Below are 138,550 nucleotides of genomic sequence, written 5' to 3'. Positions count from 1 at the left end.
TGCTTTATTCGTGGTCCTGTTTTTTTATTTTGCCTGCGCATTTCGAGCTTTGGTATACCGTACCCTACGTATTGGATTCTCTTTGAAGCCTTTTTCAAACTTGGGATACATCTACTTTACTGTTCCCACGTATACCACTATCATGTTATGCAGTCGTTTCAGGCAAAAATCTAATGCCCCATATACCCACACGTTCTCCTCAGTACATTTTACTCAAGGGGTTTTTTTTTTTTTTTTTCTGATTACTTTTGTTTCATTTGTTAGTATAAGGCTCGGTTTAAGGAATGGCGATCAATTATTAACACTTTTTTTTTATATCTTTTTTTTTTCTCGCCCTGTTCAATCAGAAAAGAAACTTTGCATCACCGGAGCAGAATATGGAGTGTTGCGATACATATGTCAGAGGAGTACAGTTGGATTTCATTTTTCTTCGATTTTACTTCACATTCATTTTGTATAATAAGGCTAGAATTGGCGTTCTCGTTTCCTTTTCGTGAAATTTATCATTTCTTTTTCCTGTTTTTTTTCTTTTCTTTCTTTTTTCCCAACACCCACAATTTTCCTTATTCGTCTCTGGTCAGATATCTTTGGGCCCGGAGTCACGAGCCCGATAGTCTTCATCCTCCCTTTTCATTAGAGGGGGGGGACAGGATGAAAACTTTCAACTTCACTGCGCAAAATATTGTAATTAAGAGAAGGCGCTGGGATTTGGATCTATTTGAGGAATATGTTGCACTGTGCCTATGGTATTTCAGGGCCTGAAACCAGACGGGAAACATATCAGATAAGAGAGAAATACAGCAGCAATTTCCATCGAATCACTGTGCACCGCTGTCACCCCGTTAAACGGTAACGAATCGGTTCAGACAGAACCCTTGACGTGAAGCAAGCAAGCAGATAAAAGAGCGCAAGGGCTATAAATGATTACCAACACGAGAGGCCAGCCAAGTAGGAGGCGGGATAGAATCTCTCGATCTCTGCTGCCTTGTGTCGTCGTGGGCCTGTGACCACATAATTTTCCCCCAGCAATTGTCATTGATGCAACTAGGAAATGTTTCTCAATCTGGCATCTACTCGTACAATGCCTCTCTCTTCCTCTGCGGGGGGGGGAGCAAGGGTCATTCCCCAGAAAGGTACCCTGCTGCACCTTATCTTTCTCCATGCCCTCCAGATTCAGAAATAGAAAGATCCCCCTCGAAGATATGATTCGTAAACGTCAGCTGCGATAGGGAGAACGCTGCCAACGGTTTTTCAGCCCCTTCAGAGATACTGACACCGCGACGCGATACAACACAACGTATATCTGTGCGCATGATAGGAAAAATTCTCCTTTCACGATTAAATTTCTCTTTAGGAGAGAGGTGCTGTCTCGGTTTCGTCCGTCGGCGATACAAGCAGTACGGTAGAAAAGTGCTCGATTTTTTTGTACTTGTGTTCCTCCTTTCCCACATTTATTGAATGATTGATAGTTTCCTCCCCCCCCCTTTTTTTTTAAAAAAAAAAAGGAAAAAACAACTTACTTCTTGCAGCTGTTTTCCTCTCCTTCTCTCTTTCCCTCCCTTTCCCATCCCTTTTCGTGAGTCCTGACGATGTGAAACCCTTTTTCCTTTTCTTTGCTACTCCCGCGTACCGAGTACTATCCGTTTACTGGTTTCTGTGCCAGTAATTTTCCTTTATCATTTTTTTTCTTTTTTTCTTCTCATTTCTTTGGACCCGATATCGATCTCTTGCACCTCTGTTTTTTCCTATCGTCGCGTAATTGCCCTTCGCACTTGCGAATCCTTTACACCGACGGGAACACGATTCTCAGCGATGATACAACCACCCCCCGATAACTCTTCTCAGGGTTTCCCTCTTGTTTCGTGCCTTTTATAAACTTCTCCTGCCTCCTTCGATCATTGCTTCCTCCACCCGTCGCCCAGATATCCGCTCGAACCAATCCTGCTCCACATTTATGTGCGGTATAGTGCCTCGTCGTGTGCATCCCGCCGAACCCACAGCTTCTTTATGCTTATTTTGGTGCCTGCAGCAACCCTTAACTCCCGTGCTTCACGAATCACCACCAGATCTTATGACCAACGATTTTCGCCGCTAGTAAACCTCACGTCATTCGTCTAAAGCTCGCCCATAACAAGCCAACCCTTTATATGTCCCATACTTCCCAGACGCGGCATCGTCTTCAACCTTTGAACTCTCATTCACCATAGTGGTGGTGCCTTCTTTGTGGCTTTGCGCAAATCCGCCTTCTGGACTTGAAGTCCGGAAAAATAGTTCATCCGTGTTTCCCCGTCTTGTCCAGGATGAGGACGGTGTTCTTTTGGAACGAGTCGAAAATTGCCTTTGGGCCAATTGATCATCGCTGTCAGCACCCCTCTAAGAAGACCTGCTTTTCGGAGGAAATAGCTGGAGTGCCACCATGTACTGTTGCTCCTAGCCATACCACTTGACTTCTCCTTCTTTCTTTCACCGCCTAGATCTCTCCAATCGCAGAATCCACATCCGGAGGAGGTGGACTATCGCTTAATTACCCCTCCGTATTTTTCCGACTCTATTGCGAACCAACATCGCAACGGGTTAAGAATCGAACCACTTGGCTCAGGCATGGCTGAAATTTTCCATCACCTACTAGGTTGCATGACACTAGCATACTCGCGACAGAGACCATCTTGGTCGCAACCTAGGGCATCAATACCATACCGTACTCTAGTTCGTTCGCTAGATGGACACCCCTAAATCTCTGACTGAGTGGTGTTTCCTGGAGGGCTTGTTTGCATTGCAGTCTTCATGTGAGGAGCTGTCACGGAAAAATCCAGGTTTGAAAAAAGAAAAGAAAAAACAAATGGAAGCAGAGCCCAGTAGCTGGGTGAATATTTTCTGCACGAAACATCACTTGCAGAATTAATAATGTTCCAGGGCTGTTAGCGAAACGGAAATTTACCCATCTTACCTACTTCTTTCGAATATACAGTGCCTTGTTCTGGATATGATATTTTGCTCCTTCCTACTGATGCCGGCCGAAATTCTCAGGTTTACACAACTTTGTTGCATCATTCCCATAATGTCGGTTTTTGTGATTTCATTTTTGGTGTTTTCACAGCTCCTCTCTCTTCTTGGCGCTTAGCCAACGCGTGATTGAAGGTGTTTCCCCCACGCTAATCCAGACAAGCACTCTGACGACAGGGACACAGTGGATTTTCAACAAGGGGCGGTTAAAATACCGTACCCCCCCTCCACATTGGAAGAATGGTGGTGTGGCAAATCATGAAATTGCATTTAAGGGTTATGAACGTGGGGGGTTTAACTGAGCGGGGAGCGCTCCTTGCAACGGGGGTAGAGGCGTGGAGGCGTGAGTCAGGTAAAAGAGAAAAAAAAAAGCGAGAGAAATGGTCAGAATAATGCTGGGAATGGGACGCATCAAAGACGGAGGGCACCGACCGACGATTAGCCATCTAAACGGACCGTACGAACATTGCTTTTCGACCACAATGTGTGTCTCTCGAAGAACTTAGGATTTTTTGCGCCTGCATGTTGCTGCGCAGGGGTCTAGGGCGAATCCGATGGGAGCGATGGTGTTGATGGAGCTGCTCCCTCACGGTTGTGAACTAGTGCCTTGTCTCTGTCAATGATTCTCTGTCCGTCGCTATTATAAGGAAGCTCATTGTCGGCGTTCGGATCAAGCGTGGCGTCGTAATTGCGAGCCACATCCCCTATTGCAGGCGAGCGACAGCCTACTCGAGTACAGTACAAGTACTGGAACATAGTGAGGACACTTGCCGGCTCGCTCGTTACAACGATTCCCTTTTCCCCATGCGCGGCCGCTCCAACGGTCAGAAACCCGATACTCCGTATTCCCGCTTAGTGCGAATAACATATTATGAGCTCAATACTCCTCTTCGAGTAAAAAGTAGAGAGAGAGAAAAAAAGGGAGAACGGGAGGGGGTGGATGGTGGTGGAGTAGAGTGGTGGAGGAAGGGAAGGTGTATGATAATTGTTGTTGAACTGTGCAGAGATGATGCAGAGTGTAGCAGGCGTTTTCCAATTCGACTGAGAAAGGACACAGCACAACACTTGCCGGATTATGTTGGAGGGGGGAGGGGGTAAATACCGTAAGTGTGTCCGTTGTGTCCGCAGTGACTGGACCACTGGAGAGCGAGAGCTTCGAGCAGTGGCTTTCGGATTTTTACCACGGGCTTGCAGATATGTGTGGCTAGCCGTCTGTCGGGTAGTGGTATCGCTTCTAGATGTAGCAGTCCGTCCACAGCCAGAGTTAGAGTGTCGATAATTAGCTTTATTTTCTTCTTCTCAATTCATTGTTGTGGAATTTTTGCGTGTCTCTCTCCACTCTCGCTCTAAAGTTCCATCTTTCCCCTCCCCTCCTTTTTTTGGCTTGTGATCGCACGCCAACAGTACCCACCACACCTAGACAACAACCGAATTGCCCGTCGTCGACCTTTTGACCATTTCCACTGTTCATCATCAGAGTTTACGATTATTCCCTTCTTACCCCCCCCTTAACACCCGACGAAAATAAGCGTTGAATTCTGCCCTACTGTGCAAGCTCGGCTTGAGAGTTTTGAAATCCAGGTCTTGACTTTTTTGGACCGGAACATTTGAGGGAAGTGGTAGGTTCTGTCCGCTGTTCCCAGGGGTTCAATTTGCGGCGAAACCGTCGACGGTAAGACAAGCGGGGGTTGTCTGTGAGAGAGTCTCCTCCCCCATTCCACACCCAGAGAGATTCGTCACTGCTCGAGGGCGAGCCCAGCTTCGACCTCAGTCCAGTTTGTCGGCCACCCCCTCCTCCATTGGAGATATTATTTCCTCCTTCCGGCTTTTTGGGTAGGCTTCCCATGTCCTGCACGCCTCGAAGCCATTCTGTATTCTGCTACTTTAGAATATTTCTTTCACGCCTTCTTTGCCCTTACAATTCAATAATCCTACCCCTCCCTCTTTCCCCCTCTGACCATCCCAGTCGGTGCGTTCCTGCCTTCCTGGTTATTGTTGGAGAAGGGTCCTCTTTTGTTTTTTCCCTTTTTTCCCTTTTTTTTTTTTTTTTTTTTTTTTAATATCGTTGCCTTGCAAATCCAGTCTTATATTTCAACCGTACTTACTCTTTTAAGACTTTCTGTGGCCAGAATTATTCCCCCCCCAAAAAATTGCATGTGTGCGTATGGTGACCCCCGCGCTCTGCTCCCCTGCGACTTGGTCATCTATTTACGGTCGCTTATCTCGGTAACAGAGCTGCAACCGACGAACAAGCAATAAAGAAACGGGTACCATAGGCAGTGTGTTCTCGACCTATTAATCTTCTATCCCTTCGGCCACCGCCCTTTAATACGGTAATTGACGTTTGGTTCGGCAGGAGTGCAAAATAAATAGGAAATTCAGAAAACGAAGCCGCGGAAAGGCGGTGTGCTTTGGGTCAGAACCGCCGCCGCGGGGGTCTGATATTGGCACCACCCTCACCCTCCATACAGTACTCTTCACCCTGCTTTGCAACCCTTGGTCCAAATCCATACGCACACCACCCTCTCTCGCTCGGCTGCTAGGTTCTCTATTGATTGCTACGGTTGTGCACAGTCGTCTCGGTGCATCTTGCGACGGCCAAACTTGCATCTTTTAGAAGTGCGCAAGATTCATACCTTGACCTCTGTCTACCGGTACTCTCCAAACAGATCGCGGTAGCACGGTGGGAAGTGGTGAATAGACCCAGACAGGGTACTCAGGACTCTTCTTCATTCGTCCCCTGCACCACACACAGAGTTCCCCCCACCACACTTCAACTGCGGCCATCCCGCAAAACTTCTCCTAGCGGTCAGCGTCGGGCTTTCTGTTTCGTGACACCGCCTGCGTCACATATTGTTGCCTTTCCATCTTCCCATTTCCACAACCACTCCATTTCCACCTGCCCCTCCTACCATAAGGGAAAAAGGAAAGTGAAAAAAAGGAAAGAAAGGAAAAAAAACAAAACAGAATTCTGGGGCTGCCGCATCTCTTTGCGAATTCTGTGGGTGAACATGGCTTTCAATGAACGTGGGGGAGTGGGTGTGAGTGCCACTAGGGAGCCTTTGTTGCATTCGAATTCGCACCAGATTGGTTTTGCTGCTTCGACCGCCAGTTCTACAGCTTCTCCGCATTTTCGCCGACAACAGTCAATACCTTCTCCACAAAACATCCCAGATTCCACGTCAAAAACCGGTTCGTCTCGGGAGAATTCTAGCGACAGTACAACAGTCAATCTGGACCTTTCTACAGCGCAGTATTTTGCTCGGAAGGAGCTTCTCAGTGGCTCCTTCGAGCGCCTCGGCCGTGTCCACAAGATACCCGAAGAGTCTCCGGAGGACATGCAAAAAAAGGACCCCCTGGCAACTCAAGTATGGAAATTGTATAGCAAACAAAAGAACGTGCTCCCAAACGCGGAGCGTATGGAGAATTTGACCTGGAGAATGATGGCAATGACATTACGAAAGGAACAGATGCAAGCCCGGTAAGTTTTGGCCGTCACGGATTATGTTTCACTGCATTGCATCATTGAACTCAAGTCTGATGTGGTCAAAGCAGAGCGGCGAAAGACGCATCATACGGCAAAATTGGGGGAATATCTGCCGCAGCTCGGTCAACAAATAGCAAACCTGCTTCATCCGCCAGTGCACAGTACAGTACCCTATCAGAGTCTGACTCCATGTTTATGGAGGATCTGACCTTTACCTCACCTTCATCTATGGTTGGCTCCCCCGGAGGAGTATCGAGTTGTGGGATCGCACATTCTCCAAGCAGTGACAACCTTCTCACGTCCTCTCACGCTACGGCTTCTGCGATCCCAATAAAAGGAAGCCGTGAGAAGGAACTGATGATTAACGCCCACTTGCCTCCCGCCTCGGCTCCCCAACGTCACTTTGATACTAATCGTGGAGAGTTTGACTATGTTAAGCGTAGGATACGGAAAACCAGTGTGGATGAACGTCGGGTAAGAGGGTTACCCTTGAAGAGTATATAAAGGCACTGACTGACTGAACTTTTCTTCCTTCCCGTAGCCACCAAAGCGGCCCGCTGACTTCTCCCCACATGTTCCACCTGTCACCGGTATCATGATCCCTAACGATCCTGACCCGGATACTGAGCTTGGGGACTATCGGCTGGATCATGATAGCCATTCATTCTCCCTTTCCCAATCCCAGTCCCATCCGTTTTCGCTCGACACCTCTGTCGATTCTAATGAGTACCTCACCTCTGCTGGACCGTACCAGAACAACTTTACGTTCTCTCCGGTACATTCGCCGCTTCTCACAACCGGCCCTTTCTCGTCGAGTATGTACAACAATACAGCGATTGCATCCTCTGTAGCCTCGAATGATTTTTATTCACCACCGGCTTCAGCCAATCAATCAGTTGTATCTACCCCACACCCTCTCACCGAAAGCCATGGCAGCAATTTCTTTGACCAAGTAAACCTGGAAAGCCGGGTGCAAGGCCACCCCATACCTGGTTTCGGGCACAGCTCTCGTAATAGCACTCTGCCCAATAGCCTTGCTTCCAGTGACTACTACTATCACGATCCTGTTCTTAGTGCCAACCCTTCGGCTCCACATTCAGGGTTCCCGTCGCCTAGAGGGTATAGTGGGTTTCAACATGTGAACCCATCCCAGGTCTTGAGGGCGGATTTCAGCCTCACGAAGTCTTCCGGATCTACCGGGGCGAGAAATGAAAATATTTTTTCTTTTGGGGCTGATTCGGACTACGAGGACGAGGGTAACGAACTCGACCGTATGCAAATTCAGACAGATTTAGGTTCTATGGACGATCACTCCATGGATATGCATTCAGGTATCCAACCATTCGGAGGAGAATGGGGGCGAAGCGGTGCACCGGGGCAGAATCCTCGGTATGCCAATGGGCGATTCCCTGGGGGACAAAAGACCGTTAGGATTGGAGGAGCTGAGACTGCCCCTTCCCCCCAGGAATGGAACGTTAGTAGTGGGAACCATAGCCGGTCGCATTCAATCACCGCTTCGGTGAGCGACATGCGGAACCGGGTGCAGGATCCGAATGGAGCCCGAAGACAGAAGATCGCCCGCACGAGTTCGGCACCGAATGCCCCTCAGCTAGCTTTATCATCCATGAGCCAAAGAGCCCAGTCTAGCCCGAATACACCACCAGAATCTGGATTTAGCTCTGCGGAGCCGTCCCGACCTGCGACACCAGACGGCCAAAAGAATGGAGCCGCAGGTGGTGCAAACGCTTTGCCGACTACCTGTACAAATTGCTTCACTCAAACCACGCCCTTATGGAGGAGAAATCCTGAGGGACACCCACTTTGCAACGCGTGTGGACTATTCCTCAAGTTACACGGCGTAGTGCGCCCGCTATCTTTGAAGACAGATGTTATCAAAAAGCGCAATCGAGGCAGTGGCAGCTCATTACCTGTAGGGGGAAGTGCATCAACTCGGTCTTCGAAGAAGACTGGACGGAAAAACTCTCTAGTACAGACCCCGGTGACAACACCCATTTCAACTCAATCCAAGAGCCTTGCCGGGTCTGAATCACCTCCATCTGGGTTATCCAATGGCTCCAACGTTAGCACTCCGACAAATATTCAAACGATGGGCACCTCTGGGCAAGGCAGTAAGTCAAACGTTATACCGATCGCAGCAGCGCCCCCTAAGAACGGTTTACAGAACCCAGTTTCACGGCCACTTGCTGCGGCACCTAAGCGACAACGAAGGGATTCTAAGGTTCATAACCAGTTTCAAGGCAGTGAAGATGGTGATACCATGGATGAATCACTTAATGGCAGCAAGAAGAAAGACAAGTCTATACCACCAAGCTTGCAGCCCACCCCCTCAATCCTCCACAACACGACTCATCATACCCCAATAGCTCCTGCCGTCATTACCCCAACCACCAACGGTTCAGGTACTCAGGAATGGGAATGGCTCACGATGTCTCTTTAATCCGGTGGTTTTCATGACTGGTTTATTTCTTATATCTTGTACACAGGTGTTTTTCCAATTCCTTTTGTGCGGCGTAGAGGACGCTTATAGGTCAGGAGATTTTCTTTCGGTTGGATTTTCACTCCCTGAGTAGGCAAATAACGGGGCTGGATTCCGATTTACTTTTGTATCACTGTAGTTAATTGTGCTTGTTTGGAGTGGTTGGCCGGCTGGGGATATGTGGTCTTTCGTGGAGATTTTGAGTGTATATTTTTCTTACCCGTTACCTGGTCTGACTGGGTTGCTTCCGCTCTGTTCCCCCGTTCTTTGGCTCATTGGATTGCTCTCTTGACAATGGCGGTTTCTATATATTTCATGAGGCTCTATTTCTTCGACGTCTTTTTGTTTCATCTGTTCCCTCCCCTTAAATAGAACGGTGGTATTTTGGGGGTAATTTTTCTGGGAGAGAAGAGATGTTGTTTCCCATCCTCTTCTCGCATATAGGTTAACTTCTATTTACTAGTATTTGATGGGGGGGATGGCATTATTTTTACGAATGTGATATATTTCTTGTTTATCCGTTTCATTCTTTTACTTTTATTGTTGTTACCTTCAGTTTCCAACGCGTAGCCTACGATCTACGTTTCGCTCATTGAATTACTTTTTTCACTGATGTGGATTGTTTCCAATGTTCTGCTTTTTTTTCTTTTTCCCTCTTTTCTTTTTCTTTCCCCCCGGGACCCCACGTGTAAGTGATATTGGTAGCAGCAGGCAGTAGCAACAGTTATTAGAAAGAAAAACAAAAAAAGTAAGAAACCATCCGTTCCATTCATCCATCACGAAGCCTTCGGTCCGTTTCCCCGGACAAAAAAGAATGGATAAATGAATGAAAGCAAAGCGAAGGCCCAAAATGGTGTACCTATACAAGAACAGCCCCTTCCATCGCCATCATCATTCAGTCATAATCACCATCATTCCCCGCCAGTACCGGTATTAGGATCAAAAGGTTCACCGAGCACCTTCCCTGCAGCCATCAATCTAACCCACCCCCACCACAACAGTCAGTCCAGTTCAGTCCAGTTCAGTCCAACGCAACGCGACGCATGGCATGGCATATAGCATGGCATGGCATGAGACCAAGAAGCCATAGAATAAAATAGGACCCAGTATGATACCGGGGGGGGGGGGGGGGAAAAAAAAAAAAAAAGGGAAAAAACTGAAACGAAATAAAGGGGAGGGGAGGGAAAGGGAGGGGAGGGGAAAAAAAAAAAAAAAAAAAATAAAAAAAAAAAAGGGCTAAAAAAGCCCCCTTTAATCCCCCCAAAACTTTTATATTTTCTGCCCGCACGGGGGGAAAACCCATTATATCCCGAAAGGCCCCCAGGGGAGCCCGTAGCTGGGCCAATTTCGAATTTTGGGGGGAAAATTGTCCTGCTTTTTCTGTTTAGGGGGCGAGTGAATTACGGGGGTTCCCTGGTGGGGGGGGGATAAACTGGTAATTTTAAACCCCCCTCCCCCCCCTTTTTTTAAAAAAAATGGGTTTGCGGGTGGTCCACCCGTTCCAATCAATAAAAAACCCCTTTTGGGAATTGGGGAAAAACAGAACAACCGGGCGGGTCAATTTTTTTGTTTTGCGGTTGGCCCGGGGGGAAGGGAAGGGAAAGAAAGGAAGGAAGAAGGAAAGAAAGAAAGACAGAAGAGGGAGGGGGGGTCGTACGGGATATTGGTACAAAGAGAGAGGAAAAAGAGAGAGGGAGAGAGAGGGAAGAATGGAGGGGGGGCTGTGTGGTTTTTTCTTTTCGTCTTCGAATTGTCCTTGTAGTGGTGGGGTAGGGAATGTTAGGATGGACAAGCTCTGTTTGGAATACCGCTGATGGGTTGCAGAAGTGTCCGAAGTGTGTAAACAGGAATTGAAGCTTTAGAACTCGCCGGGCAAACCCCACCTTGACCTGGTTCGGCCGGGTAATCTACACTTGCCCACCACCACCACCACCCTACCCGGCCACTTTTTAACTTTATATCCCTCCCTCCTCCTCCTTCCTAGCGGTATGATACCCCTTCACATCGATCATCCATTGGAAAACAGGTTTGACAAAAAAAAAGGTGTAAAGGTGAACGAGGGAATAAAATAGAGATTAAAAAATGCGCAATAAGTAATTCTTGTTTTGTCCGGGTGGCGGATACTCATAAGACATCACTCGGCAGATAACTCGTTTTTTTCTCTCTGTCTTCCCCTTCTGGCTTTCTTCTATGCCAATTGAGCCTCTATCCTTTGGGAATAATAAGACGTAACACGTGCAGCTCGGAGAAACCCCTCCTCCCCTCCCCCTTCCTATCCCATTCCCTGCGGTAATACCAAAGTGCGCGAGCCGGGGTTAATGAATTTTCCGCAGGTCGATTACTGTACGAGTACTTGTAAAGTACTGGTACATGATAGATTTTTCGAGGTGGTCGGCGTCCGGGTTGATCCATCCATAATATCGTGGTGCACTTTGTACCCCTACATGTATCATACTCTACACGGTACACACCACGCATGAAATAAAAAAAAAGGGATGATATTTTTATTTTTATTTTTATTTTCGAAAATAAAGACCTTTTTTTTCTTTACCCCCTTTTTTTTTGACTTGGTGTTTTTTTTTTTTTTTTTTCTTTTTTCTTTTTTCTTTTTTCTTTCTATTTTTTCCGCTACGGAAAGAAACTACCGAGAGTGGTGGTGGTGAATATGTGTTCGTTCGTGTATGCGGACGTCTCGGACAGAGCGGTGGGGGGGGGTGGAAGGGAGGAGGAGGAATTCTGAGGCTGGAAATGAGCGGCGGTATACTGTACGTGCAGGTTCTATCCTGTTTTGCGACGCTGTGGGTATTTATTTGTACGATGCGTGTATTACTGTACAGTACGTTTTTCATGTCGGATTACGTCGGACGGGAGCGTGTACGAGTATGTTCAATTGAATGCTTGATGTCTGAGATCTACTACTGGTATACTCGTCCGCCCATCTTTTTCTTTCCTGACATCCTCCCCCCTGAGAGACGTTGCGGATCTCCGCTTGGAGAAGCGAGGGCGGGATACGCGGAGGGTCAACCCAACCAATCTTTGTCTGGGTCTGGATGGCGAACATCTCGAACGCATGATAGAGCCTGTGGCAGATACCGGTACTCGAGTTGCCCGGTAGACGGGGGGGGTACAGGTACAGTACAGTACTATGATACCTTGCTGGCATTAAGGGTTTAAGATTGTTGAGCAGGGGCGGCGGCGGTACGGCGCTCGTTCGTGGAGTACAGTACCGTGTAAGTCTCAGTCCTCGGATTAATCCAGCCGACAACACAAACACCCGCATGCTTGTACAGGCACGACATAGCCAGTGGTTGCGCCAACTCCCACCACGAGTTGGAGGTACAAGTACTGCATTCCACCTGGGCCCTTTGCCTGTCTCGGCACTCCATTGCATTTATTCTCGCCGATCCAGGGGGGTGATGATGTGCCATCTTCGCGCGGGGGAGGGGGTAGGGGCGGGGGGGAGAGGAAAAATTTCCCACTTGTCTGGGATGCAGGCAAGAGTTGTACAGGCACTGTACTGGTTTCTCCGACTGCCGCAAGTCAAGATCATCGTCCTCTTGGCGGCTGTCTAGCGGGGATGTGTTCTGCACCTGCGGTGGGACTATGATGGGTGGATCGTTTGTGAATTGCTCCTATCGGGGAAGAGGAAGGGGGGTGATACTAGGGCGTGGGGGGACAGCGTGGTGGGGGCTCGCAGGGTTGGGACCGGGAAACTGGCGAAATGGTTGGGGGGGCGATTAGTGATTGGTCCTTGTATGCTAATTATTAGGCTTGTGGTACAGGACGGGTTTTGGGGATGCGATGGATTGGATTAGAGTTCGCATTCAGTAGCGAGCGAGTGAGAGAAGGTGAGTCCAATGCTGTGGTACGGGTCTGGCTACTGAATGGGTAAAATTGTCTCTTGGCTGATGTACTAGTACTTGTTTTAGTTTCTGGCGCTGCGCGTGATAAGTTAGTTTATGCTTGTTGTACACGTGGGCGTGCCGGAACTAAGGAATATTTCGAACACGGGAAAAAGTCATCTCTGTGGGAAGCTCGTTTCGCGAACGCCTCTCCTGCTGTGGTCAATGGGGCTTTGGTCTAGTGATTATCCAATACCGTTGGGGAGAGGACTGGGCGCAGTCGCACATTGTCAGGGTTACCATTCTCTACATGTGCTCCATGGGATATCACCTGATGTCCTTATCAAATAGCGACGAAAGGGACACTCAACAATAACGGGTGGCACCATGGCTTTTACGGAGTAGTGGGATCTTTTGTTGTCGTGTAATGTTTAGAGAGTGAGTTGATGGATCGAACAGGCGCCTCGCAAGCATGCGGACGATCTTGAGCTGTAGGGGAAATTGCAGTGGCGGGGGGAAACGGAAGTTATGGTAATGATCACCTGCCGGTTTAAATCGTGTATTCATCGTTGGAGAGCGAATACCCCTTTTACTGAAATAGGAATTCACCGTCTTTGTGGTGGAGTTTCAGGCCTTCCCTAGTGTACCTTTGCCCCTAGGATCCACATATTCACCAAGATTTTATACTACTTGTGCCGCTTACCCGGGTCATATGATATATGGGATGGTTGACGACGTATCTCAGGGCGTGTTTAGTGACGACTTTAGGTTAGCTTCTACGTACCAGGTGGATTGAGAAAAGGGGGATCTCGGAGCTCTATGAGTGGTGAATAAATACTACCTCATCCTCGTGTCTCAGTGGTGCGATTCTGAGGAGGGAGGGGGAATGCACAGCCTAAATTGGCCCACCATTAGCGCAAATTCAATCTACCTTCGCCCTTCCCTTGATTCTTAACGGGTTTCCCGAGTCACGAATTGTTTGGCGTATGGGATGGACGTCAGTCTCCGCTAATAATAGCCACGGTAGATTTGGAGACGGACATGATGTTCTGGGACTCCGATCCGACCTGATTTCCGTTCCCTAAACCTGGTATCCTCTGCTGCTGGATTCGGCAAGTTTGGAATCTTTAGAAAGAGAGAGTATTCCTGAGTATGGGCATTAGGAACAGGCGCTAATCGGTGGAAAGGCAATTAGCGCAATTGCCACTATGGGCCGAGGCCGCTGTGGCCTTAGGAGATTGCTGGCGGAGAGGGGTACGGAGTTAGGTTGGCTTTACCCCCCTCTGGTGCGAGCTCCCACGCCAAGTCTTTTAGAATGGGACGGGGAGATGTGTCTAACTAGAAATGGATCCACTGTCGTATGCGTGTTGAGATGATGGGGCTGTTTCGAGTTGTGATCCATATGCTGTTTTACAAAGTTTGGGCGTTGGAAATTTGGCCAAGCCTGTACTCGAGTAATGCCTTTTATGGAGTGGCGAACGATAAAGCTTGATTAATTTACTGCTTGTAGGATTGTGCCGTGCTGCCCCGAATAAAGGAGTTACATCCGAGTAGTGAGAGTTGCGGGAAATGATGGATTGGACGGAAAATAGTTCTCACTCATGCTAGATCCCACGACGAGGGAGCGTTTGAGGCACGCACTGTCGTGTGAAGAGAGAATGGAAACTCCGTTTCTGGGGTTGATTTTGTTCTAACGGGATAAGTACGGCTTTGTATGTTCACGGCTTAACGTTCCATTGGTCACGACAGAGCGTTCTGTACGAGCATGTATGGTACATAATATTATTAAAGAGGAAGGGCCTTGGGGGCTCTTTTTATTCGTTCTCTGGTGTTTAGCACGAGCTCGTTCGGGGCTATCTGGGCTGTTGGTTCGGCTATCATTATTAATACGCTCGAAAAGCTTGGGGCTTCGTCGTCGTTGCACCATCCGGCTTAAGCTTTCGGGCGTCATGTATAATCACTCGCGTCTGATCTGGTATTTATTTTTTGTGTTGAAATAGGACTTTCTGCTATGTACTGTATAATACTCTACTCCTTTCGTCAAGGCCCACAGGTATCCGAGTTCTTGTCACCATTCGATCAGCTGGTGGAATATGCAACTGATGCTCTCATTCAGTCTTCTCTTGCCTGTGCTCTTTTCCCACTGCGACAGCGTGCTATCATTTCACTGTATGAATATCGGACTCGTTCGACCCCGCTCGGGGGTCGAATAAAACCCTCCATTGAAGTCTGCGGTATACAGCACAATATATTCCCGAAATTGCAACAAATTCTTTTCTTCTTTTTCTGGATATGGTCTATCAGCCTATTCGGTACCACAGCTTTGCATCCAAGAGACTATGATACTATATGTCGTAATATGGCAAGTATTCCGTCTGCCAGAGAGATTTTTCATCTGTTCAAGAGGCAAATTTCAGTGCTTATGTACTATCCCCATCCCCTACGATGCAACTGGTGAGATACTGGCTTGTCCTGATATATCTTACTAGTTTTTTCTAACCTGCTGGCACTCAGCGTGATGAACATATCTCGGTGAAGTTAGCACACGCGTTTACGATCCCGGGCTTGTCCAAAACTTTCGATATACCCGGAGAAGGCCAGGTGTTGCTATCAGTAGGATCGTTCAAGCATAGAATTTCTTCTTTTTTTCTTGGGGTGGGCAGGAAAGGCAGTCTAGAACGCGGAGTATGATAGCTTTGCGGGGTTGCTTGGAGCGCCTGTCTTTCTGAACAGATACGGCAGGTGAAAGGCTGATAGGCCATATCGTCTGATCGGTCCGTAGCGGTCGAGTTGGGTTCCTGCGCTCACCGGACTGGACTTTGGGATCGCTGCTAGGGCGGGAAGGAAAATGGTGGGGAAGCGCCAGGTTATACCTACAGAAAACTATATGTCAGGCGCTCCCACGGTGTGCCCCAAACCTATAGCGAATAAATATTCAACCAGCAAGAGTTGTAAGTGTAGTTACCTGGATATCTACTTGCAAGCCTAGTCAACACTCCCCTACGTATATGTATATGTAATGCCTTGTACGTGAAAGATACGCCGTGCTCCATGAGGGGGGGGGTCTCTCAAGCCTCAATGCAAATAGCAGTATATCATGAGTCCACTCTAATGTGACTTTCCTGTATTATATTTCCAGTAACATGATAATAATACTATTATTAATATTTTATTACCAGTACCTACTGATTATAGGCAACCTGGTTTACCAAAAACTCTTATTGTTGGTCCTTTTGGTAACGATGCGAGACTTTCGGTTTCATGGCCATTTCTCATATAAGAATGGTCGTCCTGTAACAATTTCTCTTCAGGTAGTTAGTTCTTGGCGATGGGGAATGATACTTCTCTTCTTCTTCACTGTACAATAGTACTAGGCCTATGCCTTTGTTACGGGTAGTACAAGACTTTTGTCTTCTATCTGTAACGCCTATCGTAGGCTTTCTCTAACTCTATCTCATGTAGAGTTTTCTTGTCATAATAGTAATAAAGGTTGTGGTAATGATAAAGAGGGTAAAGGTGTTTTATATTTATTATAGTAATAAGTAGGAAAAGTACTTAAAAATCAATCTAATTTTATTTAAACTCGTACCGCCAACACTGGCATAGGATGAGCCCCCGTCGGCACAGAGATACCACTAACTGGTATACCACTAATCTTAAGCTAACCAAGTCTACGGTCCTGCACCTGCCATCCCCGAGTCATGTCCACATGAGAACTAATTATAAGACCATCAAACAACCCAGTGCTTGCCCCGGTCCAAGTCCATAGCCTCTCTGGTATAAAGCCAACCAGTATTAAGCGTAGCTGAAGCTTAGCAAAAGACCAACCCAACTAGGTTCCTTGTCTAACAAACATAAATACACTACCTCTCGGCCTAAATACCATCCCGCAAAACCTCCATCATAGTAGAAAACCAACAAAAAACAAAATAAACCTACAGGCGACACAATAGTAGGGAGGAGGCAACTAATATGTCCACCTCTCGCAGCTGCATGCCATGCTGTCGACCCTATGAACCCACTTTTCCAGGTGCCTCTGAAGAGCGTACTGGTAAGGAGGACCTGTACCTGCTACCTGTTCCCTAAACAAAATAACACAAACTAAAGAAATACATAGAAGTAGTAACAGACCAAGAAGGCCAGTGGGGCCTATCTCCTACCCTTGGTACCTTGCCTCCTCCCGCCATACCCAAAATTAAACCAAAGAAACTAATCAAATCCCACAAAAACCCAGCATCCAAGACCCAAACAAGTCCAACCAAGTAGTCGCAACCCACTATCCGCACAGGTGGCCATCAGCCAGCTGGTCCATCAGAGAGCCTTGCAGCACTCAGCAGCTACACTCAACAGCCCAAGCTGGATTGGAAATACTTAATTAGACTTGTCCAACCTGGTGCAGGCTCGACCAGTGCTCACAGGTACCTCTCCACCCCCCAATCAGCCCCCTTCAAGTACTACACACCAGACATTACAGAGTCCATCCAGCCCCCTCAGCCCCTCAAACAGGCCAACTATCTGACAACCACAGGACAGCCTTTACCTAGCCCTATCAGGCAGCCACTGGTCTTGGCCACACCAACAGAGCCCTAAACCCTGATACTATGTAGCCAAGGGGGTTCTACTAGCCACAGCTAGGAGCTACGAAGAAGGTAGCACCAACACCCGAAGGCATTGGCACTAGCCACACTGTCCAACCTAGTTGAACTGAAGTCCAACTAAGTTGGAAAAAGGTAAGCAGAGCCATCTAAAGCCAGCCCCACAGTCCGGCAACAGGCATAGACTAAACAACAGGCAAAAGGTGCTTCCAACTGATGCACTAGGAAAGGGGAGGGCGAGCGAACAGAAGCAGAAAAGCAGAAGGTAGGTCCCACTTGCAATGGGTGAAGCCACCAACCACAATCCACAACTGAACTACCCAAACACACAGACAACACGAGTATCTGGCAGCCAATCATCCCACACCACCCCAGGAAACAACAATAGCTGCCCAGAGGGTAAGAATTTTCAAGGTCAAAGCCATCTCCACCGAAGCGAGGAGGTGACACCCGACTAAACTACCGTAAATGCTACAAGGACAAAAACTCTAAGGGAATAGTGATAAACAATATCATAGGATTCTGACAGTAGAAATATATAGTATTGAGGAGGGGCCGGGCAGGTACCACCCTGCCACCTGAGGAATGATATGGCTGGTACGATGAGTTAAAACTTGGGAAGGTCAACAGTCCAACCCAAGGGTGTTTTACATTATGTCATTGAGATCTAAAGACTCCATTAAAACTCAACAAACATGAGCTGGTCCAAAGAATGATGCAGGTAATCCCCCCAAACATAATGTTCAATTCCCTCAATCGAACATGAAACCTACGAGTAGATGATAGAGAGGAAGCCCAAGACATTTTACCGAAATGGGCTCCTAAGTGACCATAATAAAGAGCTCAAAGTGCCAGTATTATGAGATAACCAGCAGACAATGAAATGGTGCAAACAAGTAATCCGCCACTCAACACAAACAGACCTCAACATTAAGAATCCTAGGAACTACTGAGCGAACTCAGATATCTCTCTCAGAATTTCCAGCATCAAAGCCCATTGTGTGTGTGATAGAAATGCTCTGAGGCGAAGCGACGGCAAGGACGAGGAAAAGTTCTTAGAACAAAGTATGAAGAGTCTATCCCCTTGGTCATACAGGCCTCCATATATAGTGCTCTTCCCGCTCCAAGTCATGTGACCTCAAGTGGTCACATGCATGAAACCAAATCATAATAAACTAGTTATATGACTTAAGTGGTCACATACACAAAACCCATGACCATGTAGTAAGGTCATGTACGAAAACTCATAAACTAATCATAACGCAATAAACAAGTTATATGACCCAAAGTGGTCACATGCTCAAAACCCATAACCTCATAAAGAGGTCATGTGTAAAGCATAAATCATATGTGCAAGGTATACCTACAAGACATACTTGCAAGGCACATGTCCCATGACTCATAATCGAGTCATGTGCAAAATATAATAAATTATAATATAAATAAGTCATATGAACAAAGTGGTCATATGCATGAAACAATAACATACCTATGACTCATAATCATAAGTCATGTGAAAGCTTTTTCTATGCCAAGCCACATTTGTGACATTAGCTTGTCTCTGTTAGGTGGAGACAATTTGATAAACTTTAGTGTTGTTTAGGCTAACTGAAATTTGTTTCTGTAGATGGAGATTGTCTAGGAAGGCTCAAACTTTACTTATTTCATTTATAACTACTAAGAGTGAAGTAAAATACATAACATATAATTGAATCGTAAAGACAATATTATATTGTTAAGGTCTCTTCTCAATTGCTTGATGATGTCTAAAGCTTGAGAGGTACTTCAATATTTATATTCCGCATCTGAGTGTTTGCGGACTACATCTATATATTATACAACTATGTATCTCACTAATTATAACTTGCAACATCATGTATTCTTCAAAGGTGTGAACACTAGGAGGCCCTGAAAATCACTACACCCTTTTTGACAATTATGATATAACTAACTGGAAACCATACTATTCCCTATAGTAATTATCCAATCATTAGAGTCTTTAGACTTATGGCCTAGTTCTCAAGTTAAACTGAGTTGTAACAATCCCTCCTTGGATAGTTAGTTCTTGGCGACGGGGAACGATACTTCTCTTCTTCTGTTTCTTTCCTTAATCTTATGATAGCACTAGGCCTCTGCCTATGTTACCAATAGTACAAGACCTTTGTCTTCTATCGGAAATGCCTATCGTAAGCTTTCTCTAACTCTTCTTCGTGAAGAGCTCTCCTTGGCGTAACGATAACATTGCAATAAAGATAGAGATTGTAAAGGTATTTTATATTCATTAAAGTAATAAGTAGGAAAAGTACTTAGAATAAAGCGTGAAGAACCTATCCTCCTCGGCCGAATTGGCCTCCTTATATAGTGTTCTTCCTGCCCGTAGTTATGTGACCCAAAGTGGTCATATGTGAGAAACCAAATCATAATAAACTAGTCATGTGACCAAGATAGTCACATGCTCAAAACCCATGACCTCATAGCGAGGTCATGTGTAAAAACTCATAAACCAATCATAACACAATAAATAAATTATATGACTCGACTGAGTCATATGTGTGAAACCCATGACCTCATAATGAGGTCATGTGTGAAACATAAATCATATGCGTAAGGCATACCCACAAGGCACACTTGCAAGGCATACTCATCAGGTGCATGTCCTATGACTCATATTTGAGCCATGTGCGAAAGCATCACAAATTCCACACATTACAAATCATATGACTTGAATGAGTTATATGTGTAAAACAATAACATACCTGTGACTCATAACTATATGTCACGTGAAAACCTTTTCCTCACCAAGCCAAATTCGTGATATAAGTTGACCCTAATTGTCTTCATCATTGATGAAATGATTAGTTTCATTTGTGGATTGTATCTGTGAAGGTAGTCGTAATGGTAACCTTTCTAGGTTGTCTGACTTCAAGCCTTCATAACCTCTTACCCAACTGATAGATATCTTCTGGAGAACTTCCTACTAATTCACAGGAAGCTATTCCACCAGATTCATAAATAATCCCTTGATCAGCAACCCTTGATTGCTCTGGGTAACTGGGTTTCAATCGCTGTTGAAGTATTGAGGTTCATTCCAGCAGCTACAACGTATTCCGAAACCTAGTTGTAATACTCTGTGAAGTCTATTGGCTTCTATGGTAGTGTCCTTCGGAGTTCTAAACTCCTCTGGTTATTGTAGGATGGATGCGAATGTATTGGTCTCTTGTTGAGATCCTTTATCAATCAATCTCCTCGTGCAAAAACGACCTGTTACCTACAGCCTATTTCAAAGATATTACATCTTTGAAACCTAGTAACTCTCTGAGTAATTGACCGATTTACTCTGTTCTACTTCGCAGGCCTAGCCGAAGGTCTCTTCTCATATATCCTGTGAACAGGATCCGGTCGCATAGATGGTGGCAACGTATATGGTGTTATTCTGACACCTTTAGTTCTCTAGCAATATAGTCATAGGACGCAACTAATATTGATATGTATGATGATGTGCGGGCCCTGTAAGGGGGCCAGAGGGAGGTGTTCGAGACCAGAGATTCTGATTCCAGGTGAGGTTATCCTACCTAGGATGATTCCTAGGTATTGGATCCCAGTATTTCTATCAACAGGCTATGTCCTGCTGCCATTCTTAAACCTTTCATAGGCAATTTTGCCTTATAGTTCAAGTGTCTTATTCTGATATATTTATTAGAAATATTTTTCTCTAGTGTTAATGTCAGATATTTCTCATCGCCCCAGTCTAATACTACTTTTCCTTCATCTTTTTTTCCTTCCTCATGCAGTGTTAAATGTATTATTTGGAAATACTTAAGCTTTAAAATAGTCTACTTATAATATGTATCTTCCTCTTTGGGACCATACTGTGGCTGTCTACTCAGTATGTCTGGTTTCCCACCCATACCTCCGGGTTGGTAAACTATGTTGAAATTTAACATGGAGATAATATATAGGATGATATTGTAATTGATCTTAAAAAATTACCTGATAAGCAATCAGAGTTAACTACTAATATGAGTGAGAGTTCAGTATACTAGCTCTAGTAAGAGAATTCTGAGTATGATACACTAAGACACTTTTTAGAATATTCTAAGTATGATTCTTAATGAGAGGAAAAAGCATTTAAGTATTCTAAGTACAGTCCTGTCTAATAAGTTCTCCTTTAGTCTATAGCAATAGTCTTTTTGCCATATTACCCAAACATTCCCACACAACTATGACCCTATGTCACGAACATGGCTTAGCGAGGAAAGGGTTTTCACGTGACGCATAGTTATGAGTCACAGGTATGTTATTGTTTCGCGCATATGACCTATTCGGGTTATATGATTTGTTATGTGTGGGATTTGTGATGCTTTCGCATATGGCTCAAGTATGAGTCATGGGACATGTGCATGACGAGTATGCCTTGCGAGTGTGCCTTACAGGTAAGCCTTACACATATGATTTATGTTTCGCACATGACCTCGTTATGAGGTCATGGGTTTCGTGCATATGACTCAGTCGAGTCATATGACTTGTTTATTGCGTTATGATTGGTTTATGAGTTTTGTACATGACCTCGCTATAAGGTCATGGGTTTTGAGCATGTGATCACTTTGGTCACATGACTAGTTTGTTATGATTTGGTTTCGCACATGTGACCACTTTAGGTCACATGACCACAGGCGGGAAGAATACTATATAAGGAGGCCGATGAGGCCGAGGAAGATAGGTTCTTTACGCTTTGTTCTAAGTACTTTTCCTACTTCTTGCACTCCGTGTCGGAAGTGAGCACACCCAATACTTTACCTTATTTCACTCGCGATAAATACTTCATCTACTGTTACTTGTTTGTGTTTTTCGTTTCGGGCAGTCGGTTAGGAGTTGTTGTTCTCGCTTAGAAGATACTTCAGTGTGAGATATCCGTGGCCTGGTCCCGGTAATCACTGAGTATAGTTTGGGCGAGGATGGCATCTTCGATAGCCTCCTCCTCCACGGATTCTCCTCCCCCTTCGAGGATGTCATCCCCTGGTCGGTTCGAGTCCAACCCCTCCTCCTCGCTTGAGACAGCCCGTGCGGCCTTGTCTCTCATGCCCAATACTGAGGCCGGCCGTGGCCTCGTCCCTACAACTACACGGTCTTATGTCGCACCCAGAGGAAACTTTAAGTTTTTACAGTTCCACCACTGCCACGGGTGTCAGAACGCGGTTAACTTGCAGTTTGATGATTTGGTTCGGCAAACGGTCGCTGACGTGACCGTTGCCACGATGAAAGAAGTGGAGGTTTTGGTGAGAGGTTTCCTGATTGGGAGAGGCTGTTCAGCCACGTGTGGCTTGAACAAGGACACTACCACAGGACTCTTCGTTCGGTTCAATTCGGACCATGGCTCAGAATACTCTCCAGCCCCCGCACCTTCTCCTCTGAAAGATTCTCAGGCTATAGTCCCTGAATCCTCTGTCCCCCCCGCCAAGGATGACTCGACTGCCACCGCGGTCGAGGCCAGCTCTTGGTCCGTCACCCCTCCCCTCGCTAGAGCTGTCTAAAGCAAGATGCCCAGCTTTCTCCGCCAGGCCCACAATACCGGGACCGGCTCCTCGACTCCCTCCTTCCTGACAGGAATGTCTTCAGATGAAAGGGCTCTTTACGAAACCCCGAAATTCAAACTAGACGACCCTGATGACGAGGATTACAACCCTCCTGCCATAGGGACACGCCGCCGGACACGGTCGGCATCTCCTGTTAAGCGATCTGCTACTCCTCTCCTTGGACCCCAATTTTTGAGGGCTATCAACGTTGACGAGGGACGGAAAAAACAGATTGTCCCCGCTCTTCCAGGCCTACCCCTAGGTGTTCACCATAGGTGTCTGGCCATCCCTCCACCTGTGGTGCTCCCATCGACGATCGAGGCCACACCCCCTTCTCCATCCCCACTGATGACTGAGGATGTCCTACCCACCTCTGAGGTGCTGGCCAGGAACACCCCTATGGAGCTGGATGATGGGCGCAACTCGGAAGCAACTGGTCTGGGCGACAGCGTACACGTCCCTTCACCAGCTATGGGGTTGTCACCTCCGCCTATTACTGGACGGTGGGTGTCACCTCCCGGAAGCCAACTGGAGGGCCTCTTGGAAACTCCCAGTGGTGATTCAACCCCATTGGAAGTTCAGCTCCCAGAAACCCAACTTGAGGACGCCGACACTGTAGTGGCCTAGGCGGACTCGATCATGGCAGGTGTCTGTAAGATGCTGGATGCTGGTAAGACCCCCTCTCCTGGACCCCGCTCAGGTAGTATAATCGGGTCCATGTTGGAAGGCCTGGAGGATATCTGGTCTGGTAATACTCAACCCCTCCTTTCCTCGGAGTCCGGGTCGATTGAGGACGACATGATACAAGATGTACGAACTTGGATGAACAGTAGCCCCACCTTTGACGATGATGGTCCGAGGAACGGGATAAACTACTGGAGTCGAGTTCATATTTTGGAACGGGCAGTAAAAGCACTGACCGATATTGTTGACAAGCAAGGAGAGGAAATTGAAGCCCTTCAGGTAAAGTTGTCCCCCCACCGCCCCCTCCCCCCTGCTGTAACTCGCAGCACCTCCGTTGCTTCTTCGGAGCCGACCACACCATCCCCTGCCCCGGAGAGAAAGGAGGCCTCTACGGGGGCTCCTACTGCTAAAGCCTCTTTTACAGAGGTAGTAAAACGAATGGCATACATGCCCAAAACCCCCACTGGCACATAGGAACAGGTACGTCCCGCTCAGCCTGCATCAGCGGCCTCATCATACCAGTCCAGCAACAGCGACAACTCCTCCAGTGAAGGGGGGGTAGTCTTGCGAGTAGCCTGGAGAGTTGAAGGCAAGTCTATTCACTGGGAAAAGGAAGAGGAAGAGGAAGAAGATAAGAAGAAAGAACGAAGGAAGCAGGGCAGACGCCTGAGTGGTGCTGCTAGAAGGAGAAGAAAGGCTGCCAGAGGATCTGGTGATGAAAGGGAGGCGGCAACCCCGGCCAAGACCCAGGGGAAGGCTGATAAACAGGAATCGGCTCCAAAGGTTACGACACCTGTTACTACAACGGCTCAATCTGGGCCAGCAGCACTAGCCAGTGTCAAGGTAGGCGCGGCTCAGACATGACAGGAATACCGACGGGTACCAATGGGACCCCCAGACTCACTGAACTCGGTACCACCACCACCGCACTCATCGCCAACCCCAAATGCTAGAGGGAGGCACATCACCATGCACTTCACCACACGGAAGAAGGTTGCCCTGCCAGAGGGCATCGACATTGAGGCAATCCGAAATCGGATCAATGTGACCTTTTCCAATCAGGGAAAGATTCGGGGAAATGCTCCTTATATTCGCGCAGGGCATGTCAGGCCGGAAATTGGATGCATCTTCCTGACTTTGGCGGCACACTCCGTGACAGAGCTAGGCAACAGGTTGGACAAGGCCAGGCTCGATCTGCTTAGGGAATTGTCACTCCCGGAGTTTGAATTCCAGAGGAACCTGGAAAAGGTGAAGATTTTTGTTTCTGGTGTCCCGCTCGCGGACACAGGATGGGGATCAATTTGGAGGGTGGAAGGATGGACTGGAAGCGCGGCCTTTGATGGCCTTCGCACTGACTTGGAGCAATCCAATACTGGTGTAGTTACTGTGTCTCGGCCCGATATTATGGGGTCCATACATGCCATGAGGCAGGCCAATGCTACAAGTTGTGGCATCCGCTTCGTGGTGGAAAATAATGAGACCGTCAAGGAAAGACTGGCAGAGGGAAAGATTTGGTTGCGAGGAGGAGCCTGCAATGTCAGAGTTTTTGAAGAGCATCGCCCCCTTAAGGTATGTGGTAGGTGCCTGAAAACTGGACACTTCAAAGCGACATGTGGTCGCCCCCCTCAGTGCCGATTCTGCTTCGGAGAACACTTCTCTCGAGAGCACATGTGCAGTAAGCTGGCTTGTCCCGGAGGGGTGGGTCAGGCCTGTGGACATACCAGGAGACAGTGCTGGTTGTGCGACCGAATGGACCACTTCACAGGATATGAGCGATGCCCAGGTATCAAATCGTCATCCCCGACTCCCTCTTCCTCGCCTGCTGGACAAGGAACAACTGCACCGACAAGACCAGCCAGGGAACCTGTCAAAAAACCGGAACAGCAGGGCAGGAGGGCAGAAAGAAATAGAAGAAGAAAAAGCCGCAGCCGTGGAAGGTCCCCGACACCCAGGCTGGTCGAAATCAGCAGTGATGAGGAGGAGGAAACACCCCGCCGTAAGTCAGAAAAGGCTAAAGGTAAGGAACCGGAACGGCCTTCCCCCTCCCCAGTACGTGGGATTTTAAAATCTAGGGCTGGTACCGTCACCAAACCACGCAATGAGGAAACGAGTTGGGTTGCCCGAGATCCGGATACCGGCTCCGCCTATGCCTCTGGCCCTTGTGGCCCGAGTGGATCAGTTGAGGCCCCCTTTTAATGCTTATTACGACATTGGCATTAAACGTGGGGAGGAGTAGTCGGAATCGGGCGCTAGCGTTTGATTTGTTTTCTTTTGTTGATTTGTTTTTTATTATTGAACCTCCTGTTGATCGAGAGGGACAACATGTACCAGTGGATGTTGATGGATGGGATTTGTTTTCCTTTGTTAAAGGGTCAGGTGTTGAGGTATTTGTACGGTCCCACATTTGTGGGCTGTTTTAGGTGGTGAGGCATGGGGAAGGCAGTGCTCAGATTGGGTATTGGGAGAAAGGGGCAAAGAAGGTACTCGCTGGAGTTTACTTTCGACCCGGCTATACTAAAGACCAGTTTTTACGGTGGTTGGATGAGCTTGGGGAACCTGACATTGCGTTTGGGGACTTCAATGCCAGACATCAAGACTGGGACCCCAACGCGGACCATAACAATACAGGCGGACGGTGGCTGAAGCAGTGGTTCATGGCCCCGACGCGCGATATGAATATGGTACCTCCGACAGTGCCAACCTTTCGAGATATTTCCAGAATTGACCTTTGCCTGTACCAGGCACCGTATGTCCGACATCGATACATGGACGCTGCTGGCTGTGAGCATAGTACTCAAGCCCTTAAGCTGAAGGTGGACCTCCCTGACAATATTATGCGCCGGAGGCCAGCTTGGAAGAAAGCAGTCTGGGAAAAGGTTGGGAAGCAGCTGGATGCCCTTAAAGAGGTAGGAGATGAGAGGTTGTGGGAAGGGGTGAGGCGTGTGGTGGATGCACTCCCATGAGCCTCCACTGGCAGAGGTCGGTGCGAGTGGTGGACACCGGAATTAGAAATAATGAGGCTGGACGTGGCTCGGCTAAGACGGTACTCCAAGCGCAAGGCGGAGCGGACGGAGGACTACAAACTGGTCAGGAGTGTGTACCGGGCTTGCCTGTTGAGGGCCAGGTTCGAACATATCAGGACCAAGATAGCTGAGAGTCAGGACCCGGATATTTTTCGGTTAGCACGAAAGTTGGAAGCCAAGCGAACACTTCCCTCCATGGCCCGACCAGACGGGTCCTACGCTACGACACATTTAGATATCAGTGACCTAATTGTACAACAGCTGTCCCCTGGCGACCCTGCCCCTTGGAAGGACTCCATCATTGATATGGATAGTGCTCAGGAAATGGAGATTGCCCTTGCTAGGTCCCCTACGAACACGGGCCCAGGCGAAGATGATATTAGGTATCCTTTCATACGGTTCTGGAAGCGGAGGGATACAACAACTTTGCAATGTCTGGTCAACTATGGGTTACGTCACGATATTCCGGATTGGCATAGGGCAGAAGTAGTGCACATACCGAAGATTGACAAGTCCAGGTACGATGTCGTCAAGTCATGGAGAATGATACACCTCCTCCCGACCCCAGCGAAGGTTGCGGAACACGTGGTCCTGTTAAGATTGGCTATGTGTCTTGACCTGGGGGAGACGCAGTTTGGTTCTCGCCGGAAGAGGGGGGTTCACGATGCCATGGCGGTAGTCTTCGAATTTCTACGACATAATGAGGGCTATAAACGGCTGATTTTATCCATGGACGTTGAGGGAGGATTCGATAACATTAATGTTGACCTCCTGTCAGACTTCCTGGTCGCCCGGGGGTGTCCGTCGAACCTGTGCCAGTGGGTGCGAAGGTGGACTTCCTGTCGGTCGATTCGTTTCCGTTTTAATGGATGCGTCTCTAAGACCTACTATGTCAGCAAAGGGGTGCCTCAGGGCTCGCCCCTCTCTCCATTTCTCTTCGGGGCCTACGTAGCGGATATATTCATGCCGCGAATGCGTTATTCCCTCGGGGTCCGACAATTGGTGATCTCATACGTTGATGACGGGGTCATCATGGTGGCTGCAGATTCTGGCAATGCTGCCCAGTACCATGCGGGGGAAATTTTTGCAGACTGTGATCGCATAGCAAGGGCTAGGGGGATGGGGTTTAGTGCCCTCAAGACCCAATGGATTGGGTTTGGGGACAAAGCGTGGGGAGGAATGGAGTTGTTGGGAGAAATAGTTTTACCTTCTGAGGATTTGTGGGTTCTTGGCTATAGGTTTAATGTATTTCTTAACTTTTCTTCTCATGTAAAGTATTGGTTGGATAGGGGGTTGGGTGTTAGGAGGAGGATTTTGGCTTTGGGAAGAAGGTTCGGAAGTGTTGGAGGGCTTGGGGCATGGGAGACTTACTGCTTGGTGCAGGCAGCCTACCTTCCAACCGTATACTACGGGCTTGAGTTTGTAACCGACCATGGGTCGTATGTGAAACAGATTCAGATCCACGTCAACGACTGCCTTCGATCGGTCTTCCGGACCCCTATGAGGCTGGCAAACAATATACTGCTGGCTGAGTTCGGAACACCGCCTGTGACCATCCAAGGGAGGTATCTGCAGAGGAGATGCTACAGCCGATTTATTAACTACCAGTACTGTGATCGACACCCGTGGTTCGGTGAGATACGGCACGATTGGAAGCAGGAGGGGATGGTGGCACACTGGCAGACCTCAGACAAGGAGCTCACCCGCCGCCCCACGATTACGATCGGAAAAGGCAAGGCGGTGATGGCTGCACACCACCGTTCGCAGTACTCAGGCCTTTGCAGGACCTCGGACGTGGTTATATACACGGACGGGTCCAAGTCCTCTGAAGGGGCTGGTGTGGCATGGGCGGTATTTGAGAAAGGGGCCCTAACCTGTGTCAACGGGTGCTCAGTTCCCCCGTCTTGGAGCATTGTTGAGTGCGAGCTGTTTGTGGTTGTCTGTGCACTCCGATACGCACGAGGGATGGCCATGAGGCACCCGATCCATGTGTTTCTGGACTGCGTTCCTGCCCTCGCCCTGGTAGACAGAATATTCTCGGAAGGAGATTCGGCTGAACTGTGGGAAGTTATGGCACCACTACTTAATGAGTTTAGCCATGTCAACATCAGTTGGGTTCCGGGACACATGGGCATTAGTGGCAATGAGACGGTGGACCAAAAGGCTAAGGCCTACGTGGGTTGTCCACTGCGCCCCCTGCTTTGGGAAGGGGTTAGCTTTGGAATCGGGCATGCGGCATTGGCCCGTGAGTTGCGAAAAGCAGAGTGGGGTTCATGGCATGACAGGGAAGGACACGGGTATTATGATCGCGAACCTAGGGAACCTCGACATCTTCGAGGCCTCACCCGTATGGATTCCTATGTTTTACTGAGAATTCGCAGTGGGACTGGTTTGGTTGGGCATGACAGCTGTGAAGGGAAGGATGACAGACACCACTGGACTAAGTGCCCCCGCTATGCTATAGGACGCCCTGCTGATGAGGACTTGTATAAGGACTCGGCGATATCGCGGTGGAAGTCCTGGTGGGTGAGTCACAGGTGGTTAGGCCTAGGGATTCCCCGGCATATTGAGACGGTGGATGGGGAGTTGGTAGTGGCAGGTAACCCCTTTGACGGCACACTGATGGTGGAAAGAAGTAGTCGGTTGGCGATGGTGGAGGATCCTAAGACCTGCACCTGGTGCGAGAAAAAACACGATGGCAGTGGATGCGTTCTGCCAGGACTGGTTACCATGCCGAGAAAGTGGTTTTTCTTGCCCAACCAACGACGCTGCGACTGTCCCTGCTGTAGGACTGCGATTTCGGCGACGCCCACCCAGAAACGAGTCACCTTTTCCGAACACTTTGAGAGAAAGCCCCGCTGTTTACGAACGTGTCACAATTGGTTTTGGCATTCTCGGCACCAGCAGTGGGACGAGCTGGACCTCGCGACTCGGACGTCGGTAGTTTTGCGGTGGGCTAAGACAAAAGGGTTGCTAAAGGAGGAGCATTGTTCATTTTGTAGGACGGTTTTGGCCGAAGGGTACGTGGACCTGGGACTACATTATAAAAGGACAGAGGGGTGTTGGGATAGACTGTATGTTTCAATTGTAGAGTACGTGGGTCAGATTGTGTTGGAGGCAGATAGGGGAGAGGGTATGAGACGGTGGCTGGGAAGCGAGGTGGGAAGACTCGTGAATCTGGGGCAGCACTAGTTGCTGCGAGCGCCCGTGAGCCCATTTAGGTAGTGATTTTTGGATTTATGTTTGGGGGGAGCGATTGCGAGGCGGAATGGTCCACGGTAGTGTATTTTAGATAGTTTGTTTTATGGGACGCGGGGGAGACTGGTCGTATGCCGGTATCGGCAGTACTAGTATAAATAAAATTAGATTGAATTCTAAGTACTTTTCCTACTTATTACTTTAACGAATATAAAACACCTTTACGATCTTTATCCTTATTGCCACGTTATCATTACGCCAAGAAAGGCACTTTACGAAGAAGAGTTAGAGAAAGCTTACGATAGGCATTCCCGGTAGAAGACAAGGATCTTGTACTATCAGTAACGTAGGCAGGGGCCTAGAGCTATCGTAGGACAAAGGAAGAAGAAGACAGGAAGAGAAGTATCGTTCCCCGTCGCCAAGCACAAACTACCCAGAGAGGGATCGTTACACCCTACTACATATCTGAAGAGTCTATGAAGATACAAACTGAGAAATTCATGCCCTATATAAATATACTGATATAGAGTATGATAAAATTTCTAAGTTGATGAACCTCCCCAAATTAACTATTTTATCAGTGATCTAAAGAGCCAAAATTCATGATGGTAACACCCATGATGTCCCCAGAGCTGACAAACCTACCAAAATTACCAATACTAAAAGGAAGGTAGTTCTTGGTATTATTAATTCTGAGCCTCATTTAGTACTAAGGGATACCCAAAAGGCTAATATTGGTCTCGGAAAAGATACTATAAACAAAATCTTTGGAGAAGCTGGTTTTAAGCTCAAGATACCTAGAAAAAAGCTATTTTGGAGAAAAGGACAGAAGGAGAAGAGAAAGGGGTTTGCAAGGATGAGAAAGAACTGGATAAGAGCTTGAAAGTGGGTGGTTTTTGCCGATAAAGCTACTATTGAATATGACCCAAATCCAGTAGGAAGAAAGGTCAGACTTAGACCAGGTAAAGAGCTGGAAGAAAAAAACTTAAAACCTAGTTTGAAGTCAAGATGCACCAATATTGGGGTCTATGCTGCAATTATGCATGGAGGAAAAACAGAGTTAATTCTTGTGAGGAAGAGGACTGAGGAGGAGAGGACTAGTAAAGGTAATAAACTTGGCCTCAATGCACACCAATATGCAACTGAGATACACCAGCCATATCTTAGCCCTTTCATAGAAGGCATAAACAGAGCTCCAGAAACCATCTATATGGCTGCTGATAATGCATCATGGTATGCTGGGTTGGAAAACAAGAAATTACAAGAGGAATGTGGATAGAAAAGATTGCCTTAGCCTCTCAACTCACCAGATCTTAACCCAATTGAGAATGCCTGAGCACTTCTCAAAAGAGCCCTCAGAAAGCGATTCTCCAAGGAGCAAAGAAGGTCCTATAGTGCTGCTGAATTATTTCAGGCAGCAAAGGAGGAGTGGGATCTGATTCCACAGGAGACCTTGGATAGGTGGATTGAGAGAATACCTGAGAGACTTCAGGCTCTACTAGATGCAAATGGAGGTCATACAAAATGGTAGCATTGTTGGGTTGATATTTTCTATTTCTACTATCATGTATTTTTTAATTGAGTTCATATCTTTGTTTTTTTTGTGGTCAACTTTACTGTTTGTTGTGGTGGTGCCGTTGCCGGCGACCTTACGAGAACTTATTAGACAGTGCTGTACAGTTATTCAGATCACTTCTGGTGGAAGTATACCTCTGTTGAACTGGTAATCCTCTCTACGAAAAGAAACAAGGCCTTCAAAAGAAAATTGAAACAGACTACTGTACAAGACATGCCTCTAAGCAAGACCTGATACATTCAAAAACCCCCTTCTCAAAAGTTGTTAGTAATCCAAAGGGCATTTACAGAGATGCTAGAGGTCAATATGGATGCAGAAGAAAAGGTAAGTCCTTCCTTGGTCAAATCTGCAAATCACTAATCCAGTCTAAGGCCTAGTTAAGCAAGCTGGAGGGTATATATATCCCACAAAGGGAATTTGGGCAAAGTATGTGTTCAGTGTGCTCGGACCAATTTTCATTTCTTCATTTTACGAAAATCTTTTAGCCAATTCCTAACGGCACAAACGGTACACTTGCCTTGACATACCCTCCCAAAACCTGACCGTACACAATGCAAGAGCGATGAGTCCATGATATCGAATCATCTTCCAGCTACCGCAGCCCCGTTCTCGGAATCGTCTAAGACTTTCAAACCTGTCCTTCACGGCTACAGATACGATCCGACAAGCATATTTTCCAGGGTCAATGACACGAGTGATCCCCTGTGATATCATCATACCGAGTCCGGAGAAGGTAGCTGGGTTCTGGTTGGTGCTTGCTATGATAAAAGTCCGTATGATATGGATACAGCAATCCCTTTTTACGAATTGCCACAATTCGGTGTGAAGGGGAGTCCAAAAGGTTATGGTTAGAGAAAGTGGTTGACTTTCAACCCACTTCCCATTCCCAGGGCCAAGGACAGCATCTCAAGCCTTGTGGCGCTGCTTCCCACTGAAAAATCCCCGGACAAATCCTGGGGGAAGTTTTGGCAACCCTTGCCACTATTATCGTATTGAACGGACCTTACCTGGCTTCCTTGTGAGTAAGCGCTAAGTTTACACGCCGATCAATGGTGAAAGGGTAGTTGATGGTAACTGGGACCTTGAGGCCGACTCAGCCATTTTTGTACTAAAGAATGTGTATATAGCATCTAGGATTTGCGGATGCTTTTCCAGGCCAAAAAAGGGAGAATAATTGTTTCCTATTTTTAATTCTTTCTTCTCTTCTCTCCTTTTTTCTTTTGCTGTCCTCCCGACGGAAGTCGTCACCTTAAACGCATGGTTTAGAGTCGGATCCTACAACTTCTCAGCAGGACTAATACGCCCTACGACTTGTTTACGGACGAAGGCCAAGATCTCCAATCTCCCAGTCTCCACAGGGAAAGATTTATTGTTTCTTCCCCCCTTATGTGATGAGGCGTTCGATGAAGGCTCATTGCGAGGGGTAATTTAACCCCCCAACTTCCCCCAACCGCACCGTAATCTAGTTGCTCTGGGAATACTACTTAAATAAATACTCATCCTGCTGGTAGTTAGATTTGGATTGTTTTTTCATTTTTTCAAAAAAAAAAAATTTTTCATCAAAGAGTTCGAGGGGAAGGATTTGTGTTACCCCCCATTTACCGTGCAATAGGGGCGGATATGTTCGCGACGGAGAGGAAATATTACAAATATTGATCCTATAGGAATACTCGCCCCGCACGCTGATAAGAATAACATACGAACGCCATAATGTTCGGACCTGCGATATTACCCTCTCAGACCACTGCACCTAACCTTGAAGTCTGGCATCACGAACCTCACATCCTGTAGAAATTGAGCAACTATTGTGATGTATTTACGAGTGATATATCGTGATGCGAGAGGCAGTGGTTGAGAACACCCCCCCCGAAGTTGCACTAGCAGCCCTACCCCCTAGCACTGATATTTGTCCGGGTAGTTTGTAAACAAGATATGTAACCCAATGCGAATAGAGTTATCCCTTTCCAAGTAGCTTCTATACGCCATGTCGGCACGGACTACCATTTAATCCACAGCCTAGTACCAAAAGATCTGTTCTTTACCTCCCCCCGCGCCCTCTAGTACCCTTACTTACCGTTACCATGCTAGCTTGTGGTATCCCGGGTAGGAGGCCCCAAAACATTAATTTGAAGGAATAACAGCACATAATCTGGTGCTTACATGAGCGCCGATACGAAATATACCCCGCTATTCCCGGGCACAGTACTTCTTTCCCGGAACGAGCACGAGTATATCCTCCCCTGCACAATCAGATCAGGTGTCCCCCCCCTGCCAGCGAAAATCTACAAGACATGACACTTCTAAGCCCCCCATTCTTCCCGGAAAGCTCGGCCAGGCCAGCATCAACCACCCAGATCCCGGAAGTCATACTATGCATTGTATATGCTGCACCACCGACCTCCCCGCCAAGTATCCAGACAGGCAGGCTTTCGTGAAAACCACGTCCGCCCAGCAGCCAACCAATGCACGCTGAGAAACTTCCCACCGGAACTAGGACTCCAACCTTAGTCACGGCCCCGCGCGATGGGGGGGTTGTCCGTCAGTGAGGTGACATGGGCCAAAGCAAACCAAAAATGGAGGTTATCGACAGCGTTATTGCACGAACACCGCTGTCTTGGCGGGCACTCTGTGATCACTCAGTTAGACACAAGAGTCTAAAAGGTTACCTTAGGGTGATGTATTTTGCCCCCCAATACTCGTAAGACTCGGTGAGTTATTACAGCATCGGAAACTCCAGTTTTAGCTTGCTTTGGCCCCTGCCTCCTTGGCCAAACGGTGCGCATTGAGCACATCAACCTCGAGTGACACCCTATGCAAAACCCTAGCCTCTTACAATCACGTGACCCAATTAGAAAAGAAATAAAAAAATAAAAAAATAAAAGAAATTCCCCACCACCACCAACCACCACCCCCACCATAAAAAAAACTCCCAGCGTCAGGGCGGAGAAGAAAAAAATCCCCTTCTTCTCGAAACCCGCAATGTGAAATGACTGACCGCCTCGCATCATTCGTAACGCGTCTCTGCTTATCATCAGAAGTAATCGCCGGCCGAGGCGCAAGCATCGTCAGACAGAGATGTGTCGTTCACTCCATCTGGCCAAGAGCATCGTGCTACCCGGTAGGTTCGTTCCAGACGAGGACCAGTTTGAAGAATAGGTAGGTATATATATTTATACGACTTTCTTTTCTCTTTCTTTCTGCTCCCCCCACCACCACTACGCGCGCACACATGATGAAAATCCAATTAAAGCTGACAATGGGACGGGATGAGCAGTGATGTCGACCTTCTCGTATCCATCCCCGGACAAAGTGATGAGCATAAATGCATGGTTGAAGCGGCTACTCGTATGAGGGAAGCCATCATCGGGCGGCGCATCGCCGAGCCGCGGAACTGCACGGTCATAGGGGGCGCTAAGGTACCCATATTGACGTACACGGACGAGAAAGTGACGCCGCCGCTTAAGTTTGATATATCGTTTCAGAAGGAGAACGCGGTCAGGAATACGGCGTACTTGGTTCAGACGTTTGATGAAAGACCGTTCATGAGGGATCTTGTCATTCTTATGAAGTATTGGTGTGTTCTTCTCTTCTCCCGGCTTTTGTCGTGAGGGATGGAATTGGATCGGATGCGGGTAACTTGCTTACTCGGGGTGGTGTATAGGCTACGGGAGAGGCGATTGAATGAGGTTTATAAAGGCGGTTTGGGGTCTTATGCTGTATCTTTGACTGTTATTGGGTTTTTTAATGTATTGTTACACGGTCCCCATGGATTCGGGTGGTAGCCGTCGGGAGCTAACTAGAGCGATGACTTTAGGTCAATCGAAGGACTTTGATTCCTCGAGATTACCAAGCCCTCATTACCGGTTCTAGGCACGACATGTTTGTGGAGTACCTCAAATTCTGGACAAGATGGAAATATAACGAAGATATCCTGGTACCGGATCCCGGGATAATACAGAAAATGGTACCATGACCCGTCATTGCGCCAAGGAATTACTGTTATTGTTGTTAATCCTGTTCATAGGCACCAGGCAAGAGGAAACGCTTGCCATTCATGCTCCGAATGGTAGACCCTACCGACCCAGATAACGACGTCGGGAAGGCAGCCTACAAGATTCCCAAGGTCATCACGGCAATGAAGAAGTTGAGGCACGGAATGGAAAATCTCGGGCCGGACACGGGGGTGTCGGAGCTTGACAAATTGCTCAGTGGCACTCTAGGGGAAAAGGAAAGGTACTTGAAAGAGAAGTTTCACCAGGACCGCAACGACCGGAAGATGTTCCGGCAGATGCAAAAGAGGATCGAGGAAGTGGAGAGGAAGGCGGTGAAGTCAGGAAGGGAGGGCAAATCGGTGAAGAAGTCGCTAGCAAGGATGAGAGCGAGTCGTGATGAGTTCGCCCGTAGGAGACCAGCTCTCGCAGCTGAATTTGCGAGGCCAGAGCCCCTCCCTGAAGATACTGGTGCTCCTGTGCACGATCCTCCAGGCCCCGGGTACGATTTTGACCTGGATACGCTCATGATCGGCCCGGTCGAGAAAGAGGTGTCGCGATGGATCCCCAAAGAACCCACCGAAGCGAAATCACAAAATGACGAGACGCTTACTCCCATAATGAGTGGGGGGAAATCCCCTGAGCAACTACAACTAGAAAGAGCAAAGCATATCGCAACTATAGAGGCGAAACGGGTGAGGAGGGAGAAGACGTTACAAAAGCGGCATGAAAAGTTGCTAAAAAAGAAGGAGAAGAAAGCGCAGAAAAAAATAGCAGCCGAGAAGAAGCTACTGGAGGGGGAAGAGGAGTTGGCTAAGAGGCCGAAAGCCAGTAAGGTGGCTGCGGAAAAGGAGGCTGGAAACTGACCGGAATCGGAAATCATACAGGTGCCTCGGGTTGAGTTTGAAGGCGAATTACCGATATATAGGGTGTCGTGTACTGTACTGTACAAAAAAATTGTAACAAAAGTTTCTCATAATTATAGTACTGTAGGTATTAAGCAGGCTACTCCTTTATTTAGATAGTCTTAATACTTTTACTAGACTAGAGAACATACATGCATACAAGTGCTCTATCTCAAGACCCACAGATAGAACATATCACGCTCGCATGATCACCCATCATCACACTACACCAGTACGGCACGCCCATGAGAACCCCAATAATATAAAAACCCGCGGATCCCCATTTTTGGTTAATTACAGTCCAACTCCCCCAACGCTCGTCCGCTCAAGCAATCACAAAAAATCGTATAACCCCCTACCCACTCATCCCCCGTCCATACAACCTCTTATCCACCCACCAGTCCATCACTTTTTTCCCTTACCAGGAGCACTCTTCTGGATCTCCATATTCTCCTCCAACCGTCTAACATAAGCTTCCACCCTCTGAATCGAATTCCTCAAAGCCTATATATAATCCCATAATCAGCCCCATCAGGGGGAAAAAAAAAACCCTCGCCACGAGCACCAAGAACAGGAAAGCAAACCTCAACATCCTCGGTCAAAAGCTCATTAGAAACCCTATACTCCTCAAGCCAGTAAAAGTAGGCGGTGCCAGCAGAAAACGTTGATCCAAGAAGAAATCCAAACAGCCTATCCTCCATATAAATCAGTATATCAAAACCAGAGCGCAACGGAAGGGACAAGGGGTGGGGGTAAGGTATTCTGGGCCAAAAAAACAAAAAGAAAGAAAGAGGAATGCACCCCCCCCTGAAAGCCCCAACCGGTCTCTTTTTTGGAATTGCCGCGGGAGTAGCAGTGGCAGAAGTCGCAGCTTGGCGGTAGATACTCGAGGCGGTGAATGTTCGGAGGCGCGGGGTGCGGAGTAGGAGGGTGCGGGATGTTTGGGATAACATGCTTGTTTATAAGATCGGGTTCTGTTTGGTGGTTATGTGGTGGTTAATGGTGGTGCGTGTGGGGCCCCGTGCCTGGATGGACGAGTGGATGTAGGTACGGTCCTGCTGCACACGGTCGGTCGGCTGGTCTGGTTTGGTTGGTTGATCGGTCGGTTGGTGGTGGTGGTGGTGGCGGGGGGGGGGCAGGAGGGGCAGAAGGCCGAGGGTGATCGATCTGATTAGATTGTTTAATTTCTATTCGGTGAGGGATTGATTGATCGAAAAAAGGGACGTTCTCGGAAAAACTGGGCCCCGGGTTTTGGGCGGTTACTTGTCAGTCAGAACCTTAACCGGTTTGTCCCTTAGCCGGGTGGAAGAAGGGGTCCTCTGCACGTGCTGCTGATTGGAACGAAAAAGAAAGAAGGAAAAAAAAAAAAAGCGGTGTGATAAGGTGTGATGGCAGAGTTCAAATTTCACAAAAATTTCATTCCCTTATCGCTACCTTTTCCTTCCTCCTCGAGCTATCATACAGTACCAGAGATTAGGAATTCGATTGGCGTAAGGGGAAAAAAAAGAAGTCAAAGAGATGGTGGGGATCTTTTTTTTTACAAACCAACCGGTATCTGTATCAAAATGTACCACGAAAACGTCGGATAATTATTATCTCGACCAACTTATAGATATCATGGCACGTAAGAGAAAGAAGAAAGAAGCATCATGAGTAACTTGAACTCCTACTCGTTGGAAATTTCCTCCTCTATGATACCATGTTTTCTTCCCCCTCTTTCTTTTTTTTTTCTTTTTTTCTTTTCCTCCCTTTTTCGAACAAACGACGAATCAATTGTTGGAACTTCCTTTCTCCCCCCCCCCACCTCCTCTTCCGACCCTGCAGGAAGGAAAACAACCTCTCGCAGAAGTAATTTAGAACCTATGATACAGACAGAATCACAGGGGTAAATTAAAGGGGAGAGATGAAATTCCTTCAAAAACCCTCCCTCCCTTTCTATCCTCCCTTTGACAAGTGTCATTCCGATATCGAAATTACCCCTCAATTTATATACCATACGGACGCTCCATGGCCCCTGCGGTGCTACACACCTATCATTGTGCAGTACCGGTAAAAGACAGGATAGGTATGCATCATCAGGTTGACAGGCTCTGCCCAGTTCCTGCACGGGTCAAGTGCCATTCCTACCCAACTCGAGTATCATACCCTACCGCACCGGTAGGATAGGGACTTAGGTTGGACAATTCCCGCAGAGCCTCAGATGTAGATCACTTTAATTGAACCGCAACTCCCATAGCGGTACTCGTAATGCGTATGATGCTCGTACGTGCGCCTATGAGGTGACACCCACTATCTACAGTTATACTGGCCATACTGCGCCAACTTTTTTTATTTACTTCCAATCCCAATCCTACAAACGTCTGTCCAATGTGCATCGTTGAGGTTGAAAATATTATTAAATGTAAAAGAAAGAAAGAAATTTTGAAATGAAAGAAACGTCCAATAAGTTGTCCAATTCACCCACCCACCCTCGCCAACGTGTCTTGTTTTGTTGGCTAGCCGGCAGGTTATGTATTCGAGCAGCGTGGCGGTAGGATCTATACATCTTTATCCTTCCCGGCATACAAATGCCCTATAATCGGCTGGTCCACTGGGAGGCTCGACAGAGAGCAGTGGCCCACTTCCGGTTCTGCGGTGGAGCCCGACTTCGCTGGTACAGTGCCCCACATTAGCGGTTCATAAGATGCGTCCATGTCGCCCTCTGGTGGGTGACATGCCGCTGCGATCGCAGCGGAGCAACTACCGGCGAGTGGCATACCAAGGGGATATTTCTTCGAGCCGATGGCGAACAGGACTATTAAGTGGATTAGTCCGCTAACCATTAGCAACGCTATTCCTACCACCTACAGTGCATGTTTGATTAGCTACGTCCCACCGAGTGAGAACCTGAAGGAGTGACCGGGGGAGGGCGTACAGAGTATCCTACTGTGGAGACGACCTTAAAGGTCTCGCCGAGTGGACTGAAGACTTCGAACTTTGCCAGGAAAATTCCCTGTGATGCGCAAAGGTGGGTTATGGATTTCAGTGCCATTAGCGGTAGGGAGTATCGGTAGGGCAGCTGGAGCCAGTACGTTGATCGCTGTTTGCCGATTGGCTGCGATACACGGAGTGGTTTACGCTTTATTGCAAAGTCCATCCATTCTTTGGCCATAAACATACTAGTGAATATGCCGTTGTAACTAATAGCTATTAGCCGATGGGCTTTTTATAAGTTCCCGGGAACGCACGTTAGGTATAAGAACGATAGCACCACTTGCGGGGAATTGGCCAAGAATATCGGGATTATAAGTCCTCCATCCCTGGAGCTGAGAACCGACGAAGTAGTTTGTGCTCCAAACCCATGCTTCACCCTATACGACAGTCAGCCAGATGGACCAAGCGATGGGCTAGGATACCCACAGCGACTTGATGTCGGTTTCCTTGCCATTCCTTGCATCCTTCGCGTATCCCGCCCCAATGAAAATGGCCGATAGGGATATAATACCCACCCAGGTCCCCACAGTGATGGACCGCCTCCTCTTGGATGGCGCATGCCACCACCTCCACTGCTCCGGCGCGTACGGCTTTGGTGCCGGCTGAAGCTCCCACGATGACTCTGCCATCGTCTTGTCAGCTAGACACCTTCTTAAGGTGGTAATGTCCGGCTCATTGAGAAAAGACTCAATCGCATCCCCCATAAATACAAGTGGCACAGTCTTCATCCTGAAGGCGGCCATCGCCATACCGATCGCCTTGAGCAAATTCGCGATGATTACAACCGTGAGGATGCCGACGCTAAACTGCAGCTTGCATTTCTTCCGGGATATTTGACCTCTGCATTCAGTGATGGTGTGTCCTCGAACCACCCAGTCGCCATCTGGGATGTCCCTTTCCCCATCATCAGCCCCCATCTGGCAGCCCTTGGGGAAAGCGTAGCCAGTTTTGTTCCAGTTGTGAATATCTATCAATGAACTCTCATTCTGACACATCCAGTAATGCTTTTTCTCCAGAGAATTGTATATGATCATTGACATTAGAGAAGAGTTCCCTTTGGGCTCTGTTGAAGAGACCAACACTAGATTCTGCATGTCTCCCAGAAGCGGCCGCGAGTACTTTGCCCTGCACTCTTTCGTATCCATTTTATGCCACGCCCAACTCTCCTCACTCATGGTCTGAGCTACTTCCCGCATCTGCTCGAAATTGTATTCTGGCATCCAGAAATCCGACGACATCTCTTTCATGATTTTCACAGCCACGGAATCTGAGCTATTCGTGGTGTTATAAAAACTCCCTTCGATCCGAACATTTCCAGCGCGGATGGTTTCGCCTCCGTAAATATATTTGCTGACATAGCGTTTCCCCGGCTGATTCGGGTCCCAGAATGTGTAATTGAAGCCTTCCACAAACGGCTCTATAATAACGGAACCCATTGTCTTAGCCCTAAGACCACTTATTACGTGACCAGTCTGGTTATATGAGGCTCCATTAAAAAAGTCCGGCGTGACTATTCCCACGTAATAGTTGTTTAAGGACAGTGTGGAAAAAATGGCAGAGTTGAAGCTGATCGGAGAAAACACATTAATGAAAGCTCACGGTGCAGGAAAAGATTGGACAAACTCACAGCAGATGCATAGGAACGCTTGTAAATCCCAAAGTCCACCAAACCCACACTCTTATCCTCTCCATCCGGTGTAAATGACCCACTCTCCTACCGAAATCTTAGCACCAATATTCGATATAATTCAAAGAACCGCTCATTACTTCAGATTCCTGAGACTAGGTATCCCGATATCCAACCAGTCCCTTCCGAACCGTGTCAGTACATTCCTCCAAAAATAATAAACCCCAGACCAAGTAGTATACTGACTTCGTCTCGTGAGCTGCATCAATCTCCCCCCTTGTCGGTGCGCTCAATACCTGCTGTGTGTAATGACTACCAGCCAGCAATATCGAAGAGACGAAATTGATAGCCACATGCGCCCAGATACTAATCTTCTTCATTTCATCACAGTCACCCAAGTACAGCGTCCCCAGCCCACTCTTCTCAAGAGGGTACGCGGCAATAAAATAAATTGTGACCCCGAGCGTAAAAAGGAATATCGTAGCCGCGATGCTAGCACACATCTTAACACCCGTCCTCCACGAAATCGATGTATCCAGAATGGACACCACGGGACCCTTCAGTATCGAAAATCTAGAACTCGAAGTAGATAGCTTAGACCGGGTAGTCGATGGCTCCTGGCTTGGATAGAGCGAAATCGATGAAGGCGATGCCCCCAAATCATCCGGATTGCTGCCCTCATCTTCCCTTAATCTAAAATGGTATCATTAGCCAGTGCCTATCAGTTAGCTTTGGTGCAGGCACATTATGCTCACCCCCTCGTTCGCACCTCGGAAAACACCTTCGATTCATCATCATCCCTCCAACTCGAGCTCCCGCCTACATCGCCTTTATCATTAGTCAGAACTTTTTGGTATAGCTCGATGTTAGCATTTGACCCGTGCCGTCTGCGCCCTTGACCCAGAAACATGATCGAAAATTATCCCAGAGAGCTGCGAAGGATTCTGAGAGAAAAAGTGCGGAAGAAAGCGCTTATCATATGCACTTTTCCCCCGGAGGTCATGAACTCCTGCTCGCAGAGGGTGCTTGAAACCTTGGTAGTCCTGTCACTTTAATTAGAATACTGCGCAGATGGTGCTTGTTGGTGATGCCGAGCGAGTCCACAGCTGAAAAGCAACGGAACAGAAAACCTGGAGGTGCCTACCGTATTTGAATACAGTGTAGACCTATTGTCCAGCCCAGCACGTTTTTCCGATCGAAAATCCTCACAGCCCATCGCAAAAGCGACCAATGAACACCCCACTTGTCGAGATATAGAACCCCGAATCCAAAGTACAAATTATACCATAATAGATATAATGATATCATATCTATCTCTACCTTAGTGTTTCTTAACCTAAGTGTAGTACTTGGAGCTAACCAAATCATAAAATAGACTGAGTGTGCGAGTGGAAATAACAGAGCACAGTGCCGCTACGTACCTGTACAGCACAGAACGAGTGCCTCATAGTGCCAAGAAATACCTAAACCCGGTTTCTCTAGCCGAACTCCAATCACAATTTTCAAAACATAGTTGTCCAATGAAGGCGCAAAGGGAGCGCCAGCCTTACTCAAGCAGAGAAGGAACTTCGCCAGACTCATCCCGAAGATTTTACTCGTAAGCGACTGGTAAACACACCCGACAACCGATAATATTGAAGATTCTCAAACGAGTGATTTATGGTGATGCGCTACCATTGTTATGTGCCCCAGTATGTTACAAGACCCTGTTTCTTCCACCCATTTCTTCTCCTTGGTTATAAGAGCTTGCGCACTATCCTCTCAATCCTAGGATGCGCTGTCCTATCCGAAGCGAAGAGGAGGATTCCTGGTCATCGTTCCTGGCATAACCTAAGTAGAGGGAGGCCCTAAGCTTACTTGTGCGAGATAAGCCAACGAACTACAACCTCGGCGAAAGATCGGGAGGGAGTGAACAGATTTTCTTAGTGGACCCACAGACGTACACAAAGTTTATCGAGATGTGTAGAACACAAGGGACGCCTCAAAGGCTGCATACCGGTAGGGAGTGTGTGAAGATACGGCACAGTAACCTATTTGAAAAAAACCAAAAAAAACACCAAATCGTAAAGACAGGACCAGGGTGTATCGACGTGCCAGTGTGATCCCCTAAAGGGGATCGAATTCCGCAATATAAACGAGTTCCGGTGAACCAAGTAGCACTCGGGCCGATGACACGAAATATCGGAATTGCCACATGCTCTCGGTATATTCCGGACCCCTGGTCCATCAACACTAATACTGGTACGAAGCATCTCTTGTCTGCCCTGCCAGTGCTCTCTCTAGCGCATACAGTAGCACTTTCATACGGCGCCAAGTTCCTCTCGGAAGCGCGGAAGTTGCCGTATATCCGCATAAAGGGTGCCCAACAGCCAGCCGGGGACCGCGAATAACGACTCGGGCGGGTACAGGCATATCAACCCCAAACAAATCAAAGGACATCCTTTGGCCTCCGGGGTATGGCGTATTCTGCATCCACCGAACTCTTTCAACCTCTAAGAGGACGACCAGTCTCAAGTAAATTCAAACCCACGATATCCATAACGTGCGGTCGTCAAAGCCCTGAAGGAGAGCCTAAAGCTTTTGTTGGTGACCGTACCCTATAAGGCAGTCGTTTTTGAACCTTGAGGGACCCGAAATTAACATTTTTTTTTTCATGCTCTCATCGCAGACGTATCCCGGAAAGATATGATCGGATTGAATTTTGCGGTCGGTATGATAATGAAATATCTTTTCTCCCACCTCCAGTATGCATCCATGATCAGGGCATGGATTTTCGTAGTGACGTTTGCTTAGCTAGAAGAGGAAAGGCTATCATAGAAGAAAGGCTAGACCTAGCTGCCGACACAACCACGTCGCCCCGAATTAATAACAAAACTGCAAGCGATAAAAAAATACGCCTCGCAACGCAGCCCCGGAATGACAGATAAGCTCTCTATCAAAAAATTATCGAGCGTCATAAATCTCGAAGGGTTTTTTCCTAAGGTGACACGAAGGTTGGATGCCTCATCTCCAAGTCAGAGAACACAAAGATGCTGGAAGCTCTAATAACCAAAAGCTATGACTCGAGAAGCTCCTTTCAATTTACTCCAATCATCAGGGTTACGAATTAAGAATTAGTAAGCGCTTTCGCCCAGGAGGCTCCATGTGAGTGAGGAATTTCGGGTTGCGGCCAAACGGGAGATGTCTGCAGGGCTGCAGACTGCATGGTATGGGTGAATTAACCATGTCGGAGGAAGTCACGTCTCGGCGGTCCGACTCACATGTGCGATTATGACGCTTGAATTGAGCTCTAGAGAACTCAAGATAAAATGCTCCCGCTCACGGCTGAGTGTACTGTCAGCGCTGAACTGCAACAATAGAGTAACCACGAAATCTCATCTTTTTTCACAATGAAAGCGAAATCAGGGAGAGGGGGGAAAGGGAAAAAAAGAAAAGAAAAAATCTTTGCCGTACTGCATATCATATCAGCAAGTTCCTGGAGGTCAGCGGATAGTATATTTCATATATTTCACATAATATTATTTCACTATAGTATGATACTAGTACGAGTACAGTACAGTGCTCGAGTGCTCTACCCTACACACTTGTAGTAGTTCGAAAGTGTTGTGGTCAGGAAATTCGTAGCCCGAACATGTAGTGTGTCAATCTGGTCGCGCCCGGCTCCTCCTGCCAGTGTGGATCGATCTGCCGAGCTCAAGAGTTCGGGTTGAGAGTAAAATGAAAAGAAAATTATGAATCAATTGCCACCTGCTGATTTTCCGATAAATAGACTATGATACTCTACGAGTACTCGAGTACTCGAGTACCTGTATACTCGAGGAGACTACCGTAGTAGTTTCTTTACTGATGCCAAGCAACATTCCTTCGTCAATCGCCCTGGCCGATCGGTCACTCCCCCACCTTTCAAACCAAATATTGCCGGCATGTTATGATAGCCAGGGCACCGGCGAGTCAGGTCAACTCTCCATTCCGCTCCTACCAGAAAAATGTAAGCTTGTCGGTGCTAGAATAAACGAAAATGTTAAACCCCGACAATTGAGGGTAACCAACAAAAATAGCACAGCTAAGGCTCCGAACGGGGCCACAAGTCCGGAAAATTTACTTAAAAGGGTTAATAAGTAGTAATTACCGGTAGAGATATCATACTCGAGTAAGGGATCCGCGGGGGTTCTAGTAGGAGTGACGGACTTAATAATTCTTTGGTATCATAAGTAACCACGCACGGGACGTGGGGGGGGGTATGGGGGCACGCATATTGTTGCTGGCGAACCGCATTCGCATTCGCAGTTTCTTCTTTCCACCCACTCCTGATCCATGAGTTTGATCTTTTTTAGAACCCAGATCAGAGCTCGTCAATTGAGCTGAGAGCTCTCTGAAGATCCCGAGAATCAAATATCATCGGAACGCGGGCAAAAAAGTCAAAACAAGATCCACCGTTTACCGATTTAGATTATCCACTCTCCATCCATCCCTCGGAAGTGTGGAGCGCTAGCTCAAAGGCGGTAAGGTGGTGGTGAGGGTGGTGGTGTAGAGCACCGGCCGGTATGTACTGTACAGTACTAGTACTCGAGTACTGTACCGGTACTCAGTACGGTGCGGTACCAGTAGGGTACCGGTATCATACTGCTGTGCTCTGCGGGAGCTGCGGGACTACACCACAACAGGCAAGGAACAGACATTCTCTCCCACGTTATTTACTCGGTTGACACTCCACCATCATTGCGAGATGCAAGCGAGAGAGATCTCCTGTTCGACCTTGCTAAACAAAGGAAAACCCCTGAGGAACCCGGTTGACCACAAAGGAATGGATTGCGCTATTCGCGATTCACACTTTGCTGCTCGGTGATAACCGTAGCGTGTATCAATTGTTGAAGCCCAAACGTCACCCAGCAGATGCGAGTTGTGAGGTACTGTACTAGCTCCGTGCGAAGGCTCACATCCAACAGGATAAACAATCATATTCCTGCAGGAGGAACCCATGAAGGAGAGTTATGATACCAACGGTCAGGTATCATGACGTCCCTGCTGCGAGAACAGAAACATCGTGAGATGTCCTTGGCAGGATGCGCAAGGACAGCTCAACCCCTCCATTAATTGACCCTTTTTTCCCTTCCCCGCGTTCGCCAGCAAAACCTCTTTTTAAAATGAATTCTGAATTTCCTTCTGAACCTCTCTCTTTCTTTCTTTTTCTTTTTCTTTTTCTTTTTCTTTTTTTCTTTTCCTCCCTTCGCCATTGCCATTCTCCCTGACCTTTCAATAATAGAAATGTTCGTGCTGGCTTCTCCTGTATACTCCTCCTACGTGGCAGCCGTCCTCCGATCCAGGTTGGAAGGTTCGGGGGAGGGAAGGGGCAGCGGTTGCAGTTTGGGGCGCCTTTTACCTCTTTCCCAGGCTGCGTGTGAACGCTGGTTGTTGCACAGGTTAACACAGTGAGCAGGACGCCTTATTTCAACAAAGAAGGCCATCCCCGAAACCCGAATTAACAGAAATTTTCTGTTTCTCCTACATCGCATTATTACGAAAAGGCTGTGATACTTTCTTGTAGGTGCTCGATATTTCCATCATTCGAGAAAATACCTTTGGCTATTTTCCTCTTGCACCTTAGAACAGCGCACCGTCACGGTGGGAGGAGCAGCGCAAAAAGTAGCCAGCCCCGTGAAAAAAAGGTTGCTCTGTTCATGTCAGCCTCGAATCAGGACGGACAAGCTATCCCAAGACAGTGAAGGTTCAAGTGCTCATAGAGGATTATTGAACTCAAGAGCTGGTTTCTCTCCACTTCTCACTCACTTGGGTGAGGAAAACATGACGTGCGCCTGACAATTGGCCTTTTCCCCTCGCTCTCTTTCGCAGCAGTTCTAACTACAAGTAGCTTTGTTGCTTGTGGGCTGTTGGCCAAGTCGAAAACATGTACCGGTGCTGTACCTTTTTTTTTACTCTTTTTTTTTTTTTTACCACTTTTCTGACCCTTGCTCCCTCTCCTGCTCTCTGTTCCCTCTGACGACGGGGGGTCAAAGGACGCCTTTAAGGCCTGCACGAAAGGAAAGCCTCCAATTTTGAGTTCAGCCTAGAAATAGATATATATGAACTTGCAGCTACAGCTTTATTACCCATATTTCACTTCTCTACAAGCTTAGTTCCTACATTATCTAGACTTGGACGGCTTCCCTGGTAACTATAATACCGTACATCTAATACCTCCCATCTGTAGTTAATACCGTAGTACGCTCCCAGATCGAAAAGTGGTGGGGGGGAGGGGTTGCGCTGCCAGAATCAACAGCGACGGATGAGGAATAATCTGCCCGTGAACTACTCCACTCTTGCCATTTTTACTATTAATCGTGTTCTATCGTATGGGTGGGAGCCCTTGAACTGTGTGTAGCACGAGGTCTGTCAAGCCTGCCCGTCAATCCGCCACCCCCAGCAAGTTCACTCTTTCTATCGGTGTCAGTCAGTCCCCGTCGCTCCAAGGTTCCTCTTCCATTCGAGCTTCATTCTCTCTCGCAAGCGGGATATTCGGGAACTAGACTGGCCCTCTCTTCTCCTCCCCGCCCTTCTCTTGCTTTCGACCCGAACAGTGAATTTATATCGCAGAACTATCTTACACTCGGTGGTCCAGGAATCTGAGCAGTTGCACCTCTTTTTTTTCTTTCTTCTCGAAGCGATAAGCACCCTGCATCCCTGCGGCGCCTTGGGGGTTGTGCAGATCAAGACAGACTGTAATCCATACTCCCATAACCTCCCCCCGCGGCCATAGAGGACCCTGAGTAAACCCTCTTCGAACGAACAGAGTCCGTTTAACGAGCCCTTTCCGGGTTGATCCCATCTTTCCCTCAATTTTTTAAACTTTTCAAAGGAGGAGAAACAGAAAGTCACGAAAAAATACCTATTAACCTGACCCAATTTACGCCCGCTTAAAGCACTTTTCCATTGTGCTTGATGCGTTGCCATTGTTTCTTAGTCGGTAACAATTGAAGTTTTTGGCTGTTGCGGGCAGTCATCCCCGTCAGCACCAGCAGCAACCAACTCTAGGTACAATTTGGCCTTCAACAACTCTTCCACCCCACCACAACCACAACCACCACCTTACACACATTACTTTTCCCACCCACTCCCACTTCTCCTCCTCTTAACAACATCCATCCCCTTCCCCCTCTACCTTAACTCACTACCTTTGGCATTAGTTTCTCCCTACTTCTACGCCCACTACCCTCACACCTTTAACCATCTTCCACATAAATCCTTTCGCCATCTAAATTACTGAAGTCTTACGGCATTCCTCCCCCTCCTCCGTCCTTCTTTCCCGAGCACAGCCAGCCGTGCCCTGCTCTCCAACTTGATTAAAGTTGGACTAGTTATACAGTTCCACTAAGGCATCAACAGCAATCGTACAAAAACTCAAGTCATGCTTCAAGAACAGTCCCGCAAGAGGTGGAGGGCAGAGCTGTCTAACAGCAACAAGGCCCGCCGTGCCCGCAAAACAAGCTTCAGGTTGAACCCGACGTTCGTTAATAAGGGAACCAACCAGTTATCACTGCTCGGACGCCGCAAAGCTACAAACGGAGCCGCTATTGAAGCTTCTGCCACAGTAACTTTGTTTCCCACCTCGGCGAACACCGTCGATTTATTGACTCCGGCCCTTGTCGACCTCACCACCCCCCCGAAGGCAACTTCTGTTCCTCATAGTGCTGCGGATTCGGCCTATTACAGCGCTCCTAACACTGTATCGAAGAGCGTCTCTCCTGCACGTCACATGCCCCCCGGCACCATCGATCCGGTGGTACTCAAGAACGCGCAGGACTCTCCTGCACCTGATTACTCTATAGCCGACTATAACTCCAAGATGCACGATAACACAGACAGCCAGTTCTTCAAGAAGTTCATCAAGAAGAAGTTCACTCACCCTATGTCAGCAAAGAACGATCTCAAGCCCATCATGCGTCAAGTTCTTCAGAAGCCAGAGGACCGCCCCATGGTCCCTAAGGCTTATCTCATTATCGACTTCCGCGCCGGCACTATCCGTGGCGAGGCGAGGATGGTTAGGAAACCTGTTAGGAAGCCAGGCCAGCGAAGATGTGATGGCCCCCATGAGGAGATGACTTGGTATTTCGGGGAGAAAATTGGGTACAACTAAAGGAAGAAAAAACCCAGTAATCTTCCTTTAAGCTGTCGGTGCACCTCGGCCCCACATACTCACCTCGACCCTCGACATAGCTTTTACGCTCCCCACACTACCCTCGACTTAAAAAAGAAAAAGAAAAAAAAAACAATCCCTCGAATACCATTCTCACAATGGAAACCAATCTCCTTTGTTTTTTCTCAATATCAATTCTTTACCATCTCGGGCGGGCTTTTCTCGGAGTTTATCTGGCGGGTTTGCGTATTTTTGATATCTCCTGACGGGATGATAGATGCAAGGTAAGGGTAATGACGGACAAGGGCAGGACGGTACCGGAATTAAGGGGATTTTTTCTTTCGGCGCGATTGCAAAAAAAGTATTCTTTCTTTCCATACTCATGTCGTTTCTCTATTTCTGGGTCTTACTACGGTGGCTTCCTTCCTCTCTTACACTTTTTCTTTACTTCTACAAATGTCTTCAGGACAAACTATCTTCTCTTCTTGTCAAAAGGTCTTATCTTCTTTCCCTTTTTCTTTTCCCTTACTCGCTCGATCATTCTCCTTTGTTGGGTCTGTTTCTGGAGTACACTTTCCACGGCGCTGTATGGCTTTTAGATCTTAGAAAGGGCAACGGGTACGGTTTTACTTGGGGGGTTCTTCTACGGTCTTGTGTTTAATGCTTATACTTTTTTTCGCCCTTTTCTACTTTCACTGGAGTCCTGGGTCTTTCTGGTTACTCTTTTCTCTGTAAGCACGCTTCCTTCCTTCCTTTCTTGTTTCTTTGTCGGGTTACCATATTATACATACCTTGGTTCAGAACGGGGGAGGGGTATCACGCGCCGCCTGCGGTTGCGGCTCGGGTGTTCAATTCCCACTTCCCTTACCCCCACACCACCACTACCACCACCCCCGTTATTTCTTTTTTTTTCTGATTTCATTTTCCTTTTGCTTCGTGTATATAGGTAATTACCACCACAATTTACATACATACAAGACTTTTGTTCAGTCTACAACATATCGTGTTACATCATGACCTTATTTTTTTCAATTTTTTTTTGCAGGGGTGAAGGATGAAATGGGGCGGGGGAGAGGGAGCGAGGGCGCGCGATCGTGCGGTCCACCAATTAATGTAATGCGCTCCGCATTTTGGCTTAAACTTGGGGAGATAAGTGGTGGTGGTGGTATGATAGTGGCGGTGGGTGTCTCGTATGTATGGGTGGATACCGATATGATAACAGGTAGCACGGAGTGAGGCTCCTCTCTCACACTTTCCTCCCCCCTTTCGCTTGGCGCGGGGCATGCCAGCTGCCAACCGTATAGTAGTACTCCGTAGAGTCCTGCTTAACTTATCGCGCACCATCCACCCTAAACTCACAAGTTACCCTCGGACACCCCCCCCCCCCGTGCACTGTTGTTCACCAACTGGAAAGAGCAAGAAAAAAATAGTAAAGATGGCAAAGAATGCTTTCGTTCTCGTTGCGGATGGGTCGGAAGAGATTGAATTTGTCACGGTGTATGATGGTATGACCGGTTATTTATTTATTTTTTCCCCGTTTTGCCTTCTGCTCTCGTTCTGTTCCGATAACAGGTGATGTGGTGTGGTGCGATGCTGAGCTGACGGTTTGTCCCGATTTGCGCTGCAGTTTTGGTTCGCGCCGGATTCCTGGTTTGCTCTATCGGGGTGAATATTTCGGATTCGTTTGCCAGGTATGGTAATTCTGTTTTTCAATCGTTTCGTGTCCACCGTGCGAGGGGAGGGGTTAGCTGACACTGACCCCCGTATCATACGCCAGACTTTCTCGCGGAGTCAAGATCGTGCCGGACGTTCAGAGTTTGGATCCTGAGGCTCAACTTGTACTTTTCTCCTTCCCCCGCCCCCCAAATGCTAAACTACGGTAGACCTAAGGGGTGTACAAATAGCCGGACCTGATAGTACTGCCCGGTGGCGCCCCCGGCGCAAAGACGTTCGAGGAGAGTGATGCTGTCGCCAGACTTATCGACAGGGCTCGGAAGGAAGGGGTGTACATTGGTGCTATCTGTGCTGCTACAAAGTATCTATCCTCTCCTGGCTTGGAATGCACCACCTGGGGCAAACCGGTTTAACAGTGGTCAGAGCACTCGTGAGATTTGGTGCCGAGGGCGGATGGAAGGCAAGGGTTACGAGCCATCCGAGCGTTCAGGAGGCTGTGGTTAAGGCAGGCTGGGAGTATGCTCAGGATAAAGTCGTCCTCGATGGGAAGGTTATTACTTCTAGAGGGTTTGTCTTACACTTTTCAAGACTTCCGCTGAGAGTTGGGTCAGAGGCTTACTGGTGAATATTAGACCTGGAACGTCATTGCTGTTCGCTTTGACTCTCGTTGAGACGCTCTGTGGGAGGGAGAGGCGCGAAGTGAGTATATAGTACAGCTCATAAACATCGCTTAAAGAGCTTACGCTAATATCAGCACTGGATTTAACTATAGGAAGTGGAAGCGCCCATGATTACGGCCAGTGAGTTGTAGTTGATCCATGTCGCTATTTTAGTAGGACTGGTGGGGTCTTCGAGGGGAGCGCAATATGCCCAAAAATAGCGCAAGTCAACTGCCCCATAGCTGTCAAATAAGCTCATCACAATAGAAATGAAGAGGAAGAAAGAAAAGAAGAAGCGGAGTCAACCACCATAATCATTCCCCAGGTTTGCCCGTATGCAGTCAAGTGTAAAAAAGAACCCCACAATTGCCAAACCTCTAAATTTCCCTATTCGGCAAGGCATCACAAAAACTCACTCACGGACCCCACAAGCGGAACGGAACTACCCGGCCGATCAATGCGGCTCCAACCGACACAACCTAATTTCAACCTCACTTCAACAACCAGTCTGAATCTCGCCTGGAGAGTTGACAACAGCCCCTCCCCATCCGCCGCCGCCCTCCCACGACTACCGTGTCGTCCCTCCTTACTATAATTCGATACGAGGAGATAAATCGCACCGAGAAAAAAAAAATTAAAAGAAGGAAAAAAGAAAATGCAAGCCTGGCACAAAAAAGAAAAGGCCAAACAAGTGAAAAAGGGCAAAGCAGAGAAGCAAAAACTCCGAACGGAGAAGCTCGCGAGACGGAATCCCGACCGAATCCAGAAGCAGATCGATGAGCTTCAAGCAATAGCAGAGGGCGGTGGGCATATGAGCACTGGCGACCGGAAGCTCCTGGCGGATCTACAGAGGGACCTGGCAGCCGTGAAGAAGGCGAAGCAGACGCTCGGCGGCGGAGGCGAGAAGGTGCCAGCGGTACCCGACCGACGCGCCGGAGTCAAGAGGAGTGCTGGGGAGATGGAGAAGAAGGATGAGGTAACACCACCTACTCATTTGCTGTCACGAAAGCAGTTCTAATTCCAGCCGCTAGAAACGACCCCCCAGACCCCAGCACCACCACCGACAGGAAGAGAAGGGGGAAGAACAGGGGGCGGAGGAGGAGGAAGAAAGTGATTCCGGAGAATCCACGTCCTCCTCTGTTCGCGATATTCCTATGCCCGCTGGCACTCCTCCGCCCCTGCCGACGACGACGAGAGCCTGGCCCCGGGGTCCCAGGACCGCACATCAACTCCCGGAGAAACCGGCTTCTCCTGCTCCTGCGCAGACTACGTATTCTGCTGCGCCCGTGCTTAGAGACTTGAGGAAGGAGGCTGTTGTGTTTGTACCTGCGGCAGTGAAGAGAAAGACGTTTGCTGGGAAAGCTACCCGAAGTGAAGAGGAAGAAGGAGGGGATGGGGATGGGGACGGAGAAGAGGAAGAGGAAGGGTTTGTGAGAAAGAGGATCAACGCTGCACCCGACGTGGATGTGGAATTTTCAAAGTTCCAAGCGGAGATGGAGGAGGCCCCTGATGAGGAGGCGTAATAAGGGCTTTGTATATATATATATCGTGAGTGTGGGGTGTACATTAGAGTATATCCTTTAGCCTTGCCGTGAGAAGGGTAACTAATCGTGTTTTATTTCGAGATGTGGAGATGCGAGCTCGATATCATACACTCTCCGAATTGAGCCGCCTTTGTAAGAACTAATTGTAACTCCCAAGACAATCAAGCCCAACCCTCCCTCCCTCCCCCACAGGTCCATCGGGCAAATCCCACATCATCCCGCCCCGGAGCACGACACCACCCGGACCACTATATAATTTCCAACCCAATCCCAAACCGCAGACTTGCAAATATTCCCATCCACCAGATCACCCCCCCCCCGCGCGTCACATCTTCGGCATGGGGTACGACAGATGTCATACACACAACCAAACTCTAGAATTCGGAGAAACCATTACGGTGCATTTGTGAAGGAGAAAAAAGAAGAAAACTCCTCCGGTCCGTCCGTCGGCATTTATACAAGTCTTATGACTTAAAAGTATCGTCAATTAATGGTAGGCGGAAATATCACAATTGAACATTTGGGAAAAAGTGGCATCCTCGAGAAGGTTTGATATTCAAAAAAAAAAAATTTCTTCAGTCTGTTGAGAATTACAATTTACTCTTCGTAGACTTTTACCCCGTAATATTTGGAGTTTCACCGCCTCACCACAGCTCACCAATGCTATACCATACCATTTTCTTTCTGTTTCGCGAACTTTGCCATTATATAGGGCGGTGTCCATCGCGGCCAGGACATTACTATAGTATATTTAATTTACCCTTCGGCGCGATGCATATACTATTATTCCCCAACCCGACGCGACGCGACCGAACAAGTTGGCCGAGCGAAGAGCCGAGAATTGTTGGAAATTGAATGACACTACTCCTAGGGGCTAAGGTGATCTCCTGGAGAAGGGCTATTATTCCTCGGCCAACTGGCTTACCCATGTAAATTTAAATCTGTTATTATTATTATTATTACTATTATTATTATTATTCCGCGGATGGAGTCCACCCAGCCTCCCCTACCCGTTGAACCCGTGATGTGTACGAGTAGAGCATTAGACTACCAGTGAGAAAGCTCAAGATGGTATAGTCTAGATGTCTGATAGTTCTACTCGAGTACCGTACTCGAATTGATAACGTCATGTTGACCGACCGATAGACTACAGTTCCGCCCGGACAGCCACGGTCAAGATTCACCCATGTCCAGGTTTGCTTTTCATGCGAGTTTTCGTCTCGTCGCAATACACGGCCTTGCTTTAAATTCAATCCACTCGTGCATGCGCGGTTTGCTCAAACCGGCTCGTCGATGGTATAAGTTTGTGGCATACAAGTAATTGGTCGGCAAATTTTGGAAAGGTGGCCCCGCTACGAGACCCCCGATGGATATAATCTACGATGGGATAAGGCACTTGTAAGGTGAATTCTGAGGATGGCTACAGTGTCTGTCTGTATGCTGGTCTTTTGTTCCTATCATAAATCAGGGCGATAGTTTACTTTGAGGAGGAAATGGGTTGCTTGACCGTGTATCGGTTGATATCGAGGATGCGGCTTAAAGAAAGAAAAAAAAAGAGAAAAATGGCAGGGAGCACCGAACCGATATCGTGATACTTGGTGTCATAGACCCTCCTAGCGGATCGAGAAAAGATAGTCTACTGTGCGAGTACTCGTACTTGTACTTTGAACGACGAGCATCGCATTGGCCCCGTGGGCAGAGGAGAATGCCACAACCTATTTACCCACAATCAACCCAACCCGCACACCAAACTAGCAATACTAGGGGCGAGAAGCGCCCCGGACGACCCACTGCAGTGCACGATTAGCGAAAACAACGAAAACCACCCACTTCTAACCATCCCAGAACCAACCGGCAAACTAATGGGAAGGAAACCCCCCATCTAAGTACGAGCGACCCTACCAGTGCTCGAATACACGATGCTAGACCCTACAATAGCGTCAACTCGAAATCAAAGCGGGGATAACTGGAGCACTCTATCCGGGTATGTCCAATTGCGCCTTAGCGGCGACGCGGGACTCTTGCGTGGGTGGAGGTTATCGTGTCATGCTCTAGCTCTATGGTCAAAGGATCAGGGTATTAGAGCTCTAACCGTACCGTGCATGGAGCGCGTAAGCGCAATAGGATATGGTACGGTGAGTACTTATTTCCATCTTCGCGCAAAAGTCAAGACATTCTGGGGTTTGTAGGAGGGAAAGAGCAGAACGAGTGATATCACATGCTCGCTAGGATCAGGTCTCGATATCTTGGAACAAAGCTATAGTACAAGTATGGATTTCCCGCATCCCGCACAAAGCACGAAATAAAGCCAGGCGGCACGTCACCGGAGTGACTCCCAGAGCCCACGAGACTACACTCACATTTGCAGGGACAAGGCAAGGCAAATAAAGCCACCATGCCATCCACCATCCCTCAACAATGGGTGTGGATGCATGCGGTGGGGAGGAAAAAGACGGTTCGACAAACGAATACCGGTAGGAGGAAGAAGAGCCCATTTATCAACAAAAAGCCAGCAAGCGAAATACCTCCCAACCGCACATCCCGGCGCGGGATACCCTTCCATCATGGCGAGTCGGAGTGAGTCCATCTCGGCCGGACCTGCCTGCCGTTGCCGCGAAATCCTGCCGCCCCACTCGCACATCTGGTTCCCACTCCTACCGGTGTTCATCACCCCACGCTCGCGAGCAGGGGAATTGGACACGGTGAGGAGTCTTGGGCTTTGGTGAGTTGTCAATCAACGACAAAGTGGGGCGAGACGAGACTACCGTAGACAGGTTTGCCCTTTTGGACCAGACAAACGGAATTGGGGACGAAAATGGAAAATGGAAAAAAGCAAGCGATGCTGTCGTTGCGATTCCGCAGAGCCAATCGAACGGCCCTGCCGTATTGACGCACGGTAGGTCAGCCACCAACAGGGGGATGTGCTACCCACGCCTATCATTGTGGGAGCAACCTTCAACCGGACCATCCATAATGATCCACTTTGCTTAGTAATATGTGAGAATTCCCGTCACATGTCTGGTTAATTACTGGTGAGATACCGATTCCTCGTTTCCTATAGATTAACTGCCCTCATAGTGAGATTAACAGATAATAACCGGGCTGCTGAATTTGGGTCCACCCACACCAAATCTTCAAAATCAAAGGGTATCTCACCCAAGGGTTAATGTCTTTTTTTCTTCTGGTCTGAAATACCGGTACTCCGGTTAAATTTAAATGATTCCTACCCTATCATACAAGTAAATGCATTGGGAAGAAAGGAAGAGAGAACAGAACACGACTTTCCATCCCCCCCCATCATCCTCTCTTCATCTATCATAACGCTCGGCCTGCAGCGATCGCGTCTCCGAAACAGCTGAATATCCGAGTTTCCCGGGTTCACGGCCGCCCCAAATATTTTATGTTAGGTTAGGAAGAGGGGAGCCGCGAAAGACTGGTGCTCGTGCGAGCATCATCCCTTAGACCGGTCTGCCCCCTAATATGATGCCCCCTCCAAACAAACAAAAAAAAAAAAAAAAAGCCAAAGATTTTTAATACGAAGATCCAACGGTAAACCGGAAAGGTCAGAGTTCTTGAAGAGGATTTGTCACTACGGTACCCGAGCAATACTGTACGAGTTCGAGTATTCGGAGATTTTTAGCTTGTTTTGCCGCTTATTCCCTACACTTCATGAATTATCAACGCTGTTACTGTACCGGCAGTTCGAGTATGATACAGTTCAAGTATTTGAGAAACATGCAAGGGGTAAGTTACCGGCACCTCCGGAATTCAAACTTATCGCGGTGATACATCAACAGTGGAGGAGGGCACGCGTGGGGAGAAATGAGATATAGCCCTTTTTTCTTCTCTCTTTCAAATGAAACATTGCCTTCGACTTCAGTAATCGAGTATGTACGAGTAGATGTGGTAACCCGTGAAAGCACGGTAGCCGTTGTGATACTGGACGCGCACTAGTCTCGTAACAGGAGCTGCTGCCGTAAGGTACGAGTACTCGTACAAGTACAGTAGTAGGTAAAATTTGGGGGGGACCAGAGATTGATCACCAATTTTCTTAACTTATTGGAACTTTTAATGGCCCTCGTCTTACCCTGGAGTGGTCTCTATCGGAGTGATGCCCGGAACACAGATCTACCGATCTGCTTATGCCCATGAAAGAAAAATAAAAATAAAAAATAAAAAACCCCCACCCCTTTCCGCACCAACATCATAGTGGTCCAAAGTTGGTATGATACCGTATGATATCTATCTCCTTGACGGAATCGCCTAACACAGGGCCAAGACCCACTTCAAGTTAGAAAAATTAATACTGTTATCATAGTGGCCCTCCAATCCTAATTTTAATAATTATTGTCCCAGTGTTGGACAGGCAGTCCAAATCTACGCTCCCCTTACCGGTGGATTAATAGCACTTGAGATAGGAGCCTTTGATACGGTAGGCATGATGTGATACCGTGAAGCTGCGAATTTTCAGGCACAATGCCGTCAGGGATGGTATCAGAGGAGAGAATTAACGGTAACTCGCAGTAAAACTCGGTATGTCCCTGGGCATAAGCCGCCGGCCGGAGCGCCACCCCACCTATCAAGTTCGGGCTGATAAGTGATGTCACAAGTTGGTGCCGTACCGCAGCAGTTCCTAGTTGGCCTATCGATTTATCATGTCCCGACAACCTACCGGTACTCGAGGACATGCAGAGAGTGCGAGTAATAAAGTCGGCCATTATTCACTTAGCCTTTAACCATAGTGTAGTCGGAATGCAACGTGGTGTTCAACCAGTGCCTATCATATTCGTTGTATTCGTTGAGGTAGACTACCGGTACCCACAGGAAGGATGCGAGACGTGGCCTACTTGTAGGATGAAGTGAGACAACACCTGGGTTCCAGCATCGGTATTGTGCCGCGCCGTGCTCTCGTCGTTGTGATGTTACCGGTAGACTGCTCGAGTGGACTACGGGTAGTTGACAGGGTGCCGAGAATGATAGGATAGTGAGAGTCAATACCTCCCTTGGAGGAGATAATAATAATATTATGGTATGATACCACGCTTAGCTTGAACGAAAGGAGGCTAACTCGTCAGAGCAAGGTGGTCATTCTCGCTACCCTGTTATTCTCGGCACTATAATGAAAATTATTATCAATATTATCACAAGTATGATAGCCTATCCGTCCCCTGGGGTGTTGGAAGGTTAGGGTTATACGGGTCTTATCATATTATGATATCTGGGTGAGCAACCCAATTACCAATTAAACTATGATCTCTCGCGTACTCGCGCACTATCATACGGCAGTGGGTTGGTCATCTACTGGGATGGTTTACCTCCTCGGCGAGGAGGAAAAGGTGCTTAATCGCCGCACTAGTTCTGCATCCCGGAAGAATGGAGTCTGAGTTAAACCACATAACCGAGTGCAGACTGGTGATTTAATTCTGATTCCTACGACTCCCTCGCTTATCCCGCAGAGATACTAGTACAAGTAGATCCCTGATCCAAAAATAAACCACACAGTACCCTTAATTGGTGGGATTGTTTTCCGGACTCATTTCGGGCTCTCCACAGTTAGAATGCGTGAAACCTGCGGCGCGTTATTCCAACGCCGCTCGGCCCTTGTACGGATGTGATATTCGTGAATTGAAGGAGCCGGGGCTGGGCACCCTGAACGGCCCTATAAACACCATGCGTTGGAACGTTAAACCACCATTGCCGTGACCCCACAGCAACCCGGAAGCCCCGATTGTTAAAATGCACTGGAGGCCTCATTAGGAGATAGGAAAAATGCGTCAAGGTGATTGGAGGATTAAACGATGTGAGAAATTCGACAGCATGACGGATGATTCTGGTTCCTGCAGGAAAAAATGGCCGGAAATTCTCAGGATGGTTTATCTGCCTCCTAAGCCAATTAGATTGACCAATTCCAGGTTAGCAAGGAATAGCCGAATTGTCCAGAATTCGAGGCAGGGTATGGTATGGCACAGTAGCAGAACTCCGGGTGCACTAGATCACTTGGGCACCGAATCCATCATCCAGAGAATTTTCGAGAATGGGCCTTGGCTATTCCTTTGGCTTCAGCGCCCACGTTTTGGTCGGGTATGGCTCGACCGGATGACCTCTCCAGGGTCGTTTAAAAATAAGTTTTTTCATGATCTCCTGCGAGTTTGCCGGAGCTCGAGAGAACCCTAGCACCAGAACGATAAACTTGAGGCTTAATAATCCTGCCCAATATTGTCGTATTTTATTGGTCGACACGAGTTGAATCGATGAAAGTGCCGATAGGGAATGTGCTTCGCAGTCTGAGTGCAAATTTCTGGCGGTGTATTCCGGCATTCGTGCAGCATGCAACTTGGCGGTAGGTTTGTCTTGGGTGGTCCAGAGTACTGACGCGCAGGTGCCTTGCGTCCTACCCTGAGGAGCACGATCTCCCCCAAGGTGGAGATAGATGCGGTAAGGTACCGGCGCTCGAGTGCGTACCGTAGACGGATGCTAGCACTCCCGGGTGCCTGTGGTGAATGTGAATTCGACTAGGATTATAAATTTCCTAAAAATAGTTAATGGAAGGGAAAGTTTTCCTGGGTCGGGGATATGTATGAGTGCTATAACTTACTCGCACTCGGTACCGGCACGGTACCATACCGTGCCCTCGGACAAACTCTCATGTTGATAGCAAACTCTGCTGGTGGCCTACTCATGAGAGGTTCCTGAGTTGGGTAGACGGATGGGAAGAGGTGCCGGTAAATTTATGCCAAAGTGACCCCGATCTGGGTAACACGGTAACAATACATCAGCCATATTTTCGATGCGGCACGTTTGGGACCTCAGCTGAAGCCGTAATTCGTCGGTTATTACGCCCGTTAACTGCCAGATTGGCAGCGACTCGCTGGCTTACAGGGATGAGGGATGGTCTCACGCCAACGGCTGGTCCTCGTACTGTACAATACGCTTTCTATTGGACAACCCTGGTTCAAGCGATGATGACACGAGCTTGGCAATGTATCATAGGGGTACTCGTACAGTACAGTAACACAAGGAGTAAATAGGAGGACGTTGATGGAGGCTTTTATCCGGGCAAGGCTGAGGATCCCGCGCCGGATCCACGAAAAAGACACCACGGTCGCGTCGACCCCCCGATCTAAATACTTTGTCCGTGTTCTCTCGCGGCTGTGGACAATGGTTCTGTGAGACTGTCCCCCGAAATCTGTTACCGGTAGCCGCTGCGGCAGTGGAGCCTGGAAGAAGCAAGCGAGAAAAGATGTGATTCTCGCCCTTGGTTTGTGGCTTGCAGAAGTGTTGTAGGGGTTCGTTGGTCGGTGTGTTCACTGTTCACATTGAGATGACGTCTTGCCTCCGTCGCTTTGTCAATCTCGATACAAGCAGAGAGAGCTTCCATATGTTATTTGTCCAGCGCACAGTTCACTCCGGACCCTCTAAATTTACGTGCGAGTGTTTACTGCCTCGCAGCGAACTGGGTTACTACCGTAAGTTGAGCCCTCTGTGGATTTTCTCGAAAGTTGAAGGAGATTGTGAATGTATTTTGATGGGAAAGGCGGGTCGGAGAGACAGAGATATTTCTTGGTGTCAAACCTTGGTGTTTCTGCTGGATGCGGTTGTATGGACATGTGTTTGAATGTGTCTAATCTTGGGCGGGGCCATCGCTGGTTTGCCGTTCTCTGAAGCGGAGACATACAGTGCTGTAGTACTCGAGTAGATACGGCAAATTACCTGCATGCCAGTACTCCTCGAACATCATACAACCCCTTTGTAGCCATAGTGTGCGCTGTGATACACTTGTAGACTTGAGGGGCAAATCGAAGAGGTGCAGGAATTGCAGGAGATACCAGTGTCCAGGTTTTGGTTGGTTCTCCTGCCCCCAAATTGCTCGGATGATGCTCGACCAAGCAATCCATGAACGAGAGAGCCCCTGTTGCTCGAGGGTTACGAGCAACCCATCTCCCGACGGGCAAGTGCCTACAAGAATAACACCCCCTCTGATCGTTCCTTTCCCCAGTTACCTCCGCCCGAATACATCATCATATCTGGTGTGCGGGTGGCTTCGTAGACCCCAGAACTAGACTGACTCGGATGATTTCAGTGGGCAGTGTGCTATGTATCGTATTTCGATATTCCTCCCCCAGAACCAGCTCTTTCTTGTCCCGTTATAAAGCGCATATATTATCATAAATACAAACTTTAAACAACACAACAAGGGACAAGTATGATACTGTACTGGTGCTTCAGCGATGGGGCGAGAAGGGCACGTTTGATGCCCCATCCAGAAACCATGGATAGCAGAAACGCCTGTCCGCATTCCCTCACGCACCGTTCAATCTCCGTTCGCCTTCCACCGAATGGGCTCTGGGCACTCGAGCAGGCTTGGGTTGTTTATTAATACCGAATACGGAACTATTGCACTGCTGTACCGGTACTGTGCCGCTACTGATATGGAAGCCGTGATGCCGGTATTAGCAAGTTGGTTATTTTATTAAGAGAATAATGCAGGCAGGTGGACGCTTCAGGGGCCCTAGAGAGCACTTGTATGTAAGGCTTGATCTTGCCCACAGCCGGGATAGATAACTAGTGAACTCGTTTGGCCTTTTTAATTAAATATCAATGACCAGAGAGTACTGATTCCTCGTTGTTCTGCCTGCATTTCTCCCCTCTCGCGTCGTGAAGTGTATGTATGGATGGAAATACGGCAGATGCGGGCTACCAAGATATGCTATCCATTCACAACCGGTATCTGGGTTCTGTTCGTGTCGCCTGTCGCTCTCTTTCCTTTCGACGGCAAGGAAGCTGCTGCGCCCAGAGAAGGCAAGGTGAGGGAAGGGGAGAAGGAAAAAGAAAAAAAGAAAAAGGGGAAAGAGAAAAAAGAAAAAGAGGGAGGAAAAGTGAAGTGATCTGCGATTGGGCAGCCATGTATTATTAGCTGATTTCGCTATTATTATTATTTTTGATCCCCCCACCGTCTCCTCGTCGTCCTCCTCCTCGCTTTGGGTTGTCGTAGACATCCTCAGATCTTTTGTATAGCTTTCCCCTTCTCGTTCAACTCCTGGTCTCTGACCTCTTCCTACCTGCGCTCACACACTACGGTACCTAATATCCACCCCCCCCCTCCGCTCTCATCCTCCCTCTCCTACTACCATCTCCGTCGGATATCCAACAATTAGGAGCTGGGTCATTCTCTTGGGCAGCAGCATCCCTCATAATTGCAGGATTGCAGCTTGACAACCACTCTCCGGCTTGCTACCGCCCCGTTTTCATTCTGGCGGCTTATCGACAGTGAAACGGCCGAATCAACAGGGCCCTGTCCCTCCCTACCTCCGCCCCATCAAGGTCTCCACGCTCGCTCCTTCTCACCCGCTCACCTTCGTTTCCCGGTCTGCTTACTTACAGAGAGCTTCTCTTTCCTACATTCCTTCTATTCTCGTCACTCACCGCCCCTACATCGGATTCTTTGTTTATTCTACGCCTTCCGTGCCGTAGCATAGCAACCTGGTTCCCCTGACGAGTCCCGGCATTCCTTTAGAACCATAGAAAGGGAAACCATTCTATTCAACTGGATTCCTAACGTCTCTAATAAGGACTTCTCATAACGGTGCCGATCTCCTCCCGGACTACTTTCTCCCTTTTTCATCAACAACAGTACTCATGGCACCTGCCGCGCCTCGGTTGCGAATACTCTCAGGTGGGTCGCATGTCCCGCTTTCGGGGGGGGATAGACTGGATAAAGACTTTTCTAACAAACTAATTAGTGGGTTCTAATCCCGTATCTGCATTTCTTTCGTGGAGGTTACAGGCCACACACGCCTGCGATGTTACACTAGTCTGGAAGTCGGGATTTGATTCTGTATCCCAATATGGGATTTCCTTCAAGTTTGTTTTTTGCTTGTATAGGGAAAGTATTTTGTATGACTTGCTGACATTTTCTTAGATCAAACAAGTACGGCAACGAGAGGTTTAAACTACATTCTGGTGGGTACAAACTTTGAACTCTTTGATTGATTACCGGGTGCTGATTCTTCGAACCAGTTGTCCGGACTCCCGAAGAGGCTGCTACTTCGCCAGCAGGGTTTGACTATGTTATATTGTGCGTTAAAGCGTTGCCGGACGTCTATGATCTTGGAAGCATAATCGAGTCTGTTGTTACGCCACAAAACACTTGCATAGTTGTCAATACCACATCTTGTCTGGGAGTAGAGGCCTACCTAGAGTCCCGCTATCCTACAAACATCGTGCTATCGCTTGTAGCTGGGGCAAACATTAACCAACTTGGCCCGAGCGAGTTTGAGCACGTGGGCAATTCGGAGATCTGGTTGGGTTCGACGAGCCAGAATGCTAGCATTCCAATGAGCATCCAAATGGATATGGCGGAAGCTCTGGCGTTAACTCTGGCGTCTGGTCAAGTAGAATGCCATGTCTCTACAAATATCAGACAGGAGCAGTGGGAAAGGATGATAGGGTAAGCTCTCGGGATACTGTACCCACTTGAAGAGACATTACTAACGAGTGAATAGGCCAATAGCATTTCAGCCATTAAGTGTATTACTGGAAACACCAGTTCACAGGCAATTGATGGAGAAAACTGGTGCTAAGAAGCTAATTTCGGATATCATCGATGAGCTCATGGAGATTGCGAAAGCGCAAGATTGCTCTTTTCCACAGGATTTCAAACAACGGACAATCGACACCCAATTACAAGCAACACAGCAGTCAATGTTCTATCAAGATTTTGTTGCTCGAAGGCCAATGGAAATTGAATCGTATCTGGGCTCACCGATCAAATTTGCACAATTGGTAGGGGTGAGGGCTGGTTGTTGTCAGTCATTGTATACAATGCTTCACCATATACAGACAGTTGCCCAATCGAAACCCCCCGTGTCACCATCAGCATCAATCACGCAACCTGCTCCGAGGCAAATGCGCGGTCCTCCGGGACCTCCCCCTGGTCAACTGCCGAATGGGGCAATGCCGAACAATCGCCGACCGCCGCCACCCAGAGGCGGGCCTGGGCCTGACCACCATATGGGAACCAGGCGTGGACCCCCGCCTCAGTTCAACGGCCTACCGACTAATGGCCTACTAAATGGCCTACATCCTAATGGCTACCCTCGAAGAAATGGGTCATATTCGCCGAGGCCGCCCTCCGCAACACCCTCCCGAAGGAACTCTATGGATGGAGAGGTATCGTTAGAGGAGTTTGGGCACATCGCCTTGTACGGAGATATGGTGGGTGATGAAATGGGTAATGCATATGCTGGGAGTATTGGGGGAGGATACAATGGAGGCGACATTGCTCTTCGGGAACGGGAGTTGGCGTTGAGGCAGCGAGAGCTGGCTTTACGGGAGCAGGAGCTTGGCATTCGGCAGATGGGCAAGCAGGGTCGGGGAAAGAGCCGCTCAAGAAGCGTGTATGACGATGATGGCGACGACGATGATATGTACGTCGAAGCGCCGCCACCAATGCCTCCCATTGACCCAGAAAATTTTGACATGATGAGCGTCACTTCGCGACGGACTAGAAGGCTACCTAGTGCGAGCAATCTCAAAGGACACGATGCGGAAGTTACGATGCAACCAGGACGCGCTAGGCATCCGATGGCTCCTCATCGGCCCGGCCCTAGAAGTAGGGTCAGTTCGAGGCTTATGAATGATATTCCGAGCCTGAACGAGCCGATCACGAGCAACCCCTTGATTGGTTATTCGTCAGATCGATATGGTCACGTGGATCGGAAAATGTTGTCGGATAATTCACGGGCGAATTCCATGACGAGTCAACGCGAAGATTTACGTGATATTCCGGGTTTGAGGGGTGGTCCTTATCCCCCAATGGCATCACCGCAACAGCTAGGCCGCCGAACACCCATGCCACCTGGCGGGCCGCCTGGGGCACCTAATGGCCATGGGCCTCGGTCTGGATACCCCCAAGATCAGCGGGGTTATAGGGGGCCATCAAATGGCCATCCCCCGAATGGCTACGGACCTAACGGTTATCAACAGTATAGCCCCATTCCGAATGGTCCGGTGAGGCAGCCTGCTCTAAGATATCTCGAAGGTCAAGGACTGCTGCATCAGGTCGAACAGATTTCTAACGGGGTAAGCCAAACCAATCCGTTAAAAGGTCCGCCAAGTAACCGCGATCGAAGTACGACGGGCAGTGCTAGCGCTAGTGCGAGTAATGACAGCGGCAGCAGTGGCGCTGAACACTCAGCCTCCAGCAGTTCGAGTAGTCTTGGGCGGAGGATAGAAACGATGGTTCGATAGATTTCCCGGGGTGTGTGGTGAAGGTTGGTTTTCATGTTGGGGAGAAAAAAGGGTGCAGCACGTCGATGTTCAAAAGTTCGGGTACGGAAAAAAAGAGTCTTTGTGGATTGCGTGTTTTTACCTTTTAGGTTTAGTTTTTTTATCATTTCCCCAGTCATACTTCTGCCCCCCTCCCCCTCCCCCTTTTTTCTTCCTAATTTGAATATGTTTCCTATCTGCGCCTCCTTGGGATTGAGGTTAGGCAATGGGGAAATTGAAAGGCATTAGTGTGGACAGGATCACAGCGAATCCGCACTGCAATTTCCGTACATAGGTTCTTCAGTTTTCTTGTCTACTTTACGGAGGTATATCTTCTGGGTCGGGTGTAATATCACGGTTTCATTCAGGGTCATATCTTGTGGATCTTTTAGTTTTATTCAGCTAAGCGTTGCTCCTAGTCGCTATGTACCCTTCCCTCAACCTCTTGGGCTCAGATATTTCCTTTTGTCCTTTTTCCTCCTCATCAAGTAACGATGGCAAGTGTGTATTTGGGTTTCTTTTCTTTTCTCTTTTTCCTTTTCTCCTCTTTTCTCGCGTGGGGTTCGGTTCTGCAGTTTAGTTTGAATTTCGTACGAAGAGGGTGATAGACAGGTGGGGAGCACAAAAAAAAAAAAGGATGCCTGGCGCAAATGGAAACCTATTACGATTTATGTTTGCTTTGTATTTGGCATTGAGAGTTGCGGTGAAGGGCAATGGGGTGGGCCGAAGGCGCACACACTCACTGGACTTTATTCTTTGTTTCCTCATTATTCTTCTGTCGATCGTCAGTTTTTTTACGACTACTTTTTATCCCCTTGTTGTCCAGGCATACATCATCAGCCTCTTTCACCTTTCCCTCAACCTCTTATTCCTTTCGATTCTCCTTTGCTGTTTCAAGCGCATACTTGGGTTTTACCTGTGCCCGTCTATCTATCACCCGCCTACCTCCAAATGGCCTCGTTTAGTACCTACTCTCTTTGTACCTTTTTGCCGGGGAAAATCGGCATTAATATGAATGCGTGGTTTCGAGATGGGGGGCGGTTTTTCCTTCATTTCCATTTTTCACTTTTACCTCTTATTTGGAGGAGCCATTCGGAAATATATTCTTTCTGGTGGTCCCGCTCTTTTTTTTCGCATTCTCCTAGCTGCCCATCCCCCTAGCCTTGGGAGCAAGGAGCTGGGGGGATCGAGTTTGTATATACTAGTATACTGTATCCGCGTGGCTGTGACAATCAACCGTTGCTTTTTGCGGTCAGTTCCCCGGATGGTGCACTTATCATATATATCATACCCGACAAAATCAAAACTCTCACCCGACCTTTACCCATGCGCAGCCAACCGCTTTCACAACTTGACTGTAAGAATTTCACTTGCTTCTCGTAACCTCTCACCACTACTAGAGATACTGGTCTACGGAGGTCCAGCACCTAAGTTTTGTATCCTTTACTAGCGAGGAGTGTTGGGCTGGCACGCCGTCAGGGGTGAGCTGGGTAGCTGCGATACCGATACCGAATTGGGTAGTCATTATACTGTACTTGATTTTGGCGAGTACGGTACCGGAATGTTTTTTTATTAGAAGCAGTGATATTCATGATATGCACCCTCAACCCGTAGGATCTCCCACTTCTCCTCCCTTCACCTTCACCCTCACCTTCTTTCCCTTTCCCTTCCCCTCCCCCGCAACATTGCATTCCCCCTCCCGCGCCTTCCCACCTTCTCCATTCCCCCCGCTCTCGCCCCTTCTTCCCCCCCTCCCGACGGGAAACCTCTTCAAACACCCACACCCCCAGCACCTAACAACCAGCACATCCGCCCACGCCTTCCTCCCGCCCCTACTCAGATTCTCCACCCTGTGCTCGCAGCTCACGCCGGGCACGAGCACCGCGTCGCAGCGCTTGCACCAAGTGCGCTTCACCGATGGGTCGAACCTGATAACTGTCTTCTTCGCAACCGTGCGCGCCGTGGAGACCAGGTTTCTCGAGAGGTTCGGGGAGCCGGAGGTGAGCAGGAGATGCGCGGATTGGTGGAGGTAGTTTAGGCGGGCGAAGAGGTGGGGGCGCGGGGGGGCTTGTGCGGAGTTGGCTGGTTTTTTGTGGGCCATTGGGTTAGGTGTGTGGGGACGCGCTTGGTGGAGTTTTGTGTGATGTTTGATGAGGATGTGTGAGGTTGGCAATTACTGGACTGGGAGCGAGGAGGTTGGCCCGTGGATGTTTGCGTGTAATCGCTGTCGCTTGCGCTTAATTTAGATTTCCGTTTCTATGATATCATAGGGTATTCGAGTGGAAGGAGAGACCGAACCGAAACCCGCGTCCGTATGAGTGAAAAGATGGGCGATACCGTGCAACATAAGTAGGTTAACTCCATACTCACATCCCAAAAATAAATTTACCCTACTCACCACAAGCCGACCGAAACGACATCCCCGGCGTATACCCCCCCATCCTACCATGCAATGCGACATCCCGGTCGAAGAATATTTGTAGGAGTACACTCTCCACCAGACCCACGCGATTCACTAGATCTACAGAGTCTAACGTTATTTTTTCTTTCCCTTCCTATTCACTCTTACCCTGGCTCTGGGGGTTCGGGTACCGTGCTCGCACACGGCGCATCGGTTGACTAAAGTACTCGTACAAGTACGGTACAATAAGTCTACTGGTATGGTAGGCCTATGAATCAGTGGAGATCTCCGATGAGAAATGGGCGTTGTTGCGCCGTCAGTTCACAGCACTTGCCCCCCTCGCTGTCGGTGGTTGGTACGGTAGACTGGGTGGTCTGGGGCTCTGCGGGGGGGTGGTGTTTGTCATGTATTGTCACTCGGTTTGTGGTAAAGGTGCTTTAAGGACCGGAAGATTGATTGAACCTCGCGCTGGGCCTTGGAATGTAATCTCTCCGTCTCGGCGGAGGGGGGGGGGTTTCTTTTTTTGTTTCGGGAGCGGTTCCCCATGCTTTTTTTCCGAGGGGAAGGCTAGATTTCTTAGCTGAGGTTGGATTATTCCGGTGCCGACCGTAAGACGGGGTTGCCTTTTCTTACATTTATTTTCTCGTGGTTGGTGATTGGTCGGTCGATCGGTTGGTGAGGTGATACTATACGAGTACTGTATGGAAAGGGGCTGATGTACGACAGCCAGGGCTCAGGCTGGATACTCGATTGAGTCGATTCCGAGTGAGAGTCAGCACATTCAGCCTTGGTATCATAGTCGGACTCTTGTCGAGTGTCGGAGGCTATATTGTCAGCTTGGATATTCCACAATCGCCCCCCCTGAATTACCAAGGCTACTGTTATTCGCTGCTATAAATCAGTGAGGGTGGGGCCACCCCGGAACGCAGTTTATGTTGCAAACCTTTTTCTCTCTTTTGAAGGCCCAACTTTAGGCGTGGTGGATAATACCCGGACGATACGCCACCTGACTTGAACCGAATGTCACTGAGATATCTCAATGTTTTGCATGTCCGCTGAATAGTCGCTGGGTGCCTGAGTTAAGCACCCAACACCACCTCTCTCTCGGATTGTATGACAGCGACGTCGTCAAAGGTGACTGGTACTTGTACACACAGCGAGTGAAATGATGAGGTTAAATTTGACTGAGTGTTTCGCATAGCGTAGGCGGGTATTTCTGGGCGCTATTTATTAAGCTAAGCTGCAATGTAGCGCCCTCATTGATGATAAGGGCACAACGGGGGAGAGAATGTTCTGTACTCGAGTAGAGACCCCTGTAGCCCCTAGGGCCATAGATCAACCGTCGTTCGTCGCGCGTATCATGAGTTTTTCCTTCGATAATTATCACTCGAATTCGCACTGCTGCGAGTGTCGATATGGGAGTCCTGAGTGAGATGTGCAGAGGAGAATGGAAGCGGGGTGATAAAACATCAAACCCTCAAGATATGCCCGGAATATCCCGTGATTCCGCCGGGAAGCTGCGTTGTATTCTAGACAATCCAAATTTCGGATTTCAGGCAGGGCCTTTTTATTATTGAGTCTGAAAGTCGACCAAGTCTTGGATCCCTCTAGTAGCCTCCACAGCCCCTACTGCCCACCCGTTGGGTGATTCGTTCTCTGCCTGTTCGTCCAAGGTGGTAACTTTCGTCCGCTGGGTTCCCGAACTCTCGCGGAACAGATCGGTATGCATGAGTACGATATATATGTATACCCCCCCCCGGGGGGGGCGGTTTTCAGTTTGTGTGTCCTTGTGTGTCCTTATTCCTCGTATCGTATCATATTTGTCCTTCTGGATCTTCCCCCATTGGACCCCTCTTCACATGACCTTTTGGGTCTTTCCACCTCCCCCCTCTCCCAATTAGCGGTTGGCGTTCAGGTTCTATGACCTATGTCGACACTTGCTACGCTCGCAGCATCGTTAATAGTTATGAGTGGGTCCCTGCCAGCCCATATACCGGCCAGTGACGATTAGATATCTTGCGTGTCTTCATCAGGCGTTATTTTCGAGGTCTTGTAGGATACGGTAGCACACCGGTATTCCGACTTTCCAATGCTACAAAATAGGCGATAGAGGTGAAGACGAGTCTCTCTAGGCCGGCGTTTATCCCTACCAACTAATAGTAGGTATATAATAGTAGACATATAGTGACGAAGAGGTAGGAGTCGCAATGGCTGGATTTCGTATCGCTGGTAGTAATAGCAATAGGCTGGTAGATGTCAATTGCGCTTTGAACATGAGAAGGTAGGAGAAAGGGGGGCTGGGAGGAGATGGTAATTTGTCAACTTGCTAGAGCCACCGCTCCAAGAAGCGGTATCCCATGCTTCTCAAAAGCATCTGGGCGCGAATTAATTGTCCATGAGCCCAAGTTACGCTAATTCCTGTAAGGTCTGGAGCTGGCGAAATGGTCAATCATATAACTAAGTTACCAATTTCTTCTTCTTCTGCGTTGCAGAGGCTTTAAAATCATTGAATGGTATAAGACAGACCTCTTAGGATATAATGCCGCAAAAGAGGGTGAAGAGGAAGGAAGGGGTGGGCAGAGGGGAGAAAACCAATTATATAAAGACGAGAAAAAGCATAGAGAACAATAAAAGCAGAAAGGAAGGAAGGGGGGAAGACCATTCGCTTTATGTAGTCTTCCCCTGGAGGCACGGGGGAAATCTGGCCGGCGTAACGGGGGGCTTAAGGCCTCAGAGTAATGTGGAAGGAGTGGGGTTTCCGAAACCAAGGCTGTAATACCCATTCGTCCGACATCTACAGCTTATCAGAGGGGGCGGTGATAGGTTCATTACAAAAGTCGATAGCAGAGATCTCCCGAGACACCATGGGAGGGGAAGATAATCTAAAATAATTCACTAGGCCCTGCCTCGATGGTCCTGGACCTCGTCCTGTGGGAAACTTTTTTCGATACCTGCTGGTTGTGTCCCCACTCCTCCCTTTTTCCATCCCCCTTCCTTCCATTCCATCCTACTTATCAGGTTCAGTTGAGAATGGTTCGAGGAGACAATTGTTTTTCACGCGTTCTGCTTTAGCTATAGAAGTTGACTGGTGCTGGTCAACGCCTGCGGGACGGGTGGCCGAGTGTTGTCAGGCGCTGCAAGCCCCACACAACTATGATTTCCAGAGTCTACTGGCAAAGAGAAGGCTGAGAAAGTTCAAGGCATCGTTTACCGGCAGGCGATGGATGAACAAGACTGGTGTGAGGAAAGGAGAAGTGTGTATTGCAGTCCTCTTTCGACCAAAACGATAAGCTGTGCAATACCACCACCCTGTTTTATTAGTCTCTCACTCTCGCTGAAAGCATTGTAGCTGGCCTGGGATCCCCCCCCGTCACAAAACCCAGCAGGCGCGGGTTGATAGTTTGGAGGGCGAAACTGCTAGAAGTGATTATCCGGAAACAGGACTAGAGGAGACGGTATTCCAAGGTATATTCTCCTATAGCTCCTCTGAGCACATGGATACCGTGTGTTCATCGCCGTTGGCCCCCCACGAGCAGGTGTTCGCAGGCGGCCAGTCCCGCCCGCAGACACCCTGCAGGTATACAGTGCGGAAAAGCCAAGTCAAGATGAGACTGGCCTGGGATCTGTAGGCCCGCGTTGTCCAGAGCCTGCAGGCTTCTTGGGCGCCTGGAGGGTAGTCATTCGGCGTGTCAGTAAATATTTTGTCAATGAGTAGCAGATATATTAGGATATTCGCAAATATTTACCCACAAGATGTAATATCTCCCAGCGGTTCAAGCATGGGGCACTAGTAGAAATAAAATAAAAAATAAAAAATGCGATACGTTTAAAGCATTGAGAATGGTGCGGGTGCTGCGCAATTCCCTACGTCTCGCGTGCATTGCTCAAATGTGTGAATTCCCCTCACGTTCACAATTGTACTGTTTGATTTTGGAGCCATTTCCTCCCAAAACTTGAGTATCATTCCAGACCCCGAACCCCCCAACATTTTAACCTTATGGACTCCTCTCCACGACATGGCCCCCCAAGCACTCAACACCCCTAGAATCAATGGAGAATCTCGACGAGCGAGAGGGCCAGGGAGGGACTTCAGGGCCGTTATGCAAACTGCACGGGTGGGTCAGTTTTCCCGGCGCTGTGGGTTTACGGGAGTATCTCATGCTGTTACCGGGTAAGCCAGTTTGTGCTGCTCTCCTTCACATCACCCCAACTAGCATATCAAGGACATGATGTCTACCACTCTTGGCAATACTTGAAGCGACGCGTTTATAAGAGCGTTTAAAACCAACACAATATACAGACACAGTAAAAAAAACCCCTTCAAAATCAGGGGCAATCACCACCCCCCGATTGCTTGCAAGCCCACAGATATTCTCAGTCAGGTCTGGCCCGGCTGGATAAATAAAACCCCCAGATGGCAGACTAGCCACTTGCAAACACTAGACTGCAGACCTTAACTATTGGAATAGTAGGCTTAAACGGCTCGAGACGTTGGGGGAGGAGCAGATTACTCACGATAAATCACTCGCTATTGTTCAGATCCGCCAATGGGAGAGATCTCTGCTGAGTGTGAATCGAGTATATCCTTCGGACGGCTACCCAACGGCAAGTAACCATAAATCCTGGGCGGTGAGAGCGCCCAGACTCCAAATTTCACAACCCCCCACTGTCTAATATAAGCTCCACCAATCTCACAAAGTCAATAGATGGCTTCCGTACACCCCGAGAACATCGTTTTCCAGATTTCAACCGGCTATCATACATCTTTAGACTTCCGCTGAAAACTCCACCCACTTGGTGAGCATCGCCTCCGTACACTGAATGGCCGTCTGCCAAATTCGTGTGAGCGAAAATATCCACTCTTGCTGTGTTTTGATGGCCGAAGTTTGGAAACTTGGAGCTTTACGACTAGGTGGAGTGGCCCAATGCACGGCACTGAAGGCAAACCTTGGGTTTCCTCCCATCGGGACCACACCTCTGAACAACCTATAACAATCCAAATCCGAGAAAAAAAGGAGTTAAGAGGATTAGCTCTAAAGAGGTCGTGGGGGGATATAGTCCGCGAAAATGGTTCATCTAGAAACTATATGTTGTCGTATGCTAGCATATTGCTAACCGACGCTCACAAGGTACAGGAAAAACTACAATATGCCCAGCACTGCAGGGAAACATAAGTCGCAAAAGGTGGACCAAGAGAGCATGCAGTAGGATAACCATATTTCGAATGAGACCATAACAGTGATCTTAATATTTATGTGTGCGAAACGATCTCGTGGACACCTGACATCGCAGACGTGAGCACTAACAAGCTTTTTATTGAATCAATTGTAGTCCTCAGCTTAAAAAAAAAAAAAAGTAAATGAGATGAAGAGAGACATCAAGTACATGAAGTATACGGAGCGAGATAAACTAGTAGCAAAAACAGGAATACCAACGCTCAATTTGCCTCGAGGCCGATTAAGAGAATGTGTCCTAGATGAACAAAAAAAGGATAGTGATGCTTAGGTAACGTTTCACCGATCTTCCCACGTGCAAAGCACCTTTCCAAACCCCAATCGTATGTTTATTAATGAGAACCTAATTTTTTTTTGAAAAAAAAAAAAAAAACCCCCCCAAATCCCAACAGGATGCACTCAAACACAGGAAACCTTCAGCAAATTTAGGTATTCATGTAACTAGAGTTGATTAGTATAAATACTGTTGACGTGTCCTGATTATCAAATAGGGAAACTCACGAGCTAGAATCGATTCCGCTTTCAGGGAACTCATCCAAGCTAACTTCGAAACGCTCCATGATTTTGTCAAGGACCTCAGCATCTTCCTTAGAGCTTACAAATGAGATACTCAATCCCTTAGTTCCAAATCTACCGGCACGTCCTACGCGATGCAAGTAGGAATCTGGATCAGCCGGGAGATCGTAGTTAATCGCCAAGTTGATACGTTCGATATCAATGCCACGGCCAAAGACATCGGTAGCAACGCAGATGCGCTTGTTGAATTCCTTGAATTGCTTGTATCGAGCGATGCTGTACTGAATTAGCTTACGCTGTGGGATTTGTCGAAATGGCGGGACAGTCTTACCGCTCTTCCTGGGCAATGCCGCTATGAACCGCAATACTTGGGAAATTGCACTCGTTTAGAAGTCTACTGAGCTCAGTGGCCCTAATAGTGCTCTTGACGAAAATGATAACTTGGTTAAACTCAAGTTGGTCTAAGAGCTCGTTGAGCTTTCTGTTCTTCTCCTTTTCCTCAAGTTTGACGTAATATTGCTGGAGACCGTGGAGAGTGAGCTTGGTTTCATCATCGACATAGATCTCAAGAGGAGACTGCATAAACTTCTTGCAGATGGGACGGATCTCCTGGGAAAGTGTGGCTGAAAACATCATAACCTGCTTCTGCTGAGGAGTAGCCCGGAAAATTTCCTGAACATCGCGACGCATATCTGAGCCAAAGAAAGACATCAGCAATCCACGGATGTCGGCAAGTGAGCAAGAAATCTGTTCTAAACTAACCGATTTGCTCGAGCATCTTGTCACATTCATCTAAGACAAATACTTTGACACTACCCAATCTTAAGTGCTTATCCCTGACAAGAGCGTTTAACCGTCCGGGGGTGGCAACAATGATATGTGGGTGCTGGTCCTTATTCTTGAGAACCTGAACGTCGTTCTGCATTGGCGTGCCACCGTAGAAGACAGCGGTCCGCACCTCAGGCATATATTTGCTGAATCGAGCATATTCGTTCTTGATCTGATAGGCGAGTTCGCGAGTGTGACACATGACTAAGACTGATGCCTCTCCAGGGACTGGATCGACTTGTTGAAGGGTAGTCAAAACGAAGACAGCCGTCTTTCCAAGACCAGATTTGGCCTGGCATAGAACATCGGTTCCGAGGATGGACTGTGGGATACAAACTTGCTGAACTGTAGAACGAACCCGAATATTCATGTTAACCCCCGACCGAATTTTGTAAAAAGTGATGACTGGGAATCAAATGCAAAGGCGTATGCGTATGAGTGTGCAGAAGTATGTCTATCTCGTCGATCTCTGTCTCCTCCCACTCTGAAAATTCGGACGTGGCTTCCCTTCATGACCATTCGTGGCTATGACATGAATCCCTCAATCGTCTCGATACACCACAGTTCGAAACAAAAAAAGTCGCGACGATGTCCTCGGGTATCGTTAAGCAAGGCGACTTTCTTTACCGCTTGAATGTGATTGCATACACCAATCACAAACAAAGGTGATTTGGCCTCAATTTTCTCCACCCTTTCCCATGCTCCACAGAGCTAAGCGAGAATGTAACCACTACCCAGACGAGAGACGACGAGAAGACCACCACGAAGACGCGACGCGTAGTATGCAGAAAGAAGACAGGAGTGATAAAAGAGGGTAATATTGCTTTCATGATGTAGGGAGGAGGAAAAACTGACCCTCGGAAGGATGTTCGAAACCGCAGTCGACGATAGCTCTGAGCAGCTCAGGCTTCAAAAGGAAATCGCGAAAACCAGTAGAATGAATGCCGACGTAAGAGCCCTTTTTGTCGGCAGCAGGACCACCGGCGGCAGCAGTCACGTCAGCCTTTTTGGCCGCAGCTTCCCCGTTAGCGGCAACGGAAGGGGTTTCTTTGGTGGCATCAAGACCCTCGTCGTCGGAGTAGTCAATGAGATCTTCTTCACCAGACATGATGCTCGTCAAGAGAGGTTGGTGTTTTTAGAAGGGAAAAAAGATAGGATAGAGGTGGGTGAAGGGAATCGTAAAGGGTTCGTAAAAGTGCGAAGAGGAATAAAAGAAGAAAAGGCGGAAGAAGAAAGACGATCGACTAAGAGATATCCTTCCACTAAGAAGGAGGGCAGAAGTCGAGACTGATGAGAAATAGCTGGAAATGATGGAAGAGTAAAGGGAGTTGTTGTCATGGAAGAAGGAAGGGAGAAGAGGAGAAAAAGGATGCGAGAAAAGGACACGGCAGTCGCTGACTAACATAAATAAGCCTCTTTGGTATTTGGGCCCAAACTATGATAAGTTATGGTGGAACAGGCATTGGATTTTGCTGCGTTTTTTGGTTGATGTGCACCATAACTTACAATTTGTGCCCATGCACTCGTACCATCCGAGTTAGGTTGCAACGGATCTCACGCCCTAACAAGTTAGCTCCCACCAGGAAGAAAATACTACGGTGTCACACACATCCGTAAAACTATGATACCGACCCATCATAACTACAGTAAGGCGGCAGCAATCAAATATCTAGGCTCCAGTGCTGCCGGTATGATACATGATTACTGTGATTCTGCTATCATAATACAGAGTGGTGACAGTTGAAACTTCCAGAGCCGTTAAAGTTCACAAATCCTCACTCGACAGTCTAACTCATAGGTGCGGTGTGCGAATTGGTTCAGAAATTTTTGAAGCTCTTGACGCTTCGTTTTTTATCCGTTCTAAACTCCAGCGCTTTCTAGAGGTATCATACTTAAGCTTTCAAATAGTGCGATTTTTCCCTTCCGACGGGCTCTGGATATCCTTCTGGTTGGGCATTTGGCGGTTCGGTCCTGCATTGAATTTTGGACCACTTAGGGCGGGGAAAAGTGTCCAGTGCACATACAAGGATTTTGAAAATCTTGGCCTTGGAGGGCAATTGGAACGCATAGTCTAAATTTTTTTGCAAGGTTTTGTTTGGCCACTCTAATATCGTACTTAATATTTTCACTCCGAATAGCATATTGTCATAATAACAAAACCCTTTGATCTTGGAAACCCCTAAGCGCAGCCAATTTGTCCCCATAAAATTGCGTCAACAGTCTCTCCTTTTGGAATGCACCCCAACTCCCTCCTTTTCTCACTAACTTCCCTCAGCGCCGGCATTACCAGAACCGCATTCGCTCCATGGGCACTACCGATACGACTGCTCCTTTGTCCACCGGTCCCACTAGCATGGAGTCTCCCGTCTACCATGTCAAATCTAACGAATGCCCTTCGGAACTCTGGACGAGGGTCAAGTCCCATATCCTCGTCGACTGTAACTCTGACCTGGGGGAAGTCGTAATGTTCGTATCCTTGAGATTTCCTGAGCGAAGGTAAGACAAACAAGTGCAAAGTGACAAGAGCAGAGGCTGGGTTCCCAGGTAATGCAAATATGAGCTTCTTCTTAGGCGATTCAACCGTAGCAAATGTAGTTGGCTTCCCCGGTTTCATTGCTACCCTTCCGAAGTGGATGGTACCGTCGAGGGATTGCTCGATTGTGGGTTTTAGAAGATCTAACTCTCCCATTGATACACCTCCTGTCGTGACGATCACATCCACGCTCTGTAGAGCTTCTATCAGCGTTGATTGTAGTGCTCCTGTCTTGTCTCCTGTGATTCCTAGGTCAACTGTTGAGAATCCTTGAGCTTTGATTGCACTTAAAAGAGCTGGGCGGTTACTGTCCCGTATTTCTCCAAGTTGCAGTTCTCCTTCCCGGCAATGGTGAACGACTTCATCCCCGGTGCTCAATACGCCAACAGTGACTTTATCGTATACCTTGACCGAAGCTCTACCAACAGAAGCCAGCAATCCAACCTCTCCGCCGATCGCAGATATGATATCCCCCTTTTTCAATACAACATCTCCTTTCATAACATCACTACCGACCTCGCGAACGTTTTCCCCGTCCTCCATTCTGTCTGCCAGAATTTCCACTTCTGCCTCCTCTTTCTCGTCTTCGGTCATAGATTTCAGGACTGTATCTTCAACCATGGCAACTGCGGTCGCGCAGGGCGGCAAGGGTGCTCCTGTGGTAACTCGAGCGACCTGGCCAGAGGCCAAAGGAGGAATTGAACCAGGGGCAGCATGAGATACAGACACAACGGGATAAGTTCCTTTCCCGTCCGAATGCACTACGGCGTACCCATCCACAATGCTTGCCCTATACGCAGGCACGCTCTCCACAGCTGTAACATCTTCGGCCAGTACATAGCCCACTAGGTCCTCGTTGACTTGAACCTCAACGATCCCCTTTAATTGCGTCTCCCGGGCAATAATGTCAGTCGCTTCTTTTACTGTAACCATTGGATATGGGCTTTCTCTATGCCCTCTTGTGACAGCATCGCCAAGCCTGTTGGCCCTCGACTCAGCGCTGGTATGAGCTCTAGGGGTAGCATGGCCATGGCCATGGCTGTGGCTGTGGCTGTGATGATGATAGTGATGGTGATGGCCACCATGGGAGCTATCGCTTTTAGGGGGGGTTTTATCGTACTTATAAACACCGGTTTGCTTTTCGAGAGACTCAACACCGCCGGAATGAAGTTTGCGGGAACTTTGGATCCCAGCGGCTTGGATACAGGCGTGCGGGAGTAACTTTATGAGAGCTCCGAGATTTTCTGTGGCGCCTTTTGGTGAACCGGGGAGCGTAACGATTATAGTGCTTCCGCTAACGCCAGCGACAGGTCGGGACATCATGGAGACTATAGTTTAGCCGTTAGTAGAACACAGGGTTTGAACGCTGGGAAACACACATGGTGTAATATTAAGTGAGGCTGAGAGCATAGCATGTCTATACTCGAGTAGTCGCGATTTAGAGTCATTCTGGGGACAATGCGAGAGATATGAAACCTACACCAATCCTGGAGCCTCTTTCTTCAAGAACGGCTTCACTGCCTATCCAATTTATCAGTACCGGTATCTGGAGAAAGGGAGAGATTGGATCCCTTACCTCGGGCGTAATATCTGCGATGGCAAAACCTGTCCCACCGGTCGTCACAATAAGGTTCAATTTAGTCGGACCCTCCAAAAGGGTTTTTAGGGCTCCCTGTATCTCTTCGCGATCATCGGAAACTATCCTTCGTGCCACGACTTTCCAAGTAGTTGATTCTGCACTTGAATTAGCAATAAAGGACTCAGTGAGCAGGTCGCCGGATGCATCGGAGGAAGGATCTTTTGACGCTGTTGTTGAGACAACTATGATAGCGGCGTTCAACTTTGTTGGAGCCATTGGTTGGATTGATTCCCTCCTCTCAGCAAGTGAGATTGAATGAGGAGCAAGGAGTGTATGGGAATATGGGGGATAAGTGTTGAGGTGGGGTCGTCTGGCAAAGTGGGGTTTTCATACCGACTACATCCCGGTATCATGGTACTATACTACCGGTATACCGTACAGTACCGTACCCGAGTAAATATTCTATTAAATTTTGGTAATTCTAGGCTAGACACCGACACGGCAGCGTCCGTACTCGGGTAGACTACTACGTACTGAGCAAACTCGCTTTAGTTCCTTATATAATAACTTACCCTATTCCTGTTTCCCTGTAAACAACATCATCCGGCATCGTCCCAAGAATTACCAACCCAATATCCCCATCACTATGACTTCTAAACACTACTCCAATCTCGATCTCATCAATTTGGTGGATAGTTTCCCAAACGCTGCTACACACCCTGTTTCCCACGCGGAGCGCCTAGGGGAATTGTCCATCCTCGTTCACAATACACACACGCTTGGTTATATCCTCCCGTCTGTTACAGCCGTATTAAAAGACGCTAAACTCTCGGGCACGCACTGGAGGTTTGCCGGGAAGGTTATTACTCTGACCGGTGAAACCACTGAAGAGCGTTCAGAGAATATCCGAAAGACTACCGAGTCATGGAGAGAGAATGGTATTTTTGATATCCTGAGGGGATGGAGGAACGAACTATATACTGTCTACAGTCCTAAGGGGCGTGAATATTTTAGGCTTGAGAGGAGTGCTTGTGCTTTGTTCGGAGTTGTTACCTATGGAGCGAGTATTCAAAGGTCCATCGGATTTTGGCATTTAGTTAACAATGTGTAGGTCCATATGACGGCATATACTACTTGCCCATTGAAAATATGGGTCCCCCGTCGTAACCCAGCAAAGCCTACCTATGGCGGTCTCTTGGATAATACTGTTGCTGGGGGGATCTCCTCTGGAATGTCAGTTTTTGAAACCCTGGTGAAAGAATCTGAAGAGGAGGCCTCTTTCCCGGAAAGTTTAATTAGGGAGAAAGCGAAGGCTGTTGGGAATGTGTCTTATTTCTATCAGAGAATGAAGACCGCTGGCGGTGAGGAAGGGCTTTTGCAGCCCGAAGTGCAGTATGTTTACGACTTGGAAGTTGGGAATGATGTGATCCCGAAACCATGCGATGACGAGGTGCAAGATTTTCACTTGATGGACATGGAGCAGGTCCGAAAGGCGATGTCTTGGGCTAGAGGGAGGTTTCACTGACTCCGAAGTAGGTAAAAGCCGAATTGGCAAAGGGAAGTTTCAAGCCCAATTGCAGCCTAGGTATGAACCCAGCCCGGGGCTAAATTAGGTATTTAGCTAAGGCTGACTATTTCTATAGTTCTTCTGGTAGAAATATATAAAATTCGTCCTCACGTTGTGCGCGAAGCTAACGGTTCCAGGACTTCTTCATTCGTCATGGGATCATTACTCCGGAAAACGAATCGGACTACCTTGAAATTGGCTCCCGTCTACATAGACGCTTAGAATTCCCAACATGGTGATCTGTCAATTTCACACGCTATGGGCCATGGAGGAGCGTACTTCGTTTCACACAGATTGGGGCGGGTCCGTAGGTATTCTGAGAAAAAACGACTGTATTTTCTCCGTAGTGATTTGAGATTGCCACGATGACTCCGTGGACTAGTGAGTGCTATGATGGATAGTATACAGTTTTTTTTCTTCCTTTTTTTCTTTTTTTGCTTAGAAACATGTCTGGTTTACTTTTTCATGAGTAAGTAGACATACTCGTGTCTCATTGAGGACAGCTTCTTGTGAGGGCCTTCAAGAAAAAGAAGCAACCCCCCAAAGGAGGCGTATACCTTGCTGAACACCCGATTTTTATTAGCATCATGAAGGAAATAGAGGCATCTGAGCTTACATGAACTCCCCATTTCCCTCTTCGAATCTATACACCTTCCCATGACAAACGTAGTCATAGGTGTCAGCAAGGCTCGGCTCCGCTGCTTTGTTCTCCTTCCAGCCGGTTTTGCTCTCTGCTGGGTCCTCTTTTGCGCCATCGGGAGATAAGGTGGATGCGAGGGATAGTTGAACCGTCTCGCCAATGGCAACCGGGTAGAGCTCGACGTGGATATCAAGAGAGAATTTTAGATCCTCTCTCTCCCCAGATATGCGAGCGACACGGTCGTATTTATTCTGGTCGAACCCAGTAATAGGGAATGTGGAATCAAAGAGAATCGACTCGCTGGGTAGTTAGAATAATGGCCATAGTATATTGAGAGAGTTTTGGAAAGGGCGGTACTCACCTCATTGTGTTGGTAGAGCCGGAGATCAGCGGAGTTCTGGAGAGGTTCTGATGGGGTGACAGGTTGGTTGTGGAGAAGAAAGGGAGCAAGCACATTTGAGGCAGATTTATTTTACGTGATAATGGTCACGTGATTTGAGCCTCTGATGGTGTGTAACCGTGGTCATCCACAATTTGGTTCTCGGCTCCGTAGGAATATCTTGGTACATTACTGTAACCCCACTACACGATACACCCTATATAAATTTAATATTTACTGGCCATCTACAAACCCAACTCCCTCCCACACAGATGAGTTTCCGCAAGAAAAACCTGGTAATAAATCGTGGCCCCCCAGGTACATCTACTGTGCCTGGGATACCTCCGACCATCCCACCAATACTCAAGGGACCCCCACCCGGTGCTCAGCCCTCGCCCATTAACGGGAAATATACAACCTCAACAGGGACACCGTCATTGGATTCATTACTTGCTGGTCATGCAGGGCTACCATTAGGCTGCTCGCTTTTGATTGAAGAGCCGGGAACTACGGATTTCGGAGGAGCGCTATTGAGGTACTATGCTGCTGAAGGAATTGTCCAAGGACATGCAATCACAGTCATAGGATTTGGGGAAAACTGGGTGAGGGATCTGCCAGCTGTAGTTGGTGATGCAGAGAAAACAGATAGTGAGAGTGGTGGGAAATTGAAAGAGGGAGAGCGAATGAAGATAGCTTGGAGGTATGAGAGGTTGGGAGAGTTTGGAAGCGGGATCGGTGGGAGTAGGGGTTTGTTTCTATATAAAATTTGTGAACTGTTCTCGATAAATTGATTAACTGGTGTGAAACAGCCCAAAGCTTCACGAGACGAGACCCCAAAGAGGCTAGGAATCCTGATACATCCACCGTACCACATGCATTCTGCCACTCCTTCGACCTAACAAAGCGCTTAACGATTCCCCCGGCAGCGGAAATATCTTTCATTCCCTCGCCATCGCAATCGCTATCTTCGCCTGCCGCTGAAACCTCCCCATTCGTACCGATTCTCACCTTTCTCACAAACATCATCAACCAACACCCCCCCACTATCCTCCATCGAATAATTATCCCTTCCCTTCTGTCACCATTGATTTATCCCCCTTCTGCGTCCTCGCCGAGGCACCTCCTACCGTTTTTACATTCTCTACGAGCCCTTCTTCGCCGGCATTCATCAAACCTTACTCTCATGATTTCACTTCCTCTCGAGCTTTACCCCAGAGATACAAGCCTTGTCCGATGGGTTGAGGTGCTCTCGGACGGGGTGCTAGAACTAACACCCCTCCCACAGCTGCAGGATGTAAAGGGCCAGGATCAGGCTCCACAGGGTTTGGTAAAGATGTGGAAACTGCCGGTGCTCGGAGAGAAGGGTGGTGGTGTCGGTGGGCAGAGTGGCGAGGACCTTGCTTTCACAGTCACTAGAAAAAGGTTTGAGATTAAGGCGTATAGTTTACCACCTATGGATGAGGAGGGGGGTGAGCATAGTGAGGGAGCAGAAAGAGGAAGGGCTACGAAGATTGACATTGAGTTTTAGAGCCGGAGGCGGGCTATGCTTTCCTTTCTTTCTTGGAGGAGTTATTATAGAGTCCGGAGCTGATAATGTCCGGAATATATGGCTCAAAGCTATCTTATCCTCTCCCGTCACTCTCGTGTCAGTTCGCAATGTTTTAATAGCTTTATCAGGAGATTTAGAAAATAGGGCGGAGTAAGCGAGTGATATTTTGTGAATAGGGAGATAAGTTCTCCGCTGGGTTCCCAGGAGGGCGTGCCAGAGTACGATAAGCGTTCAAAAATGTTTATGGTACCATATGTAATCCGTGGGTATAGGCGGCAGATGAGGGCGAAAGCTAGGTGTGCAATGGTGCTAGAACTAAGTGGAATATGTCCGCATGATAATAAATTACAGGCGATAGTATTTGAAGAGTGCTAAGGGTTCCCAGTTCGAGCTCGACTTCATGATCCGGAAACCTTGGTAAGCCTAGGGCAATAGATGGAAAGTGTGTTTGTGCGGACGACTGATTGTCCTCAACGATGCCATAGACTTGAAAATATATTATACAAATAATAAATTATGTGCAATGGAGCGCCAAATATCCGCCATCTAGATGACATGCTTCTCCCCATGGAATGGCGAGAACATTCCTCTTACACTCTCGTTCAACGAAATGACTGGCTTGGTAATCCTTTTCAATTTTGCGCCGGAGGAGTCTCGGAGAAGCTGTGCCTTCTGGAGGATTTGTTGAATCTCTAACCCATCGACCGCAATGACCTTCTCACGACCATTGACTAGTGGTAGTTAGCTATCTATGGGAAAGACGGCGGGTGGTAATGGAGAAAGAGAGGAGTACTATAGACGCCACGGATTATCGGTATTTTGTTGGGTCGTGGGGCAACGATGATTTCTATCTGCGGGTTTTCTTTGGCAAATTGTGGTAGTGAATGTTTTAGGAACGACCTGTCCTTCAGTTAGGAAAGAAATACCGAGTTAGATTGGATGATGTTTGAGAGGTTGGAGTAAGAGGTATTAGGTAGGTCCGAACGTGCCTCATCCCTTTTGAGCTCCCAGCCCAATCACAGAAATTGAATTCCATGCGTTTACACTGGAGAATAAAAGCCCCTACACCATTCCGGGACTTCGAGACAGCTTGGAGGGCTGAGACAGGCATCGCTCCTTCGTCTGTCCGTCTGTTTGTTCAATCGATCAAGGGGAGCAAGAGGTTAGGCTCTGTGATCTTGATAAACGGTCGGTGGATAAAAAAGACGGTGGTGTGTGTCATAAAGGTCAGGTTGATTGTTGAGTCAGCCAAAGTGGTAGAGGGAATCCCCACAGGGGCGCGTCTGCCAAGACAATTTTTCCTGGCGACCGACGCGACTTCTTAGGGAATCCCTAATCTCTCTTTTCTCAGTGACAGCCTTCTCTCTTCCAACTCACTCGTCCTACCATCCAAACACATCCACTTCTCATTTTTTTTGTCGGAAAACACTGCTCGGCTGTTTGAAAGCTCGGGATCGTCAATAGGTGAGATATTCAGAAGAATCGAGGCTACCACCAGTCATGGGTGATGAAGTTAGCATAGACAAGTCGCTCTTTCACTCTCGTCTGGGCGGCTTGGTCGCGGCTTGGAAGGATTCGAAGAAGGCGGATTTGTTCGGTGGTGTTGGCTCTATTGTCATAATATTGGGGAAGACTGTGGAGGGCCCCTATTCGAAGAGTCTTGCTCTGCATGTAAGTCTTCTTTGAGCATTTCGTCCCTTAATCATCGCTTTGTTCATTCTCCGCTTTAGTTTTTGCGGAGGGGTTTTGTGTTCCAAAGCTTACGTGAATTGTGCAGTTCTGGTTGCTAGGGTACGAGTTTCCAACAACGCTCTTTGTCGTTACCCAAGAGAAATTTTATGTTGTGACTACGCCCAAGAAATGTTTGTGCTTGAAATTTCCTTAATTGGTGTTACAATAACAGCGGGTGTTGATGTCTTGGTGGCGAATTGGCTAACAGCTCCCGTTGTGTATAGCAAAACATCTGGAAACTCTGAAGGGTGGTAAATTCCCGATTGAAATCCTGGTACGAGGAAAGGATGAGGCACAGAACACTCAAAACTTCAAAGACCTAGCTGAGGTCATCAAGAAATCGGGGGTGAGATTTGCTCCCTTTGCTCGGTTACCCAGTGGGATTTTGAAACTGACTACCCCTGGGTGTGTAGAAAAAAGTTGGCGTCTGCATGAAGGACAAGGCTGAAGGTCCCTTCGTCAATGATTGGAAGAAAATATTCCCCGCGGAAATTGAGGGCATAGAGGAATTCGATGTCAGTCCCGCTATTTCACAATGTTTGGCTATCAAGGATGATCTGGAGTTGGTAAGTTGAGCTACAATAGGGCTTAAGAGCGGGTGTTAACGGTGGGGTTAGAAAACCATGCGTGCCTCCTCGCGTGCCTTGGTCGGTATTATGAAGGATTACTTCATCGACGAAATGTCTACGATCATCGACGAGGAGAAGAAGATAACCCACATGCAGCTGTCGCAGAAAATCGAGGCGAAGATCGACGACGAAAAGTTCTTTAGAGCGAAAGAGATGAAACTCGGCCCAGATGTACGCTCCATTCTATTTTTATCATTTATTGCGTAGAGGGCTGATTTTTGTCATAGTTTGACCCGTTACAATTAGACTGGACCGTGGGGCCATTGGTACAGAGTGGGGGAAGGTATGATTTGCGGTCAAGTGCTACGTCAGACGATAGCCAACTTCATGGCGGGATTATTTTGTCAACTATGGGATTGCGTTATAAGAGTTATTGTTCAGCTATTGCAAGAACTTTTCTCATCGACCCGAATAAGGTAAACCTCAGCTCTTGGGTTTGGTGAAGGGTTCTTTGTTGACATGATAATAGTCCCAAGAGAAATACTACAGCTTCCTAGTCGATCTCCAATGGAAGGTCTTATCCGAAATACGCGATGGAGTTGTTTGCAAGGATGTTTATAATAAGGCTATTGCTTTTATTAAGTCAAAGCATCCAGAATTGGAGAAGCATTTCCTTAAAGCTATTGGTTCTATTATTGGAATTGAGGCCAAGGATACAACCACTCCCATTACTGCTAAGAGCAATAGGGTTGTCAAGGATGGGATGACTCTCTGTGTTACTGTGGGCTTTGCCGATCTGGAGAACCCGAAGCCACAAGACTCTAAGAGTAAAGTTTATAGTCTTGTTTTGACTGACACCATTAAAGTTACTCCTGGTGACCCGATTGTATTCACTGGAGGATGTTCCAAGGATTTGAAGGAGACAGCCTTCTACTTCAAAGATGAAGAACCGGAGCAAAAAGTCAAGGAGAAAAAGCCAGCGCCCAAGCCAGCACCTGCTAAGAATACCGCTGTTTTGAAAGCTAAGCTTCGGGGAGAGCGCAAAGAGGTCGACGAGGGCGCGGAGCAGAAGAGGAGGGAACATCAAAAGGAGCTCGCTCAGCAAAAGCAGGAAGAGGGTTTGGCTCGATATGCGGAGGGCGATGCGGTTGGCGATGGCAAGGGCAAAAAGGCTATCAAACGATTCGAGTCTTATAAACGCGAAAACCAGTTGCCTTTATCGGTAGCAGACCTTAAGATTGTGGTAGACGCCAAGAGCCAAACCATTATTGTGCCTGTTTTTGGAAGACCAGTTCCTTTCCACATTGCAACATTGAAGAATGCCAGCAAGACGGATGAGGGCGACTGGACCTATCTTCGTATCAATTTCCTCTCGCCAGGTCAAGGTGTAGGGAGGAAAGATGATTTGGTGAGTGCTTTCTTGTAGTACATTCGTAGAAGGGGGATATGCTAATGATATCTTTAATAGCCGTTTGAGGACCCAAATGCCCATTTTGTACGAAGCTTAACGTATAGAAGCACGGATAATGACCGTATGGCTGAGATCTGTGCAGCTATCCAAGACATGAAGAAGAATGCTGTCAAACGTGAACAGGAACGCAAGGAGATGGAGGATGTGGTAACCCAAGACAATCTGGTGGAGATCAGGAATCGTCGACCTCAAAGACTTGGGGATATCTACGTCCGCCCTGCCCTTGAGGGCAAACGTGTTCCGGGAGAAGTCGAAATTCACCAGAATGGTCTCCGCTATCAGTCACCTGTTCGTAATGACCATCGCATTGATGTCCTTTTCAGCAACGTTAAACACCTCTTCTTCCAACCTTGTGCCCACGAGCTCATTGTCCTTATCCATGTTCATCTCAAAGACCCGATCATGGTCGGGAAAAAGAAGACCAAGGATGTTCAATTCTACCGCGAAGCTACCGACATCCAATTTGACGAGACTGGGAACAGGAAGAGGAAGTACAGATATGGAGACGAAGAGGAATTCGAACAGGAGCAAGAGGAGCGTAGACGGAGAGCGCTTTTGGATAAGGAATTCAAAGCGTTCGCAGACAAGATCTCTGAAGCCGGGAAGAAGCATGAAAATGGCGTAGACGTTGACATACCGTACCGTGAACTAGGGTTCAATGGTGTCCCCTTCCGTGCAAATGTGCTTTGCGCGCCTACTACGGACGCTCTCGTACAACTTACCGATCCCCCGTTCTTGGTCATTACCCTTGACGAAATAGAGATTGCCCATTTGGAGAGAGTTCAGGTTAGTCCCAAACCCTACACCGAGGCAATCAGATGTGGCTTACCTCGCGTTTTGCGTAGTTTGGATTGAAAAACTTTGACCTGGTCTTTGTGTATAAAGACTATACTCGGCCTGTTTCTCATATTAATTCCATCCCCATGGAGTCTCTTGAGAACGTCAAGGAGTGGCTTGACTCCTCTAACATTCCTTTCACAGAAGGCCCGTTGAACTTGAACTGGCCGACAATTATGAAGACCGTGATTGCAGACCCCCATCAGTTCTTCAAAGATGGTAATATGATCTCTGGTGTCCTGATGTCAACCCAGATATGGGCTAACGGTATGCGAATGTAGGTGGATGGAACTTCCTCTCCGTCGAGTCTGATGCCGACGATGATGACGAGGAAGACGAGGTGTCTGAATTCGAAGCCGATAGCTCCGACTCCGAATCTGAGGGTAGCGAGGAGGATAGTGAATTCGACGATGGTGACGCTAGTGCAGATGAAGGCTCCGAAGCGTCGGACGATGAATCTGGCGGTGAGGATTCGGAATGATCTCATTACACCTTATTAATTCGCCTTTCTCCTAAAAGTTTATGTTACCTTTTTTCCCCCTCTATTGCTATATCATTTTCACACATCCATGGTCCCTAGAAAAAAAATTCACATAATCGGAATCCCATTATTGCTCACTTTTCCCAACAATATCTCTTTATTATTATCAGAGAAAAACATGGCTCTAATACTTCGCTATGCCTTTGCGGTGGATAGATGATTGGGATGACCTTGAGAATGAGGCCAAGCGGAAGGATAAGGAGGTTTCCGTTAAAGTTGAGGAGAAACCGAAGAAGGGGAAGAGGCGTTGAGTGGGACGCTTCAGTCCAGTTTGATTCGGTGGTAAATGTATGATAATTCACCCTTTTCATTTTCATTTTCGAACTTGCTTTCTTGCTTGTGGATCCTTTCTTCAAAGGGTCCTCTCCAGTGAAGAGATGTATCAAGATCTCGGAAGGCGCTGGTGTGTAGGGTGGATTGATGAATGGATATCAATAGTCAGCTGATTGTGGAATTATGACTGGGGGAAGGGGAAAAGGCTGATTGGGATGGATGGGTTGCTTTGCTGGGAATTATTAACATGACATTCTATGGAATTGATACCCTGTTGGGGGCTGTTTTTAACGAATCCATAGTGATATCTCGGCGCGGTGACTGCTCAATACATGCTGGCGAGGGTGCAGTGGACTCTTGATTTTGCTCTCAGCGGGGCTTCCCTATCATGGCTGTGGTAGAATTGTCGTAGATAAAGTGAATGCAGGAATCAGTTATCGAGCTTTGGTTTAGTGGGGGGCTACCTTGTGTACCCGTCAGAACGGTCATTCGTAAGGTGCGAGAAGAATGGAATGTATTACGGCTTCTTTAGGACTTTATTGGGTATCCTACTTGGGGTGGCACGGTCTTTATCGAGTTTATAATTTGTTTTCATAATTTAAGCACGTACAGCATCAGTACCTTGGTTTGGAAATATATGGATCACGGTATATCACTCGGCACTTCTTCCATATTTGCCGATGTGACTCGGATGGGTGCGACACAATAGTATATTATGTGATGTATGAGACTTCACTGATTAAACTACTGTGAGGTGCTAAAAATTGCCCAAAGAGTTATCAACAATCACATTCATGGGATCGTGGTTGCTTTGAACCGCTAGACCACGCTATATATAGAGTATGAATGACGGTATCTATCTAATCTGCCACGATGGAGAACACTCGTCAACTTAGGGATATATACATATACGTGTCCCGAGTCCCTAATGAGCATATAACAGACCCTTCCCCCTTCCCGTTCATCTAGAATCACTTTTCAAGAACAAAGACCCATCAAGAAAGAACCGAAAAAAACTACCCATTACAACCCCCCCTATTTTTTTTTTAGAAAAAAGGGCGAAAAAAGAAGAAAGAAAGAATGCATCCCATAAATTTCCTCACCCTCCTCCTCCCATCGGTCCACGCAGCGGTGCACCTCAGCACCCTAACCTACGAACCCTTCGACGTCCTCACCGCCCCGCCCTTTCCATGGGAAGAGCTGCACAGTAATCCAATCCCGGCCGAGACCAAAATGACGCTGCAAATACCGCTAGCGTACCGCGACCAGGACGCCTACGAGAAGCGAGTGCTCACCTCCCACGACCCGGAGAGCCCTGATTACGGCAAGTTCATCAAGCCGGAGGAACTCGATCTCATGCTCGGCCCCACGGACGAGACGTTCGAGACGGTGATGGAGTGGCTGGCTATGTACGGCATCCAGGCGGAGGATACCAGGCTCGATCGCGACTGGCTCACCGTCGAGACCAATGTCGGCACGGCCGGGGCGCTGCTGAAGGCGGAGTACAAGTGGTATGTCAACCGCAGGAATAAGGATCAGGTCTCGTTGAGGTGCTTGGAGTATAGTCTTCCCAATGAGGTCAGGGGTATGGTTAGATATGTGCAGCCTACTACTTTGTTTGTTACGAGGGTTGGGGAGAGGGAGGACTCGATGTGAGTATGATAATATCATCGTTATCATTACCAGGGTTTGGGAGAGAGAGAGAGGTGGATGTGGAGGGTGTGGTGGAGCGGTTATCGTGGGAATATGGAATATGGCACTGTACACATGCGCACTTGATGTACTATTTAGATGGCAGAATTCTCTTTTGGCAGAAAAACAGCGTAGGTATCATAGCTTTTTTTTTTTTTTTTTTTTGATCCCTATTCAACAAGTTTTAGAAATAGTGCTTCTCCGTCAAAAAAACAAAAACAAAAAAACAAAGTAGGTTATATATTCAGCATGCCGAACAAGGGCCTCCCCGTTTTTATCATTTATTCTCACTTAACTGAGAGCCGTCCCGGATGTGGTGGGGGGATGGTGAATCTCGTTTGAACGTTTATGGTACGTATATGTGGCCTTGGAATTGGCGGAAGTGGAAACTTGGTCTTGGAAAAAATGATTTTCGGGAAAGGGTGCTATTATGATATCTATCTATAGAAATTGGGGGTTTTTGCGCCATGTGTTATCATTTGTGCTACAAGTATTAAACCGAGTTTTTAGAGAGGTATGATGGCACGATACTTGAACCCGCTCTGCAAGAAGAAAAATTGATTTGATGCAAAATTCGCACAAGTTACATCATTTGTACCTGAAGTGGAATATAATGTTAGATTTACCCGTTTTAAGAGAGACTTAGACTAGACTGCAAGTATACTTGTACTAATAATAATATAGTTATTGTAACCTTAACGTCCCTGCATCCCACCATTTATCCAACCATTCATCCATCCATAGACTAATGGCAGGCGAGTTAGTATGGTAGAAAATATAGGCTTACCCATCCATCACGAGCACCTTGGCACTCATCAACGTCAAGCCCGCAAACATCCCACAACCTCACCATCAATCCACCAAACGATCAACAACCCACAAAATCAACTCACCAAAAACTGCAATGTTCCGCTTCGTATCACCCCCCCCCCTTCGCACTCCACTCCGCTGCACTCCCCCCCGAGACCCAAACTGACGGAAACCAGCGCAAAACCCTCGACGTCCTAACCCTCTTCCACGCCCCCGCCTCCGCCGCTTCAAAGCGCATCCTCGAAACCCTACGCTCTAGCCCAGCAGCGCACAAAAAGTCCTTTGAGCTCGACGTCGTTGAGGCGCCCACGGTACCGACGCCAACGCAGCTGGCGTCGATACTGGAGTTCACCGGGAAGAGCAGGGTTGGGGAGGTGGTCCCTGGTGCGAGGAGCGAAGACGATGCGGCGAGGATGCTTAAGGTTGAGGAGGAGGGAGGGGCAGGGAGGATGGTTAGGCCGCTTCTGGTCGATTGGAATAATGGACGGGCGGTGGTCGGGGGGGATGAAGGTGCCGTTTTGAGGTTGTTGGAGACGTTGCCGGGGAGTTAAGGGTTGGAGGTGGGTGGTATTTGTGGCGTGCTGGTGTGCTGGTATGCTGGCGGAGTGGTTTGGGTCTTGTCTTGCAAGTCGAGGGCTGTTCTCCCGTCTGTTTTCGCTTCGAAAGTGTTGCCGTCGACCTACTGTGCATGGTAACACGATTAGTAGCTAAGGTCATGTTCAGAGAGGTGGGGGGTCATATGGGAGCTTTCTGGTCCTATTGAAACCACAAATATGCGTGCCGAGCGAGTGCCAGTTACGAAAAACGCTTCGAAAGCCGGGGCAGATCTGTACCACACAATACCTAACGACTGATATACTAGCATATGATAATAGATATTCATGGGATTTTGCAATCCTACTTACTACCCTTAATATCCCCAACACTGGGGGGAAAAAGGAGGGGAAAAAAATAAGCTAGACAGCATTACAATCATCTATGTATCCACTTCGCCCTCGAGGGCTATAAATTTCCTAGTTACTCCTAGAAAGTAGGACAATGTTCAAGCCATATAGTACAAAGGGACCAAATCGTACAACCGCACAAGTGCAGTATAAGTGTGACAAGAAAGAGGGGTTTAATAAAACACCCCCAACGCCGAACAAACGAGGTATACAATAATACAAAAAACCGAAAAAACACCCCAAAAGAAAGAGGAAAAGAAAACATCTGTACATTTAGTATAAGAAAGGACTCCGATCTCCCAGACCAAGAAATTACTCCACTCCCTTCCTCTCACTCCACCCCTAGAACATTACAAGATAAAACTTTGATAAAAAGTGGTGATGGCCGTAGTCTGCCCCACTAACGTTGGTTGATGTGTAAGGCTGTGTTGATAAAAGAATAAACAGGACAGCCGTAAGAAATGGGAACATTAAAGAGACACCAGACCACCGGACTTGTGGGAACCGAGAGGTTGTGTTGGCTCACGGTTTTTTGAACGGGGATGGAAGATCCGCAGGATTTTCCTTCGCCCAGACGACCGGCGGGCCGAACTTCAGCCGAGCTTCTAGATTGATCTCGATCAAACTCTTGGGCTTAACAGCACCCGTCGTGTTTGGCTTGACAGTGGCGATATCGTCGGTCGACCCGGTGCCATTAACACCAAAGCCGGCCATTAGCCGGGCCGAACCAACAGCACCTCCGGTCGTCTCTGCCCTCTGGAGACCATATCTCGCTCTAGGTGCAACACGAGTAGGCGACCCATTGGCATTTGTTGATATGTTGCGTTTGGTTGCTAAGCTCAATTGGCCATTGGTGGGGGACTTAAGAGGCTGCATTCCGAAGAGGTTGGAGCTCGTATTATCTTCGGTCTCCGGCTGTGTTGCCGGTTGGTTGCCCCAGACCGTTTGAACTCCATGCGACAGCGTATTAGTGAAATCCGCGAAGGTATAGGATACGTGACCGAATGGCATCCTAGGAGGAGGGCCGTGTAGGACCCGTGCCGTAGATAGTTTCTGACCCGGGGTAGCAACTGCATGGGGTGAGGGTGACTCCATCATTATATCGGCTGGTGAGTCAGGGGGAAGATTAGGGAAATTAGCTCTGGTGGGACTTGTTGATCCAGCGTATCCGGAGTCACTGCGGGAGTTACTGTTGGATAGGCTGGTAGTGCGTGGAACTAAGTCCATCTGTGCGATCCGTTTCTGTACCTCGACTTCGATCTTTTGGTTGAATGCAGATTCTGTAAATGGCTCGCCCCCAGCTAGGGCATAAGATCTTGGAACCAAGTCCATCCGTGCAATTCGAGCCTGAACTTCGAGCTCAACAGTTTGGTTGAATTTCTCCCGATATTCAGCTTCTAGCTCCCCTCTCATCAGAAATTTCGCCTCTTCGACCTTCTCCTTTATCACTGATTCCGCCCTTATTTCCCAATCAGATCTAATCTTCCCGTTGATCTCCCGCTCAAGTCGCTGTCTCCTTTCGATGAACCTCTGTTCTAGGGTCTTCGCATTGGCTTCGAGGTACGCTTCTTTACGGAGGCAATCCTCTTCGCGCCGCTTAAGCAATTTGCTCACTTCCAAGATTTGTAATTCACGGCGGAACACCTTGATTGTTTCATCTTCCAACAGTTCTGCCGAATCTGGTCTGCTATCCGGATCAACGGATAGACATCTAGCGACCAGGTCACGAAGACGCTTAGAGTACCTGACTGGAATCGGTTTATATTTTCCTTTCCCGATCAGATTTATGAGGCCAGGCAGGGTATTTGAAGTAAACGTGAGTTCTTGGGTACACAACTCATATATAATGCATCCCATAGACCAAATATCAGATTTGACCGTGTAAGGACGGCCGCTGGAAATCTCGGGAGACATGTAATATGGGGTTCCTGCATAGGTTTCCGCAAACATATTTCCTGGTGCAAGTTTTTTTGAGAGACCGAAGTCTCCGATCTTGATAGAATTGTCCGCCATGACGAAGACTTCACACCAGTTAACACATTCCCAGTAGACCAGTCAGTGTTACTTACTATTCTCAGGTTTCAAGTCCCTATGGAGTACCTTGATTAAATCTCTCTCTTCACTCTCGGTACGGGGAGTAGGAGGAGTCGTGTTTTTGTAAGAGAACAGGTCACTCAGTTCTGGGGGATCGATCCCATGATGGCAGCGATAGAGAGCCGTGGTAAGTTGCGTAACTACCGTCCAGATAAAACTCTCGGGAAACGAGTTTCCGCTCTCTTTCGCTTTTTTGATTAGACCACTAAGATCGCCGTTACCGCAATATTCCATGTATCTAACAACTAAAATCAGCGACGACTACTCAACTGTGATGGGCCTGGGTGGTATATGGCGCCATAATAACTCACAAATGAACGCTGCTCTCGCTCTTAATGTGTTCTCGATGATAGTACTTAACAATGTTCGGATGATCTAGACATGCGAGGATTTCGAACTCAGAAGCAAGTTGATTCTTCGCGGTACTCCCCATCTTGACGTATGAAATCTCTTTCCGTGCGAGCACCTACAAAAGTATCAGCAGCGGGCTCTCTACCAGGGAGTGGGGGAGGGGGTCTGACTATCCCATCCTGCTTTCTTTTGACCTTGCGAATGGTGCCAAAACACCCATGGCCTATCCACCATTAGCTATGCGTCATCCCAAGTACTCAACCAAGGAGCCTTTGGATGTACCGATAGTGCCTATTACGTCGTAATCCGCCGATGTTAAAGGAGGCATTGTACTTGTTCAGGTTTAAGCCCGTGGATTAAACTGTTAGAGTAAGTTGAGAGACCGGCGAAGGAGATGTGCGGTGTTGGAGGAAGGGAGAGAGTGTGGATGAAGGGGCTTCATATAAACCGTCCGACATGTATCAAGACCGAAATTGCAAGGCGGTTGTCCAGTTGTCAACATTAGACTGTGCTGTACTTGTACATTTGTTGCTACGGCAACAAAGGTTGAATTGCTTGGCATTTGTGCGGGAACAGGTTAGGTTTCCAGTATTTATAGGCTATTAAATAATTTAGCCACCGATAATAAGAGGCTTGCCAGCATTAACATGTTATTTGGTTCAAGGGCTGAGACATTGTGCTGTCCAAGTATGCATATCTGCAACTACAGTAAGCTGCAAGCCCCAAAACGCACTCTGAACTGTCCGAATACAACTGTGCTATTTCACATAATATTATGGTGCGTAGGACACATACTTATCTCCCTACCCTCCTGGAACCCAACCCCCCCCCCACGATAGTATTTGGCTAGTCCCAATATGTGTAATGTCTACAGCAAGAATGTGGTACTCTGCCGGTACCACTATGGCTCTGTTCTCCATCAATGTTCAATTGAGTTGTAAGTCGAAAATCTCTCGGCCAGATTCTCGGGCTCTGGGAAACAGAGAGCTTCAACCCCCCCATACACAAAACCCTACAAATCCAATTATTTTTCAAATGCAAAAACAGACTCGTTGCCCGACATTGCCTTTTTTTTGTGCCGGACAACTTCTCTGATTCTGGAAATGCAACATGTTGAGCGGTGACTTGGCCAATTGATCGCCAAAATGTGGATCATGTTATTTGCCTGGCATGGCGGAACCCCGGGTACGAAGTATCTAAGAATACTGTTCGCCCTACAAATGCAGAGAATCCCGTATCCGAGCTCTGTCCTATGCATCCAGAACCTAGCGGCGTCGGAGTAGGTCCTCCAAGTCAGAAACGTAAATATACAGTACAAAAACTGTAAGGGTGATAGGAATACGATGTCTATGATTATGAGAATGTGAGATATAAAGTATGAACGCTGCTTGGTACGCCTCTAAGACCCAACCGACACCACAAAACCCCCCCTATAGAAACAATGTTTCGAGAGCTATAAAAATGTAAAAAGAAGCTATAAAATTTATGAGTAAAGTTCTGTTTATTTCCATCCCTTCACCCAATTGTTTGACCCGCCTCCTGTTTGTCGTTACTGTTGCATAGGGGTTAGCGAGTATGTAATGCTGATAGATTAGCATTTGAGGCTCCTTTACCCCTTCGGCCGTGAGGGTTGACCGCCCCCTCTACCACCACCGCCTCGCCCGCCTCTACCACCCCCACGCTTAGGATTAATAAACACGGCGGGTGGTTCGGACCTCCGCTGAGCCTTCTTTTTGTGCGGTGGGCGTATCGTCTATGTTAAGCATTAGATATCAGAGGGCAGCACGATAAAATGGGTTAGCTAAAGGAAGACTTACTACTGGTACCGTTGAGGGCCCGGGAGTAACTTGATTGGCCGAGCTTGGCCGATTTTCAAGATGTTGGCGTTTTGAAGGAACCTCGCCCTCTCCATCAATCGGCCGTTTCGGTGCTCTAGTGGGCTGATTAGGCAACTGATTGTGTTCCTGGGGGAGACGCTCATGGTGCTGGTTTTGTGTATGGTCGTTGCCCCTACCCGCGGGAGGCATGGGCCTTGGTCCGGGACCATTCGAGTTGCGCGAAGGGTGATTTCTCGGGCCCTGGCGGTTAGGACAGGAGTTAGCAATATGTCCAGGCTGATTACACTCAAAGCATAGCCGGATGTGAGAAGGGTTTGGCTGGTGTGGTGCTTGAGGTTCTGGTTCATCAATATCCATGGCATCTGGATCTACCTTCGGCGCTACAGGAGGGGGTGTGTTGCGGGTAGAATTTCTAGCTTGACCTCCCCTGCCTCTGGTTGATCCGCGAAAAGCGCCTGTACCCCCTGCGCGATTACCCTTAGCATTCGAGCCGAACTCCGCGAAAGTCTCTTCGTCGAATACACCTCTATCCTTTGCATCCTGAACCAACGACGCCCACAATCTATTCCTCATCAACGATGTAGAATGGCCCAGCACGAATAGAGAGAACTTTGCTCTGGTCAAACCAACGTTCATGCGGCGGACGTCGCTCAAAAACCCAATCCCGCCCTCCTGAGAGGCTCGCACACAGGAGAAGATGATAATGTCACGCTCTCTCCCTTGAAAGGCATCCGTGGTGTTAAAGTCGATAGTGTCGCAGATATTCTCCCCATATACATCACGGAAGGTGGTTTTCAATAGGTTAATCTGCTGTTTGTATGGTGTGATTATGCCTATTTTACCGTCAAAGTTAGTTTGCGGGAAATCAGCCGTCAGTCGTTGGTACAGCGAGAGGGCGCTCTGGGCCTCTTGACGATTAACTAGCGAATGAAGTCCTCCTGCGGATTCCTGCCCGGCAATGTTGAAAAAGCGATAGGGCGCATAGATTGGATTCTTGTGCCACACTTCGGTTCGAAGCTCCTTCATGTTTTCCCCATCCTCCAATTCGGAATCGTAAAACTGCTTTCTCGGAAAGGAACTAATCATGGGATGCATGCGATACTGGATACTGAGCAGATGGACATCCTTAGGGTGGTTCTCTTGCATGCGCACAAATAAACTCTTTTCATAACTGAATTTCGCTGCTTCGCGGGATAAGACTGTCGGAGGCTGCATATTTGATTAGCGCATGCGGGGCAAGAGAGTCCATTGAAGGAAAAGGTGGAAGGAATGGCGTCACTATTTTTAGCAGTCAGCAACCCCGATTGGGGTTGCCATGCAACTCGGACTTGAGAAATCGACGGGAATGAAACTAACCAGCTGTTTAGGATCCCCAACAAGGATACATTTCTCGCATCCAAATTTTAGCGGGATAAGCGCGCTAAGCTCGACTGATTGGGCTGCTTCATCAATTATCACGGTCTCAAAATCGACGTTAATATTTCGCAATAGGTCATGCCCAGTTCCGCTAAGCGTGGCACAAATGATATGGGCCTCGTCCATGATCTCCTGTTGAATACGGCGTTTAAGGACTTCTGCGTTCCGGCTACTCTCCTTCTTCTGGTCTCGTTTAAGGTCCAAACTGCGTCTAGTTTCACGAAGGGTCGCATTCAGGCTATCAATCTCAGATTGCAACGTCCCCGGATCTATCGACTTGGCCCTTGCATCTTCTAATTGTTTGAGTTTTGCATCACGCTCGTCAAGAATGGCGCGATGTTTCTGTCTCAATTCATCCATATCGGCATTCTTACTGTTCGCTGATTCTTTCGTTGGGGCCATTTTACGTTCAACTAATTCATCCAGAGTAACATCCCGAACAGTGAAATTTACGGCATCGGATTTCCCGATTCGTACAACTTTTGGCTGCATCTCCTCACCTTTTGCTGTGAGGATGCCTTTTTTGAACCGGAGGACTAATTCGTCAACTGCAGCATTACTTGGCGCACAAACTAAGAGTTTCTTGGTTGTAGGCTTGGGAGACTTGTTCATTGAGCCAGGTATTTGAATGACTGTGCTTCCGACTTTTGGTGTTAAGAGGGCTCCGACAATCCCGACCACTGTCTTAGTTTTTCCAGTGCCAGGTGGGCTGCTCAAGAATTAGTAAACAACTTTGGATTGCTTGGGGATGCGCGCCACTAATTACCCTTGTATCAATGTGAATCCCGTATTTTTCACTGCGGATAAAATCGCTCGCGCCTGGGGCTCGTTCACCTTGTAAAGACCCCTGGTTCGAACTATCTGCTTCTCTGTTGGTTCTTCGAGTGAGGAAGGTTTGGCAGCTAAAATTTCCTGTTCAAGATCATAATACTTTAAACACATCAAGGCGCTGTATTCTCTCTCTGTGGGTACAAAGCTTCAAGATTGGGATTAGCAAAAGCAATGACAAACTTCTGACCAGAATCAGATAGATATACTTACCCCATAATCCTGGTAGCGTAGAGTGTGCTTCCATTCCTCATATTTTCTTGCACCATCTGAGGGGAAGGATCACAGCGCAGCTGTACCTCGGTAGTATTCGCTCCAGGAAACTTTTTCTTGAGGCTATGGACTCTCGCAAGACAGTGAGGAGAATCCTTGGAAGCAAGAGGTTTTTTACCGACAGAAACTAGAACAACATCAGACTCGAGCCATCTGTTGCGTTCATTCATTCCATCGATAGTAATTTCGAGTTCGACGAAATTATCTGCGCTCATTCTAGTCACTAGATTGAGTTTTACTACAGGTTGAGGGGCCTCTTCCTTGGCCTGCTTGAGTGCCTGCCAAGCCTCGAGTAACAGTAAAGGCTCGAAAGTCTTCTTATAAGCTGCATACGAACCAAATGTACTTGCTACCTTGCTATAGTTCGTAGCACTGAGGCCAGGGGGGAAGACATCGTCGTGGAAAAATTCCCATTTAAGAACTTGTTTGTAGAGGGGTGAAAGGTCGGGTGCAACCCGGGCGCGGTTATCTTTAACTCGTCGTGTGGGCACTGCAGGTTGGCGGAGCAAGTTCTTCGGTTTAGCATCGATCAACTTTGGCTCAGGTATGGGCTTTGTTGACCGTTGCACAGAGTTTCCAAGTCTAAACAAGCCATTGCCACCACCGTCGTCGCTACTATCATCTTCGTCAGAACTAGGGACGACGGGCGCCTGTTCTTTCTTCTTTAACTCCAAGCGCGCAGCTTTCGCAGCTTCGGAAGCAGCTAGATCCGCTTTCCGCTTGAGAAGGAATTCATTCCTGGGTACAACAGAAATGGCTTTGGGAGTCCCAACTCTTAGGTCGTCAATGATCGATGATGATTTTGATACCCCAACTTTATGGAGCTTTTGTTCGTAGGTAGGAGGAGTTGGGGCGACAGGGAAGTCAAGCCTAGCCTGTTTTCGGGAGGCAATCCGAAGGGACCGCTCGCTTGCTCGTATGAGATCGTCGTCTGGAATGTCGTCATATTCATCGTCAGATATCTCAACAATCTTAGATTTTGCTGTTAAATGATTCACGTTAGCAAGCTGAATAATGAGCTTAGGTGGTAATTTGGGCAACCATAACACTTACCTTCAAGCGGAGCAAAGTCGGGCCTAACCGCACTCAAAGCATGCATGAGCTGCGCCTTTTGTGCTTCAACCAAATTTGTCATCGTCCGTGCACCGGCACGTGAGTCCGAGAATAAAATAGGCCTCATATTGTTCACAAACTCATCTTCGACGTCAACATTCTCTTTGGCAAGCAGTTCTAGTATGTTGCACATTAACTCCTGACTGGAGCTCAATAGATGCATGTCCTGGATGGTGAGAAGAGCGGCTATGGAATCCAAGGCTTTCGATGGATCTTGGAGAAGTCTTGCCCTCCAACTCGCTTCCCGCTGGGGGCGAGTAGACTCATTGTCAGGGCCTTTGGCACGAAACGCCTGCTCAAACGTCCAAAACCGACGAAAAAGCTCCGTCGCATAGTCTATGGAATCTCGAGTAAACTCTATCATCGCCTCTTTCCCCACTGTGTGTGACCACCGGCGGCACCTCTTGAAAATATTACCAACTACTCTCCATTGAATATCCCAATAAACCCTGAGAGCCGTCTTCGTCCAGTTTTCCAAGTCGATATTGGAGATAACACCCTTGTCGGGAGCACACAGAACCTCGAGGATCTCCTGATTGAACCTAATCATTGCCGGCATGAGATCAAATACACTGGACTTAGCCTGCGTACGGCTGATGGCTGTCACAGCAGATAGCGCCATAGCCAGATTCTCGTCAAACATGGCGTGTATTGCGTTTTCACGACTATCAACACCATAACAACTAAGCAGAATATCCTCAGCGCCAAAAGCCACATCCTTTGGAGGAAATATAACCCCAACAAAAAGAGCGATCCGGGAATGCTCCCCATTCACAACCATTTTTAGCTTGTCGGGTGCAAATTGGCTTATCCGTTGGAATATACGAGCGAAGCATCGAGAGAGAATATCCAACGCCTTATTGAATGCATCTCTACGCCTGTCCGCCTCACTGCCGGTATCAATACCCTTCGGATGGACAGATTTCCCAATGCCAAAGATCTCACAAAATATCAATAAAAGATCGGTGGCAAGTTTAACGTGGTTAATAGGAATATTTTTGCACACTGCATCCCACAGCGATGTTCGTATGCTAGTCTCGGCGTGCGGGATCTCGGGTTTCTTCTTCGATAGTAAACTAAAATCTGTCTTCATAACCTTGACGTCCAATTCCAAAGCTAAAAGCATAGCATTGTAGGCATTTTTCTGTGCAATTCCCATATGATTTGCCATGATCTGATCATTGAATCTGGTGGAGAAGGAGATGGCGATTTCAACGACCAAAAGGGTGTACTCGTCGAAAAGTTCGTTGGTTTGTCGCAGGATCATTCGGCCACCCTCGCCCTCGATGGGGTGGGCAGAAACACCACTCAAGGTCATGCTCAGTATTTTCATTCCCTCCTTAAGACAGATACCTTTGGACAAAGCCGGTAAGCTCCGGTCTTTTAAAAGCAGCCGTAAGAGGGGTGCAGCGGGTGTGGCTCGTGACAACGGCCTCACACTTGCCACCAAGGAAGACATCCACCCCGTCAGACCAATCAAAAGCCTTTCCCCAGAGGTATCTTGTGGTGCACGCTTCAGGAGGTTCGCAAAAATTCCATTCGCGAGCAGCGTATCTATCAAGGCTGAAGGTGTCAAAGGCTGGGCAACGTCCCAGAACTCAAAACCAAGTTGTATCATTAAAGCATCGAAAAGCCCAAGTAGGGCGGGGAGATACGAGGCATTGTTTGAGATTCGGTTGACAGCCAGTTTGATCGGATCGTTTTGAGCACCACAAATACACTTCATTATAAGCTCCTTCGAAACTGATTGAACAATAATTACCAATCCAGCGAAGAATAACTGGAGCTGCCCTGGATCAGACTGAACCTCCATCCTCTGAACCTGAGCTTCTAACGTAGCCAGCAAGTGGGTTTCGAATACCTCAGGGGTAATATGCGGACCTAGCTCTTTCCAGGAATGTTCCACTGGAAACCGAAGTCTCTCGTCGTCGCGAAAAAGAAAGCTAATCAGTCCCTCTCCGGGTCCCTCCGGAAATACCTTCCGAGTCGCACAGATATCGGTAAAATCCGCGTTGATCTCCGGGTCTCGAAGGAGGTCTGGACAGCAAAAAACTTCGTAAACACCGTTCCTATACTGCGCACGACTCTGAAATGTCTGATGCCAAGACTCCACAGTGGGCGAGTTCCTGAGCTCGCTGGCAACCTCCTTTAATACTGGCCCCACACGGTTGGCGTCGCAAGTGTGAAGAAAATTAAAGAACATATCAACATTATCCTTGTTGTCGGCCCTAGAACGGGGTTAATAAATCCCAGAGGACAAAATCGGAAAATACAGATTAGAGCACCAAATCGAAAAGGAGAAAAGAAGAAAATAAATACGGGACTCACTCCAACAGCTCCCTATACAATCCCTTCTTCAAAATATAGAACTGCTCAACGCAGCGTGGACACCTTGATAGTTGGGCATTCAGCGCAGCCGTAAACCAGGCTTGGGTTGCCTCCTGGTCGGCAAAAGATAGCAGCACCATGGCATGCGTTACCGATCGGTTCCGACGCGATTTATCCCCCTCATATTTTACTTCTACCCCATCATCTCGTTTCTCGATCTTATCACATAGCCAGTGAACTTGTTCCGGGAGGCTGTGTACGAGCCTAGAATGGGGAAGATTAATACATCAAATAACCAGACGAAAGAGAAAAACCTAGAAGCCTACCTTAAGCCAGACTCGATATCCTCGACGTCTAAAGCATCAGGAGCAGACATCGTCGACCTTGGGCTAAACTTACGAGGGTAGTGCGAACAAACACCCCAGGAAGATGTTGAGAGGACCTCAAGGCAGAGAGCTAGGTGGGTGAAGCTTGAAGCCAAAAAAAACAAAAAAAAAACGACGACAACTAGCAAACAAACAAATATAAGAGCTGAATCTGGGAATAGTGAGAGAACAGACCACAGGTTATTGGTGGTAGCCCGGCGGGTTGTGGAGGATGAGGAGTTGGAGGACGTGGAGGTATGAGTAGAATTAGATTCGTGCGGGACGCGAAACCTTGGCACTTAAAAACACCCTACGACGAGTACTCAGTATCGAATCATAGTCATAGGCTTGGCATCACGCGAAGGGAGGGTAAATTTAGAGGTGACATGCCGCACTCCCCCAAAGGTGCCCAAGCCGCTCACGTTGCTTGTCCGCGAGACCCATGTGATATCATTAAATCTCAATGCTAGCACCCGTATCCAAGGGCCAAGGCACAGATTCAACATTCTTATCCCTCACCATCCGTGATCTCGACCGCGCAGCCGAGCATAAGCGCAGCACGAGCATCCGCGACCAACACGTCACTACAACTCCGTTATTGTACAGTACTGTACCTGTACTGGTGGTATGATACAGTAGAGCTTCTTGACTTCTTACTCTTGAAACCCTAAAACCCCATACAAACGCCGACAACCCTCGATCCCTCATCCAACCCCGCGCTGGTCGAAAGCAGTGTGGCGCATTTCCTGGCTCTTCATCAACATTATGATACCAGAGAGAGTTCCAGAGCCATCACCCTGGATCATCAAATAATATTATGTATGATGGAATGTTTATCATACCAATCGACACCCACAAGAGCAGGTTAGGAGGGCAAGAGAACCAATCCCTCCATCACCCATATCCAGTAGGACCCGAACAAACGTGCCTCACACTAATTCCCTCTCCTAGATATGGGAGAAACACCGCAAAGATTAATTAATTCCTTCGGCTCCCGTCCGAAATATCGGTACGGTTCCAAACCCCGCAGGCGAAGGCAACTCTTACCCAACGCCCCCGGGTGTGAGGCCCACCCACGGTATTCGAGTTCCTACTATAGGGCAAACCTGTCACGGGGCACCTCTCTGCCTAGGGGGCAGCATAATGCAAGCACGGTACTGTAATTGTTCCATTGTAAATTTAAGATACCCGCTCATTCTCCAAGATATCTTGGTGAGAGATTCACAAAGCCTAATATCATTGTGTCGAATTGTACAGATGCCGTACCCAAACAGGGCTCCCGGGTCGCATAGCACGTAAAAAGTATGACATCACATAAAAATAGTATTGTGGCTCCATAGTTTGCACACAGTGCGGCATCGGACTTGCAGTACCCCGCAGCATCGCATCCCGATATCGTTTCCCCTTGGAACCTTGCAGTACGGTTGAGCCTCAAAAAAGCTTAGCCTTGCTACTGAGAGAATGGCGGGTCTCAGCTTTTACCCACAACGCTTTGGAAGTCAGAGCGTCGGTTGCTAATGCGGTAACAGCGTGTCAAACTTGTTTGCAAAGTACCGGCACCGGTATAACATACTTGTATTTGTACCGCATTTGTACGAGTACCCATATGCCAGTACCATAGCTTGTTACAAATCCAATTGTACTCTTCTCCGCCATCCATGATGGACTTTCGGTGTTCCGCATCTAGGACGTTCCCCCCCTTCATTAGAAACGGGCACGTGGTCCCGCCACCGTACAATATTGGTATTGCCATCTCCAAAAGCACTTGAAGGACTGAACAAGAAAAACTGGAGTGGCTTAGAAGGCTCCCATTTTCTTTCTGCAATGACTCGAACTATCTGGGACATTCCGGGGGCTTTTTTCTTCCTTCTTTCGAGACAGTTTGGTTTCTCAAATGTTTTGAGGATGGCAACACTATTAAAATCACCACGGCATTTTGCGTTCACCTCTGAATTAGCAGCTGCCTAGGAGAACTTTAGTACCTTTGTTGAGGTGAACAAGCCAAGCCCCGCCACTATTCCTCTGTGGACCCCCCATATATGGAGTAATTATAGGTAGAGTGATTTCTGGCGCAAGTAGCAATACAACAAATAAGCAAAATGACACTCTCTGCCGCCGATCTATATGACACCTTCCTATACCTTTCCATATTCCCCCATTTTCGCTTTATACCCTTTTTCGATATCTTACCATTGCCTCTAAACCTCCGGCGTGCACAATGGTTGTATATTCGAGTGATCTTTCACGATGAGGGTCCGAAAGCGGTGCCCTGGATGCCTCTTTGGGGCGCGTTAGGATACTTTTTTTGATTCTTCTGAGTAAATAACAAGTTCCTCTAGGGGCTACGCACCGCGACCCGGCGCACCGCTGCCACCCCAGCACCCCGGCACATCGCTGCCGCCCCATCACCCCGGTGCATCACTGTAAGTACTAAACCGCCCATCATTCGGTGTTAAGGGCACTCTACATACAATACGTATTTTAACTATAACTCTTTGAGAGATTCTTGTGTATAGATTTGCAACCTGGGTGATTACTAGATCTATTTGTTTATCTCACAAAAAAAAATTCCGTAGACTATTTCTTGGATTACAATACCGTATAATATCGTCAAATTGAGTATTTCTGTACAGGCTATCTTGATTTATTCGTTTTTACCCAAGCAATCGCACTGCCACTCCCACATGAAAGCAATGAAGTTCTCCTCTGCAGCTAATTCCCAATTGACTCTCTTTGATAGTCCAACTTTTTGGTCTTGCCCTTGAGACTTGAAGCCATTCTTGTTGAGGCGGTCTAAGTATTCCCCACCATAGAAGTACAAGTAGTTGCAGATCAGTCTGCAGTGTCTCAATTACCATACCCAAGAACTTGCTCCTCAAACACCTAGGGCTTGGGGAGGTGGTGAACTACTGGTAGGTCATCAAAGTCTATTCTTGATTTCATCATCCTCTGGTGCCCAGGTTCTTACAAGTGTGGAGTAGACGGTCTCTGGGGCCACTCGAACACCCCCCTCACCTGGACAGCTAAACCGAAATAAGAAACTTTCGGATGAACTGAGGCTACTGTGATGATCACGCCGGATAGGTTTAACTAGGATAAATAATATGAAATTAAGGCGGTTCCTCATACAAAACCCACCAATCAGTGTTTGTCCGGGTGTTCGGGTGGGAGGTCGTCTACCGGTAAGCCGGTTTCAGGAGTGTAAGCAATGTGTTTTAGTTGTGACTGTGACCAATGTTAATAACTTCTAAGAAAACCGAAGATCTGCTGCTGGATCAGAACTGGGAGGTTAACAGCTACTTGTGCCGGGGGTTGTGGGTAAGTCTATCGAACCTTCCCTTATTGATTCCAGGCCTTCGCCGCCACTCAGCGAACAGTATGATACCGTACAGTACGTTCAAATGTTGCTTGAGCGTGTAGGATCTAAGTTAAATACTAAAGAAAATACCGTAAAATCTCTAAGACACAGTACTACTTATACGGTACAGAAAAGAAAACGGCAAAGCTCCCCCTGTTTCGTGCCCCTCAAGAAATACATGAACATTGGGATAAATATTGTGTCCGGGTGCCACCGCTAAGATTGATATAAACTCACAACTCGTATTTTTGAATACTTTCTTCCCTGGTACGATTAGTGGAATCCCACCCATCTTCGACATGTCACGAATATCCTTGTCTACTGTTTAATCTCTTACTGTATTGACTAACCATAACCTTATCTAGAATAGTTCGTTGTTATTTCAGTACTCGAGTACAGTACTTGTATTCCCATGGTGTATTTGGAATGCGGTTACTATAAAAGTGCCAACGATTATGTCAGAATTACGAAGACATGAAGGGTGTAACTTAGTAGGGGAAGAGATTGTAGCCGATGGTAACAATAATGATCACAATAAGAGTAGTATCGCTTGAATTAAAATGCACTGCAGGAGACGAAGCTTGACCTAAACAAGGATAAATTATACAAGTAATAGTAGATTCTTCTACCCATCTTTTTCTACCCATCTTTGGTTGTAGTGTTAAGCTATAAATCCTTACTAATGCCTGCTTCCGAATACACGATGAAAATACAAGTACATACATCAAGGTAATGCGATAAAAATGTAAACGTCAACCAATTGCCAAACACATCATTCTACCTACGTAAGTGTGAAAGCAGCCCCTAACACAAGACCGAGGCTAAATGAATTAATACCACTATTTCTTGCCTTTGCACCTGTAACGTGTTTGCAGGGTGCTAATCACGTTATTGGTAATAAGTACGATAGTTGGCAGGTGGCCTGCTCTTCCAGAGAGGGGGCGAGAGCTGAGAACTAAAGGAGGCTTCGAGGGTGTACTGGGGAACAAAGAAGTAACTGTTCAACCAAGTATATTGAAATACTGTCTGTCGAAGTCTGCCTTTTCTATTGTAGAAACAGGCGGTCTTTAAATACACAAATCTGTTCATGTCTAGCATGAACGAAACTAATCAAAGGTATCAATCGATACACTTTGGTAAAACTCCTTAAGTATCAAAGCGATACTTAGAATAAAACATAAAACAAAGCCAAGTATCAAATGATACTTAAAACAAACTAAGTATTAAAGCGATACTTAAAACAAAACATAAAACAAAACCAAGTATCAAACGATACTTAAAACAAACCAAGTATCAAAGCGATACTTAAAACAAAACATAAAACAAAACCAAGTATCAAACGATACTTAAAACAAACCAAGTATCAAAGCGATACTTAAAACAAAACATAAAACAAAAACAATAACCGAGTACCCGTACTGGTTACATTCCTCAAAACAAAACAACTGTTTAAATAAACAAAACCTAATAATCATCAAAAGTAGAGTCTGAGAAACTAAAGGCTTCAGTTTCCGCTAAAAACTCTTCATCATAGGTGTCGCACCAGGGGCAAGAAGAAATCCTAAGAAAACATTTAGACTCAAAGAAGGGTAAATCACAGTAGTCATGAATATCAGATTCACACTGTACATCAACCCAAGCGTGATCGCAATCAGGACAGTAGTCTATCCAGAGGATTTCGAAGTAGTCTTCAAGTTGGATAACATCGCGGTTCAACAACAGTCCAACAATCTGTTGTCGCAGCCTCACATTGAGTTCCACATAGTTTGACATCGTTATGGTATTCGGATGGTGATTTAGGACTAGATAAGGTTGTTGAGAGCTTGTTCCATAGCATGATTTTCATCATTGCTACTTTCGAATTCTGATTCAAAGTATGGTGCCCAAAATCCATCTCTAGCTTCGAGTTCTGCATGCCATCGCTCAGTTTCTAGCATCGTGGGTGTCCAGCACATGGTGATATAATTGATCGTTGGGGGGAGGGATTCGTTTGGCATGTTGTTTTTCCACCAATTATTTACCATATCCATAGCATGCTCTAGTCCTTCTAGCGGTTCCCAGCTGTCTTCACTCGTTGGATACCCTTTCCATTTGACTAGGAACTGATCATTTCCGTGCCAAAGATGGTGATCTCTTATTTCTTCAACTTCCCATTCATCTTTCTTGTTAATGATGATAGGTGCAGGTCGTGAGTGGGTTTTTCCAGGGAACTTGGCATTGTCATTTAGGTGGAATCACTTGACAGCAGAGGCATGGAAGACTGCGGTATTGCAGCGGTACATGCGTCCATCCATCTGGACTGTGTAGTTTTCTGTATGCTCATCAAAAGATAAGACTTTGAAGGGTCCTCGCCACTGGGGTTGCAATTTCTTGCTGCATCCAACATTGGTAATGAACATGTTACCATGTACTATGAGCATATCACCGGGTAGGATGGGGACATGTTTGCGTCGTCGTTTCTGAGCAGTAGTGGTACTTCGGAATCGGGCAGCTTTAATAGCTTGGAAGGCATCGTTCCAAATTGCTTGGTGGCGGTTTAGATGGTCATCAGAGGCAGGGACTGAGGAGTTCTTAAATAGTGTTGTAGGTAGGAGGGGGTATTGGCGGCCAAAGACTGCCTTGTATGGTGACATTCCTAAGGTATCTGAAAATCCGGCATTGATATATGTGGCCAGTTCAACGAGGGCTGGTTCCCAGTTGGTCTGTCGTTCATTGATCATGTTCCTTATTCCGGTCGTAACTTCGCGGATTTTTAGTTCTGCTTGGCCATTAGTCTCATGGTGTCCAGGGGCAGCCATAATGTGGTTTATTCCGAGGGAGGTCAAGGTTTGCTTCCAGAATCTGGCGGTAAAACGGGGATCAGCATCACTGACAATAGATAAGGGGTACCCATGGGGGGTAAACAGGTATTGTTGGAGGTTATTCCAGGTGTCTTTGGAGGAATTGGTAACTTTTATTGGTATGAGCCATGTATATCCGGAAAATCGATCTACAGCTACCAAGATGGTGTCGTATCCGGCGGACTTGTTGAATGGTCCTGCAAAATCGATGGCATAGGATTCAAATATTTCACATGGTAGTTGGAGGGTCTGCGCTTTCCCTTCAGGATAGTTGTGTTCGCTCCTTATTTGCCTGGCATAGTTCAAATTGTTTGACGAAGTGGCGGAAGTCCTTTCGCATTTCAGGCCAGTAAACATATTCTGAGGCATATTGGAGGTTACGGTCCGCACTATGGTGTCCTTTGTTGTGGATTTCGGTAATAACATATTTCCTAATAGTCATTCCATTGAACATATGGCCTTTCAGAATGTATAGACAATGTTCACCATAACGGGTGCTGGTAGAGACCATTCCATTAGATATGTTGTAGGGAGCGAGGTCTCCATGCCTGGAGCTATCCATGACTTTGAAGTAAATCGGGTCATGGCGATATCCTGCTATTATTTGGCTTCGAAAAGAGGAGGTTAATTCTTCTGTAGTTGATCTAACATCTCGTTCATCCTCGATTAGAGATCCTCTTGTTGGTTCGATAGGAGCTTCCTCTTCCTCAAAGGTTTCATAGAGTTGTTGACGATGCTCAGGAATAGTAGGAGGTATGACCGAGACAATGGTTTCATTGTTGTATACTCGTAAGGGTCCACCATATAGTGGTTGTAAATCGGTTATGGGAGGAGAGGATGGTGGGGCTGACTGCAAGGGTAGTAAATAGGATATTGCATCCACGTAGGCTGCTGCTTATTCGAGTTCTTCAAGACCTTGGTATCGTGTTGGAACAGGATTAAAGGTATGAGGAGATTGGGTTGATTCATCTTCATCGATCATCTCTTCTACTCCTTCTGCGGTGTCAAAGCTGGTGTCTTTGGAATCGTCAGCAGGCATATAGTACGGTCGCTGGTATCTGTTGCCGAACTTAATCTCGGTCTAGTGAAAAGGGCAGGTGTCATGATAACAGTGGGACCAGTGGAGTCTGCTTTGTTCAAGTTCGTGAGGAGGTGTGCTGTGGAGCGTGCAATTGTCTTTCCATTCTTCATCAATGTCCTTTCCTCGTTCCGTTCCGGCAGCGCTGTACATGGTGTAAGAGAAAGGATTGGAGGGAGCGGTAGAACTGGCGGTAGCAATCGATGGTTCTTGTTCATAGGAGGTGTCGTCAGGGCAGTCTTCGCTTTGTGTTGTGTGGTCATGAACAAGAGGAGGATCTGTGAGGTTTTGATTCTCATATAGGCGGGAGAGAGCATCAGCTAAATTGTTCGTTCTTCCAGGGGTATAGATGATTTTTGCATCATATTTGCTGATTTCGCCTATCCATCTTGTTCTTCTCCTTCCAGGTATTCTTTCTGTTTTAAGATTAGTGAGAGGTTAGTAGTCAGTAACAATGGTGAAGGTATTGCCCATCAGGATGTGATTGAAAGCGGCGAGAGCATCAATCACAGCAAGGGCTTCCTTGTCTGTTGTTCCATAATTCATCTGTGAATTAGTGAACTTCCTGCTGTGTAATGCCGCTGGTCTTGCCATTTCATGGGAGGCCCCTTGTCCAACCCATGCTCCAACTCCAACATCTGATGCATTAGTAATTAGCCATATCGGTTCTGGTTTACTATAGTCGATAGGTTGTATAACATTGGCGTTTTTAATCAACTCCTTGATGTTGGTAAAGGCTTGGTCATGAGTGTGGGTCCAGACAAATTCTGCATTGCCGGTAAGGTCTGTGAGCGGCGCTGTCACAGTGGTGTGGTGTGGTAGGAATTGGGAAATATAGTTGACTAGTCCTAGGAATCGCATGAGTTCTTTTTGATTCTGGGGTGTCGTCCATTCTGTCAAACAGGATATTTTTCCAGGGGCTGCATGTATTCCTTCATCATCTATAACATGTCCTAGGATATCGAGTTTATCGGCAAACAGGATTGATGTGTTTCTGCTAGCATAGAATTTAGCTTCCCTAAGTTTGGTACAAACCAAACCTATATGGTAGGCGTGTTCTATTTTGGTATTCGAGAAGATGAGAATATCATCAATGTAGACTCAAACAAAATGGTAGAGGTATTCGCTCAGGAGGTTTTCCATAATTCGCATAAAGGTGGCGGGCGCATTCATATCACCTTGTAACATAACTCGGCTAATGAAACTTCCGAAGGGTGTTTTGAAACTGTTGTAGCGTTCGCTTTGTGGATCTAACCTTGTTTGGAAGTAGGCATTGCTTAGGTCAATCTTACTTTGGAATCTAGCCCGTCGAACTGCATTTAGGATCTGGGTTTGGTTTGGGATAGCGGAGCTGTCACATCATAACCGTGTTTTCATTCCGTAGCTTGAGGTCAACCAAGGGGCGGATTCTTTTGCCATCTGCTTTGGGTTGAACAAACATAGGAGCGGCACCTGGGGCTTCTGCCCGGTAGATGACTCCTCTTCTTTGTTGTTGGTTGATCCAATCACAAAGTGGGCTTTTGTATGCGTCAGGAATAGAGTAGGTGGGTTGGTTCTTGAGATTAGAGGCATCTCGGAGGTGGATGTGGTGATTCACCTCTCTCATAGGTGGTAGTTCTTCGGGTATTTGATCAGGGAAAACATCAGAGTATTCATCTAATAGTCGTTAGGTAGTTGCTTCACAGACTGTGGCTCGGTACTCTCCGCTTGTTGGCTTGCATGAGACTCTGACCTTCTGATCTGGGAAATCGATGGTTGATTCCCCACACCTGATTATAGCTTTGTGGCAGTTCAGGAATGGCATACCTATTAGGGCATCGTATTTAGCCAGATTTCCAACCAGCATTTCCTGGGGGGGTAGGATGGCAGAACCAAGTCGAATAGTTGCACTGCAGGTTTTATAACTTGTGGATCGTGATCCCTTTACTGCCATGTTGACTGGTATGGGTTGGTTAAAGTCTCGAGTTGGGAGTCCATGGACAGAAACAAAGGCATTGCTGATCATGTCTCTCCCGATTGCGCCCGTGTCAAATAGGACTCAAGCCTTTTTGCCATTGATCAGGATAGTACCTTCCAGGGCGGTGTGTGCTTTGAATGTAGCCGGAGGTCGGACACTGTTGCATTCCACATCGATATATCTGATATGGATCTCCTCATATTCGCTGGATTGGGTATTATCACTTTCAACATTGTTGGCCGATGCCTCTTGCTTAATTGCCTTTCCTTTCCCTTTCTTCGTAGGGCAGTTCTTTGCCATATGTCCTGTTTTTCCACATTCAAAGCATTCCCCTTTCTGTCGTCTCAATTCTTTGGAGGATTTTGTTTTCTTCTTGAAAACCCGTGGGGTATCGTCTTCAGAGTTGCTGGAGGCTTTGTGCCATGGCTGACTAGTCCTACTAGAGGATGTCGGTGTTTTGTAGGCCTTGGTCTCATGGAGAATAGTGTCCTTTCGTTCTGCTCTTGCAATTATTACTGCAATTTTGTCGCCGTCTTCCTCAAGTGGTTCTACTTCTCGCCGGAGGGTAGAGTGCATAGTGTCGTAGAATCGTCGCTTCAGGATGTATTTGGAGATACTTCCTTTCTGCATTCGGTCCTTATACATCATCAGGTCCGTCGCCACATCGGTGATTCTCTTGACATGCATTCCGTTAACTTGCTGGAGCTGGTTGAATTTCTTATATAGGAGGTCGTTGGTTATAGAGAATTGGAATCGTCCTTTCAGGTAATCGAGTACTGTAGTTCCTCTTAATCTTACATTCCCGCCATATTCCTTATAGCATTGGTGGTATGCGTCGGTTGCCTTTCCTTCGCAGAATGATCCAATGTATAGTCCGGTTGTAGGGTCTTCCACATCTTTCTTTTGCAGGAGGGGATAGTGTGTAAGTTGCGTCGCCCATCGGTCAAAGGCTTCGGGTTTGAGGTCTTTTCCTTCTCCTGTAAACTTCGCTGGGAGGTGGAGTTTAAACTTAGGAGGTTCGAAAACTACGGGTTCTTCCTCTTCTTCAGGCCTAGCCCAAGATTTTCCTCTTCCAGAGGGCCCTCCTCCTGTGCTAGCCATATCTGATTCGCTACTGGATTCAGGGTCGATTGGAGGTTCAAAGGAAGGCTTCTTTGCTGGAGTAGAAGGGAATTCTCCTGGAGGTTGTGTGTCTTCCGTGTTTGCAGGATCGCTCGGCTCTTTAGCAGAGTGCCGGTGTTGTTTCTTTCTTGTAAGGTCTTGACGTGGGATTTGCTTCCCACTCCTGGTCATCAAAGACTCTATCTTGGGTTTGAGATGAAGCCAAATGTGCTGTGATTCTGCCGCTTCTCTCCGCTAGCGTTCTAGGGTGGATATCGATAGGTTGATCAGGCCTAAATCCGGAGACAGGTTCTTAACTACTTGCTGAGGTTAAAAAAATGTAACGTGTTTGCAGGGTGCTAATCATGTTATCGGTAATAAGTACGATAGTTGGCAGGTAGCCTGCTCTTCCAGAGAGGAGGTGAGAGCTGAGAACTAAAGGAGGCTTCGAGGGTGTACTGGGGAACAAAGAAGTAACCGTTCAACCAAGTATATTGAAATACTGTCTGTCAAAGTCTGCTTTTTCTATCGTAGAAACAGGCGGTCTTTAAATATACAAATCTGTTCAAGTCTAGCATGAACGAAACTAATCAAAGGTATCAATCGATACACTTTGGTAAAACTCCTTAAGTATCAAAGCGATACTTAAAACAAAACATAAAACAAAACCAAGTATCAAAGCGATACTTAAAACAAAACATAAAACAAAACCAAGTATCAAACGATACTTAAAACAAACCAAGTATCAAAGCGATACTTAAAACAAAACATAAAACAAAAGCAATAACCGAGTACCCGTACCGGTTACAGCACCGGAGCTGGCACCAGGGTATCTAGTCCCGTTTTGCAGGGCCGGCAAACGAGAAATGCACAACGTGTTCTGAGGTACACATGTTGCTGTCAGGATTGGGGATAGTTTGGGACTCTGAGGAGCATCTGGCACAGTTGAAGTAGTCCCCCCGATACCCGCCCAAACACATCCATTAGGCCTGCTACCGGTCCACCCTGTTCCTGTGATATTGGGACATGATCTGGAGGTCGGAGAAGCAGTTGGAGCAGTGCCGCCGATACCCGTCCAAACACACCCATTCTGGCCGCTAAAGGCCCAGCCGGTTCCGGTGATACTGGGACGTGATCAGGAGCTCGGAGGAGCAGTTGGAGCAGTTGGAGCAGTCCCGCCGAGACTCATCCAAATACACCCATTCTGGCCACTACCGGCCCAGCCAGTTCCGGTGATACTAGGACATAATCGGGAGCTCGGTAGAGCAGTTGGAGCAGTCCCGCCAATACCTGTCCAAACACACCCATTCTGTCCGCTACTGGTGATAGTGGGGTATAATCCGGAGCTCGGAGCAGCAGTTGGAATAGTTGGAGCAGTTGGAGTAGTCCCGCCAATACCCGTCCGATCACATCCATTCTGGCCACTGCCTGTCCAGTCAGTTCCAGTGATTGTAACCGGTATGGGTACTCGGTTATTGGTTTTGTTTTATGTTTTGTTTTAAGTATCGCTTTGATACTTGGTTTGTTTTAAGTATCGCTTTGATACTTGGTTTGTTTTAAAGTATCGTTTAATACTTGGTTTGTTTTAAAGTATCGTTTGATACTTGGTTTGTTTTAAAGTATCGTTTGATACTTGGTTTTGTTTTATGTTTTGTTTTAAGTATCGCTTTGATACTTAAGGAGTTTTTACCAAAGTGTATCGATTGATACCTTTGATTAGTTGCATTCATGCTAGACATGAACAGATTTGTGTATTTAAAGACCGCCTGTTTCTACGATAGAAAAGGCAGACTTCGACAGACAGTATTTCAATATACTTGGTTGAATGGTTACTTCTTTGTTCCTCAGTACACCCTCGAAGCCTCCTTTAGTTTTCAGCTCTCGCCTCCTCTCTGGAAGAGCAAGCCACCTGCCAACTATCGAATCTTTACCGATAACGTGATTAGCACCTTGCGAACACGTTACAGCGATGCTAAGGCACGGAAGACTTGTTTTGGTGGCTGATATTGCATTTGGCCATGTATTGTATATACATGGTCTAGAGTCAGTTAGCCATCGTAGAAGGTAGATATAGTGTCAGAGTAAGGTGTTACAGAGTGCGATTTTCTGTCTCGGCGTAGCTTGTTCTAGCAAGCAATAGTAGAAGGGTATGGAATGGGGACATTATTGATTTACAGTATGCTTCATGGGAGTATTACGGCACCTTTTAAATAGCCAGATCTGGTAAGTAGTGGGTTGATTATAATAGATAGTTGCCCATACCTAGTCGGTAGAGCACCCCTTTCGGAGCCGGAGAAGCCAATAGTGGCTGGGTCCAAATCAGGGACTTAGGGCCTAAAAGGCCCCCCTGCCTACAGTACCAATTCACATAAAAGAGATGGGTCCTAAACCTTTGTACAAAATTCGAATCATTCAAGAAAACAATATGCATCACACCATTTCACAAGCCTACTCTCTTCCAACCTACGATTTTCTCGCTGGACGAGTTGTCATAATACCTTTCTGCTTGAGTTTACTCCTCGCTAGACCCTATTATAACAGAACTGTCAGATCACTGCAAAGCCTTACAACTCTCAACCAGCTCATCAGATTGTTGCGTTAAGCCGATAATGTCTGGCAAGAAGTTTACCGAGATCGATAGGGTCCTAAATTGCGACACTTTAAAACCCTACCAAATCCTTGGCATCATGGAAACCACCTCAAAAGAGGAAACTCAGAAAGCCTATAGAAAGCTAGTACTAGCCATTCACCCAGACAAGGTAGACCAGAACTGGAAGGAGCGGGGCACAAACGCATTTAGAAGTTAGTAAAATTACAGTCCCAAGATGAGTGCTCCCAAGCTAACCTTTTGGTTGCACTTAGGAATACAGGAGGCGGCTAAGACCCTGGGATTTGTGGATGAGCACTTCACAGAAAATGCTTTTGGCCCTGAAAATGTTCCCAAAGAAGACACCCATATGGGTGAAGCTCCCCCGCTGGAAGACAAGATACCCCAACCTGGAGCACCCCAGCAAGCAGTATACGAGAAAGCCACGGATTTGCTTAAAGCTTTCTGGGAGAATCCTGATGACACAGGCACTTATAAGGAATTGGAATCGATGAATGAGAGTATAATCTCTCTGAACAGGTTGAGTGACCTGAGCAAGGATGAAGCGGATAAATTTACCATTGAAATAAATTGGTTCAGGACCGAATTTAGTAGCATGAAACTGATGGGACAAGACACACTACCAAGGATAATGAACCAAGCGATCCAATTGTTCGATGAAAAAAACAAGCGACATGGCTACCCCGATAACTGGAACTTTCAACCATACGTGAGTGGCAGTCCAGTCTTTGGCCGGTCTACACCCCAGGCCGCGGAGAAGCGGAAGGAACAAGATGAACAGAAGGAACAAGACCAACAGAAGGTGCACGAGGGGCACGACGGACCAGGATTCAAGCTGGGGTACACTGCTAAAGGAGAGTTGATAGACGGATATCGAATGGTGGGATATGGGATGCAACTGCTTGTGGCAACGAAAGGGATGTCAGGCGATATCCACTGGAAACTACTTCCCTCAAGTAGTTTTATCTGGACAGTTGTAGATGCCTACATGTCATGTGCCCACGCAAAGCCACTTGACAGTGGTAATATGGAGGGGGTGTATCTGAAGGTGCTGAATGTTGCACAGGCAACAGGCAAACCCGGCGCCCGCTGACTGCAGGTCACATTTGCACAAGTGGAGTGGCATGATAAAGAAGAGCCATCCTGGATAAGTCGATCAGCGTTGAGGAAGCTCTTGGGTAGAAAGCCCGCGGATGACGTAATAGCAGCTGTTACGGGGATAGAAGAGGTAGCGGAGCTCCCTGGGTATTCTCAGATGTCCCTTAAGCCTCCTCTTGAGCACCCGGATGAGCCTCTAGAACCTCTACTGCCCCAAAATGTCACGCCTCCCACACTCAAGTCTGAGGAGCTAGACTTCGCTAAATTCTTTGCGGCTTGGCAACAGTTATCTCAAAAGAAGGCCACGCCAGCCGAAATGTTGGCTTATTTGGCAAAGAATGCTACAGCAAATTGAGACACGGGGGGTAGAGCAGTACGCAGTAAGTGTAAAGCGCAGAATGTCAGGGGTTGTGAGGGACTTGGTTTGAGGATCTTTTTTTTTTTTTAGCAAGGATCTAAAGTTGCTACTATACTCCAGTAGTTTTTGTAAGGGCAGATTAGGACGTTTTCGCACCAGACAGGGATTGTTTTGCGGGTCGAGACAAAGGTTATTTTGCTGGTTGACTAACTTAGCCCTGACTTCAACGAAAACGTCTCCCATAGCTCATATAATAGCGTTTTTAGGTATTCCAATTGTGACATTTAAATTTCGAAAGCATATAGCACAATATTGCCTCAACTGAGACGATTCAAAATTGGCAATTTTCAAAACAGGTAGCATTTTGTATGCCACTTAACTCCAGTTCCGGATGTACTGTACTGTACCAATTAATAAGAGCTACCTACCTTGAATTTTGACCATTTTGGTCAGTACTTGAATCCACCAATCATGGCTTTTGTCCAAGAACTATACCAACATACTGAAAATCTGAGATCTCTCGATCTGAAATTCTAGAGAGTCGGGTCTGGGGGGAGAAGGGCCCTGTGCGGAGTTGGATGTGCCTTGCTTATATTGGATGACTCCTTTTGATACAGCTGTCACTCCTGGAAATGTGTACGGGGAGAATTGCTAGAAGTATATGATACTTCGTCGGCCGCCTGCCGCGTTACCTCCGCGGCCGCCACCGGGTACCCTATTTCCACAACATGGCCGGTTCTTTGCTTGGTGGGAAGATCGCAATTAAGTAGTTGGGACCTTGGATTAATTATGTCCGAGGTTTACACTTACATCACTCAAGTCAGCTAAGTCTCTGGCATCCCGTGGGCACTGCTGTGGGCGGAATTGGGGGTGTGCTCAAACGGCCTCTTGAAATTCCATCGGCTCACGCTGGTCGTGTGCCGGGTGCTAGAATGATCCCTTTAAACGCTCTTGCGACGGTACCCGCAAGGGAGGTTACGAATTCCAGGAGGTTTCTTTCATTTTCGGGCGATGGTGATTTACGGAGAAGTTCCCCTGGACATGTCTTTCTTTTGCTATCGCGGGAGTACTGAAGGGGATGGGGATAGACATGGAAGAAGACGGCTATGTGTGGTGCTCTATGGGGGGGCCAAGATAGTTTTGTTATGTTTTATAATAATAATATTATCATAGTACTGTTTTTACTGTTAGTTTAGCTAAGGTGAGCAGAAGAAAACGGGGTGTATGGACATACCTTTCCTACCTTTCCTACAGTTACTTCATAAACGCCAACTCCTATTCTATTCAACTTACTCTACTCTGTCTCCGCGCCCCCTTTTTTTTCTAGTTACCCCCCAGGCGGAGATATATTTTATTTGCATAATATAAAGGATCGCGGAGGAGGGGGGTTAATTGGTGGGGCTGACCTGGGACCATAGTCGGTCTGGTCCTTCGCCGTTTTGGCGCAGAGCGTCCTGGAAAAAAAAAGACGGGTTATGGTCCATAATGTGTCCGGCCTTCTGATTCCTCTCACAGGGGCTGACTGGACCATTGGGAACTGCGGGCTTGACTTTCTACAGGACCTTGGAATCGTTGGGAGCTGAGTGTCATGGAACTAAAAATCGCGGACAATCTGCAAAAGGGTCCAATCACCTCCGCTCATACTGCGCTTCTCTTCTGCTACGAGTGCGGCGTATAAGTAGGGTCGGTAGTACTGGCAACCAGAGCTCTACGACGGAGGGGATCGGGATTTGATATTCCTTCCTCGCCAAACATCTTTCATCTCGAGAACACTTCCTTCACCGGTAACCGGGATAAACACTCTTCGTATCCCTTTCCCGCCCTCTTCGTTCCCTGGGTTGAATTTACTTTAACTCGTTTACCTCTTCATTAAACATCTGTCTATTCTCATCGGATCTATCTGGTATGCTTGATTCTGAGGCTTCCTGTGCTCAGACACGCCCCTTCGACACTGCTCCCTCCTGGGAGAGAAGAGGGTCCTATCAGTTTGTCGACTAAAGAGACAGTCTGAGCTGGGATCCCATTTGTAAGTTTGCTTCTTTTTTTTTATCGGCCGCATTCGTGCCCTGTAGATGGTTTACTGACTTGGCAGCCTAGCTACTCTATATTGCAGCAGCCGCTACCAAGGTTTATGATTAGAGCGACAGGGTTGGCATCTCAATTTATGATGGTGTCAAGCCTAATGCGAGATGGGTTATTGACATGGCGAGGGAAAAGGATGGCCAGCATTATGAGCCTGGTGAACCGATACTCCCGCGCGGGAAATTGACGTTTAGGCCGGGGACTAAGTTCATGGAAGCTTTTGAGTTGGATTGAGGGAGTTGGAAACTAGTATGAGGGTGCTAACTCTGTCTCTGTTGGATGAGCTTTCGCTACCTTTGTATGGGTTTGTGGATTTCTAAAGCCTTTTTAATCAATCCCAACGGACAGGTGGGGGGGTATTTCATATTTAGGATTTAGAAGTCGATCTTGGCCTTCCGGATTTTAGCGTGGAAATATGCCAAGACACCGTACAAAAACCCTTCTAGATCACTATGTTTTGTATCCGTTTCTCGAGAGGGCGTGATTTTTGAGGAAAGTGCACTTAGCGGGTGGAGAGGATACTCTCGGATTGGAAAGTTGTGGATGGTTATAAAACGCGATGCCCTAACGGCCGATTCGCGTGTGCTAGATTAAGGATAAGCCTGAGATACAATACATTTCACCACAAGGATACCATTTTAGCCCCTCACTTCACATAAGTTACTAATTACTTTCTAACCCCTCCAATAAACTCTTCAATACCCTCCTTACTGCAGCATCAACCTCCTCCCGAATAACCGTCCTCAACTCCTCCCCCGCACAACTCTGCCCCATGGACGTGCTCTGGCTCATAGCGGGTGTGATAAGTCCAGCATGCCTACACACATCGCTAGTATTGTGAGTGCTCGGCGTGCCCTCCCTAGCCGCCGCCTGAGGATCTAGTGTTTGCACATGGCTACGCGGTGAGGGCGGTGCCTCCTTGAACAACGGGGATGGAGGCTCGGAGGAGTCTGCAGGGCTTAATGGCGGAGGGGGGCCTGTTGATGTCTACATAATCAGTGGGTGCTTAGGAAGATTGGCGGGAAATTGGGCGGAAGGTACTTTACTAATACTGCGTAGGATCCCTCCGCGGCGGTTCATAATGTCCCCGATCTCTCGTTCCAGGTGACGGACTAGCTCTTCGAGTGCTGAACTGCCACTCCATGCGCCAGACGTGCGGAGTAACTCCATACCAAATTCCGCTCGAGCGTCGTGAATGTTTACGTCGCAGGGGTATAGGGATGCGGAATATTCTTCCCGCAGCACGGTGCCGTTGGGATTGAGGATGGTCGTCGGGAAGGTTATCGCTTGGACACGTCTGGCGTAAAGGAAAGTGCCTAGGTCTTGAAGCCATGGTAGTTAGTCTGGCATACTCGCTGTAGAGCTAGCGTAGGGGGGTTAGTAGAGACTACAGAGGCTAGAAGTGGAAATGAGAGAGGTGAAGGAGGAATTGAAGAGGAGAATGGAGTAGAAGTCATTGGCAAGTAAAATGTAACCCACTTGTTCGGTTCTGCAGTATCATCTAGTGTACAATCATCATTCCAAGAGTTAAAACAACAATAGCAACGGCTCCATTAGAAGCCTTTCTATATTACAATTAATTAGTCTCTATTAGCGTCTCTTCGGCCTCACTGCCTTTACCTCCTTCCTGATGCAGTCGACAAACGCACGATATGCGATAGTTACCTCCATTGCCGCGGTGACGGGCTCCGTATCTTTAACGCCGGGGTACGTTTCGTCGAATCGGGAACGCTCCAAGGCTTTGATGAACCTGGTGAATAGGGTTGAGAACTTTCTAGTTCCTTTCTTGTAATCCGATGCGAGAACACCAGCGTGGGTGTTTAAAAGTATAACCGTTTTGTCATTGCCTAAACGAATTAGCCTTCTTACACTTCAAAACAAGGGAAAATTGCTGGGATTTTTTACTTATTTTATCCATCTTCTCCGGCAATAGTCCATACAATTTCTTGAAGACTGCGGTGTCCGTTCTACCCAGTTTTGTATACAGGGTAGCATCATAACGGGCGTCCCCCCAGTGAACGGTGGTGTTTCCATCGGCCATGATGTCACGGTCTTTTTTTGTATCGGTACCGAGGTAATCTCTTTTGTACGTACTAAGGTAGCGGGCTCTCACCAATTGGTAGGAGTCATCGGAGTGTAGGAGGTATCGTAGGCGCTCATCTAGTTCAGTGATCTTCAGGTCTCGGGCGGCGAGCTCTGAGTCGAGACGCTGTGCGAGGCTTGCTAAATCGAGTCCGCGTTGGTTTCCAACAAATAGATTATCTTGAACTTCGTTGATGTGCAGTTCTTCCGCTTCGAGGGCATTGGCGAGAGATTTCTTGGCATCGTGTTTGAGGCTCTCCACCGTTCCGATAGATGATTTAGCCATCAAAATGGCATCAAATAACCCCCGTTCACTTCTTTCACCGAGCACAGTGCTACGTTCCCTGATTCCGATGGAGCCGTACATAGCATGAAGCCGGGTGACTCTGAAGGCTCCGCGTATCCCTCTTGAGGCCACTAGAATGCTTTGCATGACGATCGTATTGCTTATTCTCTTACGTCGTTGGGGAGGGGCTGGAGGATCGAACGGTGGGTGTTGGATTGATGGATGTTTGCACAGGTTTCTAGTAATGTGCGGCCTAGGCTTGGCATCTTTAGCACTTCTATCAGCTTAGTAACGGCCGATTCCTTGTTACGAGTGACGCAACGTCCGTCCTCCCTACCAACGGGATTCCGTGGGCGTCATGTGCGTTCAAGTACGAGTACGGTACAAGGTGTGGAGAGAAGTAATGGAACAGTTATTTGAGGTTAACCAGCCAAATACATCTTTGTCTGTTTCGGTTAATTTGTTCGTACCCTTATACTCGTACTCGTACAGTATAGTCCTTGACCGATCAGTCAGAGGTTAAGGTAGAGCAGGGAAGTAGCGAGTGAGGTGAGGTGGTGTGAAGTCAAAGAGTGCGAGTATCGTAGGTTATATTATTTAGCGGGGGAAATCCTCCTGGGTTTACATAGTGCTCTGAGTTTTGATTAGTTGTAATGCGAGCGTCCGATACGAGACAGTACTTGTAGGATAGGATACTGGTGGATGGACCAAGGTATGCACAGCTAGGCAGTGAAATATTGGTGCTATTATTTTAAGAGTACAACTACTGGGTGGAAGGTCTTGGCACCCCCCCCCATCTTGCACCAAAAGTATCCCACTTCACGAACTTAATGAGCTTGTTATATGGAGTAAACAAGGAAGGTACTTATTATGGATAATAGGAAATTTCCATGAAATTTAATTGTGTAACTTTTTTGTACTTTTAAGTTACATTGGTTAAAAGTGACTGTGAATATTCCACAGATGATGTTGTATGGATGTATGATATCATACCTTTTATATTTTTATTTGCATTAGAAGGGCTTGATAAACGCCTATAAAGTAAGGTACTTTTGGTGCAAAATGGGGGGGGTGCCAAGACCTTCCACCCAGTAGTTGTACAGCATCACGAAATACGAATGAGACGGAAAATCTTGTGGCCCTTGTTATATTATATAGGTTCAAATGTTTTTTTTTCCCTAAGAGCCTGTGTTTATTCGGGCGATTTACTATCCCGGGGTATGCGCAACTCTGGTAACTTGTCAAACTAAACCTACCCTGGGCTGAGGCAGATAGTAAATACCATATCGATCTATCTGTGGACATTTAGCAATAGATAGATTATCGTGTGTGATCCAGCTATTGTGATTTTCAGCAGCAGGCCTTCCCCTCCCTTCCTTCCCCACATCTACTCAATGTACGAGTACTGAAAAAGCCCGGGGGGGACTGGCCGCTTGCAAATACTGGCCTTATCTTAGCGATTATTCCTTTTGTAAATTCTTTGTTATCGTTAACCAGTTGATAACAGTGTTTAGCTTGTTTCGAGGACATATTTTGAGCCCATTTGGACTAGAAGAGTTGTTGAGCGGTATTGCATACGGGCGGCCACCTACGTTGTAGAGCATATTATATATTAGTAAAATCGGAGGTCTAGAAGTTTGTATGGTGAGGGTATACTAGGGTGCTTGGCAGGCTCGTGCCTGAGGTTCAGGCTCTGCTCAGCTTGCGCTAATGTAAATATATCTGAAAATGGCATATAGGCTGGTAGAAACATTCGGGCGGGTGAGAGATACCGTACGAGTATATGAGTGCGTTTCAGCAAAAACCAGTAAAGTTCCTGGTTGTCACAAACCGGGGTGACACACCCCTCAATCAAGGCAAATTGTATTAATTCCTATTGAAACGGCTTTTTACCCTTTGTCTCCTAACTTGGGTGTTTGACGCCTTCAATCCTTTGTTTGCTCTAAACGAGAAAAAGTCAACATTCATAATGGTAAATTTCCTTTCTCTTGATTCCCGAAGGCCAGACAATAGGTGTTTAAAGATACGGTCTATGTTTAGACCCGAGGGCGGTGGAGGGAAGGAAACATCCTCCCTTCAAAAATTACCCTTGTTGCGATAGCCCCCATTTTAGATACCAGGGAATCTCCAGAGTCTTGACAACCATGGTCCGACAAAATATTCCAACCATTTTGCGAATTGACCGTGGCGAACTCAGACCCACCGTGATAGCTCGAGTGAATCCCGCCCTTCCTGAGCTGGGCATATTTCTTGGTCTCTTCACCCAGGATAGCTTCAAGGCAGCGAAGGTAGCTGAACGGGTGGCGGCGCTGGGAGCCTGGAGCGAACCTGTCATTGAAGATTTAGACAATGTGCATCAATTTGAGGGGCCTGCTCCTTGGGGTATCGAAACCGATCGCCCGTCCGATTCCCTATGGAAGCTTTACTGCGGATCACTTTCCCGGAGATACCCAAACCGGTCTCCTCTAATCATCTCAAACCCGATTTCACTAGAAGATTTACCTACCAGCTTTTTAAACTCTGAAATACGCCAGAGACTCCCTCAATGTTCAAACCTGCTGTTTATTCTCCGGAGCAATCTCTATGAGTACTGGTTCGGGGATTTGGATTTCCACACCACGACGTTACACATTCTTACTCCCTGGACGGCGAGCGCTGTCCCCGTACCGGATATCCTACTGTCCTATGGTGGCTTCGAACAATTCTTACGAGTGGCGATTAGAGATCCTGCCTGCAGGATAACTCTTGCCCAAAATTACAGTATCTCTACACCTCCTCATGCAATTGACCATTCCTGGCGATATGTCTTGAGGGCTATGACCCTATGGCACGAAACCAGTAACCCCAGTGACTTTTGGCCAAGGCCAGCGACCCCCATTGATTCCGAAGGTTGGGGTATACCAGGGTTTATGGGCAGACTAACAGAAACCCTTTACCAGGTAAGCAGGGTAAATTAAATGCGCCGCTAATACTAATGAGGTCGGTCTAGCAACAAAACGAGAATCCCGAAGGCCCCATAGAGGAACCGCGAGCATCAGGTACAGTACTTGTAGATATGCCACAGGAGGTTGCGCAGGTGCTCTTAGGTCTCACCCGTCATGTTGAGGCGATCGAGTTTGCGCAACGAGAGATCGATAATGGTGCCGAAGGGATCCTGTTCAGCGGTATCCCAAGCACACTGGATGATGAATGCAGTACTGAAGGCAATATGGTATGTCCAGTCGAAGTGACAGCCCTCCGTCGATCTCAAAAGCAAATCTTTTTGGGGTAAACTTAACCCTTCCCCAGAGTCCCAGAATACGGACATTTCGTTGTAAATTTGGACTAAGTTAAACCTCCAGCCGAACTATATCGACTGTCAAGATGGCAGATATCGTTTTGGCGGGCCATGCGGAGCGTTTCCGCAGGCAAATGGATACTCACCTACCCGGAGGTGATTTCTCTAAGTCATAGTTGTTCACCATCCTTGACCATTAACAAACTCATAGCTAGCGCTGAGCTGATCGCGGCCAACCGGGTGGCCACTGAATTACAATGGAATCGCGGGATTAATAAATTTATTATAGCCCTAGACGAAAATGGCCAGGGTTTCATCAAAGGCTTGGAACTGCCACCAAGAGTAAAGTTATAGTCAATAAGTCTGTACACACACCCCCCCACACACCTTCACCACATATTTCAACCGCAACGTAAATCAATCAATTATACAACCAAAACTGAACCTAAAAATACAATGAAAATACAGATAGAGAGCCATTTCCATGGTGTTTAATACTTGGTGTACCATCCCCAATTTTTTCGCACTGCGTAGTAGCACCTGGGCATTGAATTGATCAAGTGGTCGATCAACTCTTCAGGGACTGCCCACCATGCCGCCTTCAGCGCCGTGATGAAAATCACTCTACTTGGTGCGTTATCTTTGAGGTCTTTCAAGTATCCATGATTCTTTTGAAGAATACTCTTCATGGCTTTCCAGACATGCTCAATCGGGTTTAAATCCGGACTATGTGGAGGGTGTTCGGGGACCCACATGCCATGCGATTCAAACCACTCCTTAATGATCTTTGCAGTGTGAATTTTCGCGTTATCTTGCAAAAAGAATTTCCCAGGAGCATAATGAGGCAATAAACCATCCTCCAAGACCTGAATATAGGAGCGCACGCTATATCCATTCTTCGCAGAGTCCTCATCACGTTGCATGACCTGCAATTCTGACCGCCCCCCCTCCCAGATGGCCCCCCAAACCATAAATGAGAGTGAAGACTTAACATGTTCACTCTCGTTGACCGCCCATTGCTTCCATTTATCCCTTGGAAGTCAAAAAACCCATCCATCGGGAGAATTGGGGGAGTTTTGCACGGAAGATTCGTCACTGTAGATGCCCTAGAAAAAACCTTAGCGAGGATCATCTAAGAAGGAACTGACACTTGTCCGCACCTTCAACAATTCTTGGTCTTTTTCACAATAGTTACGTGCAATACGTAGCCTTTCCTTCACATCTTTCGCCTGCAGTCGAATTCTTTTACACTGTCTCCATTTGCGGCGTAAATTGGGCCCAAGAGCACGACGGATGGTGTTGATGCATACATTAGCACCACTCTCGTCAATGAGGTCGCGAAAGTATATATTCGGGAAGCTTCTGACAAGACGAAGTAAAGAGCGAATAATTTGATGATTCAGCTTCTTGGGACGACCCTTCCGAGGCCTAGAACCAAAGTGGTTGAGTTCCTGCGCCCGTTTTACACTCCGGTAGATTGTCTGCCGAGTACACCGAAATTCCAACGCGACAGCGGATGGACTCGAACCCAAACTTATTGCCTCGAAAATACGAGCCCTGTCATGAGAATTCAATTCTTTCCGCCGTTGCTGGGGAGTTTGCCGATCTCTGCTTATAACTGTACCAAAAACTCGTGAAGAAGGCATTTTTTGATGGTGTTGTGAAGAAAAAAAAAAAAGTATGGGGGTCAGGAGGGAGTGGTGTAAAAATGCGTTGCATGTTAAATTGAGTGGGCTGGAGTGGGGTTGGTGTACAGACTTATTGATCATGACTGTACATCAGAATTATATGTCAACTTGTGTCAATTCTACTAATATTTTCAATGCCCGACCTTCCTCCGCTATATTTCCTAATTTTGCTTATTTGGAAATTGACAATCAGCCTCCAATATTCTGGTTTCAAAGGCGCCGTCCAGATCTAGGACAGGAAGACAGAATTATGAGCACAAGCAAACATAATTTCTACGGCCCAACCCCATGGGTGATTCAAGGGCCGCTTTGTACAGAAGCTATTGCGCTATCAACTCCTGCTAACTTGCCGCCGATCACCGGAATTATTCGGCTCTTGGGTAACGACTTAAACTTTACACCTGCAATGGTAGCTGCCCGAGCAACCCGGTTTGGACAATGGTCACTTGAAAATTACACAACGGATGATTTTGATAGAGAAGAGAACTTACAGCCAACGCCAAGATTACCAGACCCAAGAGGCTTGGAGCCCACAGGATGGCTTACAAGCGATATCATGGACGCTGTCACGACTCACTATAACCAATTCCACCCAGAGGCGGAGATATTTTCGGTCTCGCTTACAGCCTTATTGGTCGTCACCGGTGATCCTTCACACCTCGCACAAAGCCGATTAGGTGCCAGGTTTTGGATCTTTATACAGTCGAATGTCCAGGCAAATCACCCCGGTAACCACTGGTGGATCTCGATAGTTGACCGGGTTAAAGGGCACTTATTCAGTCACAACAGCCTTAGAGATCTTGGCGATCCTAGCATCCTCTTCGATGTCTTGAAGCCTATCTTTGAATCACCCGTAGTCCAGAATATCGCCGGGTCAGCGGCAACATTGACTCTCCCGGCGAATACGGTGGTGGATGTGCCGCAACAACAGAACGGATATGATTGCGGCGTTTACTCAGTGAGAACGCTAACCGGGTTCCTGGAGGAGCTCGCCCAAATTCAGGGACCCGTCCCAACAGACGGGGAAAGTCAAGCCGCGAGATCATACATACCAGAAAATTGGTCCTCCACGGAATACCGCGGGGCTCTTCGAAATTCCTTTCCGGTAAGCCCGTATTTTCGCAACTGTTTGGTCTCCCAAAATCGATATTGAGCGGGATTTAGATTCGGCCTCTGCAAGGAGCCAATGCTTCCACTACCCTCAAACTACTCAACAATCTCATCACTGTGCTATCGCATGCTAATCACCACCATGATCTGGAGCGGGCAATGTGGCACCTTGACAATGCGGGCGGAATCCTTCTTCAAATGAACTCTCTGCCAGTAGACAATTTTCCTCCTAGCTGTCTATGCCAGAGTCAAGATAACAGGTGCGGTTTCTCCGTAGTGCCCGTCCCACCAGGCTATAAGGTTGTGCTCATGAGGTACGTCCCCACTCACCCTAACCCCACCGTTCAAGAGCTCACATCCATTAGTGACTCAATCCTCTCGGGGGGCTCTTGGACGAGAGTTCAATACCTCCCTGTCATGCGGCAGTATTTGGCGGCTCACCAAAGCGCTTGTGAGCACAGTCGTTTCTTCACCTTTTCACAGCTAACTTGATTTTAGTGATGAGATTAAATAGGAACAACCGACTTAGCAATTTTGAGAGAGAAGAACTTCGTGATAAATATCTGATTCTAGCTTCCGATACCGCTCAGGTATTAGTTGGCAACCGAATAGAACATGTCGGAAACCCCCCCTAGGGCTTTGCCCGAGTAGGTTTCCTCCCTGGTGACAATACTGATAAAATCATTGAAATTCTGGAAATAAATTCGAAAATATATGGAGGTGATACCATCAGGTTACCCGGAGTGTCATACATAAGGATAAACGACCAAGTCTGGGTTTGGATAACAAAGTCTCTCCCTCGGCCAGCTGCTGAAAGATGGCGCACCGCCCCAACAATGAGGGGCGCCGCCCTAGCATTAACGGGAGTGAACTTTCCCACACGCGTACTCCATTTGCCACTTATGCCCAATATATGGAATGAAGAGTTGGAAGCACCAACCCTTGAGGATAACCCGACTAATCTGGTCTCGGCACTGGATAGTTTCCGTTCCAAGTGGGCAGAGAAGGAGCGCAGATACCAGCGAGTCATCAATCAACAGCCGGACTATCTTCCCTACTCGGATAGTGAAGATTCGTTGCCTTATGATGAGCAAGTGGATGCAGAGGACCGTTATGGGACTGGACCTCGCAAACAGAAGCGATTCTACCCCTACTCATCCTCAGAAGAAGATGAGGGGGGCTTAATCGATCAAGACAGGCGTACAAGACCTCCAAAACGTGTAGCTCGAATGAACGCCCAAACAGGGACTCCATTTTTGCCACCCATGGGACAAATCACTAATAAACTAGTACAACCGGTCAGGCATTTAACTCGGCCCTCTAGTGATACTAGAATGATGCAAATTCCTGAAGAGATACCTAGGGCCCGCCTGAGCACAGGAGACCTAACCTTCACTGTCAACATTACTGGGATGCTCGGGAGGACGTTTCCGTTACCTCCAGAGCATAGTTTTAGCTATTTCGCGATCCGAAGCTATCTAGTGAGTCAGAGGGAGCTCTTCCCGGCCTCTACTCTCAGCTACCGGATGGCCGGCGTCGATCCAACACCTTTCTCTAACCAAAGCGATTACTTGGCATTCCGTTCGCAGATGTATGCTCTACAGGTTGGTTAAAGACGGGGGCACATTGCAATCCATTAGCCCATGGCCTGGACGACAGTTATGCAATTCAACACAGGGAACTTTGTATACGAGCGACCCCAGGAGCCTACCCGCGACTGGAACACGTTTATACTCAGCGCGGAGCCTTTCCCGGTTGACCAAGTGTTTACAGGTTATGTAAATATCGGAGGTGCGACGTTCACCCGTGGGCCCGCGGAAATCCTTCAAACCCATGGGGACTTCAAAAGACTTTTTTACTCAGCAGCCGAAAACGAATTTCCCACAATACATGTGGTTATCCACCGAAGCCTCGAAGTCGATAGCACAGATCCGGTATGTCCTGCCCCTCCACCGCACCTCATAGTAATTTATTATTGGCTAACCCTATACCGCCAAATGGTCTATAGGGCACAACCAACACCTTTAGGATAACTGCAACCAGATACGATGGCGATGGTAACAATGCCGTAGCCGGCCCAATCACCGCAGCTGTGGCAAGCGCCATGGACTATATGGACTGGAACTTTCTCTCAACCCTTGTTGCCTACTGGCTTGGTACGTCAGATTCACTAACCTACGTCCTCCCACAATCTGCTACCGAGGATCCGGTTGCCCTGGATAGTCAGGACTCTTTCCAGTCCATGATCGAAGAGTCCAGTGGACTCCCCGACGGGGAGCGACAACTATCGTTGGTAATTAGGGTCTGTAACCAAGCCTATTCCTATCCTACGAAAGAAACTAACTGCAGTCCAGGAACCCCTAACTATGAACGAAATCGCCAGGATAAGAGCAGAGATTGCTGCCCAAGAAGCCGAGATGGTAGCGTTACAGGCCACCGGTGATCCAGCGGTGGTCCAATGTGGCCAGACAAGGCTCGTTGATCTTAGACGCCGATTGAGAGCACAGCTTAGCAGCGCTCCGAGAACACTTGACCAAATGACAAAACTCACAAGAATCAGAGACCTAGAATTGGCCAATAGAAGAGCTACGGACGCAGCAGAAATTATTGGCACAAACGCCAGAGCGAGAGAGACGGATGCTAGGATGGAGGAGGCTAGGGAAGCGGAGGCTAGTCTGGCGGAGGCTAGGACAGCGGGAGCTAGGACAGTGGAGGCCAGGAAAGTGGTCGCTAGGGCAGCGAACGCTAGAGCAGAGGCTCGGGCGGCGGAAGCCAGGACAATGGGGGCTAGGGCAGCGGAGGCTAGGGCTAGGGCAGCAGAGGCTAGAGCAGAGGCTCGGGAGATGGGAGCTAGGGCAACAGAGGCTGAGGCAGCGGAGGCTAGGGCAACAGAGGCTAGGATAGCAGGGGCTAGGGTAGCGGAGACTAGGGTAGCGGAGGCTATGGCAGCGGAGGCTAGTGCACTAGCAAGGTCCATGATTGCTACTATCCAGGACGAGGCCCCTGCGTTGAACAGAATATTGGAGGAAGGGGATGACGCGAGGCAACTAGAACCAGCTAGAGCAGTACTAGCGCCTACAGTCCAGACTACCGAATCTGCTGTCCAGACTACCCCACCCATATCTTCGGAACTCGCGGCCGCAATTCGAGCATTGACAGACAGAGTGGGGCAGCTAGATGAAAGTTTAGCAGAGAGAATAGAGCAGCTGGACGAACGTTTTCAGGCAGATCAAAGGCAAGCGGCGACTAGAGAGCTCACTATGCTCAGATTTATTGCTAGCCTCTCTGCTAGTTCAGGCAGCGGTGGTGGTGGGCAACGCACAGGCCAAGGTGGTGATCAGGCCGCAGACCAAGTCCCAGACCGAGCCTCAGAAGATGAGGGCGAAGATGAGGGTGAATATGAGGGCGAAGAGGAGGGTGGATATGAGGGCGGAGAGGAGGGTGGATATGAGGGCGAAGAGGGGGGTGAAGGTGAGGGCGAAGAGGAGGCCGCAAGCCCAACCCCAGCGGAACTACTCGCAGCGGGTGACAGCGTGGGCAACGATGGTAGAAGGAATCACCAGCGCGAAGGAAGATACTACTGCCCTATCTGTGGTGCATACACACGAACTCTTGGGGATGTAAGTCTTGACCCCCCCTGTCTAAGTACAAGTGCTAGCCCGTTTATAAAGTATCCCGATACAATGGCCCCAACACAGGCATCAACAGTGCCAAGATGTCTGGATACTTGATAGACTGGCCGGTAGCCATATATAACAGGGAATTAACTAACTCAAAATTCGGGTCCGGATGAGGAGACACTTTGAAAGATGCAACATACATTACTACCAGTTGGTAGCGGAACCCCCCGTCGCTTAGGGGAAAAAAAGGGGGGGTGAAGGGACAGCCTTTTTTTCCTTTCATTCTTTTTTTATTACTACTTTAGAGCAGGGAGAATCGATGTGGTGGATCGCCGGAGTACGTTTTGAGTATTTTTAAACGTTCTACCCATGTCCAGCGACTACTTCCTCAGGTTTAAGATTATTGTCTTTTTTGCAATGGGAATTTGTGTACAAGCGTTGGGTTCGCCCCAGGACAAAAGTGTTTTTTATTATTATTTAGGTTTTGTATTTGCTACCGGCTTCTTTAGGGATGTTAATCGAATTTCAAGTTTTTAGATCACATCAGATGTTTCCAGAATCGATACAATAACAAAGCGATTTGTTTAGGGAGAGGAACAAGGGGAAAAGCCAATAAAAACGCGAAAGAGGAAGAACTATGTAATCGATGATGATCCCATTCTACTTAGGAATGAAGATATATGATACCCTATGGTATATCCCCCAAGACCTAGAAATCTTATGTAAGCAAGGGCCTCAAAAAAGGATAGGAACCCTCCTAGGAGAATACTACCGGTGTAGGATATTTTCGAAAGCTTCTCAGAGGTAGATAGTGTTGTGACCACTGGAATGCCGCCCTTGTAAGAAAAGATACTCTGATTGTATACTCGATATACTGGAAATAGGGAAGATAAACTTGATACCGGAGGAGACAGAGAATCACACGAGGGGTAAGAGGATTAAAAGAGAGGGCGAGGCGAACCCAAATGAGAAAAAGGAAACAGTACTTCAATTGCCTGTTGAGGCGGATGCAGTTGCACCTGTCTAAGTGTTTTTTTTTTAACTCATAGTTCTTATTTTATTATTGGGGCAAGATGTTACATGCAGCAGCTAAGGTGTTTGACTTACCATTATTTGAAATAATTGTGGTTCCAAAACATGCTCTCAAAACACGTTTACAAACAACCAATAACCGTTTTTAAACTTAAAATTATACCAATCAGCATTATCATTTCAAATCGTGTTTGGAAAATCCAAACATGGTACCATATAGCACTCAAACCGATCAAATCATGTAGCGATCAAGATGTTAATAGAGACGATTCAAAGTCACTTAGTGTCATATGGCATCACTCGGTTTGATGAGATGGGGAGATGTTAGAGGTCGAGCGAGAGAAGCAGGAGAACGAGGACGGGGTAAAATGGCTTCATAGAGACTAAGGGCAGGGTGTGAATTCTGGTTGCTTTGTTTCTTGTTTGGTATAGGCCTTGGACCGCTTTGCTTATGCTAACAAGTGGAATCTATGTACAGTACATTGATATGGCTCCTGGCCATTCCTCGAGCCCCGATATATAAAGCGTGATAGTACGGTAAGTAGCCGAGCGTGCTTTCACTTTTTATGACAACATTGAGGTAACATTTCCGGCACCGGAGGAGTGGCAAACGCCCGATCCAAGGGCGAAACAGGCGCTTCTCCCAGCGCGGCTCTCTATGTCCAGTTGCTCCGCTGGTACATTAGGGATGTCGCATGATAACATGTAAACACGTTTCCCGCCGACATCACTCTATAATTCTTACTTTCTGTAAGCGGTATAGGGTCTACACATTTGGTCCATATTAGGTGGAAGGGAGACAAGGACAGTAGCTCCTACGCCAGAGAAGAGTAGACCAACCTAGGGACGCAGCGGATAATCAATCCCAGTGTTAACGATAGTGGTGGCGGTAGAGTCGAGTAGGGGTGCCGAGAGCAGGGGCAATGCAGATAAGTTAACCCCCAGGCCGAAATAGCGAAGAGAGAAGACTCGGAAGGCCGGAAGATACGATATGATACCCAGAGTAGCAAATTATTGGCTAGTGGTGCTACGGCCGGACTAATTGGTGCGCTCCAATAACTTGCCCCCAATTTCAAGGGACCTTCTTCTGGGCCTTGGGGGCTGTTAATTCCCTGTTAAGCCAACCGTATTCTTCACTTCTCATTTACAGCACGTCCCCTGAAAACGTTGTTAAAGCTTACACCCCGTATAAAACGCACGCTTGCTAATCATACCCTCCAACTGGGCCGTGAGAGGCGAAGATATTCCATCTCCGTCCTTTGTACTTCAGACAAACCCCGAGGTAGTGACTAAGGAGTGGGCACTAAACGGGCCATCCCATATCTGCGCCGGAAAAGCTGGCGCTCTAGAGAGTGATATCTATGACACCCTTTACAAGGACGGTATTATAGGACTCGGGTTACAAAGGGTCGGCCATTAGCTGCTAGTTACATGTAGGACTGTGACCGTGAAAAAAAATGCAGTGAGCCTCCGTAAAGTTGTAGGATACGCGAACCGCTGAATTCAACAAACTGGTCAAGAATTCGGTAACTTGGGCTTGTCTGGTGTGCTAGGATTAGGTTGGGACGTGGACTTAAAGTCCGGACTTGAAAAGCAAAGTCCAGAAACTTTGAAAGTCCGGACTTTGGAAATCGGCCATATCAAACACGATAGGATTTCGATTTAGACTTTAACAGAAAAGTAACGATTTGTGTATCTGTGAAACAATAAAGATAAGGTCAAGGCAGATAATATAGAAGTAGTTATGTAAGCCAAATGCTCTCCACCGATCCAAAATTCTAAAAAAGAAAATCCTAGAGTAATCCTGTCATACCAAACACGACCCGACCCAAAGCCAAGGTTTAAGGCGTAATCCGGATTTCAAGCCCAAATCCTGGCGTACCAGACAGGCCCTAAGGCTTTATTCATCCTACTTGTAGACTGCAGGCCCAGCGTACGGCTAGCACCATCTCATTCACGCGGTGCACCGTGGCGCACCCCAGATGAAATTTTCGTGCTGGGTTAGCCGGAGTGTGAGATACCATCGATCCACCCAGCGGTGGACTCTAAAAGTACACGACATTGTACCAAAATTCATGTACTCGTAGAAAGCACCAGCCACGACTCTGACTCGGTGTCAATATTGAACATTCAGCAATTCTCTCGACTTAGGACCTCCGCAATACATCCACCCAAACACATACAAACAGCTTGTATCCACCAACCCTCCAGCATTGGCCAATCTCAAAAAACCCCACCCGAAAAATACCCACTTCCGCCCCCTCCCCTTCACGCCGAGACTCTAGAAGCCGGACACAACCGAGTGACGCTCCATGACAAGATCAGCGCACACTCCCCACCCCCACCAGAACTCGCGCCCCGCCGTCCATGTCGCAAAAACAGCCCCGCGTGCCCAAGCATAAAACGCCCGGGCTAGGCAGCCGTAGGAGCGCACCTGTGCCCTACATTACCGTACGATACCGAGACCACATATCGCCGGAAGTTCCTGTACACGGCTGCCTCCCCGCGGCACTTGCCCGTTGAATACGGGAGAGCTTGGCTTCGGAAGCGGTGGGAATATTGTGTGGTGGTGGCACCTACGGTGCCCAGCGTTGTATCGTATGTTGGATGTGATGTGATGTGCTGGTTGGTCGTAGGATGGGTCTGGGTGTCTTGTGGTCGTGGTGGACCGGCGGGTACAGAACAGTGCACTTGTGGGAGTGTTGGGGAGATTCTCCCTCTTCAATGACTCGGGGGGAGGGCCCAGTGGAGGGAGTTATTTTATGGTTGGCGGGTGGATGGATGGGTAGCTTTGGCTATGCCTTAAGAGGGGGGTGGGCGGGGATAGCTGCCCGGCGGTTGGAATGCGGTTCTGTGGATTGTGGGGTCTAATAGATTATACTTTTTGATCCGAGCACTGCTTACCTGGTGCTCTAGAGGGGGGGGTTCGAAGCGAGACTTAAGAGTATCGGTAAGTTATATCTACGATAGTGATGATTGAGAGTGCGTTACCAGAGCCAGTTCAATTCACTTCAAGAATTGGATGGCCAAATACTGTATGGCACGTAATTAACCTATATACCCAGATTCCTGCCGAAGGCCCATCTAAATATTTACTCGCCAAAACGGGCAAATGCATAGAAGCCCAGATCATCCATTATTATCCACCGCTTAACTCCAGCCAACACCAATATCAATTCTAAATCCTAGGTAAAAAAGAAAACCTAGACCCTCTAATAATACTCCCAACTAAAGTCCCACTGCGGCTGTGGCGGCAGCGCTTCATCCTCCTCCTCAGGGGGCGGCGGAGTCTCCGGAACCTTCGGCGGGGCAACTGGTACCTTCGGAGGTTTCGGCGGCGGCGGGGGTCTACGGTCTAAATGTCCGGGATTATTGAATAACTTCGAGCGACTACATCTCCATTCGCCGATCAATGTTAGAAACAGGGGCACCCAAGCCTTCCAAAGAAAAGAGGTATCACCGTCGCGGATCCGCCTCCTCCACCACGGTAGGAACCTGAGCAGTATATGGTTGTGCATGGGTAGGTGATTCGCCCTCCTCCTCTTCAATAACTTGAATCAATCCCGAGCGGTCGATATGCCACGCACTCAATTCATCACCCAAGCACGACCTTTCCCTTTCCTCCCGCAAGCGTTCTTCCTGCGCCATCTTGGACTGTAATTCCTGCTCGCCTTCTTCACCGAGGCCCGAGTATACCCCTGCTAGATCATCGCTGATGCACGCAGTCCGGTGCCTGTCGAAGAATTCCGGTGGAAGAGCACCTTTCTCGTCGATTAGTGAGCCGTTCTGGATATCGTCGCTGAGACATTGGATTTCGTGCTCTTCATTGAATTTGTGCTTGTGCGCGATAGATGGGCGGCGGGTTATGTCGTCGCTCATGCAATGTGTGCCTGGCTTTGTCGCGGCCAGCCCCGGGAGTTCGGTTGGCGGGGGCAGAGGGGGGTTTTTGGTGTCATCGATGGATTCTGGGGAGGCCGGTGTATTGTAGTGGTTTTTCATCGGTTCCGCTTGCAGATATATTTGATACTGGTAGCGGTGAAGTTGGTGGGGTGTCTGAATTTTCCCGAGGTTTAGGTACAGGTTTCCGATGTCTTACGGCATGGCCTATTTCTAAAGAGTTTATCCGATCGGGTCCAGGCCAAGATTGCGTTGACAGGTGCCTCCGCGGTGGATCTGCTCTATTCATACTGAGCTCCGGGAGGCTCATGACTGTGGTTGCAGTGCACGGCCGGTCGAATAGATTTGATGACCGTTGGTCATGGGCGGTTGCGGCTCCTGCTGGGGTTCTTTCCAAGTCTGGGGGGGGCGCTTCTGACATTGCCGCCCTAGGCTTATACTCTGCGTACCGGGGCGTTGGCGTGGTTCTTGTTGCTCCCGGGCTCCTAGGGGTTGTCGGAGATGTGGGGGGACTCTGCAGGTGTTGCGGGGTTGCGGAATCCTGCGCCAATGGCGCCAGCCGCTCACGCTGCTCGTCTTCCTCTTTTTGCCGTCGGAGGATTTCCTCTTCTTCTTGCTGCCTTTGGAGGACTTCCTCTCGGACTTTTCTTGAGTACACCGACGGTGATGCGATACCACTAGTACTAGATCGCCTATCTGAACCCTGAACGGTAGGTATTGAAGTGTATGGGAGACTCAGGCTCGAAGAATTGCTACTTGGCACATTGAGGAGCGAGCCTTCCCGACTCGAGACATTGCTATATGTTGAGGCGGGCGGCTGTAAACCCTGGTCTCTCATTGCATCTCGTTTGCGGTTATCCTCTTCTTGTTGCTGGATTAGTGTTTCCAGAATTTTTTTCTGGCGGTACGCAGAATTGTTGTAGCCCTGTGGTTATACAGTGTATGCGGGCGCGGTTTGGGCCGGTGGACGAGGGGGCGGAGGGGGTAGGGGCTGCCTCTGAGGAGAATTATACAATGGGATGTTGTCCATACCTCCTCGTCCAAGTCCCAGCATGGGAGCACTCGATATCCGAGGATTTTGTACTGCCGAACCCCTCCCCGGCGCAAAAATACCCCCGCCTGCCTGTTGCGGGCGAGGCGGGTTCACCACTCCGAAATGTACTCTAGGCGGACTCTGAGGGGACCTTTGCGTCCCACCCTGCTGCTGATATGCCTGCGGTACCGGTCTTGTTACAGGATTATACGTCGGAATCGGTACCTGCGGCGGTAGACTATATCTCCCAAGATTCGCCATCCCACCAGGCCCTCCCCTACCCCTCCCGCCCCCAACCATCCCCCTCCCCGGTGCACCATGCCCGCCTCGATTACTTATGCCAGAATTCATATTTTCGGTCAATTTCGCGACCGCCTCATCCAAGTCATCCTCCTCGTCCTCAGCTTCCTCAAATGGATTCCCCCTCGGTCGCGGCGGGGCCACTCCCGACAGACGCGGCTTCTGCCCGATAACGTGTGAAAGCCCAAGGCGCTCGGAATTGTAGTCTATCCGGTATCCCGTGTCTTCAACTAATCCCTCGTAGGTTGCTTCGTGTGTTGACAGAAGGCTAGCTCCTCGCTTCAGAGCAGATGGCTCAAGGTTTTTGTGGACCTTTTTCCCTTCTTGTGTCTTGGATTTCATCACACTTTTTTCCTCCTTCTCCCCCCCTTAGGATAGCGATGGGTCGTACCGGTAGTTGGTTGGGGGGCTGGCTTGATGGTGTGGACGGATCGGTGGGCAGTGTGGGGGAGGTTACCCTTTCGACCAATTTTCCTACTTCGCCCTTCGTGCTTCTCTCATTCCTGGAGTGTGTGATGCTGGGATTAGTTAGTGGCTCTTGTGTGCGTGGGAAACTGTGGCCGGATTTTGGCTAAGTGCTCTTCACAGTACCATACCGTACAAGTACCATATCGTACCGTAGGGATAATAGTCAAGGATTTAGTGGTGCGTCCTCACAAAGATTGAGCAAACTCCCAGAGGGCTCAGAGTTGTTAATCCTGCCGTATGATACCATGCAAGTCTCAGTGAGCCTCAAAGTCAGCCAAATCCCCAACTCTATTACATAAACCAATTACCGAAGGGCGCTTGAGGAAAAGATTAGCCCAAGTATAAATACCGGTACTGCAGTTTGGGTAAAAAAGAGGTATTTTCGTTTTTTCTAAGCGCCATGTTCAACCATTTCCGCGGCCTCCCTTGCTTACATAAGCCAATAATAATCTCTAGTAGGGCAGGTTCTACAGGTAAGTTAGGGATGAGTGTTTAGCAAAGGACACTACTGCAATCGCCCGGTACGATGGGGCGGCAGCGATGCGCCGGGTCGCGGTGCGTAGCCCCTGGAGGAACTTGTTATTTGCTCAGAAGAATCAAAAAAAGGATCCTAACGCGACCTAAAGAGGCATCCAGGGCACCGCTTTCGGACCCTCATCGTAAGGGATCGCTCCATTCTTGGAGTTGGGAAATGTTTTTATGAGTACTTGTAGGCTAACGCTCAAGAAACATTCTTCATTCAGAGACTCAAGAACCAACAGGACAACCCTACTCCATACCATATTATGAAAATAAGAAACAAACAAAAGGAATAATGAAAACAGGCTACCCCATGATAATCCTCCCAAGTCACTTCAGTCACCGCTCCTTCCATTCTATTCCCTTAGCTCAATGAACCACTTACGGACCGCCAGCAACAGGGTCCTCTGGGCACGGTTTTGCGATCTAGTTCGTCCTCGAATTACAAGTTTCTCGTATGCATTGCTGAAAGGGTGATATATCCCAAAATCGGATTCTTTTGACCCAAGTATTGACCAACACAAAAAGATGCCCCATGCTATCTTGTAAGGATTGAACTCCAAAGAACCTCAAAATCAAGGGATTTCAAGGCCAAAATTTGTCTAGGTGTGCATTCGCCCTCCTCCAGTAAGTCTTGTATAACCTCATCTATCAGACCATTCGTGGTAAATTTTATCGATTCCCTCAGTGATCCATGTGACGTGAAGCTAATGGATTGTATAATACTCTAATATGATTATTAGCTACCAGGTTTGTTCACAAAGTGGGATCTTTACTCACTGTGGGGAGAGGAGATTGGTTTGAACCCATA

General features: G+C 47.8%; 22 protein-coding genes; 13 read left to right on the top strand and 9 right to left on the bottom strand.

Moving 5' to 3' along the window:
• GSTUM_00004693001 (uncharacterized protein) overlaps positions 1–487 on the top strand; it is a gene marked incomplete at its 5' end in the record, with an annotated part of 2,016 nt that extends 1,529 nt beyond the window's left edge. Inside the window, one exon of the mRNA XM_002836322.2 lies at positions 1–487. This exon is cut by the window's left edge and continues 1,312 nt beyond it.
• Positions 488–6,014: 5,527 nt separating this feature from the next.
• GSTUM_00004691001 (uncharacterized protein) lies at positions 6,015–9,526 on the top strand (the record flags this gene model as incomplete). XM_002836321.2 has 3 exons in its annotated part: positions 6,015–6,484; positions 6,559–6,964; positions 7,032–9,526. The coding sequence occupies 3 exons, from the start codon at positions 6,015–6,017 to the stop codon at positions 8,946–8,948; spliced, it is 2,793 nt and encodes a 930-aa protein (XP_002836367.1). The 3' UTR covers positions 8,949–9,526.
• A 24,853-nt stretch (positions 9,527–34,379) lies between these two features.
• Positions 34,380–36,333, top strand: GSTUM_00004689001 (uncharacterized protein; the record flags this gene model as incomplete). XM_002836320.2 has 5 exons in its annotated part: positions 34,380–34,634; positions 34,753–35,052; positions 35,140–35,224; positions 35,293–35,442; positions 35,503–36,333. Exons 1-5 carry the CDS (start codon positions 34,465–34,467, stop codon positions 36,331–36,333), a joined length of 1,536 nt encoding a protein of 511 aa, XP_002836366.1. The 5' UTR covers positions 34,380–34,464.
• Positions 36,334–36,479: 146 nt separating this feature from the next.
• Positions 36,480–37,438, bottom strand: GSTUM_00004688001 (uncharacterized protein). XM_002836319.2 has 3 exons: positions 37,174–37,438; positions 36,957–37,062; positions 36,480–36,876 (listed from the first exon to the last, which is right to left on the bottom strand). Exons 1-3 carry the CDS (start codon positions 37,323–37,325, stop codon positions 36,778–36,780), a joined length of 357 nt encoding a protein of 118 aa, XP_002836365.1. The 5' UTR covers positions 37,326–37,438; the 3' UTR covers positions 36,480–36,777.
• Positions 37,439–38,685: 1,247 nt separating this feature from the next.
• Positions 38,686–42,177, bottom strand: GSTUM_00004687001 (uncharacterized protein). XM_002836318.2 has 9 exons: positions 42,117–42,177; positions 41,728–42,015; positions 41,219–41,665; positions 41,113–41,154; positions 40,973–41,059; positions 39,772–40,911; positions 39,600–39,722; positions 39,287–39,551; positions 38,686–39,215 (listed from the first exon to the last, which is right to left on the bottom strand). Exons 2-9 carry the CDS (start codon positions 41,880–41,882, stop codon positions 38,910–38,912), a joined length of 2,565 nt encoding a protein of 854 aa, XP_002836364.1. The 5' UTR covers positions 41,883–42,015; positions 42,117–42,177; the 3' UTR covers positions 38,686–38,909.
• A 5,154-nt stretch (positions 42,178–47,331) lies between these two features.
• On the top strand, positions 47,332–50,396 carry GSTUM_00004686001 (uncharacterized protein). XM_052355720.1 has 1 exon: positions 47,332–50,396. The coding sequence occupies exon 1, from the start codon at positions 48,375–48,377 to the stop codon at positions 49,101–49,103; it is 729 nt and encodes a 242-aa protein (XP_052211693.1). The 5' UTR covers positions 47,332–48,374; the 3' UTR covers positions 49,104–50,396.
• Positions 50,397–50,796: 400 nt separating this feature from the next.
• Positions 50,797–51,747, top strand: GSTUM_00004685001 (uncharacterized protein; the record flags this gene model as incomplete). XM_002836316.2 has 6 exons in its annotated part: positions 50,797–50,825; positions 50,881–50,941; positions 51,008–51,138; positions 51,201–51,344; positions 51,410–51,476; positions 51,550–51,747. 6 exons carry the CDS (start codon positions 50,797–50,799, stop codon positions 51,586–51,588), a joined length of 471 nt encoding a protein of 156 aa, XP_002836362.1. The 3' UTR covers positions 51,589–51,747.
• Positions 51,748–51,771: 24 nt separating this feature from the next.
• GSTUM_00004684001 (uncharacterized protein) lies at positions 51,772–51,948 on the top strand (the record flags this gene model as incomplete). The annotated part of the gene is made up of 1 exon (XM_002836315.1): positions 51,772–51,948. One exon carries the CDS (start codon positions 51,772–51,774, stop codon positions 51,946–51,948), a length of 177 nt encoding a protein of 58 aa, XP_002836361.1.
• Positions 51,949–51,960: 12 nt separating this feature from the next.
• GSTUM_00004683001 (uncharacterized protein) lies at positions 51,961–53,026 on the top strand. XM_002836314.2 has 2 exons: positions 51,961–52,412; positions 52,468–53,026. Exons 1-2 carry the CDS (start codon positions 52,092–52,094, stop codon positions 52,957–52,959), a joined length of 813 nt encoding a protein of 270 aa, XP_002836360.1. The 5' UTR covers positions 51,961–52,091; the 3' UTR covers positions 52,960–53,026.
• Positions 53,027–62,616: 9,590 nt separating this feature from the next.
• GSTUM_00004682001 (uncharacterized protein) lies at positions 62,617–66,023 on the top strand (the record flags this gene model as incomplete). XM_002836313.2 has 7 exons in its annotated part: positions 62,617–62,653; positions 62,721–62,841; positions 62,900–62,940; positions 62,998–63,427; positions 63,483–63,892; positions 63,968–64,019; positions 64,104–66,023. 7 exons carry the CDS (start codon positions 62,617–62,619, stop codon positions 65,227–65,229), a joined length of 2,217 nt encoding a protein of 738 aa, XP_002836359.1. The 3' UTR covers positions 65,230–66,023.
• Positions 66,024–66,798: 775 nt separating this feature from the next.
• GSTUM_00004681001 (uncharacterized protein) lies at positions 66,799–67,540 on the bottom strand. XM_002836312.2 has 1 exon: positions 66,799–67,540. The coding sequence occupies exon 1, from the start codon at positions 67,346–67,348 to the stop codon at positions 66,851–66,853; it is 498 nt and encodes a 165-aa protein (XP_002836358.1). The 5' UTR covers positions 67,349–67,540; the 3' UTR covers positions 66,799–66,850.
• A 5,417-nt stretch (positions 67,541–72,957) lies between these two features.
• On the bottom strand, positions 72,958–75,560 carry GSTUM_00004679001 (uncharacterized protein). XM_002836311.2 has 5 exons: positions 75,082–75,560; positions 74,161–74,571; positions 73,730–74,090; positions 73,384–73,674; positions 72,958–73,323 (listed from the first exon to the last, which is right to left on the bottom strand). Exons 1-5 carry the CDS (start codon positions 75,332–75,334, stop codon positions 73,308–73,310), a joined length of 1,332 nt encoding a protein of 443 aa, XP_002836357.1. The 5' UTR covers positions 75,335–75,560; the 3' UTR covers positions 72,958–73,307.
• Positions 75,561–76,405: 845 nt separating this feature from the next.
• On the bottom strand, positions 76,406–78,614 carry GSTUM_00004678001 (uncharacterized protein; the record flags this gene model as incomplete). The annotated part of the gene is made up of 3 exons (XM_002836310.1): positions 76,406–77,810; positions 77,880–78,087; positions 78,278–78,614. The coding sequence occupies 3 exons, from the start codon at positions 78,612–78,614 to the stop codon at positions 76,406–76,408; spliced, it is 1,950 nt and encodes a 649-aa protein (XP_002836356.1).
• Positions 78,615–78,965: 351 nt separating this feature from the next.
• On the top strand, positions 78,966–80,144 carry GSTUM_00004677001 (uncharacterized protein; the record flags this gene model as incomplete). XM_002836309.2 has 4 exons in its annotated part: positions 78,966–79,386; positions 79,450–79,853; positions 79,965–79,989; positions 80,043–80,144. The coding sequence occupies exons 1-4, from the start codon at positions 78,985–78,987 to the stop codon at positions 80,142–80,144; spliced, it is 933 nt and encodes a 310-aa protein (XP_002836355.1). The 5' UTR covers positions 78,966–78,984.
• Positions 80,145–80,217: 73 nt separating this feature from the next.
• Positions 80,218–81,001, bottom strand: GSTUM_00004676001 (uncharacterized protein; the record flags this gene model as incomplete). XM_002836308.2 has 3 exons in its annotated part: positions 80,218–80,466; positions 80,522–80,845; positions 80,907–81,001. The coding sequence occupies 3 exons, from the start codon at positions 80,999–81,001 to the stop codon at positions 80,361–80,363; spliced, it is 525 nt and encodes a 174-aa protein (XP_002836354.1). The 3' UTR covers positions 80,218–80,360.
• A 132-nt stretch (positions 81,002–81,133) lies between these two features.
• On the top strand, positions 81,134–82,596 carry GSTUM_00004675001 (uncharacterized protein). XM_002836307.2 has 2 exons: positions 81,134–81,671; positions 81,734–82,596. Exons 1-2 carry the CDS (start codon positions 81,197–81,199, stop codon positions 82,450–82,452), a joined length of 1,194 nt encoding a protein of 397 aa, XP_002836353.1. The 5' UTR covers positions 81,134–81,196; the 3' UTR covers positions 82,453–82,596.
• Positions 82,597–82,920: 324 nt separating this feature from the next.
• Positions 82,921–83,639, bottom strand: GSTUM_00004674001 (mitochondrial 54S ribosomal protein MRPL51). XM_002836306.2 has 3 exons: positions 83,459–83,639; positions 83,267–83,378; positions 82,921–83,204 (listed from the first exon to the last, which is right to left on the bottom strand). The coding sequence occupies exons 1-3, from the start codon at positions 83,582–83,584 to the stop codon at positions 83,020–83,022; spliced, it is 423 nt and encodes a 140-aa protein (XP_002836352.1). The 5' UTR covers positions 83,585–83,639; the 3' UTR covers positions 82,921–83,019.
• Positions 83,640–83,863: 224 nt separating this feature from the next.
• Positions 83,864–88,190, top strand: GSTUM_00004673001 (uncharacterized protein). XM_002836305.2 has 11 exons: positions 83,864–84,144; positions 84,251–84,335; positions 84,429–84,550; positions 84,618–84,770; positions 84,822–85,004; positions 85,061–85,249; positions 85,303–86,181; positions 86,242–87,030; positions 87,090–87,300; positions 87,363–87,545; positions 87,779–88,190. The coding sequence occupies exons 1-11, from the start codon at positions 83,974–83,976 to the stop codon at positions 87,871–87,873; spliced, it is 3,060 nt and encodes a 1,019-aa protein (XP_002836351.1). The 5' UTR covers positions 83,864–83,973; the 3' UTR covers positions 87,874–88,190.
• A 2,231-nt stretch (positions 88,191–90,421) lies between these two features.
• Positions 90,422–91,169, top strand: GSTUM_00004672001 (uncharacterized protein). XM_002836304.2 has 2 exons: positions 90,422–90,503; positions 90,574–91,169. Exons 1-2 carry the CDS (start codon positions 90,492–90,494, stop codon positions 90,946–90,948), a joined length of 387 nt encoding a protein of 128 aa, XP_002836350.1. The 5' UTR covers positions 90,422–90,491; the 3' UTR covers positions 90,949–91,169.
• Positions 91,170–91,863: 694 nt separating this feature from the next.
• Positions 91,864–94,114, bottom strand: GSTUM_00004671001 (uncharacterized protein; the record flags this gene model as incomplete). The annotated part of the gene is made up of 5 exons (XM_002836303.1): positions 91,864–93,362; positions 93,411–93,673; positions 93,747–93,901; positions 93,957–94,009; positions 94,069–94,114. The coding sequence occupies 5 exons, from the start codon at positions 94,112–94,114 to the stop codon at positions 91,864–91,866; spliced, it is 2,016 nt and encodes a 671-aa protein (XP_002836349.1).
• Positions 94,115–95,248: 1,134 nt separating this feature from the next.
• Positions 95,249–101,958, bottom strand: GSTUM_00004670001 (uncharacterized protein; the record flags this gene model as incomplete). XM_002836302.2 has 9 exons in its annotated part: positions 95,249–95,539; positions 95,604–96,833; positions 96,981–97,749; positions 97,807–98,016; positions 98,082–99,123; positions 99,195–99,590; positions 99,672–101,482; positions 101,583–101,846; positions 101,909–101,958. The coding sequence occupies 9 exons, from the start codon at positions 101,956–101,958 to the stop codon at positions 95,396–95,398; spliced, it is 5,916 nt and encodes a 1,971-aa protein (XP_002836348.1). The 3' UTR covers positions 95,249–95,395.
• Positions 101,959–133,865: 31,907 nt separating this feature from the next.
• On the top strand, positions 133,866–134,103 carry GSTUM_00004666001 (uncharacterized protein). XM_002836301.2 has 1 exon: positions 133,866–134,103. The coding sequence occupies exon 1, from the start codon at positions 133,890–133,892 to the stop codon at positions 134,043–134,045; it is 156 nt and encodes a 51-aa protein (XP_002836347.1). The 5' UTR covers positions 133,866–133,889; the 3' UTR covers positions 134,046–134,103.
• Positions 134,104–138,550: the final 4,447 nt, after the last annotated feature.

This window comes from Tuber melanosporum (genome assembly GCF_000151645.1).
Source record: "Tuber melanosporum whole genome shotgun sequence assembly, scaffold_14, strain Mel28".
Classification (NCBI taxonomy): domain Eukaryota; kingdom Fungi; phylum Ascomycota; class Pezizomycetes; order Pezizales; family Tuberaceae; genus Tuber; species Tuber melanosporum.
This window is presented reverse-complemented; position numbering and strand designations above follow the sequence as displayed.

Coding starts and splice junctions, on each gene's coding strand:
- GSTUM_00004688001 (XM_002836319.2), bottom strand. CDS start 37,325: ATGTTATCCCAAACATCCCGCACCCTCCTACTCCGCACCCCGCGCCTC. Junction 37,063..37,173: donor GTTGGGGCTTTCAGGGGGGG/GTGCATTCCTCT, acceptor TATGGAGGATAG/GCTGTTTGGATTTCTTCTTG. Junction 36,877..36,956: donor TTTTGACCGAGGATGTTGAG/GTTTGCTTTCCT, acceptor GATTATATATAG/GCTTTGAGGAATTCGATTCA.
- GSTUM_00004687001 (XM_002836318.2), bottom strand. CDS start 41,882: ATGTTTCTGGGTCAAGGGCGCAGACGGCACGGGTCAAATGCTAACATC. Junction 41,155..41,218: donor GATGCAGCTCACGAGACGAA/GTCAGTATACTA, acceptor ACGGTTCGGAAG/GGACTGGTTGGATATCGGGA. Junction 40,912..40,972: donor AGCGTTCCTATGCATCTGCT/GTGAGTTTGTCC, acceptor TTCTCCGATCAG/CTTCAACTCTGCCATTTTTT.
- GSTUM_00004686001 (XM_052355720.1), top strand. CDS start 48,375: ATGCTTCAAGAACAGTCCCGCAAGAGGTGGAGGGCAGAGCTGTCTAAC.
- GSTUM_00004683001 (XM_002836314.2), top strand. CDS start 52,092: ATGCAAGCCTGGCACAAAAAAGAAAAGGCCAAACAAGTGAAAAAGGGC. Junction 52,413..52,467: donor AGATGGAGAAGAAGGATGAG/GTAACACCACCT, acceptor TCCAGCCGCTAG/AAACGACCCCCCAGACCCCA.
- GSTUM_00004681001 (XM_002836312.2), bottom strand. CDS start 67,348: ATGGCCCACAAAAAACCAGCCAACTCCGCACAAGCCCCCCCGCGCCCC.
- GSTUM_00004679001 (XM_002836311.2), bottom strand. CDS start 75,334: ATGTCTGGTGAAGAAGATCTCATTGACTACTCCGACGACGAGGGTCTT. Junction 74,091..74,160: donor CAAGATGCTCGAGCAAATCG/GTTAGTTTAGAA, acceptor TCTTTGGCTCAG/ATATGCGTCGCGATGTTCAG. Junction 73,675..73,729: donor GGCATTGCCCAGGAAGAGCG/GTAAGACTGTCC, acceptor AATTCAGTACAG/CATCGCTCGATACAAGCAAT.
- GSTUM_00004675001 (XM_002836307.2), top strand. CDS start 81,197: ATGAGTTTCCGCAAGAAAAACCTGGTAATAAATCGTGGCCCCCCAGGT. Junction 81,672..81,733: donor CGGGATCGGTGGGAGTAGGG/GTTTGTTTCTAT, acceptor GGTGTGAAACAG/CCCAAAGCTTCACGAGACGA.
- GSTUM_00004674001 (XM_002836306.2), bottom strand. CDS start 83,584: ATGCCTGTCTCAGCCCTCCAAGCTGTCTCGAAGTCCCGGAATGGTGTA. Junction 83,379..83,458: donor GCTCAAAAGGGATGAGGCAC/GTTCGGACCTAC, acceptor TCCTAACTGAAG/GACAGGTCGTTCCTAAAACA. Junction 83,205..83,266: donor GATAATCCGTGGCGTCTATA/GTACTCCTCTCT, acceptor AACTACCACTAG/TCAATGGTCGTGAGAAGGTC.
- GSTUM_00004673001 (XM_002836305.2), top strand. CDS start 83,974: ATGGGTGATGAAGTTAGCATAGACAAGTCGCTCTTTCACTCTCGTCTG. Junction 84,551..84,617: donor AGGTCATCAAGAAATCGGGG/GTGAGATTTGCT, acceptor CTGGGTGTGTAG/AAAAAAGTTGGCGTCTGCAT. Junction 87,546..87,778: donor GTCGGACGATGAATCTGGCG/GTGAGGATTCGG, acceptor TGCGGTGGATAG/ATGATTGGGATGACCTTGAG.
- GSTUM_00004666001 (XM_002836301.2), top strand. CDS start 133,890: ATGTCGCAAAAACAGCCCCGCGTGCCCAAGCATAAAACGCCCGGGCTA.